The sequence below is a fragment of the Xyrauchen texanus genome, chromosome 35 (genome assembly GCF_025860055.1).
Source record: "Xyrauchen texanus isolate HMW12.3.18 chromosome 35, RBS_HiC_50CHRs, whole genome shotgun sequence".
NCBI lineage: Eukaryota > Metazoa > Chordata > Actinopteri > Cypriniformes > Catostomidae > Xyrauchen > Xyrauchen texanus.
In genome coordinates, this window is record NC_068310.1 from 9,474,064 (window position 1) to 9,618,242 (window position 144,179).

The 144,179-nt window shown below is 40.3% G+C and overlaps 4 protein-coding genes across 5 annotated transcripts; all 4 read left to right on the forward strand.

Moving 5' to 3' along the window:
• The first annotated feature begins 3,703 nt into the window (after nucleotides 1-3,703).
• rbm38 (RNA binding motif protein 38) lies at nucleotides 3,704-25,238 on the forward strand. Its single transcript, XM_052105092.1, has 4 exons — nucleotides 3,704-4,208; nucleotides 7,208-7,331; nucleotides 10,479-10,533; nucleotides 23,385-25,238. Exons 1-4 carry the CDS (start codon nucleotides 3,999-4,001, stop codon nucleotides 23,695-23,697), a joined length of 702 nt encoding a protein of 233 aa, XP_051961052.1. The 5' UTR covers nucleotides 3,704-3,998; the 3' UTR covers nucleotides 23,698-25,238.
• A 2,131-nt stretch (nucleotides 25,239-27,369) lies between these two features.
• Nucleotides 27,370-36,588, forward strand: sac3d1 (SAC3 domain containing 1). The gene is made up of 4 exons (XM_052106034.1): nucleotides 27,370-27,383; nucleotides 31,414-31,786; nucleotides 32,999-33,275; nucleotides 35,304-36,588. Exons 1-4 carry the CDS (start codon nucleotides 27,373-27,375, stop codon nucleotides 35,765-35,767), a joined length of 1,125 nt encoding a protein of 374 aa, XP_051961994.1. The 5' UTR covers nucleotides 27,370-27,372; the 3' UTR covers nucleotides 35,768-36,588.
• A 4,617-nt stretch (nucleotides 36,589-41,205) lies between these two features.
• mrgbp (MRG/MORF4L binding protein) lies at nucleotides 41,206-52,816 on the forward strand. Of its 2 annotated transcripts, none has more exons than XM_052106467.1 (5): nucleotides 41,206-41,351; nucleotides 41,837-41,958; nucleotides 43,500-43,581; nucleotides 43,673-43,747; nucleotides 51,401-52,816. In XM_052106467.1, the coding sequence occupies exons 1-5, from the start codon at nucleotides 41,216-41,218 to the stop codon at nucleotides 51,592-51,594; spliced, it is 609 nt and encodes a 202-aa protein (XP_051962427.1). In that variant the 5' UTR covers nucleotides 41,206-41,215; the 3' UTR covers nucleotides 51,595-52,816. The 2 variants fall into 2 exon arrangements, with proteins under 2 accessions (XP_051962427.1, XP_051962426.1); XM_052106466.1 differs by lacking the exon at nucleotides 51,401-52,816 and adding an exon at nucleotides 43,951-45,433.
• A 795-nt stretch (nucleotides 52,817-53,611) lies between these two features.
• Nucleotides 53,612-82,832, forward strand: LOC127628760 (elongation factor 1-alpha 2-like). Its single transcript, XM_052105621.1, has 8 exons — nucleotides 53,612-53,763; nucleotides 55,281-55,476; nucleotides 58,927-59,106; nucleotides 59,283-59,579; nucleotides 68,178-68,328; nucleotides 69,182-69,438; nucleotides 69,524-69,758; nucleotides 82,170-82,832. Exons 2-8 carry the CDS (start codon nucleotides 55,333-55,335, stop codon nucleotides 82,295-82,297), a joined length of 1,392 nt encoding a protein of 463 aa, XP_051961581.1. The 5' UTR covers nucleotides 53,612-53,763; nucleotides 55,281-55,332; the 3' UTR covers nucleotides 82,298-82,832.
• The last annotated feature ends 61,347 nt before the right edge of the window (nucleotides 82,833-144,179 follow it).

Here is a 144,179-nt window from a genome sequence, read left to right on the forward strand (position 1 = left end):
TATTGATAGGATAGCATCTTGCAGTTGATGGAGATTTGTGGGATGCACATCCAGGGCACGAAGCTCCCGTTCCACCACATCCCAAAGATGCTCTATTGGGTTGAGATCTGGTGACTGTGGGGGCCATTTTAGTACAGTGAACTCATTGTCATGTTCAAGAAACCAATTTGAAATGATTCGAGCTTTGTGACATGGTGCATTATCCTGCTGGAAGTAGCCATCAGAGGATGGGTACATGGTGGCCATAAAGGGATGGACATGGTCAGAAACAATGCTCAGGTAGGCCGTGGCATTTAAACGATGCCCAATTGGCACTAAGGGGCCTAAAGTGTGCCAAGAAAACATCCCCCACACCATTACACCACCACCACCAGCCTGCACAGTGGTAACAAGGCATGATGGATCCATGTTCTCATTCTGTTTACGCCAAATTCTGACTCTACCATCTGAATGTCTCAACAGAAATCAGACTCATCAGACCAGGAAACATTTTTCCAGTCTTCAACTGTCCAATTTTGGTGAGCTCTTGCAAATTGTAGCCTCTTTTTCCTATTTGTAGTGGAGATGAGTGGTACCCGGTGGGGTCTTCTGCTGTTGTAGCCCATCCGCCTCAAGGTTGTGCGTGTTGTGGCTTCACAAATGCTTTGCTGCATACCTCGGTTGTAACGAGTGGTTATTTCAGGCAAAGTTGCTCTTCTATCAGCTTGATTCAGTCGGCCCATTCTCCTCTGACCTCTAGCATCAACAAGGCATTTTCGCCCACAGGACTGCCGCATATTGTATGTTTTTCCCTTTTTACACCATTCTTTGTAAACCCTAGAAATGGTTGTGCGTGAAAATCCCAGTAACTGAGCAGATTGTGAAATATTCAGACGGGCCCGTCTGGCACCAACAACCATGCCACGCTCAAAATTGCTTAAATCACCTTTCTTTCCCATTCTGACGTTCAGTTTGGAGTTCAGGAGATTGTCTTGACCAGGACCACACCCCTAAATGCATTGAAGCAACTGCCATGTGATTGGTTGATTAGATAATTGCATTAATGAGAAATTGAACAGGTGTTCCTAATAATCCTTTAGGTGAGTGTATATATATATACCTCGACCCACAGATGAATGTATGTAAATAAAACATTGCAATTAAAAGCACATATGATGAACAAGGCATTAATTGTGTAAAAACAATAGATCGTAGCCTACTGGACAAAACAAAACATTTAATTATTTAGTTAATTTTTGATTATTTAAGAGAATAAATTTCCCAGCGCTGTAAATTACATGTATTTTTAAAGTTATGCATCAAGCTTTAGTAAAATTACAATGAAGAGAAAGAACATTTGTAACATCGCAAGTAGAGGACGATCTTAAGAGCTTAAATTGATCATTATTGGGAAATGCAGCCCTGGGCCTATTTTAATACAAAATCAAATAGAAGAAAATAAGAAATACAATTTCAAATGTAACATTTTACACCTCAGTTCTCATTAGCGCAATGCAAAAATAGCTGGTCATAATTATATTCTCATAATGGCAAACATGAGCAATATGTTAATATATTTTTTTTAATTGTAAAGTATATACAGTTGACGTCAGAAGTTTACATATAGGTTGAGCTCATTTTTTAACAACGCCACAGATTTCAAATGAGCAAATTCTACTTTGAGCATGACATAAGTAATTTTTCCAACAATTGTTAACAGACACTTTTGGTGTCTGGAAAATTCCATAACATTATGTCAAGCCCATAGGCAATTTGACAATTAGCTTCAGATAGGCTCATTGGAGTCAATTTGAGGTGTAGCTACCTGTGAATGTAATTTAAGGCATACCTTCAAATTCAGTGCATCTTTGCTTGACATCATGGGAAATTCAAAAGAAATCAGCCCAGGACCTCCACAAATCTGGTTCATCCTTGGGAGCAATTTCCAAATGCCTGAAGGGACCACGTTCTTCTGTACAAACAATAGTACGCAAGTATAAACACCATGGGACAATGCAGCCATCATACCGCACAGGAAGGATACACACTCTGTCTCATAGAGATGAATGTAGTTTGGTGTGAAAAGTGCAAATCAATCCCTGAACAACAGCAAGGGACCTTTTGAAGATACTGGAGGAAACAGGTAGACAAGTATCTATATCCACAGTAAAAAAAAAAGTCTTATATCGACATAACCTGAAAGGCTGTTCAGCAAGGGAGAAGCCACTGCTCCAAAACCACCATTTAAAACCTGACTACAGTTGGGAAGTGCACATGGTCTTACTTTTTGGAGAAATGTCCTCTGGTCTGATGAAATGAAATTGTAACTGTTTGGCAAAAATGACCATCGTTATGTTTGGAGGATAAAGGGTGAGGCTTGCAAGCCGAAGAACACCATCCCAACCGTGAAGCATGGGGGTGGCAGCATCATGCTTTGGAAGTGCTTTGCTGCAGTAGGGACTGGTGCACTTCACAAAATAGATGGCATCATGAGGAAGGAAAATTCTGTGGATATTTTAAAGCAACATCTCAAGACATCAGTCAGGAAGTTAAAGCTTGGTCACAAATGGACATTGACCCCAAGCATTTCTCCAGAGTTGTGGCAAAATGGCTTAAGGACAACAAAGTCAAGGCATTGGAGTGGCCATCACAAAGCCCACAAAGAAAACATTTTTTGCTAGCAAGGAGCTTACAAACCTGACTCAGTTACACTTGTTCTGTCTGGAGGAATGGGCCAAACTTCCAGCAACTTATTGTGAGAAGCTTGTGGAAGGCAACCCAAAACATTTCACCCAAGTTAAAAATGTAAAGACAATGCTACAAATACTAACTAAGTTTATGTAAACTTCTGACCCACTGGAAATGTGATGAAAGAAATAATTATTAAAACTATTATTGTGATATTTCACATTCTTAAAATAAAGGTGTGATCCTAACTGACCTAAGACAGGGAATCTTTTCTACGAGTAAATGTAATCGCATGTAAACCTCTGACTTCACCTGTATGTATACACCATAGTAGTAATCCCTACTGCAATTCATTTTTTTCTTCTTTTTTTTTTTTTTATAATAATTGTACAACAGCATCTACTTTCTTTAATACAATAAAAAATGACTGTGCTCATCGACAACAATGGGATTTGTGAAAGTAAAATATCTGGAAATGTTGCTGTAATGAGTATTAGGGATAAAATGTGCTCAAGTGTCCTGAAGATGAAGCCACAAAACAAAAAATTATTATGGTCTCAAATGTAGGATTAATTTTCTACATATTAATTTATATGTATTATAATGGCAAATTATTATTTTCCCTAGATTTTGTTATTTGCCATTTAAAATCACAGTATATCAGTCGATTGCTAATTTAGATAATCTATAAAGCTAGGAAAAAATACATTGCGTTACAGTGGCCAATAGACGGGTAAATCTATGAGTCAAAAGTCAAATCTATTTGTAAAAGTATCTAATGTGCAAAGTTTTAGATTAAAAGTGCAATTTAAATTGCATTATATCCAAGGTAATGCATTTGAATATGTACAGCAGTCTGTCTTCAAAACTACACTGAAAACTCAAAGCCATGATTGAACAGAACAAAGGCAAGTGCAATAAATGTAACCTAAAAGGTGAGCAGGCAGAGGAGGGGTCGATGAACGTCAGTGCTCAGAGATAGGAGGGGTGTAGCTACAGACAGCCCTGTACTAAGCATCGCATTGGATGTCGAGGCAGGAAGGTGCGAGCGCTGGACGAGCGTTGAGCTCCTGTAAATGCGCCGCAGCAGTTGTGAGACCAACAGTCACCTGCCGTCCGTCATGGAGTTGTAGCGAGGTATTTTAAGGCTCATGACGGAGTGGAAAGGGAGCCACAGTTGCTTTTCTAAGCCAAATGAATATTTACCTCTCTGCCTTAGCAAACAATTTTAGAACGTCTTGATAATCGACGTACTTCGCTATTTATGCTTATTTGTATGTATTTATAACTCGCGTGTTTCGTATCTCGATTGCACTGAATTGTACGCCTCGATGCTTTTACATCAGTTCGTGAATGGGACGTTGGAAACGATGTATCCCAGCATTCAGAAAGACACGACTTTCACGAAGATATTCGTCGGCGGTTTGCCGTATCACACCACGGACGCGTCGCTTCGAAAATACTTCGAGACTTTCGGCGACATCGATGAAGCCGTGGTGATAACGGACCGACAGACGGGGAAATCTAGAGGATATGGCTTTGTAAGTACAAAAACTCCGCTCATCCTTGACATAAATATTGAGTTCATAGAAAGCTTTTGAAATGTTGAAAATGCCGTTGGTGCGCGTGCGGTCTCCAGGTGACAATGCCAGCGTCGCGTGCCGTTGGCGCAAGTCTTTTGTTACAGTTCTGAGGAACAAAAGCCAGCAGAGATCTACAATGGAAATCCAGCAACACAATGAACTGTATATATTTAGTGATCTCCGAATTGCCTTTAAGCATATCCTATCCACTAATGATGATCAATGGCTGCAAAGCTTATTATGATGCTTTTTATTAGGCCTGCATGTTTTTCACCTAGTCAGATTTAGTGCTGAAGGATCTTAAATGTAATCCTGAGATATTACGAGCTTTCAGAGGCACAATATGTTCTCACATATTTGCTCCACAAGTGTGTGTGTGATGCAGTCACATGTGGCACCATAAGTGGATTATTTCTAAACATGCATATCATCACCTATCTGCTTAGCCTTTTGGGTGAATTTTGAAAGTATTGCTTCAGATTTCTGTGTAGTGACCTCTTTTTAAAAAACTTTCTGAGCTTTGTCAATGGAAAGCATGGTCCGGTCAAAGGGTTTATCTGTTGGGATATGCAGTAAGGCCAACTGAATATAAAGGGGGCTAGGGAAACAACCTTAATGAGTGGTTAAAATGGCCTTTTATAATACCAAATAATCATTTGTTTCCATTTCTTATGGCAATGAATGATTGCCATATTAATGGTATATGTTATTTGCTAAATAGTAAATTCTTCAAAGTTCACCAAAGAATACCATGGGACTTGTCAAACACACACATATTTATTTTTGATTGCAATTCGGTTATTTTAAATGGTGATTCTTTTTGATCACATTACTGTGATATTATTTACTCTATCACAGCAGAAATACTGCAAAGCAATGTTATTGTTTAATTTAAATCAGCATACTGTTAAGTAAAAACAGTACAACAAATACAACCATAGTGTATGCATACCTTACAGTTTAAGTAATGCATCATTATTTTTTAACATTACGTAATAAGAATGAGATTTGCATTATGGTATTGAGGAAGGGCAATCTGCTTAATTGTTTTGAAAACAATGTCGCAATTCATAAAATAAAGATTAAAAAAATATTCTTAATTTTCTATAAACAAAGATATTTTTTCTTTTGAATTTGGTGTGATATGATAGATGAACACACTTCTAGTGCCTGTGTGTTCATTGGTGCAGAACTATATTGTGGTTTGTCTTCAAAACCAGTTGGAGAGCACAGATAAGACCACACAGTTTCACTTCATGCATTCTTTTTGACTCATCTGACAAGGTGTAAACATGAATTTGAGATAAACAAGATAAAACAAAAATGAGTGAGACAGGGACGTAAATTAAAAGAAACATGATGAGAGCTTGACAAATTTAGGTGTTTTGCCATGAATGATAATCTAATATACTGGCTGATACACTCCCAATGTGGGAGACATTGTGTTAATAGCTGTATTCTGAAAGAAGGGGGTTGCCAGAGGAGTTCCCAGAAGATTACAACTCAACGCTAATTATTTCTCAACACACTTACTTCTGCTTGTCGCCTCATTTACTAGCCTGGTTTTGTGATTTCTGAGAAAATAACATGGTCGCTCGCAGCTGCATGTGTATGTGTGCATGCACTTGTTTTGTTCACACTCGGTCCGAGGCTCTCTCCACACAAGGGCACTCAAGAAAGTAAGCGTATGTGTTTAGAAACCAGATCCCATGAATTCTCTTCCTAACCGCTCTGTTGCTGCTGCTCTGGCTGTATTTCTAGTTCCACAAGCCCTGGGGAACACAGCTGCCACTGGGTCTCCACAGGGTGGGGCGTGTTTGTGTCTGTATTTTTGTGTTTGTTCAGCCATAGCCAGGCAGCAATGAGCAGCTCGCTTTGAGAGCATTTGTCACAGAGACCTAAGCTGTTAAAACAAGTCAGCAGTTTGGTCTGCTCAAACGTTTCTCCAAAAACCCTTTGTACTCTCATATGATTGATGGTACAAACTATTTTACAGCCAAACTTGTGTTGTATTGATGCTATGCTTGTATTTGTAATATGAATCTATAATAACTTGAATGCGTTTAAGCTCAACCTATAAGTAACCTATTATTTTTAATAATAGCATGTCTTTATCAGTTGATTAGATCAAATATATTGCACTCAATAATGGTGCATCATGTCAGATTTGTTTTATTATAAAATCATTGTAAAGAGGTTATTCTAGCTTCTCACAACTTAACGAGTCTTGTGGATAACATAAGTTATCATGCTCTTAACTGGTCTGAATCTATGTAAGATGGTTTATAAACTTAAAAAGAAAAATGCTGTATAAGCTGTTATTTTGCCTGTTGCCAAAAAAAAAAAAAAAGACATTTCAAAATCTGTATGACACTCTAAAGTAAAAGGCTTGTGACTTGCCCATTTCACAATGGAAGCGCCAACATTATTGATGGCAAAATGACATCGGATTTTGCGGGGGCTGTCATTTTAACGTGTTAATTAAATTAACTATATAAAAAATTATGTGTCAATGCTTTACTCATCTGTCAAAATAATCTAAATAATCGGCATGTCATGCAACTAATTATATTAGAAGATTTAATTGATTGACAGCTGTAGTTTTTGCATATGTGGTAACCGCCATTTTTAAAAATCAGGACAAGAATGCAGGCTAGACACAAGTGCCGATAAAGAAAAGATTTCATAGCCACATATGGTGTTGGAACAACATGAGCGTGAGTAAATAATGACAGAATTTATATTTTTGTGTGAACTATCCCTTTAATTTTTTTTAATCCTGTTTTGTTGGAGGATAATCAGAGCCTCGTCTGATTCTGGACTCTGTGTAATGTCTTTTTTTGCTGCTTTCTTGCATTCAGATAAGATTATTTTGGCAACAATGGTTTAAAAGAGAAATGGCCAATTTTACATTCATATTATTGTGTCTGTATTTTCTTTGTCTCTTTTCTCCTCAGGTTACAATGCAAGATAAAAGTGCAGCTGAGAGTGTTTGTAAAGATCCAAACCCTATTATTGATGGACGGAAAGCTAACGTCAACCTGGCATACCTCGGGGCCAAACCACGCAGCCCACTGACAGGTAAACACACCATCAAAGTATGTTCAAACTTAGTTTAGAACCCGTTGTCACCAATTATTCTATTACTTTTAAAGCTGAAGTGTCATTTCTGTGCCTGTCCCAACACAAAATGCAAAATGACTTGTGAAAATGAAAAATGTGCCTGTTTTGAAACTGGTTTCCTGAACACCCCCCATCATCAGTTGGTTGATAAACAGGTAGCCCCACCCCAAACTCACACCATTGGTTGAGCTGATGTTACTATGTCGGGCTGGCCAGGATCCTCAAACACAGTCACATTTACCTTTCCACGAGCTTAATATAGTCATCTCAACGGGAATCCACACAATGGACTTCCGGTGGCAAAGAATTTCCCCTCGCAGAGTTCAACTTTGGTGAACTTTAACAGGCAAATTCACAGCGTTGACCAATAGGAAGTTGCTTGGTTTGGCAGTGACATCAGTGCTTCATACACCGCTGCACTGAATATTCCCAATGGACAAGGATATCGTTTTAGCGGCGAGTTTCTTTTTAACTTTGTTCACAGATTATTAAAGTGCAGCATTAAAAAGATGCTGCTTGGCAATCATGTTTTTGCGGGTTTTACACATGCTCAAAATTCAGGCCACGCCGCCTTTGCCTCTGCAGAATTTCCCTATGCAAAAGTAAAAATCTGTTTTCAATGGAAGTGAGGGGGAGTGTTCAGGAAACCTGTATAAAAACAATATTATTTTTGCAATTACATTTGGTGATACTAATGAATACAAATTCACATTTCAGCTTTGTTTTGAATTATAAAAAGATTGTTTTTTTTTTTCGTGAAGGTGTTTGAAGTTCCTTTGCCCGTCTATGGTCGAGCATTATGTTGGCAACTGTTGCAGCTTTGCTTGTTGACAGTTTAGCAGCAGATGATTCATACTAGCAAAAAAAATTATAACTGTATGGCCTCATCACACATTATATCATAATCATCTTTTGTACTCCCCACAAGAACAGTATACCCACACACTTGTACAAAAAACACTTTCGCACTCCTACAACTCTGGCTAACACAACTCAAACTTATTTTAACGGGTTGTTTGAGTTAAACCTGTCAAGAAATTACCACCATCCTACATTTGCATCTATGCCTGTGCAGAAAGTGATGTTCACTCGTCATGTCTTAGTGGGCATTCTACCTACAACTTTGCATTTTTGTGTGTCCTGTGACTAAAAAAAGGGTATTGTAGAGAACTCACAGCACTTACACCTGTCCTAACACACCATATTCACACAGGAACACAGGATATTTTGGCCTCTGTTCTTGTTCCTGTCCAAGCATGTCTAAATCTGTAGTCCTGTATCAGTCTGTCTCCCCTCTGCTGTTGCAGCCATCATCACATGACTAACTCAGTTCAACTGCTTTCTCAGCCCCTGCAAGATCATAACGTGTAATGGATACTACGTTACTCTTGGAAACATATTGTTTGTGAATAACATTAATTAAATTTTTTTGTAAATGGGGATTCTTCAGTGAGATCACTTGACTTACCTTATTCACAGTAGCTCCATATTTGATTTTTAATGTGAATGAAAGTGAGACTGTAAGGATAAACTTAAGATAAGTAATTAGTCATTTGTAGTGGATTACGTTTTGAGTAACTTAACCAACACTTTTTATTATAAAATTGATTATATAAAGTTAAAAAGTCTAGGCTGGGAGCAAGGCCAAAATAGTGAGATTCATGCAATTGTAACATTTCAGCACTCTTAAGAAATAAAATAATCAAACTGCCAGTCATTTAAAAAACAAAAAAACTATTATCTATCCAATAAAACTTGAACAAGGTGTTTGTTTGTTTTTTGTCTTTGAAATCATTCTATGGCATAAAAATGTCCCCCTAATTGAAGAGTCACCCATACAGAGCGAAAAGAGCTCACTTTTTGAATACAAATAGTCAAAGGCAAGTATTTAGAATGACATATATTGAAGTATGTTCGACTGAAGGTTTCTTCAATGGGTAATGTGTGTGTTTATGCAAATGCTGCAGTTCTGTGGCCGTGTATGTCCGTGTGTGGAATGGGCATCCAGGCAAGAGATGTTTCTCATCAGTGTCCAGACAGACTGTTACACTGGAGAACAGACATGCTGGAGTTCTTCACTTCAGTGTCTGCATGAGAGCACAGAGACAGGAAAAGAGGGGAAAATGGAGAAAGCATAATGGATGAATAGAGATAATGGTTGCCAAATCAAGGCTAAAGGAGTTAGTGTTTGTGAGAGGCACATAATTATAAACGCATGTATGATAATTGTTAAATACAGAGCAAGTAGAGGGTTCATTGAATTAATCATTTGGGTGTACTACTAAAATTCCGTAAGATGTTTGTCTATTTAGACTTAATATGTGTCTGAGATTAAGCATACAGAATGTGTAGCTTATGTGTTATATCAGAACATTTCAGCAGGAAAGTAATGAATCCTTTTCTGTCATTTGTTGCATCATCTCTTTGATATATGAAAAATAAAATGTACAAATATTTTTTTCTAATAGTTTTGAAAATGTTACACTGTCTGGGCATTTTGTATATCCAAAATAATTTCAGCAATTTCCTTAATGTGTTAAAGCAATTATAAATTGCATTTACAGTAATGCTCTTACAATGGAGGTCTATGGGGCAAGGCAAGAGGGCACTGCACATCGATAAATGTAAAAATATCACTGTTTGTATGCGTTAACATGAGGCTAGTGGGATAAAATCTCTTTATAAACATGCCTGTGCAAACATCCAGTATATTCATTATTTCAACTCCTATCATGACCGTGTAAAGTCGGTAAACCCAGGAACTTTCGACGTGACAACTTTCCACAAAGTACTCTTTACATAGAGCAAATTCCACACACCGGAATTGCATTGGTAATTAATAAAAAGTGAATCAACCTTTGAACAGTAGTACCATTGCTAAAATGTCCATTCAGACAACTTTATTTGACAATCTCAAATACAAATATTGTTTGTCCCAATGCCTTCCCCATAGGCTTCCATTTGAAGTGTGTTACTGTAAATACTGTAACTTTTTTTCAAACTGCGTGATGAGACAAAATAATTTTTAGAGGTAATCAACAGCATGCCACAGTTGATAGTTTTTTTTTTTATGGCAATCTCTTATGTTTTATTTATTTGTCACAGGATACTCTAGTGGAGTACAGCAGGTTCACCCAGCTCTGATCCAGAGGCAGTACGGGTAAGCATTTTTTTTTCATTCTGCTAATGTTGGGTTAAGAGGGTGCCGTTTGTGCTTAAATAACATGAAATCCTACAGTGACTCCTTAGAAATAGCTCTGCCAAATTGCAATTTCATTTAGTGAAAAAAACTGTAATTTATGCTTAGCAATCTGGCTTCCTGTGGTGTCTTCAGCTCCTCTCTCTTTAAACCCTCTCTGTGCTTGTTTAACTCAGTCTTATGTCTCAGATTTGAAAGACACAAGCAGTCAGAATAACTTAAAGTAGTGACTTTACTAACTTTACATTTTTAGTAGCGCAACAGTAGTTTGGCTGTATCAAAGTAGTGTAGTTTTTCCAGTAACAAATGGTGTAGCACAACCAAATGCTAAATGCTTTTTATATCAAGTTGCATTGTGTATGCAGCTTGCGCTATGGGAATAATCAAACACACTTTCCAAAATGGTCCCCTCTCTCTCATACACACCGTTTTGGGTTGCCTCTATTGAATCAGTTCATTCAAACAGTATTATCTCTCATGTGCAGTGTTGTGAAGTCTGATTCATTTTAGTGAATCAGTTCATCTAAACAGTACTTTCTCTCATATAGTGTTGTAAAGTCTGATTTAAGGATGAAACGGTTACCGGTTTCACGGTAAACCACGAAAAATTCCCTGATGGTTAGTATTACCTCGTCACATTTAATTATCATCATGATTTGTAAAACTTATGGTAAATGCTGTCCACACACACACCCAGCATGAGTCTGATGCATGTGCGTAGCATGCAACATTGTTATTGTTGTTTTTTTAGCGTGAAAACATGGCGGAAGGCAATGACAGCGCTCGGGAGAATTTCCAACCTTCCAAGAAGACCAAATCAGAAGTGTGGTCATATTTTGGATTTTATAAGAATGTTGAGGGAAAATTAGTAGAAGATGGTAACTTGTCTGCAGAGCTTGCCAGAGGAAAGTCGCTGCGAAACGGGGCAACTAGTCCAATCTGGCGAGTTATCTTCGTGACAACCATCCATCACTTTATAGTGCATGCAAGTAAGTTAACTTTTAGCTCAGTGCACGAGTTGGGGAAAAGTATGAGGAAAAGTAAATGGTCAGACACAATATTTAATTGGGTTGAAATAATTTCTTATCTCACTTGTAAAAAGCACAAGCTTCCGCAAAGAAAGTGCATAGCTTTGAGCCAATTCAAACAAACAAGAAAACAAGACCGTAACAAATATGTGTGGCATTTAAGTGATGTAAATTCATACATAATAACTAATACACAGCTTTTCAAAAAATTATGGGCATATGAAATGGTGATTTGAGATGAATGTTTTCATATTTTACCTGTTCATTATTTTATAATCCATTGCAGTCTACAATAAATCGTCCAATACAAATACTGAAGTCCTCTGATTTAATTTTCAATACAATCGATAACTATAACATTGTGTTTGTATGAAAGGAGAGAGCGTGAAACATGAAAGAAGCAGAGTTTCAGGATTAGCGACCAGAATCAAGAATTTCAGATGTAATAATGTTAGTCACCCAACCAACATATTTTGATAATTTAAAATGTGTAAGTTTATAATAATAATAATGTAACCACACCAATAATAATTATTATACTTAATTTGCTATTCCTTGTTTGCTAATTTTATTTTCAAATATAAAACCTGTTTAAATTATTTCAGTGTGTGTATCAGTACTTTTTGTACATTTTCAGCACATTTTAACAATACCATGATAATACTGATAACCATGATAGTTTTGCTCACAATAATTTTGATATGAAATTTTCATACCGTTACATCTAGTCTGATTCAATCCAATGTATCAGTTAATCTAAACTGTACGTTTCCTCATATATAGCGTTGGAAAGTTTGATTCATTCTAGTGAATCAGTTCATCCAAACTATATTTTTCCTCATAAATGGCATTAGAAAAGTCTGATACATTCTAGTAAATATGTTCATCTAAATGGTAATTTTTTTCATATTTAGCATTGGAAAGTCCAATTCATTCTAGTGAATCTGTTCATCCAAACAGTACTTTCTCTTATATGTAGCTTTGGATAGTTTGATTTCATTCTAGTAAATCTGTTAATCTAAATGGCACTTTTCCTCATATTTAGCGTTGGAAATTCTGATCAATTCTAGTGAATCAGTTTATCCAAATGGTACTTTTTCCTCAGAAATAACATTGGAAAATCTTATTCATTCTAGTGGATCAGTTTATGCTAAACTGTCCTCTCTCATATGTAGCATTGAAAATTCAGACGTTCGGATGGTTAATGTAAATAAACATAAATATAAGGTTATTTTTCTCCCATTAACCAACATCTTATGGAGTTTTGTGTCTTCGGCTTGCTCACTGGGGTTATTAATACGATTATTCTTTAATTACTTATTTTTAAACACAATTCACAATCATATATTATCAAACTACACAATGATGACTCATCGACATTATAGACATTACAGTTTTATCTTCTGTTAATGCCTGATCTTCTGTAAATCTGCTTTGAAACGATGTGTGTTGTGAAAGGTGCTATAAAAATAAAATTGACTCGACTAAACATATTGTAAAAGAAAGCTATTCACAGATTCGAGTCCCTGCACACCATTTTTTTTGTCATATTTATAGGAGAATATTTAATTAAATGCTGCTGTATCACTATGCTTTTGAGTTATGTAAATTTGTGTATTCTAGTTTTTTTGGTTATATTTAGTGTAAGATTGTGTTAAAATTGTATGCAGTAAAAATGCTTGCTGATTTTGTGCCAGAAATATACAGCTCTAATTAAATTATATCATCAGTAGTAATATATATTTAAAGATTTTGCTTCCTTGAGTAACTTCTATGTTGATAGCAACTTTTTGTATAGCTCACTACTTTGAAAAAAGTAACTTAAAGCTACTCATAATTTACAAAATAATTAAGCTTGACACGCTACAGTTTCAAAGTGGCTTCCTTAACACTGCAAGCAGTTAACATCACACCAACTCTTCCTCAGTGCTGTTTGTCATGTTTTTACAGTGCTGGCTTCTTTATCCGCTGTGGTTTATTTTAATCTCTCTGCCCCCTTCCCAAATTCTCTTTCGCTGTCACTCTATCACTGTTTCTGTATTTTTGACTCTCTTCCTCTTATGCATTTCCCTCTCGCTTTCTTTCTGCCAGTGTGTTTTTCTTTTACTTTCTCTACCCTCCCACTCATTCTCTCTTCCCTTTCTTGTTTGACCTGTTTGTCTGTCAGTTAGGTCACCACCTGCCTCAACTCTGCTAACCAACCAGGTGTTATGCAAAACACTGTTTTTCTCAAACCTTGATCTCTCATTTCATCTCCCTCTTTGTCGCTGTCTTTCTCTATACACATCTATCTTGTTCTATATCCCACCCACACACACTCTCACAAACATCAAAGTCAAATTTTTTTATCCTTTATATACAGCATAGACAAAGTTACTCTCAAATCATCATGCTCTATCAGGACTGTAATACATGTTACACTGGACCAATTGGCTGGTTGGTCTTCTTGTCCATACCTGTGGTAGCACATATAAAATTACTATGTCTAAGTATGATTGTTGTGTTTGAACTGGTGTCTTGTACCCATTATGGGTCTAATTTGCATTGTTGGCTAATAGCACTACTGATTAACCTTAAAAGTGAGCTTCCTTTTTGAGACAGCCAAGGCTAGCATTCAATAGATTTTATTTTTTTAAGGTATTAGAGCTGAACTTTAAGCACTTAAGTGTGATGTAAATGCCACATGTAAACATGATGACATACAAACATAAGTCCTAGTGCAATATGTTACCCAAGAATGTCTATGTAAGCATTGGCTCACAGTTAGCATATGATGCTAATGTCGCCCTGTTTACATCTGGTATTAACAAGCATCAGAAATGCGTCTCCTGTGACCACTTGTGATCGGATTTATTACAATTGAAATAACATTGAAGCAGTGTTGGGCATAATGATTACTAAATTATTAGTTACTGTAATCACCTTTTTAATACAAATGGTAGTGTAATGATTTGCATTTTAAATTATTGTAATCGTCTAATCTCAACTCAGTCTAAAATCAGTTCTTGTGTTTGTAGTATGGGATTCCACCAGTAGATGAATTCAAAGTGTTATCAACCACTTTTAATACTAGCCATGATTTGTGTGTCAGTAGTTCAATATTAATAATAAAAATAATATAGACAATTATATTATTATTACATTTATTTTGTATAGTGCCTTTCCAAAGCTTAAGGATTATGTACAGAAATTAAACAAACACTTTTTTTCGGAATTTTACATAACAAAACAATGAACAATGTGAGACTGGCAAGAAGGATGAAAATCAACAGTCCCAAAGGCCGATAGAGAACATATACAACACATCGCGGTCCGGAGCAGCATAGGTGACAATACTGTCACAGAGAAGGGGATGGATTGCATACAACCCATTTACATACCCAAATTCGAATAAATATGATGCCGACGGCACGATAACTGGAGAAGAGCCATCGGATTAAATTGCATTTAACCCAGCCCATTAGCGCTTTGCACATGTGATTTCACCAACCAACTCGCTTAGTGCATGCTTGCGCGAAAATATCAACTTCATGGCCATGCTTTACTGACTTTGCACATACACTACCGGTCAAAAGTTTTGAAACACTTGACTGAAATGTTTCTCATGATCTTAAAAATCTTTTGATCTGAAGGCGTATGCTTAAATGTTTGAAATTAGTTTTGTAGACAAAAATAGAATTGTGCCATCATGTTAGTTTGTTTCATTATAAAATTTAAATTTAATAAAAAAATGTGTTTGTGAAATTGATGACTTGGACCAAATAATAAAGAAAAGAAGCCAATAAGTGCCCAACATAGATGGGAACTCCTTCAATACGGTTTAAAAAGCATCCCAGGGTGATACCTCAAGAAGTTGGTTGAGAAAGTGTCAAGAGTACATTTCTGCAAATTCTAGACAAAGGTTGACAACTTTGAAGATGCTAAAATATAACACAGTTTTGAATCATTTTGGATTTTGTTTAGTCACAACATAATTCCCATAGTTCCATTTGTTACTGCATAGTTTTGATGACTTTACCATTATTCTAAAATTATGAAAAAAATAAAGAATGAATAAGTGTTAAAAAAACATGAGACTGGTAGTGTACATATGACGTATCATGGTGCTGCGCGTAATAAAAATTCTCTAATTATTTTCTTACCCTCAAGCCATCCAGTAAAGTAATCTGATTACAATTTTAGAGATTGTAATTCGATTTCTTTTTGAGTAACTTATTTGATACTGCTTTGAAGTAAAGTTTGTCTTAAGAATCTTAAGAATACTTACTTGGATGTGAGACTGTTCAATTTAAACAAAACATCCATTGTCAGTTTTGTTTTATATAAGATGGATGTTTTGTTATTACTGAACAAACGGTCACACATATCTTTGATGGTGGAAATGGGTTATAGTTTAGAAGCCCATTTGAGGCCACTGATTTTTTTTTTTTGGGTTGGCACTCATGTAGTCTTTTGGCTGGCATTAGAGAGATTTATTTATTTTTTGTCTGGAGACTAGGGTGTTGAGGTTTTTTCTGAGGTAGGAAGTGTTGGCAGGGTGCTAGAGGTGGGGATTAGGAAGATGGAGGGTGCCACTATTAGACCCCCTGTGGTTGGGGGTTGGGTGTTGGCTAGCAGCATTGTAGGAGGTCCAGCAGATTTATTAGGAAGCTGGACTCTGCTGAATTAGCACAATAAGGATCAAACTACTTGAGCATCGGAGATAACGCATACACACACACCTTTTGTCTCTCTTAGATTGTCAGCTTGCCACTTCCTCCTCTCTTCATTTCATTATTGCTCAGATGAGGTTAGGGTTCCTAGTGTTTTACGCTAACTCCCACGAGCCCCAAAAGTGGCCGGTTATGAAATTTTGTGACTGCTGTGCTGACAGACAGATAAATGTCTGCTTTGTCATAGGTTATGCTTTGGTATTATGTACTAGGTTATCCCAATAAAGCAATATTAATTTAATTGAATGCATCAGCCTGGTCGATAAATGGGCTGATATTTGGACATTTTGAGATGGCCTGCTTCATCTGATAATTTTGTCTGCTTGGCCATAGAAATAAAGAGCTATAGAAGGGCAGTTGGCATGAAACAGTGGGGTCTGCTGCAACACCCTGGATCATTTTTCTGATTGGTCAGTTACAAGGGTGCTTGCCTCAGACCAGGTGTGCCCAATATGTCGATTGCGGTCTACCAGTCGATCGCGTCTACCAGTCGATCGCGGTCTACCAGTCGATCGCAAAGGCAATGCTGGTAGATCGTACAAAAATTAAATGTACTTTCGTTAAGTTCGAATAAAAATGAATATAATGTCTTTCCTTTTAGTTTCTGTCTGACTTGCACTTGACAAGTAAATATTGACCAGGCAAGGTTTTGTTTATTCAGTTGCCATGACAGGTTTGCCCGGATTAGGCAAAAGTGTCTGATTCCATTCAGTTTTGCATAATCCGGGCAGTAGTATCGCAATTTCGCGCCCTGTTCTCAGTCCTTGGAAGGCGCGTATGCGCAAACCTAGTTGTCATGGCAACTGAATAAGTAAAACCTCGCCTGGTCAATATTTACTCATCATCAGAATAAGGTAAATGCCCTGGCTATTGTAATCTATTGTGCTGTAGGTGTTTTGGGTTTAGTTTTAAAACTGAATGATATCAACATTGAACATAATTATATAAGTTTTTATTAATTAGAAGATGAATTCCATGTAGGGATACATGTAGTAGTCCCAACAAGCATTATTAAATTAAATAATAACAAGCTTATTTTAAATGAAACTGTGTTTTTTTTTTTAGTTGGTAGATCTTATTGAGTTGGTCATTAAAAAGTAGATCATCACACCTGCCTTAGACATTATTGGTCTGAGAGCATTTTATTTTGTCTTGTTTTATTATATTATTAACTAGTGCTGCACGATTAATCATATCGCAATTGCGATTTCAGCCTATGCGATTATATTAAATAAAAAAATGCATGTGTGGACATGACCGCCCATTCTCTCTGAGAGCTGTTTGCCTATTTTCTACACTGCTAATAAAAAGATGACCAGTCAGTCTCAGTTTAGGGAGTAGCACGTGCGGTCATGTCATGTGAGTTTCCAGTGTGCAATGTGGAAATCGGGATTCCATTTTCCTAAAATCGTGCAGCCCTATTATTAACTATACACTTAATGAAATGTTATTAGTGCACGCTGTTGTCATCCAGATCACTGCTGAAGCGAATGTGAATGAGTCACGTTATACATGTTACCTTAATCTGCGTTGGTAGCGATGGACCAATCATGGTCGTTTATGATTACAGGATAGGGTATTTTATCTAATCATTTTATCAATAGTGATTGCATGTGTATCTTGGGTATCTATCTTTGGATTTAATGGATTTAAACAAACATACTTTTTTTGTGTGTGCACATGTCCCCATTTAAGATAAAAAACATTTTGAAATTTGAAGAAGGCCCAAAAGAGGATTCGGCTTTTCAAGCTGATAAACACCCCATGCCACAGTTGTTAGCCGACCGTATTTGCTGCCTAATGTGCTTGGCCTACTAACCACAATGGCTGTTCACCCTTTTCAAAAATTTACTGACAGCCTTATTCTATTTCAAACATTTGTTTTTTAATTGTGAGGAGAGTTTGGTGTAAAATAAGTGTGTATTTAATTGTCACATTTTTGTGAATGTCTCCATCAAATGTCGCTATCACTAAATTGCATGTTATAGCAACGTTTGTCAAAATGATCGCTTGCCAAATGTTGGCTATAGATGCAGTACACTTGAAACACATCACAGAACAAAGCAATAAGGATCAATCTATCTGAATCATCATGATAAATGGAGTGGTGGATGTTTGAGTCTCCCATATTTAGCCTCTCTTTGATTTGAAATGAAGCGCCCAAAACTGTCATGCGACAAACACTTTATGAATAAAAAGAAAAGACCATTCATCAACATGTGTATGCTGAGGCCAGTAAGCTGACTTTATAACTGCATAATGGACGAGCTACAATCACACTGTACAATCATACTGGGAATATTACCGCTGTCTTTTTTATCAGTCTCCGTTTTGTTAACCAGTCACGTTCATTTGGAGCGTGCCACACACGTGTAGCTGATCAGATTGGGAGCAGCATTAAGACAAGTGCTATTAATTATTTTTCTCTTCCTTATTCAGCCTTTTATGGATTTACAACAGATCTAACTATAGCTTTTGCAATATGTTTAGCAAAATCTTGATTTCTCGATTTAAAAAAAAAATTGAAATGCGAAAACGCAAATTCGAATTAATGGGAAAAATCTGAAACCGCCCAGCCCTACTTCTAAAACATTATATACAGCTCATTTACACTGCCAAATTCTTATGAACGGGCTGTCTTATATTGACGTTACTTGACAAGAATGGAATATAATAGGATGCAGATGGTGCAATAACCAGACAAGAACCTCCAAATTAAATTGAACTTGACCCAGCCCATTAGCACTTTGTTCAAAATGTCAAAACTTCATGGCCATGCCTTCTTGACTTTGCGCACATTACGTTTTGCATAGGGCTTTAAATTAACAGTAGCGCTCTTAAAATAGGGCTCTGGTTCTCAAGCTGCAGGAAATCTGCAGTAAAAAAAAACTTTCCCCACACTTTATGAACAATCTTACCTGTGCACAGATGCTTTTGTCCCGGGCCTGCAGTCCTCCACTGGAGTTTGCCGTTCCATGAATAATGGTGTTTCACTTATGCATTCACTTGTGCTTCAATTATATTTTAATTTCACCATACAAATCCTTTTGTTAAACTTCCTGTCCAGGTTTGATTTATAAGACCCAAATCAACTTCTGACTAAAACAGTGTATTTTTTTTGTCTTCTGTAACCCCATGTTTATATTAAGGATAAATAACCCCAACATGCTTTTTAACTCCCATTATACTGCATATATCATTAAGCATTATCATTAATAGTTGTTGTTGTTATTATGTTTATTAATTCAAATAATTAACCAGTTATCGACCAATTTATTGACCATATTTATTTTTCAGATATGTTTTGGTGAATTGATTAATTCTTGCACTCAAAAGTGTACCTCTTATTTTCTATCATTAAATTTTGTATGTTTATACAAAATGTACACATTACATTTTTTGTTTCATTAAAAAGGAATTGACAAAAATTACGAGATTAATCAAGTTATTTATATACTTTTTATATATGTATATATTTATTATTATTTTTCTCTCTGTTTAATAGTTTTATCAAAGCACATTCAAAATCTACCGTTGGACCCCCCCTGGACCAAAATATGTTTCCCAGTAGAGGTCTGCACAGGCCTTAACCTGAGCCCGACCCGTACCCGAGGCTGTCACCATCATATCTGAGAAGCCTGCACCCGAAATCCCTTACTCTGTAATTTCTTCTCAAAATAATATGACGTATGTAAGTATTGTAGACAACATTTGTAACAGTATAGAAACCGTAAACATACACCGGCAGTAAACATAACATGGCACGGCAGGCCCTCAGCACACCAGAGCAGACGGGAAAAAAAACATTAGCTTACCGTTTATGAAGCTCGGAAATGTTGCTTGGTGCAGAACAATGTGGAATCATGTGTAACCGTAACATGAAGTCCTCTTTGCTGCTTTAACTTCAAAACGTCTATTTTTTTGTTATTTTTTTTACACATGCACTTAAGACAACAATGAAAAAACAAATGAAAAAAACGGTGACAATGTGTCTAATAAAATGCCGGTCCTGTGCGAGACTCTATGCAATGGTCAAGACGTCCATCCAGTGCATGTTCATTAACGGAAACAATTGAAAAACAGCACAGATGAGCAAAACACATTCGGTGTAACAGCCCCTAATGATACGTGTTGACTGGAGCAGAAGAAATATGCTCAAAGCCGCTCACAACTGCAGCTGCCATTTTGGGACATGGTACATACAGCAAGTGAGAATTTATGTTTTTTGTTCAAGAGCAATTACAGTACCTTAAATATGCACGATCACAGTTGGAAAGATGCAGGCTCTGTTCCGAATGCCCATAGTGTATAAACAGTGTTGATTTATTACACTTTTACTTACCTAGCCACAGTATTGCCATAATGAATGCATGCAATCATCATTTGAAGTCTGAATTAAACGTAATCATGAGACTAAAGCACTGAATTCAGGAGAAACTTAAGCAATATTGTCATATGTTGAAGCACTTATGACAGACATCACTGCTTTCAGGTCATAGTAATAGGCTGATAGCTGGCATTTTTTGCTCCTCATCTGAATAAATGTAAGCATTTCTCAACTTTTTGATGCTCTAGGCCAGGGGTGTCAAACTCAGTTCCTGGAGGGCCGAAGCCATCCAGAGTTTAGTTCCAGCCCTGCTCAAATGCCTCCTTGTAATCTTCAAGCACTCCAGAAGACCTTAATTAGCTGCTTCAAGTGTGTTTAATTGGGGTTGGAGCTAAATTTTGCTGGACTGTGGCCCTCCAGGAACCGAGTTTGACACCCCTGCTCTTGGCCATTCTCAACACTTGCTCTGTGCCGCTGTCAATCCCCCTCGTGTGTTTAATGTCCGCTCAGGTCCCCTCACCACCCGCCAGTGTTGTCCATTCACGAGTTGCACCAAACCCCTTTAGAAAACCCTTTGTTATAATTGTAAGGGAAATATAACTAAAGGTTTTCTTCATTTAAGGGGTTTGGTTTTAAATAGTTACTTATCCCAAAAATGTAATTCTGTCATCATTTACTTATGAGGGTGTCATGTTGTTTCAACCAGTATGACTTTCTTTCCTCTCTGAACAGGAGATTCTCCATAAAATGAGATTGAATGGTGACTGAGGCTGTCAGTTCTTAACCTTCTGAGTAAAATCAAGAGAATTTACCATGAAAAAAGTCAGATGGGTTTCTAACAATTTGAGGATGAGTTAATGTTGACAAAGTTCATTGTTGGCTTAACTACCCCTTTAACAGTCAAATTATCCTGATAAATGCTCTCTCTCTCTCACACACACACACACACACACACACACACACAAAGCCATGCACCATAATTCTAATTTACTGCATTCGCTTTGCCCTACTTTGTCTGTCCTCACACCCTTGTCAACTTCTTTATTTTGCCCCATCTCTTTCTCCCTCCCTCCCTCCTTGTCTCACTCAATCCCTCTATTTCCCTATCTGCATTAGGGTTTGCTAGGATGAATAAGGTCAGTAAAGACTGCTGACTCAGTTGATTTGCCTACTCCACAAAGCCACTGTCAATCCCCATAAATCATTCTTCAGCCCAGGACGACAACAAGGGAATGGCAGGGGAATGACAATGCAGCTGCGTATGTGTGTGTGATATTGTATGAAAGGAAGTGTGTTAGGTTTGAGAATGTTCCAGGCTTTGTTTTCAGATATGTTGGGCTTGGTGTTGGTGGTCGCTCTGGGATCCTCTGTGTTTTCTTTGGGCATTAAGAAAAACAGTACTTCATTGCTTTGGTGTATTCGTAGCCTGAGCTGATGTCTCTGTGTTTGTGGGTAGCAGCCTCTGGTCTCTCCCTGCAGTTCTTGTTTTCTGTGATGTTTGGTCATGATATCATCAGGCAGAGATCATAAGAAACATTAATGGTGTGAGTGAGCAGGTCAGTGTGAAACTTGTGACGCTTGGCTCTAGCAACTTGCTTTCGTTCTGACAGCCGAAGCCACATCCCTCTCCCACTGCTAAAGCTACTCTGCGTCTACCGAGGGACCATATGAGTTAGACGAGAGAGGATGGGATTTAGAGTACGGAGATTTTAAGAGGGTTATCTCTGTCTCAAGCCTTGCGAGCCTCCTTTCTTTGTCTGTATTAAGCAGTTTGCCCATTCCGTACGACTGCGGTGTATAGCCTGGGCAAAGCCCTCACTGACATGCACGAGGATTGGATACAGGGCATAGGGATTTTAGGAGGGTTTTTCACCTGCTCAAGCCTTGCGTGCCTCTTTTTTTTTTTTTCATAGATAAAGTGGCTTCACCTAAAAGTAATGGATCTGTGCCCCACAATCTGCGTGCATGATATGATCATGTTCAGCAGAGATGAAAGGGATGCTGGCTGAGCTCTCATTAGTCCCCTTAAGTGAGACGCTTGCTGTTTTAGGGTGGGAAACAGGGCAAAAACTGAGATTGAGTACTTGAGGTTTTCACTTGAGCCCTAAAAACAGCAATCCATTCTCTCATGTGTGACGAGGTTCAAGCTGCAGAAAACCCTGCTGTTTAAAAAAGAAAAAGGCAAAAGGTGTTCACCGTTTCAGTGCGCCTTCAAGCTTCACCTCAGGTTCTGTCCTTTCCAGAGTTGCTTTTTTTTTTTACTTGGCATTCTCCCTATTTAGTGCGAGTTCAGTTCTCTGCTTTTGTCCACGGATTGGCACTCCAGTCACCAAGATATCTGCCCAGGAAATTGTCAGGTCTATGGGTGGCTTGGTGTCAGTGGAATTACACCCCTGTCTAAAATTTCTACAGAGCAGGGTGGATCATGGCCAAAAAAATACATGTTGATACTGTATATCAATGACAAATGTAATAGTATATAAAATATATTTATACTATCAATACAATTTAATAGAGGCAAATAAGTTGTACAAAAATGTACAAATACTTATTTTACACTCTAAATATACAAAAACATATTTGAAAACGGAAAATGTGCACTGTCCATTGACAAGGCTGACATTAGGCAAACCACTGATAATCAGCCAATCAGGTACAGTTATCAGCCGATGCTTGACCGATACATTAGTCTGACTAGTATAAACCATTTAATTAATAGTTAACTCTCTCTCTTTCTCTTTCCAGGCTCAGCCAGCCATATGTTTACCCTCAGGCCTTCGTGCAGCCCAGTCTGGTTCTTCCGGCTCAGGTCACCTCCACCGCAACGATCCCTTACCTTAACTTCAGTTCTGCCTACACCCAGTATGCCTCCTCGGCTTTCGAGCAGTACCCCTATGCCCCCTCATCAGGCTTCCTGAGCTATATGTACCCTCCAGGCACCCCTGGCCCTTCCTCCACCAATTCAACCCCCGTTCCCACCCCCCTCTCAGTCGGTGGTGCTCCCACTGCAACCTTCATCCAACTCCCTCCTCATCAGCTTCACACTGACCGCCTGTAGAACAGGGGCTGAATGAGTATGCTGAAATTGCACTAGAACATCATCATTATGGGACAGGGAATTGTGAGATCATCTGCCTGTGACCGGTGGGCTACAGAGTATACACTGGGGTCTCATTTAAAGGGCTTCAAGTTTTTCTTCTCTTTGTGATCCCTCAATTTAAAGACTTTTTCTCTGACAGGTTACTGTTGTTATTATATATATATATATATATTAATTTTTTTTTTCGGTATTGGTAGAAGATTGTTAAATAACCAATATTAGATGATTGATGAGAGTAAATTGTGAATTGCAAGGATTGTACAGCAGTTGGATCAAGAGAATTATAAAATTTCACAAGGTACAATGATGTGAAATCAACTGCTTCATTCAGTGGCCCCAAAACATATTTAGACTTAAGCAGCACTTAAAAATGTATGTATGTCACTGCAATATACAGGGCTGTTTCTGAGCATATGGGGGCCCTAAGCAAAATCCTACTTGGAGGAACCCACCATCCCCAAACCCACCAACTTCATACATCCACTAAAATCACCTTGACACAAGTTGAATAAAAGTCTTTGTAAAAATGACTCTTGAGTCATTAACTTCTGAGAATATATTTAATGCATTTTTAAGTGTTGCTCATGTGCCCAAATACTTTGTGGGTACACAGTATAGTAGAATGCCAGATTCATTGGATGCATTTTCTTTTGAGTGTGCTGAATGGTGTTATTTCACAAACAAACACTGCAATGTGTACGAGAAAGGCGGCGAGTTTATAAAACTGAAACCTCTGCAGGAATATCTGTTAAGCACAATGTCTTGGAGTCTATTTCCTATTTTTTTTCTTTATAGCTGTTTTTATGAAACCAATATGCTTCCCTCCAGTTGACCAAATTCATGTGAATATTTTAACCAGACCTTTTCCCAATATATTTTCTAGAAATGTAGCATTTCAAGAGGATATGTAATTAAGTGCTTCTCTCTGTGTACTGCCTATATTTCTGTAGTTTCACTGTCCGTAAGATTCCTTGCAATCTTAAGTAGCTGTAGTTCCACATAGATTATAATGATGTTAATCCAGTATCCAGCAATACGCTGATTTGAGTCACCGTAGTATGCTTGTGATTATAAATACGAGGAAATGGACATTTGAAAAATTGAGTATTAATAATTTTCTGATTCATTCTCAGCCTTGATGCTTTTAGATCATGTTTAGGCCTATACTTTATATACTAAAAGGACAAAAGAAAGAGTATTGTGTTGTTTAAATGAAAAATGTCAGTGTAAACTCTGTAGGTGGTTGCTTTGGTATTGCTCCACAAATGACACTACAGGACAAAATGTCAGCAGGAACATACAGGAAGACATGAGTCCGTCTTGATTGAGTTCGGACAGCAACCAAGAGGACATATCAACGGACAATCTGTTTGTTTTGACAAGAAAAGTGTTGTTTTTAATCTGCCCTGAGAACATTTCAATAACTCTGAATATGAAAATATCTTCAATGAAAGCCATAAGACCAGAACATGCATAAGATGTAATAAATACATTTTAAAAACTGAGCGTTATTGATGTGGTTCATTGGATGGTGAAGAGTATGTACTTGAGGGTCAGAAATTAAGGGGTGCTCGAGTTTATTTTGGGGTTGGGACCCACCTAGTTAGCTGTAGCGACAGACTTCATAGATGGAAGGGTTTTTTTTTTTTTTCCACACCTGGACACTTGTATTCTGAAGCAGCTGCGTACTGCCACATCTCCATTGTTAACGTTAAAATGGCTTGCCATAATTCTACTCTATTGAACTCGTCAGTTGAGTTTTTTTTATATTTTCTTGTAACTTGATTTGTGTCTGCAGACAAAATCTTTGAGAAACACAGCACTTAAGATAATAATAACCAACGGCAGTTTAACAAACATTTTTGATGATTGAATGGAAGAGCTGGAGCGATTCCAACAGTTCAGGAATATGTCCATACAATATGCAAATTCGGGTAATTGGGAGTATTACAGAGAGCATACAGAGCTTTATGGATTTTTGTGCATAGGCAAACAATCAGTATGGAAACTATGGAAGGTTTTATGCATGAGGCCTCAGACCTCAATCCAAATGAGCACCTGCAGAAAGAATTTACAAACCGTCCCCATCCAAACAGATGAAACTTACATGCACAGTCTATTGTGAGGTGCGGCCATTGTCTTGTCCACAGTCTGCAAGTTGAAGAAAAAATAAAAAAACAGTAGGCGATAGGCAGATGTTGAACTCATTTACAGTCTGTTTTAGGGAAAAGCCATACATACCAGCAGGTGTGTCATGCACCTTTTTGACTAGGAAAAATACTTTTTAGAAATGTCGTGGTCCACCATGAAACTATAAGATATATAGGTGAAGTGTTACACAAAGGTCTTCTGACAGCACTGTTGCCTGCACAACAGACATCTAAAGCTGTTGTTAATATAATCATATAATTAATTGAGTTATCATTTAATAATTTCTTGAATTAAATGTACATTTCAAACCTTATTATACATCGTCTTAAATTGTGTGGAACCATTCAATCTGAATTCAATTCTATTACTTTGGCAATCACTTCAATTAAAATAAAGACATCAACATATGTAGCCTATATTAATAGTGCTTTATTTAATTCGTAATTTTATCTTTCAGATGGATCAATCTCATTGACTGGTGTTCTGTTATTTGATTGGTCTTTCGTTATTCAACTATTCTACTCAAGTAAATTGTCAAAATTCATAATTTTGCATAGAATATTTAATTTAGTCCCTTGATCTAATGACACCTTTTTCAAAAGATAAAATATTATAAATTATATCAGATGTATTTAATGCAGTTTGTAAAAAATCTGATAACAGCTGGGACAAGTTTACTTTATGATTACCTGTATGATTTTACATTTTGTGCAATTACATGATTTACTATAGTCTACATACTAAACTCATATCTAAATATATTAAAAATGTTCTGTACAAGCGTTGTTTTTAAGGGGGCCTACATGTTTTTATTGGCTATATAAATTGTTTTTGTGTTTTATTGTGGTCTAATTGTTCTTTAAGATGACTGGTGGTTGTAGAGACATGAGCACAGATCTCCACCTACTGTTTACTTGTGTAAAACAACATGTGTGATAAACAAACATGAAAGACGAAACCTGCAATAGATAAATACGCAAATAAATAAATCAGCATATTCATAAAAAAAAGTATATATATATATATATATATATATATATATATATATATATATATATATATATATATATATTTAATGCATATGTTGTTCTGTTATACAATTCTAATTGGTAGAATGTAGAAGAAGGGTTCGTTTATTTATTAATTTTTGTTTTATTTTTTAAATTGTATTATTATAATTATTTTTTTATTATTTTGAATCCAACTCTCTCTCTACCTACTTTGGGACAGAAGTGATTTTGGTGTGTATACCGGAGTTGCTGAACACGCAGCGCCTGTGGAAGCCGGGGTCCTGGCGGATCTGAAGGGGGTCGGGGAGGAGAAGGTAGAGAGGAAAAGCCGTCTCTGATCCATGCAAACAGAAGATGGCGGTAAATACACTTACAAGTTTGCGAACCGCCTTTAATGAGAAGAAGAAGAAACAGACGGCCAATGGGAAATGTCTTCGAGGCAAGTGACGTCATATCAATGACCGGAACTGCCATGAATAGCGCGTGAGTCTTTCAGTTACTTGTTTTTATTTTGATTATTGCGAGATTATTTACCACGTAATTTTTAATCACTTAAGAGTTTAATTGGAAATCACTTTTAATGTTCACAAGATACAGTAAATAAATAATAGTCCTCGTTTTTTACATTATTTGGCTGATATTATGACAGCTAATAGTGCTAAGCTAATCTAAAATCGCTCTTTAATGAAAGGAACTGGCAAAATATCTCTAATAAATCACAAGATGCAACTTAGTGGTCAATTTTAGCAGATGGGGAGTCGCTAAAATGGGCCAGCAAATAAAAAGTATTTTTCATCAAATAATTTTATTGTTTTGCAAATATATATTTTTTATTTTTTCAGAGACCATCAAAACATAATTATTGATCCCTTACATTTAGATGTTCAATAGTTGCTTAAGAATATATAAAGCTTATAAATTTAAATGTGCAGTTAGCATGCCAGGGAACAGCCTCACTGTAAGATGGTTTGCCCTGCCTACCTCAGACCAATGAAATCAGATGAAACATGTCAAGTAAATAGTTTGCCTTGATTTGATATATTGAACTTAAAGAACTATGAAACTCCAGCCTTATCTGGCCCACTTTAGCTGACATCACCCTAATAATAAATAATGCTTTGTTTAAACAATTAAGAGGTAACAGATAATATGATATACCGATCAGCCACAACATAAAAAAACACCTGCCTAATATTGTGCAGGTTCCCCTTGTGCCACCAAAACAGCACCAACCCGCATCTGAAAATAGTATTCTGACATGATATTTGTTAGATAATTTTGTCATCCAATGTATTTAATTTATTTTGTTGATCTGCAATCCCCGTCTCGATACAGCTCAGCTGAGGGAAGAAAGAAATGACACAGAGAACCAATGCTATCAAATCCCTCTTCAACGTTTATTTGTTCAGCATTCTGTTATATGGTCCAGAAAACCACATTCCACTGGACCCTCACCAATGAAATAGTTCTTTACCTTATATGGGGGTGACAGACATGTTTGAGCTACGTGTGAAACGTGAGAGTAGAGAAAAGAAACAGATTCCTAAGAACATCTTTAGAACAGGGAGCAGCTGCAGCTACCCCTACAAAATAAGTTTAAAAGAGGCCTGTATTATTCCACATAGGGTTGTGCCGATGGACGATATCATCGTCCATCGTGATGGCTGACCAACATCACGATGTCGAGCCACCATCGTGATGCCACGCCCCCTTTTGCGAGTCTTGCTAGTGTGACTCACTAATCCTAGTCTCTTCTATAGTTAACCTAAAAACTTTGCAGGGATTGCTCTGTAAATTAAATTGAGAATATAACTAATGCATATATGCTATTTTAAATACTGTAGTATATGCCAGAGACGTGACGTGTTAGTCTGTGAAAATACCGTGTCAGGTAGGCTACACAAATATTGATCTTGACATTGTTAGCTTCTTGTCTTTTTTTTACATGTCTTACACTGTACATTTACATTAATTTTTTTTATGTTGTAGGCTACAAGAAAATAGCCTTTATTAATTAATTATTAGTAGTTGTAGCGTCTCAGAAAATCTTGCTCATTGTCACATAGCTCTTGTATACACTGAAGCGGCAGTTTAAGATAAACTCAGACCAGCGAACGTCAAATAACTTTTGTCTGGTTAATACTTTTTAAAGAAAAATTTCCTTGGCCATAAATCCATAATGTCAAATCAAATGAAAGAAACAAGGTGAATATGAATAACACACATTTATTAAAACATAAGGAACAAGAAAACGGGAACAACACTCAGACCGAAACTCGGCATTAACATTTCACTTATAATTAGCAGCACAATTAACTTCAGCACAGGCTACAAAATAAATTATGTTATTGAAATATTGTAAAGTGGTCATATGAACTACACAAATGAACGTTTAAAAAATTATATGCAACATCGAATAGCTCCGCAACAGATGGAGAAAAATGCGTAAAGAAGTCTACTATCTTTCACCATAGACCATGTTTAAATTTCGATGTTTCTGGCCAGAAATACCAACATATTCACTTTATCTGGTTTTAATAAGCTGCGGATTGGAGTAACTACACTACCGCTGTGCTGAAGACCCGCTCTGATGGAGTACTGGTAGCACATATGCACAGATATTTCCGTGCTAATCTTGCCATGAACGGAAACCTTTTGTCGTTCGTTTTCCACCAAGTCAGCGGTCCTCTTCCCCATCAATGGCCATTTCCTGCAGGTGGTCATTTCTGCCTCGACCTTTTGCTCATCAGTGAGCGTGGCTGTGGCTGCTCTCTTCGCAAGAAGGCTGCCCAAAGACGACTTTTTTTTCTTAGGCGCAATATATTAAAAATCCGGATGAATTCTAATTAGTTGGGCTAGTAAAATAACGAAATTATAGTTTTTCAGTAGAAAAAAAATATCTATGTAAAGAGATATATTAAAATAAAAAGTGCTTAAAAGTGCACAACTCTTCTTAAGTGGAAGAAATATTTTTCCGCCTTACGTGCAACCTATTGGAAAGCGCGGATGAGTCAGTTGGGATAGTAAAATAACGAAATTATAGTTTTTAAGTAGAAAATAGTATTTATGTAAAGAGATATATTAAAATAAAAAGTGCACAACTCTTCTTAAGTGAAAGCTAAAAAAAAAAAATGCTTCACGTGTCGTGCAACCTACTGATAAAGCGCCGACGAATCATTAGTTGGGTTAGTAAAATAAAGAAATTATAATTTTTCATATAATTTTTGAAAATTATATGAAATTATATAACCCCCCGCCCCACCCCACCGACGATATCAACGTCCATCGCGATGTTTTACTGTCAACATCGTCAACTGCCAATTTAGGGGACATCGCCCAACCCTAATTCCACATTACATCACCAGAGAAGTTGTTGAGAAGCATTAATAATTCCACAATATTATTCTCACCACAGTTTTACAGAGCAGTTATCTGAGTTACCGTAGACTTTGTCAGTTCGAACCATTCTGGCCATTCTCTGTTGATCTCTCTCATCAAGAAGGCGTTTCCTTCCACAGAACTGCTGCTCACTGGATGTTTTTTTAGTTTTTGGCACCATTCTGAGTAAACTCTAGAGACTGTTGTGTGTGAAAATCCCAGGAGATCAGCAGTTACAGAAATCCTCAAACCAGCCCATCTGACACCAACAATCATCCATGCGATTATCCAAACAGCCAATCATGTGGCAGCAGTGCAATGCATAAAATCACACAGATATGGGTCAGGAGCTGTAGTTAATGTTCACATCAACTATCAGAATGGGGAAAAAAAAATTGATCTCAGTGATTTGGAGCATGGCGTGATTGTTGGTGCCAGATGGGCTGGTTTGAGTATTTTTGTAACTGCTGATCTCCAGGGATTTTCACACACAACAGTCTCTAGAGTTTACTCAGAATGGTGCCAAAAACTAAAAAACATCCAGTGATCCAGTTCTGGGGACGGAAATGCCTTGTTGATGAGAGAGGTCAACTGAGAATGGCCAGACTGGTTCGAACTGACAAAGACTATGGTAACTCAAATAACCGCTCTGCACAATTGTGTTGAGAAGAATATAATCTCAGAATGCTATTTGGCGCAGGTTTGCGCTGTTTTGGTGGCACAAGGAGGACCTACACAATATTAGGCAGGTGGTTTTAATGTTGTGGTTTATCGTGTGTATACTGTATATAGCAGTACTGTGCAAAAGTCTTAGGCACATTATATTTTTCACAAAAGCTCATGTCTTAAGATGGTTATTTTATATATTTGCCTTTTAGTGTATCTGTAGGAAATATAAATTTTAGATTTCAACATTCCCTATGCAGATATAATTGAATAGAAGAACAATAAGCCCTACAATAAATGATATGGCCCCCACAGAGCATGGATCTCAACATCATTGAATCACTCTGGGATTACATGAAGAGACAAAAGCAATTGTTTGCTTCAGCAACTTCATAACATCCTGACCAAGTGTGTCATAACACGACAAAATACATTTATTTATTTGTTTCCCATCTTTTCTAATGTTTAGGTGGCCTCACTCTAGGAGGGGAAGAGGACACAGGCATAAAGACCAGGGTCGACCGAACAGGGACAGGGCAGCTGAGCAGAAAGCTGAAGACTCAGTGCCCCATGGCATCTGTATGACAATGTGCCCTGCCTACGAGTTACGCCAGCGAGAGGTACAGAATAGACTGCACCGATTTGAGATGGTGGCCGGCACAGAGCGTTATCGCGTACCGTGTGCTGATGTCTCACGTGCTGTCAAAGAATACTCACGGCCTGCTGCAGGAAAAGACTCCACACGATCCAGTGACCTTCGGCCACCATCCGTGCTTTTAAAGACAGTGTGTTATCTAGTCGATGCCGTTGCAGCTTCCTCTATATTTCAGCCATGGACCGAGGTATGGAAATCTGGTCATGCTTCTTACCAAGTCTGAATACATAACTATACATCAGGAAATTTTAGGCTGATGAATCAGTGACTTACCTTAAATTGAACATTAAAACAGATTTGACCCCATTTACAACTGGTGCATGTTATTCCAAATAAAATGTAAAAAATGTTTGTCGTCCTAATCTTTTATCAAAATGAAATCACTTGCTCCACCTCTGAAATGATTTTTCTTTTTGGCTGATATCACAAATCCATTTTGGGTCATTCCACGTCAACTCAACCAGAGGTCTCCAGCTTGAAATTTAGTTTTTGATATTTATTTTTTACTGGTGAATGATAAACCTAAATGATGATGAAAGCCAAAATATGAAATGCTGTGAATCAATTTTGACTGAGTACTCCATTATTTTGTAGAGGGGTCATAATGACAAATTTCACCTTTGATTTTTGGAGCAAAACTAAAGGTTAAAAAAATTATCTTATTTTTACACAGAGATAGGAAGGTATATTACTAAAATCAGTTTCAGCATCACTTGTTGCATTATATGCCAGTAGTGTGAGGGCAAAATTGGAAAAAAGCACTTTTTTGTGTCATTTTTCCAAAGTTGGTGTGTCTGTAACTCCTTTAACAACTTTAGATTCTTATAGATTCTGGTTCAGAACTAACTTTTGGTTTTCCTTAAGATATGGCTCCATCTGTAAATTGTACAATTTTACACATTTTCAATGGTGGATCAAATGTGAATCACATGAATCTTGTCCAATAAAACAATGGTCTGAAGTACAAATAATGTTGAAACTAGAAATGTAGGTAAAAATCTATTAACAAAATAAATAATATTAGCCGTGGAATTTTCTGAAATTTGGTTGATTTGACATGAAATTTCCCTCTTTTCATCCCATCTCCTCCAACCACCTGACTACTTTCTGGTATGCAATACTCACTTTTCATGATCCAATCAATTCCCAATGGTTAAAATCAATTCCCATACTACATTTTTTAATTTTTAATATTGAGTTTCACTCAGAAATACATCATATTAAAGAAGATGTGTAAAAACGAGCATAGTTGCATGTTGAATTTTAGCAAACTTTTGTAATGATAATAAATCCTAGCTCTGCAGCACATCTCAGAACATTGCCTAAACAAGCAACCGTTGAGTTTTAGCCCTTGGAGCAGTGTACAAACCTTTCCTGTTTATGTATTTATGTCCCACAGGTCTACAGCTTTGTGTTTGACCGTCTGCGCAGCGTTCGACAGGACATGATTATCCAGCGTGTGTCTGGGCCGGAATGTATAGCCGTGCTGGAGAAAAGCGTACGTTTCCTCCTCTATGCCTCCTACAGGCTCTGTGGACAGCCACTTCAGCACTACGACCCACGTATCAATGACACTCACCTGCAGGAAAGCTTGAGCTGGCTGCTGGAATGCTACAAAGAGGGAAAGCACCAGCATCAAGAGGAGTTCCAGGCCCTGAATCTGCTCTATAATATGGGTGAGTGGATGCTCAACACACTGTCATAACCATACGTTATTATAGCGACTTTTGGCCTGCACTGCCAAATCGTCCCCCTTGGTCCACATTTTAAATGCCACTCTGGTGCACTGGAATTCTGTAACAGCTGTCAGTGCTGCAGAGTATTTAATTTCAGTTTATTGACCAGTGTTACTAGGGTTGTTAACAGGGCTGAGGACCGCAATTCAAATTTTACACTTAGATATTACCAAAATGTTCATTATATTCACACTTTATAGACATTATTTCAGTTTGGGGGAAAAAGCTATCAGACATTAGTGCTCAACCAGATTTTGAAAGTGACATTTTCCACTAAGTTCACAAGGGCACAATGAATATTTAAATTAGGGCTGTCAATCGATTAAAAATTAAGTTCAGTTAAATTCCATTTAATTAATCGCAATTTTATTGCATGTATCAACATTTTTGCTGAATTTGCCGGAATAAAGATAATTCCATAAAAATAATAAATAAATCTTTTAAAACTAACAATGCACAAATTATTGTATTGTTCTACATATTGAATACGTCAAACATTCACAGTGTTGGTTGGAAAAAGTATGTGAACCCCTAGGCTAATGACTCAACAAAAGCTAATTAGAGTTAGGAGTTGGCAAACCTGGCATCCAGTTAATGAAACGAGATTGGAGATGTGGGTTAGAGTTACTTATAAAAAAGCACTCAAACTAAGAATATGGCTGAGCTGAAGCAGTTCTGTAAGGAAGAATGGTCCAAAATTCCTTCTGAGCATTTTGCAGATATAATCTTCAGCCACCGGAAATGCTTTTTTGAGGTTGTTGCTGCCAAAAGGAGGATCGACCAGTAATTAAATAAAGGATTAACTTTTTCCACAGCACTGTGAGTGTTTAATGGGATGTTTAATAAAGATATGAAAGATTATATTTGTTTGTGTGTTGTTGGCTTAAGCACCATTGTGTTTTTCTATACATGTGACTTTGATGAAGATGAGATCTGCATTAATTTGTCATAAAATGTGAAAAGCAGCTAATTCCAAATGTTTCACATGCTACTTTCTATATATATATATATATATATATATATATATATATTTTTTTATTATTATTTTTTTTATAGCAATAGAGAGGCAGTGTGTGTGGAAACATACGCATGTACGTATGCTTCAGATGGACACTTTTAGCATCCAGCTAGTTTTCAGCACCATGAATGTCGTTTAAAAGACGTCAGAACTATGAAAATCACCTCTCAATGCCCCTGCATTCTGTTGCGCTTTTCCAGCAGTCAACGCACCCTGGTTGTCATTTTGTAGCTGCACTGCTTGTGAGATTTGTTGAGGCATGCTGACTGCCCTCTGCTGACACCGCTTGCAAAAACCCAAAATGACACTAACTTAAAAGCAGTATTGCTTTTCATTTTCGTTTATATAATCGCATGAAATTAACAAATTAAATCGACGAATTAAAATAGGCAGCCCTATTTTAAACCAAACAATACAACTGTTATTTTGATTATTGTAAAGAACGTACCTGGCTGTTAAAAAAAAAGTGCATTCCATTATAAAGTTCTTAATTTTAAAATCAAAAGATTTAGACTAGTTGTTCCCAACCCTGTCCCTGTTTTGCCATTAGCATTTTGCCTTTATAATTTCATAAGTAATTTACCTTCACTCATGCTCTCCCACAGTACAAAAGGAATCATATTTGGGGGTCCTTGGCATCAAAAAGATTGAAAACCCCTGAACTACTGTCTATTACTTGGAGGAAGAATTGTTTATTCCGATTATTGTTGACAATAACATTGGTGCTTTTTTATCAAATTGATGCTGCTGCTGTTTTATAAAAGCAAAAACCCACTGGAGTCAGTGCGTCACAGTGATTTTAAAGGGGCTTTAAACACTGCTTGGTGTTGTGTCTTGGAAGATATTTCGCATGTGGTAAAATCACTGTAATGCACAAACTTTAGTGGCTTATGCTTAGGTGTAACTCTCTACAGTCTAATGTATCAGATTTGTTTTTTTCTTGCTGCTAGGTTCATTTCATGCCACGCAACATGCGCTTGAGCTGCCAGAGCGAATACGTTGCTCTCCAGCTGTTCAGCTGGCTTTGGCAGTGAACAGGGCATATATGGAGCGCAACTCAGTTCGGCTCCTCCGTCTATCTCAGAAACTGGACTTCATGCAGGTCTGTGCCCTTCACAGACACCTACTTACCAGCAGGAGAGACCTGCTCCTGGTCTTCAGCCATGGATACAGCAGCCGAAACTGCCGCTACCCTCTTAAGAGACTGGCACACCTACTTTTTCTTAAAGATACGCTGGCTGCTGAACTTTGCCAGGTGCATGGTGTAAATGTCAGTGGGGAGTGGGTGAACTTCTCTAAGAGCTCTTTCACTGAAGCTCTGTCTGGGGATCCGCAGTGCAGGCATATGCATGAGCCAGTGGATGACGAGCACTGGAACTGTTCTGCTAGCAGTGGCATTTATGATTGTGCCTGAAACCTTCAGTTTTAAAAGGGATTGTTCAGTATAAATACAGTAATTTAAACAGCTTGTGTTCTTTATTTGCAGCATTTGTGTCTTTTCCTGTTATCATGTTGTATTAATTTACTAATGAATATTTCAGAGCCATTTCACAGTTTTGTAGTGGTCAAGAGACTTGTGAAGTTACAATAAATTTTTCATGTATATATCCTTTTTTTTTGTGTATTGCAAAAGGACATTATATCTAATGTCTTAGAACATCATACTGTACATTCATTTGATGTGAACAGTTAATAATGACCCTAGTGTAAGCAAAAGACCACCTAAAACAAAACAATTAACCTATAAAGCGGTGTGAATCATATTTGATACATGGTTTTCTAATGCCTGTACATCGCCAACATCATCAATACTTTGGTGAAAACCCTGTTGTATGCAATGCAATAGATATCTACTGCCTACTGGTGAAAGTTTCTCTGCTCTTCTGGAAGTAATAGACCTTGTAATATAATAATTTAAAAGCCTGCCTTCAGACTGTGATGCACGTGTCTTTTTGTTGTGAAAACGTTGCTGATTTTTATAAAATAAATGTAACTATGATATATTGTTACCAATATTACAAAATGTGTTTTTGCTTAATTGAAGCAACTTACATTAAAATGTATCAAATATGATACAAGGCTTTTGAAGTATCTCTCTCAATTATCATTAAATTACATTCATGCCAACCACAATAAAAAACAAAGAGCTTTGAAAGTGCTGACATATAATTATATCTTATACTGTATATTTAAAGTGTAAACTGATATATATGCAGCCTGCTCTGTCATTAAAAATATCCCATTGTTTTACATTACACTTATTATGATGTCATCTCCATTTTTTTTCCTAATATTGTTTCATATGAGATTTGATGTGCTGAATTGTAATGTTATAAATTTCTATAGATCAAAGCGAGGAAGCTGTCATGGCCAAACTCCCAAACATTTGGTATCTCTGAAAAGCCCAGGGTGACCCAAAGATTTACTACTGTGGCATGTATAAGAGAACTTATAAAATAACTAAATAGAACACTGAAACTTGAATAACAAAAGTCCTATACAGAAAAGAATTGCTTGACAATGACCTTTAAAGCCTGTTATATAAAATAGATATTTTATAAGGTTAAAAAAAGCTCCCATTTAAAAAAATAAAGTATTTTCTTACAATTATTTCTCTCTCTCTCTCTAGCAGTATGATAATATTAATAATGATTAGAGAATGGCCAGACTGATTCGAAATGACAAAGTCTACGGGAACTCAGATAACCCCTCTGTGCAACTGTGGTGAGCAGAATATAATCTCAGAATGTCACGTTGAACCATGAGGCGGATGGGCTACAACAGCAGAAGACCATAATGTTCCTCATAAAGTGCTCGTGAGCGTATAGATATATATATGTATACACACAGGGTTGGGGAGTAACAGAATACATGTAACAGGATTACGTATTTACAATACAAAATATACGTTTTAAATCGTTACAATTTAAATCATTGGTAATTAGAATACAATAAAAATGTATTTTGATAACTGAAGAGATTACTTTGCATTTTATTGTCATTTGTTTAATTTAATATTTAGTTATTTCAGATGAAAACATTTATAAATATAAAAGATGTGATCCAAAGTGCATTTGAACAGCAGTGAAACAATTTCTTATGATGTGTTACATTCATACGAGCAGACGTTTGGAGACAGAAATACGTTTGGAGCAGAAGTAATAGAAATAAATCTTGTGTAAATTGTCAGCTTTATGCTAAGCTAAAATGCTATTTCTAGCCATTTTACATGCACGTTACCAGGCACGATCATATTTTTTATCAAGAAAATGAATGTTGGATCAGAATTTCTTTTTTTCTAGTAAGACCTTTGATATTAGGGCAAAAATCATATAATACTTTTTTGATAATTTTTGTCTAGCCTTGCTAGATAATGCTGAAAATCGCTTTGAACTTTGGTAACGTTTGTACCTGACAAATGAATGATTATAGACTGATGGACCTCTTTAAAATGTGTGTAGCAATGTGCAATCACATATAATTGATAAATATAATCTTTAATTCTATATGATTTATCTCATTCTACTAAGAATGGTAACTATAAGGTTTAACTTGATAAAATACAATGATGTGTAAAACCAATATGATTTTGTAACCAGGGATTTTCATGTTTTGTTACCTATACGTATAACATCCATTAAAAAATGACATGTTTATTATGTAAGCGTTCGCTGGTGTATGAAGAAAAAACTGGTGAAAACTAATATCATGTCTCTTGTACCATTCTGAAGATATAAAAGCTCATGATTAAATATGCACTATTTATGAGTGGGACATTTTTAAGACTCTGAAACAAAGGTCCATAACTCAACTGTATGAAAAGACAGCCCAGTTGACCATGTGACTCTGAAAATTCACTTCTGATTGGAGCAGGACACCTTTGGGGGATGCGGCCAATTTCAGGTCAAATAGTTCCAAACAGGAAGAACACGCTCTCTTCAACTCCTCTTTTCACTCTTCTTCGGCCTGCACGTGCTTTGTCTGGTTGCTTCTCTGACAGCCAGGTCCTCCCATGTGAGTTCCAAGGGAGCTTCACAGCTAAACTAATTCATACAGACAATAAATTCGATCATACAGAAGTTAAAACCTCGACGGAACGAACTTTCGACCAAGAACCAAGCAACACAAAGAACGCAAGGAAACACCACAAAGACAAGCAAGTACATCTCCAATATTGTGTTCAAAGTGCTGGTGTATTCAATAATTTGGGTAATCTGATTGCAAATCGATGTAGATTCAAAAAAGGATAAATGGTTCTTAAGGTATTGTCGAAAGACTCCGTAGAGTTCATTTTCACTGTATTGATCATTTATTTCACATTCTGTCACTACTCACCAACCTGTCTTATGTATATATGTGTTAGATTAGATTTATGTTTAGATTAGTAATAAAGTTTGTCTGTATTCAAAGACGATTTGACTGTGGTATATTTGATAAATAATCTCATCCCTGTTTCTGAAAGATTTGGCTTCAAAGATGTACCTAAATACATGTGATATTTTCAATAAGCTATGAGAATAATATCACTGCAATAAGTGAATTAATCATAATTCACTTATTAAAGCTAATTCCTTACAGTAGAAATTGTGAGCTGATACAACTAGACGTTGTAATACAATTTTAATGGTGGAGAATCTATTAAGATAAATAATCTAGTTATTTGTTATTTATCTAATTTATAATGGTTGTCGAACATGACTATTAATGTTGACTATAGATGTTATACATTTCATTACCTCATAAGAACAGTTTAATTTAGTTCATAGCTCACATATTTCATAAGACCCTAAATTCCCTCCTAAATTTAGCATGCGTGCAAATTACCCATTTTAACTGACCCCGTCCACATCTCTAAATTATATATGTAATACCCTACATATTATGGTGTGAGAATGTGGGCATGTTAACAGATTGAGTCCACATCTCTAAATTATAAATGTAATACACTACATACATACTGTCAAAACCATTATTAATATTGTAAATGAATACTGTTAGAAGTACTGTTTTATATTTTTTTGAAATATTTAAAATTCAGTTTTTATTCATGGTAAAGCTACTTGTTTAACAGTAATTTCTCTAGTCTAGGTTAATTTAAAGCATCCTTGGTGAATACAATGATACTTTTCCTTCAAAAACATACACATGTAAATAAAGAGCACTGTTATGTACAGTTAATATGTTCTGAGGGTGTAATCAACAGTCCACTGCTGTTCACTCTGCTGACACACGATTGTGCAGCAATGCACAGCTCGAACCACATCGTCAAGTTCACCAATGACACGAACGTGGTGGGTCTCATCAGCAAGAACGACAAGTCAGCATACAGAGAGGAGGTGCATCGGCTAATAGACTGGTGTAGAGCCAACAACCTGTCTCTGAATGTCGACAAAACAAAAGAGATGGTTGTTGACTTTAAGAGAGCACAATGTGAACACTCTCCGCTGAACATCGACGGCTCCTCTGTGGAGATCGTCAAGAGCACCAGATTCCTTTGTGTTCACCTGGCAGAGAACCTCACCTGGTCCCTCAACACCAGCTCTATTACCAAGAAAGCCCAGCAGCGTCTCTACTTTCTTCGAAGGCTGAGGAAAGCACATCTCCCACCCCCTATCCTCACTACATTCTATAGAGGGACTATTGAGAGCATCCTGAGCAGCTGCATCACTGCCTGGTTTGGGACTTGCACCGTTTCGGATCGCAAAGCCCTGCAGAGGATAGTGAGGACAGCTGAGAAGATCATCGGGGTCTCTCTTCCCTTCATCAATGACATTTACACAAAAGCTGCATCCGCAAAGCAACCAGCATTGTGGATGACTCCACACACCCCTCACACAAACTCTTCACCCTCCTGCCATCTGGCAAGAGGTACCGAAGCATTCGGGCCCTCACGGCCAGACTGTGTAACAGCTTCTTCCCCAAGCCATCAGACTCCTCAATACTCAGAGACTGGACTACACACACACACACACACACACACACACACACACACACACACACACACACACACACACACACATGTTGTGTTTCCATGTTTTATGGGGACTTTCCATAGACATAATGGTTTTTATACTGTACAAACTTTATATTCTATACCCTAAACCTAACCCTACCCCTAAACCTAACCCTCACAGAAAACTTTCTGCATTTTTACATTTTCAAAAAACATAATTTAGTATGATTTATAAGCTGTTTTCCTCATGGGGACCGACAATATGTCCCCACAAGGTCAAAATTTCGGGTTTTACTATCCTTATGGGGACATTTGGTCCCCACAAAGTGATAAATACACACTCACACACACACACACACACACACACACACCTGTACACCATCCAACTTGTGCACATGTCCTGAGTTGCACTTTAACTGTGTCACTTTACTTGGCTGCTATCTCAATAACTGCTATGTCCATAGAACACTATTTCATAGTATGTTATGTTTACATTTAGCATTTTAGAAAGTGTAATCTTTTTTGCACTATTCATTACAAATGTGTACTGGTTGGCGCTGCACTGTCTCTTACTGTGTCTATTGTCCTGTTCCTTTTAGCAATTTATTGTACTCTCCCGTACTTTTTTGCACACGTTTGCATGTGCACTTTATGTAGAAATATTATGTAGAAATATTATTTAGTTGTGTAGTCTCAAGTGGTTCTGTGTATTTCCTATGTTGTTTTATGTAGCACCATGGTCCTGGAGGAACGGTGTCTCGTTTCACTGTGTACTGTACTAACTGTATATGATTGAAACGACAATAAAAACCACTTGACTTGACCTGTACACTGTAAATATAGATGATGTTATACACTATAGAGCGGCAGGGGGCGCCAGTGAGTCTGTGTGTGTATCACTGAAGAAACATGGGGGAAGCGGAGATTGTGCCATCCGAAGAGAAACAAGCAGAAACGGCCATATGTACCGCCGAAGAATCAATAGTATGGAGTCAAGAAGTAGAAGTGTGTCTTTTTCACGCAATGCTGGGCCACAAACCTGTAGGTAAGACGAAATTGAAGACTTTGATGTAAATAACCCTGATCTCTCAATGTCAGACTGCACATGAAACGCAGCAAACTACACTGTAAACAAGACCATGTGCTCTTCATAAGGGTCCTGCCTTATAATTATGTCTTAAATCGTGACTATATAATTACCATGATTATAATCTATAAATTGAGAATCTGGCATTCATTTATCTTAATGATCTTTAACATTATCGAGTCCAACCGCCATTTGAAGAAGCGCACCTACAGTACCATGGCTTTCTTAAAAAATTGAGAAATTTTGTCAATTGTTCCGTCAAAAAATAGTATTAATGGTTAATTGTTGTTTTGAATTTTGGAGAGAGTTGATCAGTTTGACTTTTGGCACGTAAATATTTGCTAGGCTGCAAACTAGCATGCTAGGCTAGGCTAATTTACAACAACAGCAAATGTTTTTGCCAGTCAAATAGCTGTAAGATAAAGCTTGTGCAATATTTCCAGGAGTGAATCGTCATTTCCACATGATCTGTATTCGTGATAAGTTCAGTCAAAACATCGGCAGGCAAGTGTCATCTAAAGTCATCTGGGATCACCTCAGCACCATGTATGACATGCAAGCGCTGGTAAGACACGAATAAACGGATTTATTTAATTTACCTTCTTACATTTTCCCTCTTTATTTATTATTTCCACTCTATTGCACATATCAGGTTGATTTATTATGCAATTGTTTTGTTTTTTTCCATACAATATACAGAACGTAGCCTCACTATCTATCTATCTGTCTGTCTATCAAATGTTTTTGTTAGTGATGGCGATTAATCAGATGATATCAGGCCATTCTGAGATTTTAGTTTTTTTGTGATTAATAAAATGACCATCAGAGTACACATTTCCTGTTCTCAAATATTCATGATGGAATGTAACAATTTGTGTGTATCATTTGCTATTATTAGATTTTGTAATAATTATGTCCACTCTGCATTGGCTAAATCAGCTGATCATTCATTTTAACTAGGGATGTCCCGATACTGGTATCGAAATAGTGTCTGATACTGCTCTCTTGTCTTTGTACTCAAATTCGTAAAAATGCAGTGATACCAAAAACCTTTACCATCTGTTGTTTATGACGAATTAACGCTATTGTGTAAACATTTAGCACACAAATTAGGATTACATTATGTCCTAATGTGATGAATATATTGAGATAAATGTGTAGTTTGTACATGCTGCATGCTTTAAAGTGAATGCATGAAGCCAGCTGTTCTCACTCTGTTTGTAGTTGATGACAGCGAGCACTTTGTAGCATGAGGCATATACAGACTACATATTTATTTAATTAAATAGCAACTTTTTGCAGTTTAAAAATTACACCCACCCTGCGATCCAAATGGCACAACTCAGCCTCCGAAGGAGAACAATCACGATAACCATGCTGTAAGATTGCTTCATACAGAATTTCCAATACAAATTACTTAAACGTTGAGTTCTGAATTAACTTATTTTTGAGCCCAAAACCTTTCAGCCCTCCAAAGCTCTCACAGTGTATTGTAAAGTTATGAAGATAATAGGGCATAGGGCTGATCTCTTTTGATTGGAAAGCACCCGAAGTCATGTAGCTACCTACTTTTCCGGAGGCGAGAAGTTTCTAAAAACACACAGAAACTCTCTCCAAAATAAATTTTCCATCAAAATAAGAAATGTCACAGAAATACAGTACATCACGAAATTCGCTGTAATACTAATACCAATGAAAATAATAATAGTAAATCAATTGTAACAATCTCACATCTCTGAGGCTCTGTTATGCAGCACTTTATTTGACAAAAATAACTTGTACTGTGAGACTTTGTATAAAAGCACTTCATTTGGTAAAAATAATACAATATGTTGAAAATGAATTGCTTTATTTTCAGTTGATTTAAAGTTTTAATGAATTCATTTATTTAGACATCATTTTGATGATAAAATTTAAATAAACTTAAAAAATGCAATTCAGAAACAACAGGTATCAGCATTGTAGAGAACGGAAAAAAAAAGTATGGTAAGTACTCATTCTCCAAAAAATGGTTTCAGGACATCCCTAATTTTAACCCCACAGAGATAAAGTTTACAGGAGTCAGGAGTTCAAAGCTAATTAAATAATTGCATTTTGTTACTGCAGCATGAATCAGAAATACTCCCCTTTCCAAACTCTGAAAAGAGCTTTGTGCTGCCTGAAGAGATCATACAAGATGTCAAAGAAGGTGAGCTGCTCTTTGCTTCTTTGTTACGTGATTATTACTTGTTCTGTTTGGTTTTACTGATCATTAAATGCTCTTTAATGTCTTTGCACAGGTAAAGTGGGATCTGAGGATGATGTGAAAGAGGAATACAAAGAAGAGAGTGACCCTCCTGCTACCCATGAAGAAGGTTCTCTTCTCCTTCTCTCTTTATTTCTCTCATGTACTCACCCTTATCTTTTTTCCTTTCCCTCTCTTTTTATTTTTCTCTCTCTCTGACATAAGCCGTCTTTTAAAGCTTGCATCACTTTTTTAGTTTTTTTCTGGATCGTTCTTCCGTTAGCGTGAAGCACAGCGTGGCTCACACTGGTCATTTGTGTCTCATTTTTAAAGGTCTGGTTCCCAGTATGGCTGGCCAGGATTTTGCGAGGTATGGACAGAAGAAAACGTTTCACTCTGTTCCAAAACTCCGTACAGACCAGCTCATTACCAGAGGCCTCTTTATACAGCCTTCAGAGACCTCTGACCATGTGCGTCTTTCTTTCCGTCTTTCTTTTGCAATCCTTCCTACACTTTCTCTTTTTTTTTATGTTCAGTGCATGGGTGGGGTGTATCTGAAGCATGGCATGTTAAGGATTTGTCTCGACAGGTTTGTTCAACAACAACAACCTAGCTATTAATTGCTCTTGACATGACAGCTTTGTTAGATTTGAGAAATATTAGTTAACGCGTTATGTGGAAAGACTTAAACTTGGATATTTCAAGTAATGATTGTGTCTGTGACTTTGTTCTCTTGATAGCAGGGATGGGCATTTTGGTCTTGTTGTCTACTCGAGTACTCAGACTAAGTACTAATTGTCTCATCGAGTACTCGAGGGCAATGACATGTACATAACTGTATTTATAATAACATGTCTGACAAACGTCTTTGGCTGCTGCATTACGTCTTGATGTTCCAGTGTATGGTCTATTCATTATTATAGGCTGTTATACTATAATCTGTTACAAAATGTACAAAAGATTGCATAATCAATATATAATGCATCATATTTTGTCATTATGGGCAGATTAACTGCCCAGCACAATGAAAGAATGGGCACAATGTGCGTCTGTCTCTTCTTCCTTGAGGTTACCGTAGTAATCTTAGTAAACACACATCCGTTTTTTTTAGTGACTGTCTGAATAGTCTATTTTCAAATCACGGTTGGCTTAACAGGAGATGCCGTAACATCACGTTTTTAATATGTGTGTTAAGTTGAGGTTCAGTCGGTGCATTCTGTTCCATTTCGCTGAGGTCTGTCTAGCTGTTTGAAACACTCGCTTTCTGTATATGCATTGCTTCAGCGCGTTGAGTCCACTGCCACACGTCTGGTGTGTGTGTGTCTCCCCAAGTGTTCGCTCCTCTGGGGAAAGCTGCGATGCTCCGTGTGGTTGTTGCTGTGATGATTCATTAAGCATTCCATTCAACTCGGAGAGTCGGAATTTCCACCTTTCAACTGGGGAAAGTGCAACGAAATGACACTAAATCAGACTTCAAATTTGTAAATTTGTGCGGAAATCCTCAACTCCTATTTCGTTGAGATGCAGGTGTTATGTCATGCAAACATTTCGGCACCCAGGGCATGGAGGTTTACACTCTGTGTCAAACATTTACTTTTATTAAATAATATCAATTAACTAGTCAAAGTTCTTATGTTAAATGATAATAAAACATGTTTAGCAAACCTTTTGCAGAGACAGGTGTTCAAAACACGGTTAATGACACTTTTGAATATCGTAACATATCGATAGTATTGCTGCGTCGTATAGCAGTTGGGTTGCTATGAGATGTCTCTGAAAATCAATGTACCCCTCAAAACCACAACGTAATCAATCTCAAAATTAAAATATGCTCCTGCTTTAAAACATTTGTGTTTAGTTGTCAGGTAATAGTCACTGAAATTTGAATTGAGTGAAAAGTCACATCATGCATGATCACCATCGATCGCTTTCATGATCGATCATTTCTGCCACGTCCGAGTGCCCATGCCTACTTGATACCATATTATAAACCATTCAAAATACGGAAACTGAAACTAAACAGAAATTTGGTAGTACTTTATTTTACATAAGAAAAAAATATTAGAGGTAAAAAGTTTCTGGAGAAGAAATACGCAACAACCATCTGCGCCCCTGCCCTGTGGACCACCTTGAACTTAGAAGGCTGTAGAGCTACAATGGGTTATCTGTGTGTTGGCATCTTTCATGTGATGAGCCACTTGAGTGGGGCATGTCCGAACAGAGGGGGAAAGCACATCCCTGGGGTGCTGCCCACTTGATGGCCAAACACTCCTCGATTGTGCTGTACTTAGTCTCTCTCATCGAGAGCTTGCAGCTAATGTACAGCAAAGGGCATTCCTCCCCCTCCACCATCTGGGACAGTACCACTCTCAACCCCCTGTTCGATGCATCCATCTGCAAGATAAAAGGGAGAGAGAATTCTCCTTGCATCCTCTGTGACTTGTGATGGTGAGCGGTGGTCTCTGCAAGCGACTGGCGTGACTCGATCAGTGACTTTTATGTTCACCTCCGGTCTGAGCTCCTCCATCTCCAGAACCACCTTTGCCAATGTCAAGGGGACCACCTCTCTCCATGGTTTTAAGTGGTAAATCTGATGTTCTCCTGCTCTACCCGTTCGTTTAACCTAAATTTCCCCAACTCGCCGTGTGACCTCAAAGGGCCGTTGCCACTTGGCAAGTAATTTAGAGCTCAATGTGGGGAGTAATGCAAGGACTTTATCTCCCGGTGCTAATTCACGTTGCTGAGTACACCTATTATACAGCCGGATCTGACATTCTTGAGCCTGGAGCAAATTCTCCTGTGTTAATTGCCCCAATGTGTGGAGTTTTGCTCTCAGGTCATGAACATATTGAATTTTGTGTTTGCTGTTTGAAGGTCCCTCCTCCCAATTTTCCCATAGGACGTCGAGCACGCCGCACGGTTGAACATACCATCATTTGAATGGGGAAAACCCTGTGGAGGATTGCAGGACCTCTCGTACTGCAAATAATAGGGGATCGAACCACTTGTCCCAGTTTCGAGCGTCTATGTGCACGAACTTATGAATCATATTCTTTAGTGTCTGATTAAATCATTTGACCAAGCTGTCTGTTTGGGGGTTATAAAAGCTCCAAAAAGGTCAGAATCGATTTAGTCCCCAATAATTCGGACAGTTTGCATAGTGTATGTGACATAAATGTGATCAGTGAGGATTTGTTTCAGAATCCCCACTCAGGAGATAATTCTGAAGAGCTTCTTCGCAACACTACATGCTGAGATGTTGCGCAGAGGCACTGCTTCCGGATATTATGTTGCATAGTCCACCAAAACCAACACAAAGTAATGCCCTCGTGTCGTCCGCTCTAATGATCCGACGAGATCCATGCTAATTTGTTTGAAGAGGACCTCGATCAAGGAAAGGGGGTGCAATGGCACTCTTGGGGTGGCCAGTGGATTCACCAGCTGACATTCTCGGCATGCCGTACACCATTTGCGAACATCCCCTTGAATGCCCGGCCAATAGAAATGGGCCATTAGACGGTACAGTGTTTATCCTGCCCTAAGTGGCCCGCCATCAGATTATAATGAGCCATCTGGAATGACATTTCCCTATGGCTCTTTGGTACTAACAATTGGGTTGTATTTTCCTTGGTCAGAGCTTCGTGTCACTTGATACAATTAGTCATTGCGAGTGCAATATCTGGCTGGAGATGTTGACCATCAATCACTTTCACTTGATCAAAGGCGTGCCTAAGGGTCTCATCTCGAATCTGCTCCGTAGGGAAATCCCCTGCAGGGAATACTCTAAGGTAAAGGGAAGCCGGCACTTCCCTCTCCCTTACGTCCCCCTGACATGGAGCTGATGTAGATGACCCCGGCTCCTCCTCCCCAGCCTGTGCATCGCAAACCACTCACCGAACCTCTTACAGGACCCATCCACGCAGATTTCCCTCAATAAAGCAGTAAATGCCAGCCAATTTGTACCAAGATTAGTGGATGGGTAAAATGGAGAATAACTGCAGCCTCTAAACTATGCTTTTGTCCCCGAAATTGAATGATGACCGTCACTATTGGGTAATTGTGAATATCCCTATGCACACACCTTTCACATGCCAGCTTGAATTCAAAGTCTCGGATTGAATCAAGCTGTGGTGATTATAAACGGAATCCACAAAGGGATAAGAATCCCTTTATTAGGGATGCGCTGGATTGGTATCGGCTCCAATACTGAAGCTTTTAGATGGATCGGGTATCGGTCCAACGAGCCCGATCCAAATCTGATACTGTTTTTTTAGTCATGTTCGTTACTGTCCAGATCAAAAAATTACATAAAAGAACCATAAAAACACAATTAAAATTGTTCATATGACTCGTGCATTTTATTTAAATCCACTTGAAGACGTGCAATAGCTCTGTGAATCACAAAAGGATGTGTTTAATAAGTAAATGTATAAAATGCATGCATTTTTGAATAGCAGTGCTCTGCTTACACACACTAATGGCTAATATTAGCCATCACGCAGTGTGCAACATTTGAACACTACTCAATATTCACTTATAATATGCATTTAGAATGGCACTGAAGGTGCATTTTACCAGAATTTGAATAAGCAAATTATACTACTGTGAACTTGCCTACAAACAGACACACTTACAGGACTTTCTGGAGATTTCAGAATTTAAACGTTAAAGATGCACAATTGAGATGTATTACTTTTATAATATATTATTATTATCATTATTTGTTTACAAATTATAATAATTCGGGCTGTCGTTAATGCGTTAATTCAGTGCGATTTAATTTGACAAAAAATAACGCGTTCAAAAAATGTACGCAATTAATCGCACCATAATAAGGAAGATTCCTGAGAAATGCACGCTTGTAATACCACCTGTTTACTCCAGAGGGCAGTAAGTGAAATTTCAGCTGTATGAGCAACGCACAGTTTATACAGTGAAGAAAACAACCCACAACACAGACATGCGTTACAGTCTTGTGTTCAAAACACTTGAAGGAGCACAAATGCGAACTATGGGATCTCAAGGTGTGTTTAAAGATTGAGTATTAAACTATATTTAACTTGAAACAGTGAACTAAACATTTTATGTTTATGACGCAACACACCCGAGATGTCTGATGTAGGTGTAAATTGACGGGCTCTTAAACAAGCCCTCATAATAAATCTCCAACTGATTGACAAATTCACTTGTGAAATGGATTGCTGTGAACTGTATGACAATGATTGACTTATGATCAATAATATGGTAGTAAACAATACATTGTATTCTAAAGCCGCTTATTATATTGTAAGAATTTAATAATTCTTAAAACTTAAAGGGACAGTTCACCCAAAAATGAAAATTCTCTTATCATTTACTCACCCTTCATGCCATCTCAGATGTGTATGACTTTCTTTCAAATGCTGGTACATTTTGTTATGTTAACTTTATATTCTGCTTGACAGCCTCACTTTATTTAGTTGACCAGCTATTGGAAAGCTTGCTTCTAAAACAACCAGGCCAATTTAACTGTTATACTTAATTAAAATCACCATGCAACAACTGCTTTATGCAGCACTATGAGCCAGTAGCTAACAGCTAGTGGTCGTGTTATTGTTTATGGTCAGTAATGTTTGTGTCTAGTTTAAGATGATGTCACGGCAGTTGAGGTGGCGCAACTATGACGAGTCGAGTCAAACCGAAACGTGCAGTGGAAAAGTGCCATAAGATACACTGCTCAAAAACATTAAGGGAACACATAATCATTACAGTATAACACAATGTCAATTAAACTTCAGGGATATCAATCTGTCCAGTTAGGAAGCCTAAGCAATTGTGAATCAATGTCACCTCTTTTGGTGCAATAGAATGTGACAACAGGTGCACTGGAGAGGCAAAAGCAAGACAACTCCCCAAAAGGGAATGGTTTTGCTGGTGGTGGTCAGACAATTGCTCTCTTCTTATTCTTCCTGACTGATTCATCTCTAGTTTTGCATTTTGCTAGTGTCCTTGTCACTATTGGTAGCATTAGGTGGTACCTGCAGCCCATTCAGGTTGCACAGGTTGTCCAGCTCCTCCAGGATGGCACATCCATATGTGCCATCGCAGAAGTTTTGCTGTGTCTCCCAGTACAGTCTCAAGAGCATGGAGGAGATACCAAGAGATGGGCCATTACATGAGGAGAGCTGGATAGATCCATAGAAGGGCATCAACCCAGCAGCAGGACCGGTATCTGCTCCTTTGTGTGAGGAGGAGCACTGCCAGAGCCCTACAAAATGACCTCCAGTGGGCTACTGGTGTGCACTTATCTGACCAAACTGTCAGAAACCGACTACATGTCCTCTAATGGGACCTATGCTCACAGCCCAGCACCATGCAGCTCGATTGGCATTCTCCAGAGAACACAAGAATTGGCAGGTCCGCTATTGGCACGCCGTTCTCTTCACAGATGAGAGCAGGTTCACACTGAGCACATGTGACAAACGTGAAGGAGTCTGTAGACGCCATGATGAATGTTATGCTGCCTGCAACATCATCAGGCATGACCGGTTTGGCAGTGGGTCAGTGATGGTCTAGGGAGGCATATCCTGAAGAGTCACACAGACCTCCACATGCTAGCCAATGGTACCCAGACTGCTGTTAGGTACTGGGATGAAATCCTCAGACCCATCTTCAGACCTTATGCTGGTGCAGTGGGCCCTGGGCTGCTATTGGTGCAGGACAATATCCGGCCTCATGTGGCTAGAGTGTGTAGGCAGTTCCTGGATAACGGAAGGCATTGATGCCATTGACCATCCGACACCGCCAAGTAGAGCCTCAAACTGTACAGGAGCTCACTGATGCCCTGATCCAGGTCTGGGAGGCGATCCCCCAGGACACCATCTGCCGTCTCATCAGGAGCATGCCCAGACGTTGTCTTGAGTGCATACAGGCATGTGGGAGCCATACACACTACTGAGTCATATTATGAGTTGCCTTGATGAAAATAACGCAAGTTGGAACAGCCTGTGATTTCAATTGTTTACAATTATTGTTTGGTTTCCATTGATCGTTGTTGCATCATTTTGTTCTCAACAAATTGCACAATGTACAGTAGAGATTTTGATATTCAATATATTTTGTTCATTGAGATCCGATGTGTGATTTTAAGTGTTCCCTTAATTTTTTGGAGCAGTGTAATTCTTAAAGATTTCTTAAAACTTAAAGGAGTCCTTTGACAATAGCATCCTAATTAAATCTGCTTTGTCAATTTTGAATTGCAATTCCACGTCTTGTATTTCAGGTATTGAATTGTAATTGAATTGCCTTAATTCTGAATGGAGCACAAATCTGATTCACGGCTTGTGTGAAATCAGTTATGAAATAACCTTGAAGGGAATCATTAGGTGATATAGTGATCAAGGATTTGTCAAAAGTGCCTTATCTTGTGAGAAATCAGTACATTTTGGAGCAGTGAGTTTTCATGAGGTATAACTGAAGTGTTTGGGTTTCAAAAAACATCTACTGATTCTCTTGTATCCCTAAGTACACAAATGGTGCTGTCATTTTGAAACTCCTGTAAAGTCAGTCTGTAAAACATGTCCTTTCAATGAGCAATTGTTATTGTAAGGAAATATGATGATTTTGTTTGGTGGAATATCTCTCTCTCAAAAAAAATAAGATAAACTGCAAATATCATAGGTTGCAGTTATGTCATGATGGAAATACATTTGCTAATTTCTTCATTAATGATATGTAACTGTTCTGTTATTTGTGTTCCCTTATCCCACCCTTCTTTTTCGTTTCCTCCCTCTCCCTTCGTCAGGCAGCAATTCCTCCGTGAAGAGCTGCGGGCGTGAGAAAGAGAGAGAGCGGACAGAGAGGGGGGGCTCAGGTGAGACTGGCACTGGGTCCAAAGAAGCAGCCGGGGAAAAGAGGAAGAGGAACCGAGCTGTGGAGAAGGTGATGAACTCCAGCAATCCCTCCAGCCCTGGAGGAGCCAAGCGCCGCAGGACATAGACGCAGCTTGCAGCAGGAAGTCTTGGGCCATCAGACATTTGCAAGGACTGACTGATCAAAAGTGTTGAGAGAGGTTTAGCTAATATTGGTCATTGTAGCGCAAATGTAAAAATGTTAGTGACATGGTGTGCAAAGAATATCTGATGTTCAGGTGTGTTTTCTTCAGTCCGGGGATTCACTGTGAGGCGTTCTTCTGCTTTAAGCATTCAGAGCTGTTCCCAGATAGAGACGGCAGAAATTTAGAGAAAGGAAAGCCTTTGGTGTTCATGTAGGATAAGACTAGACTGATGGGTAAAATGAATAAGCTTTCCTCAGCTGAGTTTGGCAGCAGAGCAAGCTGTGGTATTTCTTGTATTTTTTATTTTATTTTTTATTTTAAGTGGTAGCTTCATTTTATTGTTGTCATAGAGCCAACGTTCTCGGGATGGACCAGAGAATTAACTAGTGTTTATTTGTAACTTACACTGCAAAGATGAGCTAGTCTTGTGTTATTAACTGTTTGAAACCAGACAGTCATTGATCAAACGCTTACAAAATAGTGATTGATATTTGCCCTGTTTATGAGTTATTGGTTGTGTGAAATATTTGACCAAATGTGTGTTAAACACATCTGGTGGATTTCCCTAATTAAAAACAGTTCTGAAGATCACTTTTGCTGTGTTTCATCTAAATTTCCAGTCTAAAAATTTTAAAAAATGTGATTTACAGCCTGGTGACACAGAAGAAACATTTGAAAGTGGTCATATGAGGTCATAGGAAAACCAATTGCTCTTCGAAAGTCTTAAAAAAAGAAAAACATTTGGTGCTTCACTTGTCCTCTCTTTGCATATACTATCTAGAACTAAGTCACTAACCTGATGTAATTGCTAAACTTCTTAAAAAGAACTATGCCTTGATCCTGCCATAGAATAAAAAAAGAAATACAAAATGGCAATCCTGACTTTATTTCTTGCAATTGTGTCATATAAACTTGCAATTGCAAGAACTAAAGTTGTGACATTCCATCTTGCAATTGTGAGTGTGAAATTACGAGATATAAACTCTCAATTGTGAGATTCATGAGCGCTGCCAACCGAACACTACTTGCTTTATATCAATAATCACCTGTTACTGGTTTCTTTCACTTGCGGCATAAATTAATAATGGCTGACTGTGAATTTATACTATGACATTGGTAACTGTTTTTGTGTGTCACCTCAACATAAACAAGAATATTACCGAATGCCCCTTTAAAAATAAAGATTTTTTTTATTATTATTATTATTGTTTCTTTGCTGCATTATAGGTTCAGTTGAGCTCATACAAAGAAACACTTTTCAAAATATTGGGTTCTCAAATTGGATGCATTTTTGGATATTTAAAACAAATGTAGTCCCTGATGCTACAACATATCTTCACAAGATGAAAGTTCAGTGGCTTTTAATGCGTTTAATGTATATAAATGTTAAAACTAATTCTGACGATCCAGAGAGAACTTTTGTTTGTACAGTAGTTTGTTGCATAGCTGACATTTTACATCCATAGAATATTATGGAATACTGATTATTTGATCATTTTGTCCCATGAAAAAACCCTTACTAAAATTTGAATGGGAACAAAATATGAATGGGCAAAATGTCATTTTTTGACATGAAGTTTCTTGTAAAATGTGCAGTTTTAAAAAGGAAAATCATCTGAAACCGATCAGGCCCATTTTAAGGCCTGTAAATAAAAATATTTTCTAATTGCATCCAAATGTATCAAATCATATTCGTTTAAATTGTTTAATTGAAGAATAATAACTTATAATTAAAGTAAAAGTAATAGTTAACGATAATAAAACATTATGTATTTGTAATGAAGCGTCACATTTCAAACCCTGGAAGACACAAGCACGTGGATGTTTTCAGTAAAACCATCTTATTTCAAACAACCAATCAGGTTTTTATGCATGGAACGAAGAACCAAGATATCTTGCTGAGTCACTGCACACTGCTCTATTCATCCACGTCAATCCTTCTTCTCCCCTACTCTTCCTCTCATATCATATCCGCTCTTTTGTTGCTGTCTCACTGCAGTCCTGCACCACCAGCCTGCCCCCACTTTGAGTGCCGCATTGCTGTCTCAAAGTAGGGTGAATTCATTACGCACACAGTTATTGCAGGAGCACAGAGTGCCTGTCAACTGCAGGTAAGAAGACACAAACATCCTACTTAATTATAGACTTTAACCATACTCATAATTATTGGCATCGTTCAAGAAGGCATATGTTTATTGTTTAGACTGCTGGGCTTTACTGTCAACATGCAATTATTGAAAATGTAATGTACCATATTATCTATAGTTTGTCAAAAGCTATTAATTACAATAAATAGGTGGCATGACTGAATTACAAATGATAAGAGATACCCTTAATTACTTGTACAGTAATTTTAGCTTGTTTTACAGTATATCTAAACTTTATAAATATTAAAATAAAAAAAGATATGGTACATGCACAAATACACTGCTGAGTATTTTTTTTTTTTTTTTTTTTGTCTAGTTTTCCAGTAAAAATATCTGCTCATTCTTTTAACAAGATACATTTACATGAGAAGGATAATGACATTTCATAATTTGTCTTAGTTCCAGAGAAATAACAAATTTAGAGCATTTTATGCTTAAAACAAGAAGCATAAACTATTTGCCATTAGAGTAAGAAAAACAAGTTTGTTTCATACCCCACTGGCAATACTGTATGTCATATTTTAAGCATAAACCCCACTAACTTTTGTTAGGTTATTCTGAAAAAAATAATATAATATGTAATGTCATTTTTTTTCTTGTTTAAAAGGATGTTTATGTATTTTACATTTTTATCAGAAAATATGAAGAAAAAAATTATAGTGGTTTGTGCTTAAAAACTAGAAAACTATTTGCCAATGGGGTATAGAAAATACACTAACTGAGCACTTTATTAGCAACACCTGTTCCCATTCTAATTAATGTGATTATCTAATCAACCAATCATGTGGCAGCAAGGTAATGCAGAACATCATGTAGATACGGGTCAGCAGCTTCAGATAATGTTCACATCAACCAACAGAATGGGGAACATTTTGAGCTCAGTAATTTCGACCGTGGCATGATTGTTGGTGCCAACAACAATCATGCCAATGTTTGAGTATTTCTATAACTGCTGATCTCCTGGGATTTTCACACACAACAGTCTCTAGAGTTGTTAAAACAAAAAACATCTAGTGACTGGCTGTTCTCTGTACAGAAACACCTTACTGATGAGAGAGGTCAACGGAGAATGGACAGACTGTTTTGAGCTGTCAGAAAGGCTCAAAAGTTCAGAGACTCAGATAACCCGTCTATTATTGTAGTAAGCGGAAATAGCATCTTATAAGGTCACTTCAAACCTTGAAGAGGATGCAATGGCATACTTTATTAGTACCATAATGTTCCTAATAATGTGCTCAGTGAACATATAAACTTCATAAAAAATATATTCTCTAAAATGAGTCTTATGCAATGTTTTTTAAGTAAATGTGTCATGTCTTGCTGATGATGTTTCAAGAGATCACATGGCTAAAGTTATGTGTTATCTTGTGTTTACTGTTATAAAGAAAAGCTTGTCCTGCTATCTACAATTTACTTGATATGTCAGTCAAACATTACAGTAAATGGCTTTGTTCCACATAATAATACTGTACTTGATCTAGAGCACAAGGAAACTCCAGGCATTGCCATTCTCTCTTCCTGCCCTGTGTGATCATGGGGAAAGAGAAGATCCACATCAACATCGTGGTCATCGGCCATGTTGATTCTGGGAAGTCCACCACCACTGGCCATCTCATTTATAAGTGTGGAGGAATTGACAAAAGAACCATTGAGAAATTTGAAAAAGAAGCTGCTGAGGTAAGTGGAGTGGATTTGACTTCAGACCTGTTTTTGCTTCTTCTTTTCTTTTTTATTTTGAGAGGGTAGGAGTTAAATTTTGTCTTGCATTTTGAGTGTATGATTACTTTATGTTTGGTGATAGAACATTAACTTTTTTACTCTCAAATTTGAGAGTAGAGTTACACCACCTCATTGGAATAGCCAACTCAATTATGCATTGTGGGTGTGTTAGTCTGTCCTGAATAATAGGTAACTCAAGTCTACTTAAAGTGCAGAGTAATTATCTCAGAGTTTGTCCATGCATCACTCTGTGCCTTTCTTTCTTTATGGTTTTGCATTGGTGAGCAGAGAGAGAATTGCTTTGTAGTTATATTTAGATATTTTCTTTTTGGAAGGCGCCATTACAGATTGAAAGAAAATAAAATAGATTTCTGGAGCAAACAGCCATTAGTCTGGCCCAGCACTTCTGGCTCCCTTGACATTCACTAGACTGAGAATAAGTAGACCTGAGTAAAAGGCCACAATCCCAATGGGTTTGACTGACACCTCTCTATGCGGTAGTAGTGAGTGAATTGTTCCTCATGCAACAAAATGCTGGGAACAGTACATTGTGTGTGCATGAAGTAGACTGTTGAATCCATGTTAATTGGCTGCTTTATTCAATTTACTGAGCATCATCAGTTTCAGGAGGAGTGACATTAAAAAAAAATTTCACCTACTATCCATTATGTCAGAACCACTATGTCAGAACTGGGTAGCATTTGGTTGCGGCCATCTTGGATTGTTAAAATTGCCTATTGATTGAAGAAGCCCTGTTTTGTTCATTCTCTTCTCATCTGCCGCCATCTCTGCTTTGCTCGGATGACATATTTTAACAGTACTGCAAATCTGAATCTTCTTACCAATAATATGCTTAATGATGGGATGGTAATACAGTGATATTCATTTTTTTTTTCTTCATTCCAACATTGCTTTAATGTTTACTACAAAAACTTCTTTGTAAATTTTAAACAATGACATTGGTTATGCATTTGGTTTTTGTGAAAATGAATTTACATCCCGATGTGGTAGCATAGTGATGCAGCCTTTACACCTTAGGATATTAATAAATTTGAAGGGCCTGTGATTTCTGCAAGGCACTTACAATGGAAGTGAATGTGGCCAGTTTTTAGAGGAAATGTAATGCACACACAGAAATGTCTAATTTTATAAAAACACTAACATTAATTCTTCTGTTAAAACTTGCACATTATTTGAGCGGTTAAGTCGTTTAAGTGAGCGATTTTTGTGGGATTACAGGGTTTATGTGTTAGGTCATCATGGCAACCAAGTTGTATTATTGGATATAAAAAAAAAAAAAAAAAAAACATGTTAATCATGTTAAAATGCTGTGGGAGGGCGGGGCCAGGCCGTGATCCCGCACACCCGGCTCCGCCCTGCCACACATGCTTATTGTTTACGTCTTGTGGCTATACTCTTAAAGCAGCAAGTATTCTAACATTTACAGATTGTCTCCATTTACTTCCATCATAAGTAGCCTCACTTTAACCCAGAGTTTAACTTTTTTTAACAAAGAGAAGGGACAAGTCAAAATGTATTTTTGTGGTAATCCATATTATGCCACAAATGCTGTCAAATTAGCATATCTTGCATTGAATCCGGAATATTCCTTTAAACTCCTGGTATTCTTGTGTGGCGAGCGGAGGAGGGTGTGAATTTGTAAAAGAATGATTACCTTAAAATCAAATAGATGTAGCCAACTACACCACCTTGGGACTTCCACCCAAGGTGTTCAAATCTTAATTTAAGATGGAAACTATTTAAAGGTGCTATATGTAAGATTGACAACAAACGTTGTGTACTGCAGTCCAAATTCAAAATATTGAAGAGTTGTCTGCCCCACCCCAAACTCAAAGCTCGTGCGGGTTGCCAGTACAAGGACATGCAGCAGGAATGAGCGAAACTGAAAATGTCAAGCGACGAGCTTTACACTGTAAGATGATCAGTTTTTAGACAGATGACAATGCAGATGACTTTTTAGGTCAGGTATAATCTGTTATCTCTGATCCAGTTCATGTGCTGGCTTCCATGAATGCAGCACGCAGTGTTGTTTGCTTGCAAACTTGTTCACATCTGGCAACCCGACAGTGCCGAAATACTATTGGTGAGTGGGCGGGATCACACAGGCCAAAACATAAACAGAAATTCCACCCGGAATGCAAACTTCAAATTAGAATATACTGGCTGTACCATTGTTATCGGAGAAGCCAGTATTTCAACTTAGCATGTTTTTTCTAATTCTCTAATTACATATTATGGTCATTTTATGATTTAGTACAGTGAAAATATTACATATAGCACCTTTATGTCATAAGGACTCAGGTTCTTCATACCCATTTACTGTCTTCCACAGTAAAATGCATTTTCTTCAAGGCCACTATTACAGTTAAAACAGGAGTAACATCAATGGGTAATTACTGTAAAATTCTAACAAATTACATACCATCTTCATTCAGACAATTTACACCTTTATGCAACAAAATATTTCTGAAACTCTGAATGTTACTCTCTCTCTCTCTCTCTCTCTCTCTCTCTCTCTCTCTCTCTCTGTGAGCGTTTGTGTGTATGAGAGAGTAAGACAGTGTTCTCAGCCGAGTGACTGAGAAAAGAGTACTTTTTGGTGCAAAAACATTGCAAAAGTTTTATTATCTTTGGATATCAGTCACACAATAACAACAAAATTCTCTTTCTGTTTCACCAGGTAGCACACTAGTCAGTCGTCCATGTTTTGAGTTTGAAATGTTTTTAATAAAGTGGAGGCAGAAATTTGTAATTGGTCCACTATGGATAATTAGTGCCACCACTGTTTTAAAGCATTTAAGTAGGCTTTTGTTTAAATTCAAAAGGCCAACACAGAGTACTTGACACTATATGATCACATCAAAGTACTGGTCGCAATGAATGTTCAAGAAATTCTCCCTTGCAGTTTTGGGGAGTAACAGAATACATGTAACAGGATTACGTATTTACAATACAAAATTTAAGTAACTGTATTCCATTACAGTTACAATTTAAATAATTGGTCATTAGATTACAGTTACATTCAAAAAGTATTGTGGTTACTGAAGAGATTACTTTGCATTTTATTGTCATTTGTTTCATTTAATATTTAGTCCTTTCAGATGGAAAACATTTATACATATAAATGATGCGATCCAAAGTGCATTTGAACAGCGATGAAACACTTTCTTTTGATGTGTTTTTATAGTCAAAACAAGTGAAAAAATCCAGTGCTGAAGAAGTAATCCAAAGTATTTAGAATACATTACTGACCTTGAATAATCTAAATGGAATACATTACAAATAACATTTTACAGCATGTATTCTGTAATCTGTTGTGGAATACATTTCAAAAGTAACCCTCCCAACCCTGCTCCCTTGTACCCTCACCTCACTCTGTTTTGGCAGATGGGAAAGGGTTCCTTCAAGTATGCCTGGGTGCTGGATAAGCTGAAGGCAGAGAGGGAGAGAGGAATCACCATTGACATTTCACTCTGGAAATTTGAGACCACCAAATACTACATAACTATTATCGATGCTCCAGGACACAGAGACTTCATAAAGAACATGATCACTGGGACGTCCCAGGTAAAAATGTGCTGAAGTTATCTATAAAAATGAAATTGTGGAAGAATTGGTGGCCTTGCATTGCTCAGGTCATCCCCATCCATGCCTCACCTAGTTATGTTAAATCGAGATTTGCCCCTGCCAAACTTTACCATCTGTATTTTTTAACAATATTGCTCCTGTTTTTTCTTTCCCAGGCGGATTGTGCCGTTCTTATTGTGGCAGCTGGGGTGGGTGAGTTTGAGGCGGGCATCTCCAAAAATGGGCAAACGAGGGAACATGCCCTGCTGGCCTACACACTGGGCGTCAAGCAGCTGATTGTAGCTGTCAACAAAATGGACTCCACAGAGCCACCCTACAGTGACAAACGCTATGATGAGATTGTTAAAGAAGTGAGCGCCTATATCAAGAAGATTGGCTATAGCCCCGCCTCTGTTCCTTTCGTCCCTATTTCAGGTTGGCATGGTGACAACATGCTGGAACCATCCTCTAATGTGAGTCCCATTTGCATGTTGGTGTGTGGTTTGTTGTGTTCGTGATATAACTATGCCAATATACCTTACCAACTGTTCTGTATGGGTTGCACCTGATCATGTAAATAAAGATTATAGCACTATATTCATTGTTTTGATATAATTGCGGTAAGTACTTGCGCTGAATATGTTAGATTAATAGGATCATTTAATTGTAGGGAATGCATGATGGAATGTTTGGCATTGCAGCCTTTACAAATAAATTTAGAGTTCTGGCAATCTTGCTGCAAATTCGCCACTCATTATTTTCACATGCAAATGAGCTTGCTATTAGTCACAAATATTTTCAACAAGTTTGCTGCTCTTCACCAGTAGTGGTGAACCTGCACCAAACCTTTGGCAACAGTGAAGAGTTTGCCGCAAAGCTCATTCCCATGTGAAAATAATGAGTGGTGAATATGCTACAAGTTTGGGACAATTCTATATTATTTTGTAAGGGATGCTAATCAATTAGCATGCTAACTATAATAATTTTTTTGATCACAGGGTTGTTCGAGGGTCAGTTATAACACACACACACGATTGTTGAAGTGAATTATAATTAAAAACAGAGAAAAGTCTTGCACAAATAACAGCATACATCCAGATAAGATCAAGTCAAAGCCTGTTACAGGCTACGCGAAGCACAGCGGATATCACGGATAAAGAAATGGAGTGTTTATATAATTAGTCTGTGTGTGTGTGTGTGTGTGTGTGTGTGTGTGTGTGTGTGTGTGTGTGTGTGTGTGTGTGTGTGTGTACTTTGGGAAGACTGTGGCTGCGCGAGGGCTAGTCTGACACATTTCTTCCTCACAAATAGATATCAGAGAATCAATTTTTTTTTTTAAATGACTCAAAAATTAAAAATAATATAATGATGAATGTAATGATGAATCTATAGCTGTTGCTTTAAAGTTTCAGGGGTGTTAAGCGTCTAGTAGTTTGCCTCATTTGACAATGCAACCAATAAGTTATAAAGTAGTTACATATGCCTGAAGCAGCCGCATCTTTCTGTTGAAGTGGCTAAGGCGTCTTCTTTTTTTTAAATATAAATATTTTATTAAGTCTCCTCACCATGACAAGTGCACCTATAGTCTGTCTAAAGCAATAGAGGTAATTACATACAAAACTTTCAATCTCATTGGCTGGATCATATGTAACTTATTATGGACAATTGGCCTGTTTACATGTCGGTCAGTTCTTCAAGTCAAGTGGTTTTTATTGTTGTTTCAACCATATACAGCGAAACGAGACAACGTTCCTTCAGGACCATGGTGCTACATAAAAACAACATAGGACAAACACAGGACAACATGAGACTACACAACTAAATAAAATACCTATATAAAATACCTATATATACACCTATATACCTATATAAAGTGCACGTGCAAACATGCACACAAAAGTATGGGACAGTACTGTACTGACAATGAGAACAGGACAATAGGCACAGTGAGAGACAGTGCAGCACCGACCAGTACACAGTAGTGCAAAAAGATGACAGTTTCTAAAAACGTAAACATAACATACTATGAGATAGTGTTCTATGCACATAACAGTTATTGAGGTAGCAGACAGTGCAACTCAGACACGTGTGTGTGTGTGTGTGTGTGTGTGTGTGTGTGTGTGTGAGTGTGCGTGTTTTTGTGATTTACGAGGACAATTTTGTAAGTTACAAATTAGTAATTACAAGGCTATTATGCTATAAATGTGATTTATGAGGACATTTGTAGTGTCCCCATAATTCAAATCGCTTAAAAATCATACTAAACAATGTTTTATTGAAAATGTAAAAATGCAGAAGGTTTTCTGTGAGGGTTAGGTTTAGGGGTTGTGTTAGGTTTAGAGGATAGAATCTATAGATTATACAGTATAAAAGTCATTATGTCTATGGAAAGTCCTCATAATGAGAGGTAGACCAACATGTGTGTGTGTGTGTGTGTGTGTGTGTGTGTGTGTGTGTGTGTGTGTGTGTGTGTGTCAAACCAGTCTCTGAGTATTGAGGAGTCTGATGGCTTGGGGGAAGAAGCTGTTACACAGTCTGGCCGTGAGGGCCCGAATGCTTCGGTACCTCTTGCCAGACGGCAGTAGGATAAAGAGTTTGTGTGAGGGGTGTGTGGGGTCGTCCACAATTCTGGTTGCTTTGCGGATACAGTGTTTTTTGTAAATGTCTTTGATGGAGGAAAGAGAGACCCCGATGATCTTCTCATCTGTCCTCACTATCCTCTGCAGGGCTTTGTGGTCTGAAACGGTGCAAGTCCCAAACCAGGCAGTGATGCAGCTGCTCAGGATGCTCTCAATAGTCCCTCTATAGAATGTAGTGAGGATGGGGGGTGGGAGATGTGCTTTCCTCAGCCTTCGAAGAAAGTAGAGATGCTGCTGGGCTTTCTTGGTAATAGAGCTGGTTTTGAGGGACCAGGTGAGGTTCTCCGCCAGGTGAACACAAAGGAATCTGGTGCTCTTGACGATCTCCACAGAGGAGCCGTCGATGTTCAGCGGAGAGTGTTCACCTTGTGCTCTCTTAAAGTCAACAACCATCTCTTTTGTTTTGTCGACATTCAGAGACAGGTTGTTGGCTCTACACCAGTCCGTTAGCCGCTGCACCTCCTCTCTGTATGCTGACTCGTCATTCTTGCTGATGAGACCCACCACGGTCATGTCATCGGCGAACTTGACGATGTGGTTCGAGCTGTGCATTGCTGCACAGTTGTGAGTCAGCAGAGTGAACAGCTGTGGACTGAGCACACAGCCCTGGGGGGCCCCAGTGCTCATGTGTGGTAGTGGTGGAGATGCTGTTCCCGATCCGGACTGACTGAGGTCTCCCAGACAGGAAGTCCAGGGTCCAGTTGCAGAGGGAGGTGTCCAGGCCCAGCAGGTTCATCTTTCCAATCAGGTGCTGAGGAATTATCGTGTTGAATGCTGAGCTGAAATCTATGAACAGCATTCGAACATATGAGACCTTTTTGTCTAGGTGGGTGAGGGCCAGATGGAGGGTTGTGGCAATGGCGTCGTCTGTTGAACGGTTTGGACGATACGCAAACTGCAGTGGGTCTAGTGAGGTGTTTGAGTGGGTGGTTCTTGTCAGGAGTGAATTTGTAAAAGGAGACTCTGTTTGATGCACATTGAGCAGAATTGCAGTTTTTCTTATTTTATTGAGCACATGAAAACTCAGTGATTAGTACAAGGTTTTAAAAACATTCAGGGCTTTTCCTTAAACATCCGGGGCTTTAACCTGGCCAGGGTTTGGAAGTAACAGAATACATTTAACTGGATTATGTATTTAAAATACAAAATATAAGTAACTGTATTCCACTGTAGTTACAATATAAATAATTGGTAACTAGAAAACAGTTACATTCAAAAAGTGTTTTGATTACTGAAGAGATTACTTTGCATTTTATTGTAATTTGTTTTATTTAATATTTAGTTCTTTCAGATGGAAAACACATATACATATAAATGATGCGATCCAAAGTGCATTTGAATAGCGGTGAAACACTTTCTTATGATGTGTTACATTCATACGAGCAGACAGAGAATTAAGTTTGGAGCAGAAGTAATAGAAATAAATCTTGTGTAAATTGTCAGCTTTACGCTAAGCTAAATTGCTATTTATAGCCATTTTACATGCACATGTTACCAGGCACAGTCATATTTTTTAAGATTCACATTGGATCATAATTTCTTTTTTTATAGTAAGACCTTTGATATTAGGGCAAAATATTTAATGAAGATGGATAAAACCAGAAGCTCAATTAGATTCCTGATTTGGAATGTGAAAGGACTGAAATTTGACACATTTAAAACTACAAAAACCGGACTTTGTATTCCTCCAGGAAACTCATCTGCGCCTCAAGGATCAATTCAGACTCCAAGCTCACTGGACATCACGTTGGTTTCATTCCAACTTTGATTCCAGAGGAGTTGCCATTTTGATTAATAAGACTGTGCCTTCCTCTATTGACAATGTTATTTCAGATGTGATTGGTAGATATGTAATTGTGAAAGGGGACATTTCACAAACACCAATAGTTTTGGCAAATGTATATGTCCCAAATTTTGATAATACCCTTTTTGTTGTCAAAGATCCAAGCTTTAAACACACATCTTTTGATTTTTGGAGGATATTTAAAAGTTCCCTCTGCCATGTCAAAGATATTTTCTGAGTTTATGGTTCAGAATGATTACATTGACCCATGGAGACACTTTAATCTCACAGCAAGAAAATTTTTATTCTATTCGTATGTCCATCAATCTTTCTCTCATATAGATTTTTTATCAATAGTTCTCTAATTCCTCAGGTTGCAAACTCTGAATATCTGCCCATTGTTATTTCAGACCATGTCCCTCTAAGTTTTGACATTCTTTTATTTTCAAATCGCACTTCTCGACCGCTCTGGAGGTTCAATTCCTTGCTTCTATCTGATTCAGTATTTTGTGAACATATTTCTAATTCAATAGATGGTTTTCTCTTTACTAATCAGACCAATTCAATCTCTTATTCCTTACTTTGGGAAACTTTGAAGGCTTTTTTAAAAGGACAGATAATATCTTACTCTGCTTATGTTAATGAAGAACGAAGGAATAGGATTAAAAATGTATCTGATAATATTTAAGCTCTAGACGTCCAATATGCTCATAGCCCGTCTCCTGAGCTACATAAACAAAGACTTAATTTGTAGGCAGAATTCAATCTGTTATCCAGAGATGAGGCAGAGAGACTTTTGTTACACATGCTTGCCAATTATTATGAATATGGGGATAAGGTCGGTCGACTCCTGGCCCACCAGCTGCGCAGCCGAGCGGCTTCGCATCTTATTACTCAAATTGCGCAACCCAGTGGTGCACTAACCTCAGATCCTGTAGATATTAATCCGACTCTTAAAAACTTTTACTCCTCTGAGTAAAACTGAGGCTTCTGACCATTCAGAGGAAATTAACCATTTTCTTGGGTGTATTAACTTCCCTAAGGTTGATTCTCTTTTAGTGTCTGAACTTGATAGATCCATTACCTTAGAGGAGATTATTAAGTCAATTAATTTGTTGCAATCTAAGAAATCCCCTGGCCCAGATGGGCTGCCTTCTGAATTTTATAAAAAATGTCATGCTAAATTGGCCCCACTTCTTTTGTCTGTATTTGAGGAATCTTTAGAGCTAGGTATGATGCCCCCAACATTGAGACAAGCATCTATAACTCTATTGCTTAAAGATGGGAAGGACCCAACATTATGTAACTCATACAGACCTATTAGCCTCCTCAATGTTGATGTTAAGATTTTAGCCAAACATTTGGACACTCGTTTAGAGGCAATACTTCCTAGTATTATCTCAGAGGAACAAACCAGATTTATAAAAGGAAGGTATTCATTTTCTAATATCCGTACACTTTTAAATATTTTATACTCAAGACAAAACAGTAGCTCCTCTGAGGTTATCATTTCGCTGGATGCTGAAAAGGCATTTGATAGGATAGAATGGGTTTATATTTTTAGGGTACTGGAGGAGTTTGGTTTTGGGGAGGGATTGAATTCATGGGTACGTTTATTATATGCTGTCCCTCAAGCTTCAGTTTATACTAACAATGTTAAATCTGAATATTTTACTTTATCACAGGGTATATACCAGGGTTGCCCCCTATCCCAATTACTTTTTGCCAGAGCTATTGAGCCCCTTTCAATAATGCTTAGAACACTTCCTGTATTTCAGGTATAATCTGTAAGGGAATTGAACATAAATTAGCCATATACGCTGATGAATTATTACTCTACAATCCAATTGCATCTATTCTTGAAATAATACGTCTATTAGATGATTTTGGGAAATTTTCCGGGTATAAACTGAACTTACAGAAGAGTGAATGTTTAGCCATAAATCAAGCTGGCCAAAAACTAAAACAGAATGACATACCTTTCCACTTGGAAAGTTCTAAATTCAAGTATCTTGGTGTTAATGTTACCATTTCTTATTCTGGCTTAAAGGCAGCAAATTTGACACCTTTAGTTTCATACATGAAGTCAGCTTTTTAAGATGGACAGCTCTTCCATTATCTCCATTAGGTAGGATAAACACTGTAAAAATGAACATTCTCCCAAAATGTCTTTACCTCTTTCAAGCTATTCGTCTGTTTCTAACCAAATCTTTCTTCAAGAACATAGACCAATTAAGCTCCTCTTTTATATGGTCAGGAAAACCTCCTAGAGTTTCCAAAATTTTGCTCCAAAAAAGTCGACTAAGTGGAGGGCTTTCCTTGCCCAACTTTATGTATTATCATTGGGCGGCAAATATTCAGAAATTGGTGTTCTAGTACAGGCCTCCTCTTTGCCATGGTGCCACTTCGAAGCTAAGGGTTGCATTTCAACATCTCTCCCAGCTATGGTGTTCTTTTCTCTCACCTTGTCCCTATCACATTACATGGATAACCCAATAGTACGCTCTTCTCTCAAAATATTCTTCCAATTTCTGCGTCATTTTAAATTTACCTCGGCATCAACCATGGCTCCTATACATAATAATCATCTTTTTCCTACTCCCTTTTCAGATTCTGTATTCTCTTTCTGGGAAAAGAAAGGTCAGAAATGCTTTGAAGATCTTTTCATTAATAATGTGTTTGCAAGTTTTTCTGAATTATCCTCATCATTTAATCTGCTTCCCTCTCACCTATTTCGCTATTTTAAAATTAGGCACTGTGCCTCCTCTCTATTCGCCGGGTTTCCCTCTCTGCCTACAAAGTCTACATGGGAAGAGGCATTTAAACTGAATCCTCATATGGGTGGGATTATCTCAAAAATATATGCAGTTATTTTGTCAAAGGATAATTCTCACTGTATTAAAACTATCAGGGCTTGGGAAGAGGAACTTGAACTTGAGTTTGAGGATGACTACTGGAGTAGAGTATTAGACAATGTACATACCACCACTTTTTGTGCTAGACTTAGCTTTATACAATTTAAAACGATTTACATAGCTCATCTCTAGAAGACAAAACTTTCTAAAATATATCCCAATGTTTCAGATTTGTGTGATAAATGTAAACTTTCACCATGTAACCTTAGCCATATGTTTGTACTTTGTCCCAAATTGCAAAACTTTTGGAATTCGTTTCTGATGTTCTAGGGGTCAAGTTAGTTGTTAGCCCTTTGATTGCAGTCTTTGATGTTTCATCTCGGTCTCAGCCTTTATGCCATAGACAGGCTGACGTCGTGGCTTTTGCATCTCTTCTCACTAGGCGCAGAATACTGTTATCTTGGACTTCCCCACAACCCCCTTCGGTTTCAGTTTGGCTCAAAGATTTTGCCTTTTTTTTTTTAAACTTTAAGTACAAAATTAGAGGTAGGGGCGAATCTTTCTTTGAAAAATGGCAACAATTTATAAATTTTTTTAATGATTTACCAACCTTAGACGTGGACTGAATGGAGGTGTATATATACATTTATTATCATTTCATTTATGTATGTATGTTTGCTTGTATGTGTATACTGTATATGTACATATATATATGTATGTATACATGTATGCAAGTCCTGTTGTTCTGATTGGGGATTTTTCTGTTGGGGTTGGGTATTCAGCCACAACATTAAAACCACCTGCCTAATATTGTGTAGGTCCCCCTCGTGCTGCCAAAACAGCATTTTGTTCTGTTCTTCTCACCACAATTGTACAGAGCAGTTATCTTGTTACCATATAATTTTTCAGTCCGAACCAGTCTAGCTATTCACTGTTGACCTCTCTCATCAACATTGCATTTCCTTTCACAGAACTGCCGCTCACTGGATGTTTTTTTTTTTGTTTTTGGCACCATTCTGAGTAAATTCTAGAGACTGTTTTGCATGAAAATCCCAGAAGATCAGCAGTTACAGAAATACTCAAACCAGCCCAACTTGCACCAGCAATCATGCCAAGGTCCAAATCGTTGAGATGATAGTTTTTCCCCATTCTGATGGTTGATGTGAACATTAGAAGCACCTGACCAGTATCTGCATGATTTTATGCACTGCACTGCTGCCACACGATTGGCTGATTAGATAATTGCATGGATGATTGTTTGTGCCAGACGGGCTGGCATGAGTAGTTCTGTAACTGCTGACACTCAACAGTCTCTATAATTTACTCTGAATGGTGCCAAAAACAAAAAAAAAAAACATCCAGTGAGCAGCAGTTCTGCAGATGGAAATGCCTGGTTGATGGCCAGACTGGTTCGAACTGACAAAGTCTATGGTAACTCAGATAACCACTCTGTACAATTGTGGTGAGAATAATATAATCTCAGAATACTATTCTGAGATGCGGGTTGGTGCTGATTTGGCAGCACGAGAGGGACCTACACAATATTAGGCAGGTTGTTTTAATGTTGTGGCTGATTGGTGTGTTGCTTACCTAACATTAATTCAAGTGATATTGTAGGATTTTTATCAGGTAGTGAATAGAATATTCAAAACAACTTCTTTTGTCCAATGAAGTCAGTTCAGGGTCCTGGATTTCATGGGGGGATGAATACTTCATGAGACATGTCAAAATACAGGCAATTTGTATTTGAAGTAAAAACCAGATTAATAAAATTATCCTATTTGTGTTTTATAGATGCCATGGTTCAAATGCTGGAAGCTGGACAGGAAGGAACAGCATGCCAGTGGTGTGACTCTTCTGGAAGCTCTGGATACTATAATGCCTCCATCACGTCCCACTGAAAAACCCTTACGGCTGCCACTACAAGACGTCTACAAGATTGGAGGTTGGACTAACAAGGACCGTAACTACATAGATATTACCACAATAGTTTGATTATTGGTAGACAAATATGGGCCTTTCAGTTGATTGTTAAATGATCACATTTGCCCCCTTCCCCCCAACCAACAAACCCTGAATATGTGGTTAAATCCCTTGGATTAACCAAGTCAAATCACACAATACTGAACTTTATGGAGTGATGTAACCTGTAGTAGAGTCCAGAAACCAGTTCAAGGCAAGTCAGTTCACTCTGCAGCCATCTTGGGAATGCATACAGGCAGCTATTAAGCATACAAGTACTGCTCCTATCTACTTGAATGCGAAAAGACTGAAATCTCCAAAATGGTTTGTCAAGAATACGATCAAATAACATTTTGAATCAGCTGTAAAATATTACTACAATGGGATCATAAATTGTGCTTCATTAGCTCAGATCATGCTACAAAACTCTATTTTTCAGGCTGGTCCAGCTAATGTGCAATTTGCTCATTTATTCTGATAATCATCATAATTAATAAATGTAGCTATTTATTGAACACTAGCCTTGATAAGATTAATGTAATGAATGGCCTCTTGTGGTTAATTGGTTTATTAGTTTAGGCATCATGTGTATAATGACATTATATATAGCAAAATAGGTTAAATACTTCAATAGCCTTTGAGTCAAATTATTTGTTAAATCACAATACTTTATTATTTAATATATTGTGGATTTGCTTTAAATTACATCCGTAGGTCTTAATCTCATTTTATTCCCAAGCAACCTTCATAAAGTGAAAGTTCAACCAAAACTGAAAATGTTCTCATCATTTTCTCACACAAATGTTTATTGGATAATGTCACATCTTTGTCTTCAGGTATAGGCACAGTACCTGTGGGCAGGGTGGAGACTGGCATCCTGCGGCCCAGCATGGTAGTGACCTTTGCCCCAGTCAATATCACTACAGAGGTGAAGACTGTGGAGATGCACCATGAGTCTCTGAGCGAAGCACTGCCAGGAGACAATGTGGGCTTTAACGTAAAGAATGTGTCAGTAAAGGACATACGAAGAGGTAACGTGTGCGGGGACAGCAAGTCAGACCCGCCCCAGGAAGCATCAGGGTTTACAGCACAGGTGGATTAATACTCTTTATTAGCTTGTTTATTATCATGTTTCTTTGGTTCTTTTAATTTCTATTCTTTCCCTATTTTTTCATCAGGTGATCATTTTGAATCACCCTGGACAAATCTGCGCAGGTTACTCTCCTGTCATAGACTGTCATACAGCTCACATTGCCTGCAAGTTTGCTGAGCTAAAGGAGAAGATTGACCGTCGCTCAGGCAAGAAGCTGGAGGACAACCCCAAAAGCCTGAAGTCTGGAGATGCCGCTATTGTGGACATGATCCCAGGGAAACCAATGTGTGTAGAGAGCTTCTCTCAGTATCCACCACTGGGTAAGTGTCCTGTTCAAAACATGAATTACAATATGTAAACAAAATCAGAGTCTTGCTTGTTGGTCATTGTGATTTATTTTATTTGTTTATTATATTATGTATTTATATATATATATATATATATATATATATATATATATATATATATATATATATATATATATATATATATATATATTATATTTATATTTTTATATTATATTGTTTTGGTCACATTGCACTTAAGAGTGACCTAACAGAGGCAGCTAATAAAGTAAAATAAAAGACCTAATGTTTGATGCCCTAATTACAATTGCATCATTCACAAAAACTATTTACAGTGTTATAGTAAAGCAATGTGTAATCTGAGTCTACACATAATCAAGATGAGATAAAAGAAACATTTTGTTAGAGGTTTCTCTGTTGTCAAGTCCAGTAAAACACTGAGAATAACAGAGACTGGAGACCTGCTGATTCATGTTTGTCCTTATTAATTCACAAGAGTCATGCGAGCCAGAATTTTGCTTGGCTCCTTGCAATCAATCTCAGGTTATAGGGCTGAGTCAAATCTTGAAGATGAGTTCATTCTATAATCATCAGGAGAAACCTCTATGTGGGAGTCATGTGGTGCTATGCGAGGTTTGGTCACTTAAAGGCGAGCTTTGCGTAAATTTTGGTACAATTATCCAAGTATCAAGATGACAGAGGTACAGTCAATAGTGACAGCAGCAAGCTTCGTGACGTAGGTAAGGATATCTCAAACATTGAACATGGAGGGCCTCCTGGAAATACGTCGAGCAATCACATCTATGGAGGCGAAACATTTCCACCCTGATCACAAGAATGGGAGATGTTGAAAACAGGTAGAGTTTCTGGAGTCGGTCAAAGTGAGCTACAGACTAACCTGCCTGCTTCCAAGGCTGATGTGGATAGTGTGTGGTGCGTAGTGGCCTAAAGCACATAACTGTTAATCAGAAGGTCACTGGTTTGATCACAACAGCCACCACCATTGTGTCCTTGAACAAGGCACTTAACTCCAGGTTGCTCTGGGGGGATTGTCCCTGTAATAAATGCACTGTAAGTCGCTTTGGATAAAAGCATCTGCCATATGCATAAATGTAAATGCAAATGTAAAAACTTGAGGATATGGAATATCGGAGCAGGCATAATAATGTTCATTTCCTTGGAATCCCTGAGGGAAAGAAAGGTCAGGATATGGTGAAGTTTTTGGATGGGCTTATTCCGAATTTGATCAACACAGCGGGCCGCCGGCTCGAGATAGAGCACGCTCACAGAGTTTACGGTCAGCTTCCTGCGGCGGAAGACATAACCCAATATATCCTGCCGAAATTATTGCGGTCGGCTGACAGAGACTTTGTTCTATGAGTGCGAGGAATAAAGACAAGATGTGCTGGGAGGACCACAACATCATGGTTTTCCAGACTTTGCTAGATCGACTCAAGCAAAGTGGGATGGATTCAAAGAGTGTAAAAAATTGCTGCACCAATAGAAGGTAAGCTTCGCACTGCTCTATCCAGCAAAGCTGAGAACTGACGCAAGGATGGGCGTAAAACATTAACATGCCCACAACAAGCTATGGCCTTCATTAAATCAATGGAATGAGTGGGTAACATTGCCTGCACTCGATCAACAATACAGACTACACACCGTGCATTTTACTGATGCACCCTGAGAGGGTTTGTTGTTCTGTTGTTTAACCACTGGCTCCTGCCTGACTCTTTTTATTCATTTATTTTTTTGTCTTTATTTTTTTTTTCTCCCTTTGTTAACTTGCTGTAGAGTTAATTTGTTCACGTTGTGGATTCGATGTTATTGTTTATTTTTTTTTATTTTTTTTTTTATATATATGAACATATTTATGTACAATGTAATGGGTTTATGTTAAGAAAACTAACAACAAAACAAACAAACAAACAAAAAACTAATATATATATACAGTACAAATATATGTAATAATCACCAGATTTGAGCAATCTGGTAGCAATAGTGTTGTGAAAAATGTGTTGTCAGTGTGCATGGACCGTCAAACTTTCGAGTGATGGACACCAATTGGTAATGTTATGCAGGCATTTATTTCTGTTCTGTGGGTTATTAAGAATGTTATGGTTACATCAATATTGGATAGCGGTCTTTATCATTTTGCCTTGGGTACACAATTTATAATTTAATGTCAATATGTCACATTTAAGCATAGGTAAAATGTTTCTCTCCACGTGGAATGATAATGGGCTGGGGGCACCCTATAAAAAGTAGGAAGGTTGTATCTTTTCTTAAGCGTAACATTTTTTTATATAATGTTCCTTCAAGAAATGCACCTTTCTTTACAGATAGCTGAAAAACTTGGCAGGGTATGGGGTGGGCATGTGCTTTGTAGTGCCGGTTTGGGTAAGAGCAGGGGAGTCAGAGCATTGATATGTATGCATTTACAACTTAAATGTCTCAAACAGATTAAAGATAATTTAGGAATAATCCATTGTGGATGAAATACAGGGGCAAGATCTATTTTTGGCCAATATTTTTGCACCCAACACTGTGTTACAATATGCCACATTGATTAAAATGATCAAAGCACAGGAATTCATGTAATTGGAATAGAGTTTTAAAAGTGCTGAAACAGAGCTAAAGCACCAAATGTCATCTAATGGTCTTAGAGAGTTGACTCAGCTAAAATATAGGTATAATACTATTTTGTCACAGAAGGTACAGTTTTGGTTATTAGAGGCAAGACTGACATATTTTGAGTCGGGGGACAAGGCAGAGAGACTTCTTGCCAGATACATAAAATATAAAACAGACCACCATTGCTTGAGTGAAGTTTTCTGGAGGCAATATATTTACTTCTCACACAGATATTAATAAAGCTTTTAAAGAATAATATTTCAATCTTTATAGTTCTATCAGGAAGACTCACAGACTTGAGTGAAATTTAAGATGACATTTATTTGACGAATATAAAACAGAAATGTAATGTCTATCTTTGGCGTAAGCCACGTCTGGCGCTCCGAAGAAGTTGAACAGCTGCTAGTCTTCCTGCTAGAACTGCGCTTTGCTTACATTTCCACATCCACGTCTTCCGATAAGGATATTAGCAACTTTGTAGAGCCATTAGAACTTCCTAAATTGACGAATGATAAAAAAAACTTTCTTGACTCGGATATTACTTTGGAGGAACTTGTTAAGATAATTTAAATCTACTTAACAGGTAAGGCCAGATGGTTTCACCGCAGAAGTTTTAGATCTTATGTCACACAACTTGAGCCACGCTTGTGTAAGAAGTTTACACAGAGTCATTAAAGAAAGTTTAATGAATTACCACCAACCATGATGCAAGCCCTGTCTTATTCTTAAAAATTTAAATACCCAGATGAATGTAAAAGTTATCGTCCAATTTTCCTGATCTAGTTAATGTCAAATATATTGTCTAAAATTCTGGACTGGATTAATTTCAGATTATTTTTGTCTTGGTAGGGGAACCCGGCAAGGCTGTCCTCTCTCCCCTATATTATTTTGTCTTGCCTTGGAACCATTAGCTGCCACAGAGTTCATTTTGACCCATTAATGAAAAGGTTCTCCTGTGATGTGAATAAGTGAGTGTGGAGGTGAGGGCATGGTCGAGCATTTGTCTGGAAAGAGAGTAAGCAGTAAGGGTTCTCACCTGAGATGAATTGCTGGTAATTGCTTGTTGCTGTGTTTGCAGTGAGAGACAGGGGAAACAAAAAGGGCCAGTCCTCAGAGTGTGAGATGAGAGAGAGTGAGACAGACACCTGATGCTGTGTGTGTGTTGATCACCCGGCCCTCAAAGATAGATTGAAGCTTCTCTGTTACTCCTTATGCAAATGTGTTTTATAGTTGTTTGCATTAAGAAAAATAGACTGTGAAGCGGACCAAAGAAGGGACGGAAACAGACGTCAGCTTAAGGGGTAAGCTTTATTTTTACACTTAATTTTCCTTTTGTCACACACAGCTATTCTCTGCCTTGTGTCAGGTTCTCCCCCCATGCTCTGTGGCTGCCGGCTTTTTATCCGCTCTCCTCACGCTACTGCAATTAGAGACAGGTGTTAGACATAATTTAGCTCAGGTGTGAGCGCCCTTACCGCTTTTCTCTCCCGGACGGGCGCTTGACCACGCCCCCGCTGCCACATACCCCCACCGCCCGACTCAGGCCGGGGCATCATCCGGCCTGCCTACCACTCCCCCCCATTCCTGGAGAGGAAGTCAGCGGCAGCCATCTGCACCCCCGGTCTGTGGACCACCTTGAACTTAAAAGGCCGGAGGGCCAGATACCAACGGGTGATCCGGGCGTTAGTATCTTTCATGTGGTGGAGCCACTGCAGTGGGGCATGATCCGAGCAGAGGGTGAAGGCCCGCTCCAGCAGGTAGTATCGGAGGGTGAGGACCACTTGATGGCCAGACACTCCTTCTCTACGGTGCTGTACTTAGTCTCCCTCAAGGAGAGCTTCCAGCTAATGTACAGCACCGGGCGCTCCTCTCCCTCCACCACCTGCGAGAGTACGGCCCCCAGCCCTCTGTCTGAAGCGTCTGTCTGTAAAACAAAAGGGAGAGAGAAGTCAGGTGTATGCAAAAGCGGCCCCCCACAAAGTGCAGCTTTAATCTGTGTAAACGCCTGTTGGCACTGCTCTGACCATTGGACCGGATCTGGAGCCCCCTTTTTAGTGAGGTCAGTCAGCGGGCTGGTGACATCCGAATAATTAGGCACAAATCTTCTGTAATAGCCAGCCAGCCCCAGGAACTGCCTCACCCCCTTTTTGGTCTTGGGTCTAGGGCAAGTCGCAATCGCCGCGGTCTTGTCAATTTGGGGACGCACCTGGCCATGACCCAAGTGGAACCCCAGATACCGTACCTCCACACGCCCAACCGTGCACTTTTTCGGGTTGGCCGTGAGCCCCGCCCGCCGCAGCGATCTCAGGACGGCCCTCAGATGTTGCATGTGCCGCTGCCAATCATTGCTATAAATGATGATATCGTCTAGATAGGCAGCGGCGTACGCAGTATGCGGTCTGAGGATCCTATCCATGAGACGCTGAAACGTGGCCGGTGCCCCGAACAAACCGAAAGGAAGCGTCACGAATTGGTGTAATCCGAACGGCGTGGTGAAGGCCATTTTTTCACAGGATATTGGTGTCAAGGGGATCTGCCAGTAACCCTTCGTTAGATCCAAGGTCGAATAAAATCGAGCCGTACCTAACCGATCGAGCAGTTCATCAACGCGGGGCATTGGGTACGCGTCAAATTTAGACACCGCGTTGACTTTCCTATAATCCACACAGAATCGTACAGACCCATCGCTCTTGGGAACAAGGACGACTGGGCTGGACCAATCGCTGTGGGACTCTTCTATTACTCCCATCTCAAGCATCGCGTCCAATTCTTCTCGAACTACTTTCTTTTTATGTTCGGGCAAGCAATAGGGGCGGCAACGTACCACCACGCCCGGCTCGGTCTCGATATGGTGATGTATGATGTCTGTGCGGCCCGGTAGCAGAGAAAACACGTCTGCAAACTCCTTTTGTAATTCGGAAACCTCTGCGAGTTGGCGTGGTGAGAGGTGGTCTCCACAAGGAACCGGGGTGTTGAGATTGCGGGCTTTGTTTACCTCCGGTCCGAGCTCCGCCCTCTCCGGAACTACCGTTGCCAACGTCACAGAGGCCGCCTCTTCTCTCCACAATTTCAGGAGGTTGAGGTGATATATTTGACGCGCGCCCCCTCTATCGGTACGTTTAACCTCATAATCAAGATCCCCTACTCGTCGTGTGACCTCAAAGGGTCCTTGCCACTTGGCGAGTAATTTAGAGCTCGATGTTGGGAGTAATACAAGCACTTTATCTCCGGTCGCGAATTCCGTAGCTGAGCACCCCTGTCATACAGCCGGCGTTGGCGTTCTTGAGCCTGGAGCAAATTCTCCTGTGTTAATTTCCCCAGTGTGTGGAGTTTTGCTCTAAGATCAAGAACGTATTGAATTTCGTTTTACTATTAGAAGGTCCCTCCTCCCAAGCTTCGCGGATGACGTCGAGGACCCGCGTGGGCGTCGCCCGTACAGCAGCTCAAATGGGGAGAACCCGTGGAGGCTTGCGGGACCTCTCGTACTGTGAATAACAGCGGGTCCAGCCACTTATCCCAATTTCTAAGCGTCTTAGGTAATGCAATTTACTGAATCATATTTTTGAGCGTCTTATTAAATCGTTCCACCAGTCCATCTGTCTGAGGATGTAGACGCTAGTGCGAATCGACTTAATGCCCAAGAGTTCGTAAAGTTTGCGAAGTGTTCGTGACATAAAAGTAGTGCCTTGGTCGGTGAGGATTTCTTTCGGAATAATCAAAATAATATCCCAGGAGATTATTTTGAAGAGTGCCCCTGCAACACTACGTGCTGAGATGTTGCTCAAAGGCACTGCTTCCGGATATCGCGTTGCGTAATCCATCAGGACTAACACAAAGCGATGTCCGCGTGCTGTCCGTTCTAATGGCCCGACGAGCTCCATTCCAATTCTTTCGAAGGGAACCTCGATCAATGGAAGGGGCGCAAAGGCGCTTTTGGGGTGGCCGGTGGGTTTACGTGCTGACATTCGCGGCACGCCGCACACCACCTGCGGACGTCGCCGCCAATGCCCGGCCAATAGAAATGGGCTATTAGACGGAGAAGTGTCTTTCTTTCCCCTAGGTGACCGGCCATCGGATTAGGGTTAGGGAAAATGGAAAACCATTTCCCGGCGGCTTCGTGGAATCAATAATTGTGTCACTTCCTCCTTTGTTTGAGCGTCCTGCATCACTCTATACAACCGATCTTTGATAAGCGAAAAATATGGGTATGCAATGGCGATGCCCGGCCGGAGCTGTTGACCATCAATTACTCTCACTTGGTCAAGACCATGCTTAAGGGTTTCGTCCCGTGACTGCTCTAGAGGGAAGTCCCCCTCAGGGAATTCCCTGAGAGGAGGGGCGGCCACCTCGCCCCTTCCCTCGTCATTCCGAGCAGCCGAGGACGGCCCCGGCTCCGCCTCCCCTGCCAAAGCATCGCACACCGCACACCTCTTTATGCAGGACCCATCCGCACAAATACCCTCTAAAATATCTTTGAAATTCGGCCAATCAGTACCCAAGATTAGCGGATGGGTGAGGCGGAACTAACCGCTGCCTCCACACTATGATTTTTTCCCCTGAATTTAATCGCCAAAGTCACCATGGGATACTTGTGAACATCCCCATGCACACACCTCACCCTCACCAGTTTAGCTAAACCCAAAGCCCCGGGTTGAACCAAGCGTTGGTGGATGGTGGTCTGGTTACAGCCGGTATCCAACAATGCTTGGTATGTACCCCCCTGGATTCTTACCAGAATACGGTACGCTCCAGCCCGATCGGGGCCGCCTGCGGGAAGTCGGAGACCCGCACCACCGTCCCTATTTCCATCAGCGGACACTGATCCCGGAAGTGGTCCGGGTCTCCGCACCTCCAGCAGACCGGCCCAGGCGTCACGGCCGCACCCGTGCTGGCAGGCACCCCCACCTGAGGAGGAGAGCGGCTGAAGGACGGGGAAGGGGTAGGCGGGTTCTCCCAAGGCCGGGAAGTTGGTCTCATGAAACCGCCGCGCCTGCAGTGGGGGGCAGGAACGGACCCTGGGGAGAGAGCAGAGCGAGAGGGAAGAGGGGAGGGGAGAAAAACAGGGGAAGACACAGGGGAAGGGGGAAGAGAGAGAGAGGGCTCATCCGCCCTTGGAATCGCCGCCATGTGGTCCTCCGCGAGTCATACGGCTTCCTCCAGCGACGCCGGGCGGTGGCACTGGACCCACTCCGCCGTTCTCCGGGGCAAGCGCTGGACAAACTGCTCCAGTACCACCTGATCGACGAGCTCCTCGACGCCGCGGTCCCCCGCAAGCAGCCACCTCCGACAGGCATCACGGAGCCGCTGGGCGAACGCAAACGGGTGGTCGGACTTATCCAGTTTCAGGGCCCGGAAGAGCTGGCGACTTTCTTCCGGTCTCCGACCAACCCGTTGCAGGATGGCTCTCCTCAAGTCGGTATAAGCCAGGAGGCTTGTTGCCGGAAGTTGTTGTGCCGCGAGCTGTGCTTCCCCGGACAAGAGAGGGACGAGGCGGGCTGCCCACTGGTCGCGCCGCCAACCCCAAATTTCCGGCGTGCGCTCAAAGAGGTCCAGGAACGCCTCCGGATCATCTGCCGGCCCCATCTTCTGTAGCGCGGGTGGGAGCAGTGTGGCTCTGATGGAGAGTAGTGAGGGACTGGAGGACTTCCGCCAGCTGGGAGGACTCTATGGGGCGACTCTGTTCCATAACTTGGAACAAAAAAAATGTTCCTTCTATTCCCGGGTTTTGGCACCAGTGTGAAGCGGACCAAGGAAGGGACGGAAACAGACGTCAGCTTAAGGGGTAAGCTTTATTTTTACACTTAATTTTCCTTTTGTCACACACAACTATTCTCTGCCTTGTGTCAGGTTCTCCCCCCATGCTCTGTGGCTGCCGGATTTTTATCTGCTCTCCTCACGCTACTGCAATTAGAGACAGGTGTTAGACATAATTTAGCTCAGGTGTGAGGGCCTTACCGCTTTTCTCTCCCGGACGGGCGCTTGACCACGCCCCCGCTGCCACATAGACATTTGTGAGTTGGAATCGCCATCTCTTGCTTCCACATTCCATTGAACTGTTACAGTGGGCTTCACTACACCTGTCTATAGCAGGGAACATCAATGTTATAAAAATGAATCGTATCCCCAAATTCAATGTCACTCCCTCTAGAAGTTCCTCTTGCTTATTTTAAACAATTTGATAGAAAATATATCTTTAAAATAAGTATTTTATTTGGAATGGTAAATTACCTTGTTGCATTTCAGTAAGTTACAATAACCAATTGACAAAGGAGGCTGAGGTCTCCCCAAAATATTGTTTTATTACTATGCTTTTAATCACAGACACCTTGCCCATTGGACTCTTCCACCTGAGAGAGCCCCTCCCTGGTACAACATTGAACAAGCAGTCCTTGCCCTAATCTCACCATTGCAAAGTCTTTCTATTAAAGTGCCTACAGAGGCAAAAATGCATCCTAACATTCAGTATTGACAAAGGTGTCTCGCAGCTTTGAGATCATTTGAAAATATAACACAGCAATTTGGGATTTCTTGATCTAAATTTTTCAGGTATTTAAGGTTGCGCCATCTACTTTGTACTAATTTTGTTGGCAGTACACAGCTCCTTAAAGCTGCAGACATCCATTGTTTGGTGCACACAGCCTTTGGAAAGGGTCATTAAGCATCAGAGTCTTGGTAATGGGGCCTTAACTGCTCTTAAGAGGTTATGGGAAAGAGATTTGAACTTGCTATTGGAGGATGGGAAGTAGGAAAGGATTTTAAAAAGTATTAAATCTATGTCTTGGAATGCAAGGGTACGCCTTGTTCCGTACCCTTGCATTCCACATTCCCAGTGGGTCAGAAGTTTCCATACACTTTGTTAGTATTTCATTGCCTTTAAATTGTTTAACTTTGGTCAAATGTTTTGGATAGGCTTCTACAAGCTTCTCTCAATAAGTTGCTGGAATTTTGTCTCATTCTTGCAGACAGAACTGGTGTAACTGAGTCAGGATTGTAGGCCTCCTTGGACACACTTTTTCAGTTCTGACCACAAATTTTGTATCAGATTGAGGTCAGGGCTTTGTGATGGCCACTCCAATACCTTGACTTTGCTGTCCTTAAGCCAATTTGCCACAACTTTGGAGGTAAGCTTGAGTCATTGTCCCATTTGGAAGACCCCTTTGCGACTGAGCTTTAACTTCCTGGCTGATGTCTTGAGATGTTGCTTCAATATATCCACATCATTTTCCTTCCTCATGATGCCATCTATTTTGTGAAGTGCACCAGTCCCTCCTGCAACAAAGCAACCATACATCATGATGCTGCCACCCCATGCTTCATGGTTGGGATGGTATTCTTCAGCTTCCTTTTCCTCCAAACATAATGATGGTCATTATCGCCAAACAGTTACATTTTTGTTTCATCAGACCAGAGGACATTTCTCCAAAAAGATCTTTGTCCCCATGTGCACTTGCAAACTGTAGTCTGGCTTTTTTATGGTGGTTTTGGAGCAGTGGCCTCTTCCTTGCTGAGCAGCCTTTCAGGTTATGTCGATATAGGACTCTTTTTACTGTGGATATAGATACTTGTCTACCTGTTTCCTCTAGCATCTTCACAAGGTCCTTTGCTGTTGTTCTGGGATTGATTTGCTCTTTTCGCACCAAACTACGTTCATATCTAGGAGACCGAATGCATCTTCTTCCTGAGCATTATGATGGCTGTGTGGTCCCATGGTGTTTATAGTTGCATACTATTGATTGTAAAGATTAACACGATACCATCAGGCATTTGGAAATTGCTCCCAAGAATGAACCAGACTTGTAGAGGTCCAAAAACAATTTCTGAGGTCTTGGCTGATTTATTTTGATTTTCCCATGATGTCAAGCAAAGAGTCACTGAGTTTGAAGGTAGGCCTTAACATATATCCACAGGTACACCTCCCATTGACTCCAATTATATTGTCATAATTTTCTGGAATTTGTCAAGCTGCTTAAAGGCACAGTTAACTTAGTGCATGTAAACTTATGACCCACTGGAATTGTGATATAGTTAATTAAAAGTGAAACAATCTGTCTGTAAACAGATGTTGTAAAAATTACTCAATCTCATAATTAAATAAATTATATTCTCCAAAACATGTTTGCCACAATTATTGACAACCCTAGAAATTCTTGTGAGTAAAATTGATCTGACTTATATTCCCATTCATATTTAAAATTTTGAGTACATCTGGGTGACTTGAAACATGAAATTGCTTTGCCATGACTTCCTTTTTACAAGTGTATAAATATGAGGTAACACACAGGCCAAATTCCCTTTAGTCATCCATCACAATGGGAAAGACTGAAGAATATATTTATTTTGTGCTGCAAAATGTTATTGAGCTTCACAAAATGGGAAGTGGCTATAAAAACATAGCTAAAGCATTGAAAATGTGAATTTCCACCATCAGGGCAATAATAAAAAGTTGCAGTCAACTGGAGATGTTACCAATTGGCCTGGAAGAGGACGGGTGTCTATATTGTCTCCACACAAGGTAAGGAGGATGGTTTGAGTCACCAAAAATTCTCCAAGGATCACAGCTGGAGAATTACAGAAATTATTTGGGTCTTGGATCAGAAAGTCTCCAAAACTACAATCAGAAGTCACCTACATCACCACAAGTTGTTTAGGAGGGTTTCAAGTAAAATGCCTCTGCTCTCATCCAAGTAAAATGCCTCTGCTCTCATCCAAGTAAAAAGCCGCTGCTCTCATCCAACAAAAAATGCAAGTTTCTTCACATGTGACTGGTTTCTATGGTCAGATAAAACAAAAATAAAGCTTTTTGGCAGCAAACACCACAAATGGGTTTGGTGCACACAGAAACGTAGCCATATGGAAAAGTACCCAATACCCACAGTTAAATGTGTTGGTAAATTTTTTATTTTTTTTATGCCAGAGGTCCTAGACATCTTGTTCAGATACATGGTATCATTGACTCTATCAAATACCAACAGATTAAAAAAAATCTAAACCTGACTGCCTCTGTCAGAAAGATTAAAATGGGCTGTGGTTGGATATTCCAGCATAACAATGATCCAAAACAAACATCAAAATCAACACAAAAAAATGGTTCAATGACCACAAAATCAATGTTCTGCCATGGTCATCCCAGTCCCCTGACCTGAACCTCATAGAAAACCTGTCGGGTGAACTGAAGAGGAGAGTCCACCAACCTGGTCCTCAGAATTTGAAGGATCTGGAGAGATTTTGTATAGAGGAATGGTCTCAGATACCTTGCCATGTGTTCTCCAACCTCATTATAGGAGAAGACTCAGAGCTGTTATCTTGGCAAATGGAGATTGCACAAAATATTGAATAAAAGGGTGCCAATAATTGTGCCACACATTATGTGTTTGCAATTGTTTGATATCCATTAGAGGATAGATTTTTGTGAATATTTTGAATGAAAGCTCAAAAGGATAAACAATAAAGACTTTTCACAGCCTTCTTTGCTCATATTTACCAAGGGTGCCTGTATTATATATACATATACAGTATAAATATATATATATATTTAAATATACAGTATAAATATAAATATATTTATTTCTGAAACATGAACTAAATAAAAATTTGTTTCTAAAATAAAAAAAGAATCATATTTTTGTTTGTGTACTGGGGCCACTGAAAATATTGGCAGGGCAAGTAAAAATCTTAGCAACCAGAACAAGTCCAACCAGGCTAGTGGCAAAACAAAGTCACTCAGAAATTATTTTATTCTGCTCACATTTTGGAGAAAACACTTTTAATTTGTGTGTGTTTTTGTTTTCTCAGGACGTTTTGCTGTCAGAGATATGAGACAGACTGTTGCAGTTGGTGTCATAAAAAATGTGGACAAGAAGATCGGTGGCAGTGGGAAAGTTACCAAATCGGCCCAGAAAGCTCAAAAAGTTGGCAAATGAAGTTACTTTTTCAACTTAGATCCCACCTAGTTCACTCAGCCAATTAAATGCCCCCCTCTTTCATCTGAGCATGCTCAGTCTGCTCCCCTGTGTGCTTGAAATCTATTACTCACTGGATGCAAATAATGAAGGACTGGCATTAATTATCATATTTTGATTGGTCACTCTGTATGACAGGAGACTGATACACATGTTATGCATGGATGTCTGTCTTGATTTATGAATGGCATCTATCAATGAATGTAACTGTTATTGCTAAAGAGAGAGAGAGAGAGAGAGAGAGAGAGAGAGTGTGTGTGTATTTGAAAGTGAAAGAAATTAAAGTGTTTGTGTGAATAAATGCTACAATTTGACCATGATAATAATTGAGATATCCAAAGTAAATGAACTGCTGCTAGAAGTTTTGTATAGTTTATAAATGAGCTTTGATTAGGGGCTAATTAATCCAAAGTACCATTTGTTTCCTTTGCCTGTCAGGTCTTAATCATGAGGCCTGAATTCTGACCCTAATATCTGAAACAACTGATGAATAAATAATATATCACTGAAGCTCTTGAGTTTATAAATTAAATATGCTCTTATTGTGCATTATTGTATCTGTGAGAGAAGAGAAAACATTTCTCAAATCCTCTGCAACTGAAATTGCTGATTGTTTCTTTTGTAGGGTACATACTATGCTCTCAAACTAGATTTGTATTTTTTCTGAATGGTATTAGGCACTAGATCAAGGCCATGATTATGTGGTCTTGAGAGGTCTCAAGGCCAAGGCCACAACACTGAATATGTATACTTTCCTACTAAACTATATGCAAAAAGTAGTATGTGACATGAGTAGGGTGTCTGAATCCTCAGTATTTCAACACACAGGAAGCCGCATCTAGTTTCTGAGAGTTCTGGTACCCTAGGATTGGCCGCATTATGCCAATTTACTTTTAAGTGGCATCTCCCATCAGACATTTTTGCATCAGCTCCGGAGTGTTTACCATCCCTAGTTGTGCAACCAGTAGTTTCTCTTCTGTTGTTGTAACAGGTCCGTCCAAAGTGGCATCTGATGATCCAACCCCATTTCCAGCAGTCATCGCCAAATCAGTCACTTCCGCAGTGGCTGTCATCAACTCAGTCCCATCCACAACAGCAGTCAGTCCTTTACCAAGTAGTTGCCCTTGTGCAAGCCCAGCTAGGTTACAGTTTCCGGTCCATCCCAAATTTAGCTGTGGAGTCACCAGACCCTTCGTTCACTCTGAAGTCCCCTGCTTTCCCTGTTCTTGCTAAAGAGGCCTTATTAGTTCTCTCTCCCTCGACCATCGATTAGACCTTGGACCCTGTAGTCGCCTCTGTCTCTACTGCCCTGGTCAGCCCCAAAACACTGTAAATTCTGCTTGGTCCTGTCTCCCAGTGAGACTCTGGTTACCTTTCCAGGATTCCGGTGTCCGTTCGCACTCCTATTTTCTCAGACACAAAACCGAAATCCCAAACAGCTCCAGCACACAGAGCTCCAAATCTGGAGGCTGTAGAAGTGGAACGCCATTGTCCTCATTGATCCCTTGTAATATTTGGAAATTAACATATTGAAATTGCTCTAAAGATTACCGTGTCAATGACGTCCTTACGTGTTTGCCACTCAAAAGGGAGAAAATAATTCTAGCTTCGAAGTGAGTCGCTAGAAACAAACACAGGCTCCCAGTCTCACTTTTGTGCTCCCACGTGAACATTGAACCCATAAAAATAGAGCTCACACACTTACAGCTTTGGCCACTGAGGGCAGTGTTTCGAATTTTGGTAAGCACAGACCATTATCACCTAAAGATAAGTCAACCTATAGTTTCCGATTTCACTGTGAGACCAGTATAACTGATAACAAGATAACAAAGGCAATGAAACAAGAACCAATGAAAAGACAGAGATAATAAACATGGTGAAACACGAGGTTTCAACCAGGAAATCACATTACATAAAACAGGAACAGGAAGCAATGAACTAAACTTCAAAATAAAAGACATGAAAACAAAACATGAACAAAGACAGACATGACACTAAGTATTCATTCTACAAATTAAGAAGTGTGCATTCAATGGACATTTTACTATCCCATGTTGCCTCATGGGCCGAGGAGACGTTACATCCACAACACTGAATTACCACCTAAATATTATGGTGGAAAACCGCGAGTCAGATGTCTCCTCTCAGTAGTAAGTGCAATATACACTCACCTAAAGGATTATTAGGAACACCATACTAATACTGTGTTTGACCCCATTTTGCCTTCAGAACTGCCTTAATTCTACGTGGCATTGATTCAACAAGGTGCTGAAAGCATTCTTTAGAAATGTTGGCCCATATTGATAGGATAGCATCTTGCAGTTGATGGAGATTTGTGGGATGCACATCCAGGGCACGAAGCTCCCGTTCCACCACATCCCAAAGATGCTCTATTGGGTTGAGATCTGGTGACTGTGGGGGCCATTTTAGTACAGTGAACTCATTGTCATGTTCAAGAAACCAATTTGAAATGATTCGAGCTTTGTGACATGGTGCATTATCCTGCTGGAAGTAGCCATCAGAGGATGGGTACATGGTGGCCATAAAGGGATGGACATGGTCAGAAACAATGCTCAGGTAGGCCGTGGCATTTAAACGATGCCCAATTGGCACTAAGGGGCCTAAAGTGTGCCAAGAAAACATCCCCCACACCATTACACCACCACCACCAGCCTGCACAGTGGTAACAAGGCATGATGGATCCATGTTCTCATTCTGTTTATGCCAAATTCTGACTCTACCATCTGAATGTCTCAACAGAAATCGAGACTCATCAGACCAGGCAACATTTTTCCAGTCTTCAACTGTCCAATTTTGGTGAGCTCTTGCAAATTGTAGCTTCTTTTTCCTATTTGTAGTGGAGATGAGTGGTACCCGGTGGGGTCTTCTGCTGTTGTAGCCCATCCGCCTCAAGATTGTGCGTGTTGTGGCTTCACAAATGCTTTGCTGCATACCTCGGTTGTAACGAGTGGTTATTTCAGGCAAAATTGCTCTTCTATCAGCTTGAATCAGTCGGCCCATTCTCCTCTGACCTCTAGCATTAACAAGGCATTTTCAGCCCACAGGACTGCCGCGATACTATATGTTTTTCCTTTTCACACCATTCTTTGTAAACCCTAGAAATGGTTGTGCGTGAAAAACCCAGTAACTGAGCAGATTGTGAAATACTCAGACCGGCCCGTCTGGCACCAACAACCATGCCACGCTCAAAATTGCTTAAATCACCTTTCTTTCCCATTCTGACATTCAGTTTGGAGTTCAGGAGATTGTCTTGACCAGGACCACACCCCTAAATGCATTGAAGCAACTGCCATGTGATTGTTTGATTAGATAATTGCATTAATGAGAAATTGAACAGGTGTTCCTAATAATCCTTTAGGTGAGTGTATATGAAGAAAGTTGTTCCTTGTGATTAAATTATAATTCTTGGTCACAGGACAATGCCGACATTCCCGGATGAAGCATGTCAGGGAATGTATTCATACCACTCACCTGCATATGTAAAGAATATATTTTATTAAGGGCTGAGAAGTACATTTTCCATCACATTCAGTACATGCTCTGACATCAGACGAATTCAGAGGCATCTAATTTCTCCAACTGATGTCAGGTGTAAAATGCTTCTTGGTCAGGGCTGGGTTAACCATATGGGCCATTGGGCACATTTCCAGGGGCACCACATCCATGGGGGCACGACGTGACATTTTAGGTCCGTTTTTATTTAAGTTTTTCAGTACCACTAAAAAAATCAGTTATAAATTATTGTCCAAAGGTCTGTTACACTATCGAAACAGTGTGTAGATGGTGCTGTACCATGGTACTGTAACTGTTACTTTTGTCAGCGCTGGCTTGGATTGGCCAATCGATGACATTTTTTGGGGTGATCTTTTTGGGTGATTTTAGGTGATTTAAAAAATTGTTGGATTCTTGGAGTGGATTTCCATTCACAGGTATAAATCCTTGCAATGATCGGTTTTTACAAAAAAAATCACTATCCAGTTTTAAAATGCCTCCAATAAGAAATAAAATTGAGATTTCGATGATTGGAGGATTCGGTTTTCTGAGCTGTCGAGTCCCCCCTGCAGGAAGAAAAGAGCTACTAACTGTGTCTCGTAGGATACAGTTAGTAGCTGACAACATTTGCAGTTTTGGTCTGTTCCTCACACAAAACTGTCATATAATTTTAAAAACATGAATTATATCATGAGTCATATGAAGTTTGGAAAGAAGGGGAATAAATGATGACAGAATTTTTGATGAGCAATCCCTGTTCATAATTTATTGTGTACTTTGTTTACATCTCAACATGGAAAAGATGGTTATGCTGTTATATTATATTATTTGTAACTATTAATATTTTATTAGTAACTACTATAGCGTTTATAGCTGCACACTAGCAGTGTGTTGTCACTATACACTCACCTACCACTTTATTTGGTGCACCTTTACACCAACATATTCATGTGATTATCTAATCAGCCAATTAAGTGGCAACAGTGTAATATATAAAATAAAGTAGACACTAGTGAAAAATGTGATCTCATTGATTTTGACTGTGCCATGAATTTAGGATTCAGATTGTCTGGTTTGAGTATTTCTGTAACTGCTGATCTTTGGGGATTTTCATGCACAACAGTCTCTAGAGAGTATAGAGAATGCAGAGAAAAACAAAAAACATGAGCGGCAGCTATGTGGGCAAAAATGGCTCGTTAATGACAGAGGTCAAAGGAGAATGGCCAGACTGGTCCAAGCTGACAGGAAGGTGGCAGTGACTCAAAAAACCACACGTTACAACAGTGATATGCAGAGAAACATTTCTGAACACACAACTTGTGAACATTGAGGCAGATAGGCTACAGGTACAACTTCTGTCAGCTAAGAACAGGAAACTGAGGCTGCAGCGGGCACAGGCTCACCAAAACTGGACTATAGACGATTTGAAAAGCATCGCCTGGTCGGACTAATCTAATTTTCTGCTGCGACATGCAGATGGTAGGCCCACTGCAGCCTCAGCTTTTTGTTCTTGGCTGACAGAAGTGGAATACGACATGATCTGCTGTTGTAGACCATCCGCCTCAAGGTTCGACATGTTGTGAATTCTGAGACGCTTTTCTGCTCACTGCAATTGTACACAGGGGTTATCTTAGTTACCGTAGCCTTTCTGCCAACTCGAACCAGTCATGGCAATCTCCATTGACCTCTCTCATCAACAAGGCATTTCCGTCCACAGAACTACCACTCGCTGGATGTTTTTTGTTTTTGGCACCATTCTGAGTAAACATTATAGACTGTTATCTGTGAAAATCCCAGGGGTTCAGCAGTTACAGAAATACTCAAACCAGCCTGTCTGGCACCAACAATCATGCCACAGACTAAATCACTGAAATATTAATTATTTCCCCATTCTGATGGTTGATGTGAACATTAACTGTAGCTCCTGACCCGTATCTGCATGATTTTATACATTATACTGCTGCCACGTGATTGCCTGATTAAATAAATGCATATATAAGTAGGTGTACTGGTGTACCTAATAAAGTGCTTGGTGAGTGCATGTGTTCAGGCCAAGGGACACTATGGAGTCTTAATCCGGCCCTATTCTTTTTCAATTCAAATGACCATTCACAAAAAGAACTTAAGCAAACGTAAACAGAATATATCCATCCTGTTACATCCTATCTAGTTAAAACAAATATTTTCTTTCTGAATTGTCCCTGCAAAGAGCAAGCAAATATATAGTAATTCTGAAATTTTAAAAGCATTCACAAAAATATACATTTATTTCAGTGCCCCAGACAAGATTTATTGCAGGGGTCCCCAAACTACGGCCCGCGGGCCGAATACGGCCCGCCCCCACATTTGGACCGGCCCTCTGAACAATGCCATGCAGAGAAATATTTTTACAATTTAATTTTAAATATGTTTTAATCATATCATATTTGTATTTGATAATACATAGGCCTATTGGCTTTCAAAATAAAATTTCCCTTAGTTATAATTATTAAAGTAGCCAAATTATTTGTTAGATTCACCCGGATTAACATTCCATCGTGATCGAGCGGGTGCACGCGATCCAGCAAGAAAATTTAAAGTGACAACAAAATGGCCAAACGGTTGGGAAAGACAAAAGTTGATTCAGAATGCAGGGTATTTACCCAAAAGTGGACAAGTGATTATTTTTTTGTTCAATGCAAAGAAATGGCTGTTTGCCTCATTTGTCAAAAAACAGTCTCCGTGTTCAAAGAATACAATCTGCGCCGACACTATGAAACCCGCCACAGAGACAAGTATGCGAGTTTACAAGGCCAAATGAGAGCAGACAAAGTGTCGAAGCTAAAAATTGGACTATCTGCTCAGCAAAATACGTTTGTACGGCAAACCCAGTTGAACCAGTCATCCATTCGAGCTAGCTTTCAGGTAGCTAAACTGATTGCAACCTGCGGTAGGCCATTCATTGATGGTGAGTTCGTAAAGAAATGTATGAATGCTGTTGCGGAGGAGGTGTGCCCCGATAAGAAAGACGTCTTAAATGCGGTGAGTCTGTCCGCAAGTACAATCACCAGACGAATTGAAGAAATAGGGTATAATGTATATGCCCAGCTGAAGGAAAAAGTGAAAGAATTAGATTTTTTTGCATTAGCGCTGGATGAAAGTAATGACGTGCAGGACACGGCACAGCTGCTCATTTTTCTTCGCGGAGTTAGCTCAAACTTTGAAGTGTCCGAGGAGCTGGCAGCCCTAAAATGTCTCAAAGGTACTACGACAGGGGAGGATATTTTTGGTAAAGTGTGCCAAACGATAGAAGAGTTGGATCTAGACTGGTCTAAGCTGGCCAGCATCACGACTGACGGAGCTCCTAGTATGGTTGGCGTCAAGGGGACTGATAGGACGCATGAACAGAGAAATGGAGGAAAGAGGTCTCATGCCCCTTTACAAGTACACTGCCTAATTCACCAGCAAGCACTGTGCTGCAAAGTTCTGAAGTGGGAATCGATTATGAAAGTGGTGGTGTCATGTATAAACTTCATCAGAGCAAACAGACTTAAACACAGGCAGTTCCAAGTCTTTCTGTCTGAGCTAGAGTCTTCTCACGGAGATGTGCTTTACCACACAGAAGTCCGATGGTTAAGCCGGGGCAGAGTTTTGAGGCGTTTTTACGAGCTGCTACCCGAAATCAATGTTTTTCTTCTGACAAAGGGCAAAACTGTCCCAGAACTGATCGACACAAAAAGGAAATGGGACCTCGCCTTTTTAACAGATGTGACAGAAATGTTGAATGGCCTCAACGTGCAGCTCCAAGGCAAGGGGAAACTAATATGTGACATGTATTCCCACATAAAAGCATTTGAGGTGAAACTAGCACTGCTTGTGGGACAAGTGCAAAAGCAAGACTTCACCCATCTCCCTGTTACCCAAAGCCTCTCAGCTGAGAAACCAGTGGTCCCATTCCCAGCTGAAAAGTCAGTGGAAGCGCTGGAAATGCTGAAGGCGGAGTTTGATGTGCGATTCCGTGAGCTACATGTCCACGCTAAAGAAATCAGCCTTTTTCAGATCCCTTTTGCTGCTGACATTGACGAAGCCCTGCCTTCTTATCAGTTTGAGTTGGCTGAGTTACAGAACTGTGATGTTCTGAAAGACACGTTTAAGCCTAACAGTCTCACTGAATTCTATACTGCCCTCCCTAACGAGACCTACCCAAACATCAGAAGGAATGCAATGAAGATGTCCACACTTTTTGGCACATATATCTGTGAGCAAACCTTTTCACGCATGAAACTGATGAAAAATCAGATGAGATCAAGACTCACTGATGAACATTTGCATCAGTCTTTGAGTCTTTGAGACTGGCTGTGACAGGAATGGAACCTGACATTGGACTTCTCACCAGCCAGAAACAAGCCCATAGTTCACACTGATTAGCCTAATACGCATGAGTAAGTAAATAGTTTGATTTCAATAGCAATGAATATGAAAAAATGTCATTACGATAGTAATAATGCTCTTTTAATAGGCTATATATCACTTGATATGTATGGTGCATAAATAATAAATTAATCTAGCATTAGGAGGCATAATACTGTAAATCCATTTAAAATCATAATAAAATCTCCACAATAAATCACTCCGGCCCTCCATTATAGAAAGGAAAAATGATGTGGCCCTCATAGAAAATAGTTTGGGGACCCCTGATTTATTGTATTAAAGCTGAAAGACATGAAAGCACAAAGCTTAAATGAATAGGCCGATTAAACCGTTTTTATGACACAGGAAACAGTATATACAAGATATATTTAACTGAGATTTCAAGAGAAATGCCTGTGATTTAAATGTATGAGATATAATAACAATCAGATAAACCTGTTTGTTAACTCCAAGCCATGGCAGACCTGTATAACTTCCATATCTCTTGAATGCATTATATACTAATGTGAAAACCAATTTTCTGTGCTTTCTGAGGCATCACTATTACTATTTTAACAACAAAATAGTAAAATAGTAATATGGGGTGGGCTCATTAGACTTGGGTCAGTGTACAGAGGCAACATCTTTGTGGCTAATATATATATATATATATATATATATATATATATATATATATATATATATATATATATATATATTTGAATAATGTGTAATTTCTCTCTATTTTGATTGAAAACACTATGAAAATTTTCCAACACTGAGTGTTGGAAATGAATAAGTTTGCTACTTCAGTTCAATACAGTGTTTATAAATCAACAGGTCTTGGTCTAGGTTTGTGAGTATTAGGTTTAGCTATTGGTCTGAGTCGAAAGGGGTCTTTGTCTTGGAGAACTTGTGGTGGAGACACAGTACAGCCACAAGAGGTCACTAATGTATTAACTTGAATGTGATTTGCGAGCCATAGGTCTGGTCTCTCTTGGTTCTTGATACTTCAGTAGTTGAACATCAGCTTGAATTGAATGCACTACACTCCACAAAAAAAGTTGTTTGCAATGTTATTCCTTTGTGAAGAATTTCTTTTATAAATTCAAGATTGACTTCAAGCAAAGTTCACAAGCCATGGAAACCACATGCTATTTTTCTTCAGTTTCGTAACCCAAAGCACTTAATAGATGCCAAGGTAGTTGGAGAAATGCATTGTGGATAAGGTCTCTATACAGCTCTGTGTAACTGTTTTGGTGACAGTGTTTTGTGCATTGAAATTATTTCTCCCCTTTTTCTTGTCACTTTCCATTCTTTAGAAAAAACAGTGTTTTTAATGGGAGTTTTAAATGAATCTGAGGCTGAAGCACAGCAGTTAAAGGCAGTTGGTTCATTTCCTGTTGTGGTATGAACGACACTGGAGGCCAGCAGCAGTCTTTTGAAATGATCAGTGAGACAATTAGCGAGTAGAAATGACTGCAGTTGACCATGGTTGGGGTGTAGTTTTTCGGAATGGTATACTAACGTGCTGCGTACTGCATACTACATTGTATTTGGGACATTAATAGGAAATTGTGACATTTGTGTGCCATGTGTGGTATTGCATTTAAAACATTATTTGTAATCTATGTGGATTTTTTTTTTTTTTTTTTTTCCTGATTGTTTTTTCTTTTTTGCAGAATTTGACCCTAACTTCCTGTTCAACCCTGTAATGCTGTGACCAAGTAGAAATATGCCCTATGTTGCATAAGAGGCAATTGTTCCTTTACTTTTGTCAATTTAGTTTCACCAAACTTATAAATTACTCACTTATTACATTGTATTTTCATGTACTGAAAATAACATTTCATGAAATAAAATGCATGAAACATATAAATAATGCATTAAATAAAAACAATCAAGTCCAAAAGCTAAAGTACACAAACTATGAGTTATAAGAGATAGCCGGCGATATATGTGTGTGTTGACCCATTTGCATTGAGGGAGTTTAATAACAGGGACATGCAACCTTATCAGTATTCAGTGGACTTCTACTTTGCACTGACATTTACAGGAAGTAATTGGCTGCAGAGAGCACTGAGACCTTGTTGACCTGAAGAATCTTTTGCATTTGTAGATACAATCAGTCCTCAGGGAGGTCAGGAGGAAACAGAAGTCTGGAACAAAGGATTAGTGCTCTGTAAATATGTGACAATACCAGAGGAACCCTGTGGCTACAGAGATGAAGCAATAAAGTACTTATCAATCACCAGAGTTCTGTAATTGGTAATGATTCATAATTTATTTCCATTAATTTCATCAACGCACATTTTCCCATAAACCAGATTTCTTTCTCAGGCTTATTTATGAGGACTACTTCTAGATTCATCACACATGGACAGTTGCATTGAAGAGGTGATAAACTCGCATTATTGCGTACAGATATGTACTGTCATAGATCTAACTGACTTCCTGCCAAACGCTACAGTATTCCACACTATTAGCTTGTGTTATAAAGGATGCATGTTTATAAGGCTCAGACAGAATCTGTTTTTTGAGGGGAAATCTGTGGAACGGATTAAAACTTGATAAAATGTGTTGAACTGAGTTGAGTGTAATAAACTCTTATTGGTAGCTAAATAAAAATAATTAAAGTAGCCTAAATATTTAGGTAAAGGATGGGCTGGAGGAAAAATGGAAAAACACACAGGACCAACTGGAACAAGACCAACAAACAAGATGAACTGGCACTGGACAGCACGCACAAGGAGACTAAAATCGGGTGAGAAATCAAACAGGTTAACAAGCAGGGCAGCTGTGACTAATGAACTAATCCTAAGCAAACAAGGAGGTGGGGTATGATGCAAGACAGAGACAAAACAAAAACACAGACACTCCAAGACAATATGCGCTCATGCCAAACGACAGATAAGACGAGAGAATGCCATGCATTCTCAAACTAGACAAAGTCTGAGCATACATCCCGAAGCAAACACCACGCGATGCATGGAACAGGTGACAAAACACACACAAACCTGACACCTCAGACCGAAATGACCAAACCTCAGCACAACGTGAAGACAGCTCGCATCACGGACACACAGCTCAACACAAAGCACGTCTGTGGTCACTAGAGACAGACATAAACGATTGACATAAGTGCAATGCACCCACAAAAATAAGAGACAGAACATGGCGCATGCGTGTCCGGATCCCAAAACCAACTGAAGTTTGAAAGGGAAGTCAGGATCCAGACACCATTCTCCAAACAAGAAACATGGCAAAAGATCCTGCACAGTGCAAACTGTCTCCAGGAATTTATTTTTCCTTGAAATCACTTGCCATGGGAGGAAGTCATGTATAACTTTGTGTTTGCATATTTTAAGTAAAAGTACATTTAATATCAGTTTACAGATGAAATTACAACATAGTAAAATACATTTTACATGAATTGATTGAATGAATTAATAGCATATTCATATATAGACAATACTATTACAATCACAAGGCTCCAGGTCAGAGAGTGAGCAAAAGTGTTCTGAGCATCAGGAGCCAAGTATACTGGTGAGAGGATTTTAGTGACTTACTATAAAGGGACATGTTACACACACCTGGCTCTTAGCAGGCAACAAAGTACAAAAAAGAAGAGGCAATACTCAAATTGGCATAAAGAAATACATTTATTTCATTCATTTATAAAAGTAAAAAAATAAGGTTTTCAAAGCATCCAAATAAGTCAATCGAGGCCCCAAAAAGTATAGGGTATAGAGACCTAGCACAGAAATAAACAGAACTTTTATCCTCGAGCCCATCAGCAGAGCAATCAGGAAAGCACCCACACCTGCTGCCACTCTGAGGAGAAATGGAACAAAAAGAAAACACCAGACAGGGCTGTCACACATCCTCTGTTAAGACAGGCTTGTTTTAAAAGGACTCTATAAACAGGTTTTCCGCTCAAAAAAAAAATGTATACAACATTTTCAAAAACAATTTTTTTTACATTCCCCAAGGCCATTCATACAGCCACTCCCTAATGAAAGTCATATATATATATATATATATATATATATATATATATATATATATATATATATATATATATATATATATATATACACACGTTTAAGTTAATGTATCCAGCGCTGCCTCATCCGTCCAGCTCCAAATCATAAGTTCCAGCAATTCCTGGCACCTGAAAAAGCAATATTTAAAGGAATATAGGGACATGGAGAATGGAGAAGAGGAGAGCAATCATAGACAGATTACTGCAATTAAATTGGAGATCGTGACAAGTGTCCGCCAACACATTATCCACACCCCGAATATGGTGAATCTGTAAGTTGTATGGCTACAAATATAAAGCCCAGCGCACAAGACATTGATTAGGGTTCTGTAACAAATTCAAAAAGGTGAAGGGGGTTGTGATCTGAATAGACCACCACTGGAAAAAACCCTCCACCCACATACACTTTAAAATTCTGCAATACCCAGATAAGAGCTAATGCCTCCTTTTCAATAATTCAACTGATGTTTGTTAAACTTTTTTTTAAATGTAACATATTGGCCTCTCCACACCATTCTCATCTGTCTGCAAAAGTACAGCCCCAGCTCCATCATGACTTGAACTTGAAAAGGCTTGTCCAGAGACTAGGCATGGCCAAAACCAGTGCAGTACTAAGCAGCATTTTAACATTCTCAAAAGCCTGCTGTCAAAGCATAGACCGGTCTATCTTCATGCCCTTCACAACAGATGAAAACCTAAAAAAAAAAAAAAAGTTCCTATAATATCAGACCATACCCAAAAATGCACGAGTTCGTTCTTATTCATCAGAGGCAAAAAATAATCAATGGCCAGCACTTTAGCTGGCACAGGTCAAACTTGTCCCTGTCCCACTATTTCATCCAAATAAACAAGCATTGTTTGGGCAAATTCATATTTGGCCAAATTAATCATAAGCCTGGCTTCCACGACACAGTTAAAAAGTTCTTGAATCCATTGAAGATGTTGTTACCATATGTCGCTGTATATGACAAGGTCATCTACCTAACCCTGAGATGACGTGATTCATTTAACACTGAAAATAAGGGGTGTTGCGTGAGCAAAACTCATAATCCGATACGAATACAGCCCAGATGGAGTGATTCTCGAGCCCGAGGGGTCAACAGGTCTTGATAATACCCTTTAAGAAAACTAATTGATTTATAAATTGAGCCGAACCCACACTGTTAATGCAATCATCCATTCTGGGCAGCGGGAAAGAATCTGGCTCTGTACAGATTATCGTAAAGTAAAACCTGTGAAAGAGACTAAAAGTATTATCCGGTTTACTCACAAGGAGACACGGCAATGCCCTGCTAGAATAAGATGGTTATGCCAACAGGTATTTTACTTCAGCTTGTAAATTATTTAGTTTTTCAGGAGAAGCTTTTATGAAAGTATTTAATAAAATAAACAAATGACAGATAAACGGGGTAAACACAAGAACAAAGGACACATCCACGATGAGAAAAACACTGGAACAGAGAAAACCTAAATGATGGGAACTGGATACAGAGAAAACCTAAATGATGGGAACTGGATACAGAGAAAACCTAAATGATGGGAACTGGATACACAGAAGGTCAGAACACATAACAACTGACTAGGAGGGAGCAAACAATAGGACTTTAAATACACAAAGACTAATAAGGTGAATGAGACACAGGTGAGAAACAATCAAGGGCAGCTGGCAGTGATGAGGGTAGGGAATTATTGGAAATGTAGTCCAGGAGAAATAGATGACAGAGGCAAAACACAGGGCAGACAACAGTGAATCGTGACGTATGCAGAGCGTTTGTGGTCCGGTGTAGAGATCTAATAATTTTGTTCAGAAATGAGCACCTCAGAATAAGGACCAGAATATTTAGCTGGAAACGGGGACCCCGGAATGAGCAACAATGTCAAAACCAGCCCCCTCATAATAATACCATATCTTCATTTTAGCTTGAGATTTGCTTGGATTTTTACCAGCAAATGTGCAAGCCAAAAGAAGCCTATGGCAAAAACAATATGCGTGCAGTACATTTTTTTACATTTGATGGAAACGCTCTAGAGATCCTTGTCTGTTGAAAATTTTGGTGAACCATCAAATCCTGCCAGGAAGATGGCAGGGGCAAGGAGCCTACCCCATGTCAGACGAAGACTTGCTGGTGGTGGTGGGAGGAGATGGTTGCCATATTGGCACCTGAATGCAGCAGAATGCTGCCAGATCTTTAAAGCGAGAGGTGAACAGTGATTGGTTAAAGGTAATTATTAATGAAACGATGGCATGTAACGCATGAGTCTCATTTGTGCAATACCCTTTAAAAGGAACACCAAATCTTATGACACATAAAGGGAAGGGGGGCATTGGTTGTGCAATACCCTTGAAAAGGATAACCAAAGCTTCTGACACATGAACGGAAGGGGGCATTGGTTGTCCAATTTCCTTAAAAAGGATAACCAAAGCTTGCAATACTTTTGAGACCTGAATTGGGCGAACATTTTGGTTGTGCAATACCCTTGAAATGAGTAACCAATGCTTGCAATGCTTTTGAGACACATGAGTCCTGAATGGCAAGCATTTGGTTGTACAATATTCTTGAAAAGAATAACCAAAGCTTATAACATATTTAGGGGAAAGGGAGCATCGTTGTGTAATACCCTTGAAAAGGATAACGATGCTTGGGGAAGTATGAGGGAGGGGAGCATTGTTTGTGCAGTACCCCTGAAAAGGATAACAATGCTTGGGGAGAATGAGGGAGGGAAGCATTGTTTGTGCAATACACTTGAAAAGGATAACAATGTTTGGAGGAGTATGAGGAAGGGAGTGCATAGTGTTTTTTTATTCTGCCACCACCAGAAGTGAAAGAAAATGTTACCTTTGATGCGTTGCTTAATATGAGCTGAGCTTGGTTGAATGAATGCAGGTGTATGGTATGTACAGTACTGTGCAAAAGTTTTAGGCACTTGTGAAAAATTTTGACTAGTGAGGATTTAAAAAAAATAATGACATGAATAGTTTTCATTTATAAATTAACGTCATATGAAGACCAGTAAACAAAAAAAAGCTAAATCAATATTTCGTGTGACCACTTTTGCCTTCAAAACTGCACCATTTTTCCTAGGTACACATGGACACAGTTTTTCTTGGTTGTTGACAGATAGGATATTCCAAGCTTCTTGGAGAATTCGCTGCAGTTCATCTATCTATATAGGATGTCTCATTTGCTTCTGTCTCGATGTTCAGTGGGGGGCTCTGTGGGGGTCATGCAATCTGTTGCAGGGGTCCCTGTTCTTCTATTCTATTCTGTTTGCAAAAGGAATGTTTGGGAGTCTAAAATGTACATTTCATTTTGACTCAATAAAGCTGAAGATATAAATAACCATTTTAAGACAAATGTTTTTTGTGAAATATCTTTTGCACAGTACTTTATGTCTGGTAAAATGAAACAGACTATCGTCCCAGCATCTTATTGGCCGGAATACGCTAGAAGGGAGAGACCGCAACATATAAGCATGTAGGAAAGATGAGATGCAAACCGGTGGTGAGTCATGGGGTCACCCAAAGAATTAATAAATAAGGGGGAGGCAGCTGAAGCGTGAGGCTGTGACTTAAGATAATTTATCATCGAGGTGAGATAGGAGCTACCAAGAAAACAAGCATCATTTTAACTGAATGGTGTAATAAGACCCCATACTATATGTACTTGTGTATCACGACATTCATGAATAATAGATCTTGATTCCCCGATAGTGGTACACTCAGGAATGCAACACGGTGACTCAATCATGCATTGTGAACAATAACTGAGTTACCCGCCGTGACATGGTCATCACGCTGTGAAACACGTGATCTCCGACCATGAAATATGAGAGCCAAATGCTATAAAGAAATTACATATTTCCGCTTGAATGTGATATTGATGCAGATTAAGGTTGTGATGGACAGACAACTTTGGCAGCAGAAAACCTAACCCTTAATGCAAATTGATGAATATGATAGAGTCCTTACTGATGGAGATTAGCTGCTGCCTTGATGCAATACTTTTGATGGCCTTCCAGCACCAGGTCGTGCATTCCGGTTGCAGTAGATGTGGTGGCTAGACTGAAGGAAGTTTGCTACATGACTGAGATCTGGATGAAGATACAGATTTGCTGATCGTTTATGTTATTGTATGTTTGATGAAAGTTGAGATGGAGTGGTGACATTGTCAGGGAGGGAAGGCGGCTTCTCAATATGTTTTGTGAGCTGGTTCACCTGTGGTCTGGAGAGATGGGTTTGACGGAGATGCCTCGTTAACATATCTATTATTATTCCAAGAAGTTGCCGGATCCCACTGAGACTCCAGAATTGCAGACCTGCTCTGCGACAAGGAGCTGCTGATCCTGGATATAAGGAAAGCAGCAGTGATTAAATCCATATTAGCTTATCAGGGAGTGAAAATGACTCAACGTCGGTCATATTAAGTTGTAGAAATAATTGCCAGATTGGCACCTGAAGGCAGCAGAGTGGTTGGCTGCTGGCAGACCTTTAAAACGAGAGGTGAACAGTGATTGGTTAAAGGAAATTATTAATAAAATTATTAAGTGTACTGCGCAAGTCTCCTTGACAGAACTACCACTTATGCTTCCATTTCACAAAATCAAATGTATGTCTTCTATGAGCAACAAATGACGCACAGCAATTGTAACCTCTCCCTGCACAAGTTCCGACTTCAATAAAATTTTATGCAGCAGAGCATAAAATGGACTCCATAATGAACAACTCCAATGCTCCAGTGTCACTGAGTATTTTCAAAGATACCAGCTGAGATTTACCACCCAAAGTCACAAACTGATCTGTAATGAATGGGGCATAATTTGTTCCAAGATCTGACTGATCAAATAAAAAGCTACACTGCTCCTCAGCAGACACCTCAGGCCCCTCAAAACCAGATATGTAAATGTTTAATGACATGGCATCAGCCGAGGAAAGAGCCGTATCCAACTGACTTTGCTGAAGCTTTGAAATTACTCCTCATACTTTTAGCATGCAGAGCAGGACTTACATTTTTCCAGTGTCCTTTCTCAAGACAATAATTACAAGTGGACTTAACATCAGTTTTATGTACATTCTGATCAGATTTGGAAGAAGAGGCAAACTCTCCACAAAAGCGACCAGGGCGGTGCTCCCTTTGTCCGAAATCACAGCGTGAATGGTACTTCGTAGGGCTTTTTTGGGTAGGTACGAACTTGTCAGCTAAAACAGCAGCTTCAGTGGCTGTCTTAACTTTAAGTTAATTTATATATGTAGCAATATGATCTGGAACTATGTATTTAAATTGTTCCAATACAGTTAAATCGCACATATCCTCAAATGTTTTCACGTCAACAGCAATACAACAGCAGATAAAAAAAATACAGCTACCTGGCCACATCTACATGCTTTTGTTTGTATCCCTTCTTCCAACTCCTGAACCGCTGTCTATAAGCTTCAGGGACTAATTTGTACACTTTTAAAACAGCTTCTATTACCTCATTGTAATTTTTCCTATCAGTCACGAATAACGAAATAAACGCTTTCTGGGCTTTCCCAGTAAACACTCTCTATAGTAACAAAGTGTGCTTAGAGTCACCCCAGTGCCCACCCCAAGCATTATCTGCAATGCTTTCAAATAATGAAAAAAGCATCTGGATCCCTTTCATAGAATTTCGGCAAATTTTTTGTCATGACAGCTTGGTCAGGCACTGGTCTTGTACCCATATCAACCAGCTCTAACTCTGAACTCTACCTTCAAACAGCAGTTTTAAATGCTCTTTTTCTTGGGCAAGTGTTTTTGCCTCCAATTCGTTCTCTCATTCATGTTGTTTTAATTTTTCAAACTCCAATTGTCATTCATTCTCTCACTCTTTAACCTCCAAACGCTGTTGCTGCTTTTGCATTTCAAGCAGTTCTTTTTATCGTTCAAAAGTTAAGACAACATAAGTTGTTGGAGACATAACAGCATGTCCACAAGGCATAGATGAAGCTAAAGGTTTTAAAGAAATCACTTCCAATTCAGCAAGGTGCTCTTTAACCCTTTGCCTAAGCTGCATCTTCAAACCTTTTGGGATCTCAATTGTAAAGTTTAGTGTTCAACAACTTTACGTAATTGGACTTTCATTAAGCCATCTATTCTTCCAATGGAGCTGAACAAAATTCAAGAGTCAATTTTGAGAAAACAAAAGCCAGAATTATACTTCTCAGTTACAAACGAATACAATTTTCCAGAACTTACCAAACAACGGCAACGCAAGCCAAAACAAACAAAACGAATGGCCTTAGTAACTACTTTCAACGGCACATGTCCAGCAATCAATCAATCGTGGTGCAGCTATTTGTGTTGCATTGTGCAATGGGAGAAAGATCTTATCAAAGGAGCTTCCCCACATCTAACTAATTAAATACAAATATACACATCTTTACCCTATTCTTCAGTGTGCCCACATTACTGCTTGACTGCGAACAGTTGCCCCATGTCCGACACACCAAAAGCAACAAACTAAAATAAAAAATGCAAAAAAAAAATAACAAAAGCGTTAAACGCTCTTCACCTGCAGCAGGGTGTCACTCCAATAATTCATATTTCTCACCCACTCGCACTCAGCACAACCCGCACATACCACTGGATGTCCATGTTAATTTGGTTTCAAGAATCCAAAAAAACGCAGAAACGATTAATGCTTCCACTCACTCCCAGTTCTTAAAACTCAAAATCCTGGATGAGCCCCAATATGTTACACATGCTCTTGGCGGGGAACATGAAGAAGAGGCAATACTTAAAATACCATAAAGAAATACATTTATTTAAAGGAAAAAATAAGGTTTTCAAAGCATCCAAATTCTCATTACTTACAAAGCAGTTCATAACATGGCTGCTCTATATATCTCAGATCTTCTCCATTTAAACATCCCTACTCGTTCACTCCGGTCATCTCACACCTGCCATCTTTCTGTTCCCCCTGCTCGTCTTGTCACAATGGGGAACAGGGCGTTTAGTCGCTCTGCTCCCCATCTTTGGAATTCCCTCCCTCCAGATCTTCGTATCATCAACTCATTTAATCTTTTCAAATCCAAACTCAAAACTCACTTGTTTAGACAATCATATTCCGCTTGACCCATATCACCCCAATGTTGTTTTGCCAATTTTATTGTTTACTGTTTTAATGGTTTTTATCTGTTTTGTACAGTGTCCTTGGGTGTCCTGATAAGGCGCTTTAAATAAAATGTATTATTATTATTATTATTATCCAAATAATAGTCAAACAAGCCCCCAAAAAGTATTGGAAGCAAGGGGAGAGTCCTAGCACTGGAAGGAACAGATATTTTATCTTCTTACCCATTAGCAGAACAATCAGGAAAGCACCCACTCCTGCTGCCACTCTGCAGAGGAGAAATGGAACACAGAGAAAACACCAGACAGGGCCGTTACAAACATAATGTTAAGAGTTTGATAAGGAGCAAGATAGACATGGGAGTCTTAGAATGAAACACGAGTTTTAACAACAACAACAACGGTAGAAGATATATATATATATATATATATATATATATATATATATATATATATTACAAATATACACTGTATAATACATTATAACTTCTGCAGATAAAATTGGATGTTGCTGGTTACATAATGCATTATACTCTAATGTATAACTCTCAATAGGTAAGTATTATAATGTATTATAAATGTAGTTACAATTATTTATGAGAAGTTATATCATATTATAAGGTGTATTATGAGACATTACTAATGCATTATAATGACTTTACAATGCATTATAAATATGGGCTTCTAGAAAGTATTACCGAACATTTTGTTAAAAGAACAGAAATGAGTGTATTTGGATTTATATTTAATTATATAAGTGTATTAATTTAGTCAAATTTTGTGCTTCTCCATTAAGGACAAGTACATTTTTTTTTTTTTTATATTTTATTTATAGTTTTAACATTTTACAAAACACAAAATAAAAAATATAAAGAAAAAATAAAATAAAAATAAATAAACACACAGCTCTCTCTCCACAAGGCAAGATATTATATAATCATGAAAATAGAAATAAACAGTAATAAGCATAGGAATACGTCTAGTCTGTGGCCATGTCAAGTTGGGTCAGGGTGTTCAAAAAGGAGTCCAAATCAGTTCAAAGACATCTAGTTTTCCTCGAATAGAATGTAGAATTTTTTCTGGGGTGCAGTACGACAGGAGCTCATTAGCCCAGTGTTTTTGGCTGGGGGGGGTGGCACTCTTCCAATCCTTCAGGATACACATCTTGGCAGCCGTTGCTGCTAGTAGCACAAAATGTTTCATGTTAGAGTTCATCTTCAATAAGGTTACATCCCCCAACAACCAGATCCTAGGGTCGGAATCCAGAGCCTGTCCACAAACCCGAGAGGTTACTGTGATGATGTGAGACCAGTATGGCTTCAAACGGGTACAACTCCATAGCATGTGGGCAAGAGTTCCGACAGAGATGGTGCATCTTTGACATTGATCAGAGATGTCATTTCCTAATTTACTTAACCTGTATGGCGTAATATATGTTCTATGGTAAATATTGAATTGAATTTGTCTGTGTTTAGAAGACACCAATTTTGTTTGTGCCAATTCCAATAATCTGTTCCAATTCTCCTCTGTGTAAGTACATCCAAGATCTGATTCCCACCTTGTTTTGTTTGTATATCTGGCATAAGCCGGTAAGTTTTCAATAGTGGTTTTATACACCGTAGATATTAAACCTTTAATTCTATTGCGTTTGGAGTTAAAAATGCATTTTTCAAGCAAAGATTCCTCAGGTCTGTGTGGGAAACTCTCTTTAGTTTGACTCTTGATCCAGCTTCTAATTTGTAAATATTTGAAAAAGTTACGTTTATCTATATCATAAGTTTCTGACATTTGACTGAAACTTAAAAAGACATTATTAGTATAAAGGTCACTAACTAATTTTACTCCTTTTCTCGTCCAGTTTTGTAAAATTCCATCCGATAAGGCTGCTGGGATGTTGGGATTGTTCGTGAGAGGTGAATTTACCAATAATTTTATATTTTGTCCGACTGATATATGTAATTGCTGCCAGGCGTTAAATGTAGCAGAGATTATTGGGTTTTGAGTGATTATTTTTAGTTTCTTTTTAGATTCCAAAAATGGTACGATTGTTAATGGAATATCCTGTAATTCATATTGTTCGATTGACATCCATTTTACTTCATCTGCTCTGCAGTGAAACCACATCCACAGAGCACGAAGTTGTGCAGCCATATAATACAATTTAAAATTTGGAAGATTCAAGCCCCTTTGGAATAAGGTGCCTGTAATGTAAGGAGTTTGACTCTCGGAGTTTTGTTGTGCCACAGGAAGGAAGTAAGTGATTTATCTAATTCCTTGAAAAAAGACATAGGAACCTTCAGAGGTATACACTGGAATAAATAAATAAATTTGGGTAATAGATTCATTTTTATTGTATTAATCCTGCCAATCAGTGATAGGGGGAGGTCCATCCATCTCAGTAACTCTTTTTTAGATTTAGAAAGCAATGAGGTGTAGTTTTCTTCATATATTTTGTCACAAGTGCTACAGATAGTGATTCCCAAGTATTTGAAGACCTCTGTACACCATTTAAATCGAACTGGAAGCAGACTTATGTGATGATTTGTCATGTTGATTGGGAAAGCTTCACTTTTAGAGTAATTAATTTTGTATCCCGATACAGCACTATATTTTTTGAGATTAGTCAATAACGAGGGAAATGATGTGATAGGTTGAGATATAAATACTAATAAGTCGTCTGCATAGAGTGCGAGTTTATGCTCTTCCGTTCCAATTTTTATGCCGGTGATGGATATATCTGATCGCAGGGCAATAGCCAGTGGTTCTATTGCAATTGAGAAGAGCGCGGGAGAGGAAGGGCAACCCTGACGACAGCCACGCGATAAGGAGAAGGCGTCCGACAGAACCCCATTTGTTAGGATTTGCGATCTGGGGGCGACGAATAGGGTCCTGATAAAACCCAGAAAATTTTCACCAAAATTCATGGCCCTCATGGTCTCAAGGAGGAAGCTTGGTTCTATCCTGTCGAACGCCTTCTCGGCGTCCATAGAGACGATCACGGCAGGGTAGTCCTGTTTTTTTGTGTGTTCTATAATATGAAATAGCCGCCTAACATTGTCTGCACCTTGTCTGTTCTTGATAAAACCCGTTTGGTCTGTATTAATAATTTTTGGAACCACTATCTCTAAGCGTCGTGCGATGATTTTCGATAAAATTTTATAGTCAGAGTTAAGGAGGCTGAGGGGTCTATAATTACTGCACTTTTGTGGATCCTTTCCAGGTTTTGGGAGTAGCGTTATGGTTGCCAACTCCAATGTTTTTGGGAGTGTTTTTTTTGGAATGCTTCTCTAATCATGTTTGTTAGCGGTGTTAATATTTTTTCTGAAAAAGTTTTGAAGTATTCAATTGGATACCCATCAGGTCCTGGGGCTCTATTGTTTTGTAAGGACTTGATCGTTCGGTGAACCTCTTCTTCTAATATCGCTTCATCTAATAGATTCCTGTCTGTAACTGTAAGTTTAGGCATTGCTAATTTATTAAGGAAGTCTTTAATATCAATTTCCGTTGACTGCTCTGTTTTATATAACGTTTCATAATATTTTTTGAATTCCAAGTTTATGTCCTTAGAGCCTTCTAAGTACCGGTCATCATCAGTTTTGATGCATTGTATGTATTTTTCTGTATCTTCTTGCTTTAGCTGCCATGCAAGCAACTTGCTAGTTTTGTTACCATACTCATAGTAATGATATTTAGTCCTCGCCATGGCTGCTTCAACTTTACTGGTGCAAAGATTGTCATACAAAGTCCGTTTTTGTTTTAATGCACTAAGGGTTTCAGATTGTTTGGTTTGGGCATGTTGGATTTCAAGTATTTTTATTTCATTCTCTAGTTGCGATAGTTGGTCTCTCTTTTGTTTATTTTTATGGGATACATATGAAATAATATGACCTCTCATATATGCCTTAAGTGTTTCCCAAACAGCTGAGTGAGACGCAGTATTTAAGTTAGTCTCCAAATATATATCTAATTTGTCGTTCATGTATTTTACAAAATCGGAATCTTTAAGTAGGAATGTTTTAAATCTCCATCTATGGGAGGCAGGGCCTTCCTGTGGCATAGACACTTCCATCCTTAAAGCATTGTGGTCTGATAAGGTTGCAGCCAAATAAAGACATGTTTTAATGTGGGGCAGTAGTGTTTGTGAGGTCAAAAACAGATCAATTCTAGAGTATGTATTGTGAACATTAGAGTAGAAAGAGAACTCCTTTTTACCCGGATTTAGTAGTCTCCACACATCTTTTAACCCAAGTTCATTCATGCCTTGATACAGTGCTGTTGCGGATTTTGACAAAGTAGTGTTCTTGGGGGCTGAACGATCTAATGAAGGGTTCAGCACAAGATTAAAATCTCCTCCCAGGATACAATGACCCTCTGCAGGTGCCAGTTTCATGGTTAATTTATTAAAGAAAGTTGGATCATCTATATTAGGACCGTATATAGATGCCAGTGTCAACCTGTTCCTGTTAATTATACAGTCAACTAATATAAATCTACCTGAGGTATCCTTTTGTACTGTATTTAATTGAAATCTAAGGTTTTTGTTTATGAGCAACGCTACACCTCTAGCACTTGAAGAAAACGAGGAGTAATAAACTTTACCAATCCAGTCACGTTTCAATTTTGTATGCTCAATGTCAGTAAGATGTGTTTCTTGGATGAATGCAATGTCTGTCTTTTGCTTTTTTAAATAGGTTATTATTTTTTCCTTTTAGTAGGATTATTAATTCCTTTCACATTTAGTGATATGCAATTTATATATCCTGTTTTGGCCATCATTCATTTAAAACAATTAAGAAAAAATAAAATAAACAAGATTAAATTAGACTGAGTAAGTAATATCTTTGTCGACATTGGGCTAACATTTATATGGAGAGAGAGGGGAGCTGAGCTACAAACAGCTCGAACACAAACGAAACACAATGAAGAGAGAACTAATTCAAAACAACCATAAAAAAGAAAAAAAGCAAAGCACTGCACGAAAAAGAACTGGCAGTGCCAAAGCAGAGCTGTGTTCAAAGTAGGCAGAGTCCCGTAGATGACTGCTTCCACTATCTCTGGCCTATAATAGAGCAGCTCTGTCGTATATTTCATATATTTCATGTGGTCTGAAAACATATTCTTCCTTCTAAAAGAGCCCTGAACTTATGAGATAACAACCTCTTGCAAACACGTATTATAGAGGTTCAACCTTTCATCCAGTAGCTGTTCATCAAACGTTTTGTGGCGAAGGTAGGGCACACGCCATCTCCAAAGAGCGAACATATACCCCAGCCTCATGATCCTGCCGTCTACGGTGTCCAGATGAAGGTGCTCGGGGATCCACCTCTCAAGGTATTTCACCGCGTTTGTCCCTTCTTCGCGCTCTGTTATTCCCAGTATTCTGACGTTACATCTCCGGGAGTGATTCTCCAGCTGATCAGTGCGTTCTTTTAGTTGTTTGATTTGTTTTTCCAAAGTTAAGATTTTGGCTTTGGATGCAGCTGCAGTTTGGTCTATGGCTTCCATTTGCATGTCTGCGGTATCCATTCTCGCAGTCAGGGCCTGTATCTCAGTACCACGGTTGGCAACGGCTTCCAGCACAGAGGCCAGCCTCGTTTCAATCATTTGCGTTACGTCAGCTATTTTTTTATCCATCGTCTGTGTCACGGACGCCTCCAATTTCTCAATTTGTTCCGTGACTCCGGATAATTTACTGTCTATGACCGCTGTGAGAGCGTGTATGATGTTGTTAGCATCAGATGTCACTGCCTTGGGGCAAGAACTAATATTAGCATCATCGCCGCTAATTTCTTGATTGGTGTGGATTTCACCGCCTCCATCGGTCTTCTTTCCCCTCGGTTTTGGCATGTTGTCAGTACTTTTCTTGAAATAATCATCGATGTTCATATCAGGAACTCTATAGTCTTTTGAGACCACACGAAAGTCTAAATTAGCTGAAAAAGATTCAGAGCTCTAGACCGTGTTGCCTAATCGGTCGCCATCTTTTCAGGACAAGTACATTTTAAGCAAATCAGGATTGATTGCTAAACAAAGCCATGCTCTTTTGAATTAGCTGGTCGTATAAAGAGAAAAAAGTTCTATTTTCATTAAAATAGTGTAAAAGATTTTATTTTGTATGATTATCAGCATATTGGTTTTACAATGAATTCGGACGTGGAGGCCTTGGCTGGGCTTCCCCCCTCAGGTATGGTCGCCCAGTCACAGGCTGACGTGGAAATGACGGACATACTTTCCCGGGCAGCTGCAAATGTCAGGATAGAGTGGAAATCTGCAGGAGCAGGAACTGCGCTCGGCGACCGACCTCGCCCTTCCGGGCGACGAAGGTCACGACGCGGTCTCTCGGTCCACCTTTGGCTCAACCTCATACCGTGAAAATCTCATACCGTTGCAACCCTACACCCAACACCTTTGCGAGGTTCTACAATCTCCGTATTGAGCCGGATTCGTCCCGTGTCTTGGCAGGTACGAATAGGTAAGTCCGGGACAGCTGGCCGGGTGTATCGCTTGCGCATAGCACCTTTCACCTCCCTGATCTTAAGTCATGCACTGTTGACTCCCAGAAGTGTTCACAAAATGTGTTCGGATGACTTCCTGCTCGCCCTGTGGCAGACGAGTTTGTGGAGAAACCAGCTGCCGGCTCAGTACATGTGCTAACTAAGCCCTGTACTGGGGTATGTGCTCCGCATGTGTTGGTCCCCACAGGTGACCCCATGCAATGTATATCTTCTGCTAAATCGTTTCCCTGTTGGTAAACTGCGTCTTCCTTGGGCAAAGGCCCCCTGTGGTCTCCACGGTGTCTTCCCCTTGGGAGTGACCCACCCCCGATGTAGACAATGGCCCCAGTCGGTTAACAAATTTCACTCTTTTCTGGGGAGAGAAAAATGAGGAAAAGAGGCCATGACTGGGCTAGTCTGTCCCTATTTTTTGGGTAGTCGACTTGTCACCGAAGGGTCGTTTGACACTCATAACAGCTTTTGGGGAGTTTACATGTCTGCCTGGTGCATTGGCTACGAGGCACACAGTAGTCTGGCCGTCTCGCACTGCCAGTTGACATAATACAGTTCAGCTAGTTGTGGCATTTTGTGTAGGGACCCCTAGTGTCACTACATCGACACAACATAGAGTGAGTGAGAGATAGGGAACGTCCTGGTTACTTTCATAACCTCCTTTCCCTGATGGAGGGAACGAGACGTTGTGTCCCTCCTGCCACAATGCTGGACTACCCGCTGAAATGGCCTGGACATTATCTCGGCTCCTCAGCACAAAGCCTGAATGAGCACGCATGCATGCAAGAGGGCCACAATTTGTCCGTTTGAAGAGCTATAGACTTGTATCATATACAGTGTGTGAAAGGATGCCCACAATTTCATCCAGCAGACTTTTAACAAACGATCCAAATATACCAGAGACTGATGAATAATTGAGTGTGAGTTTTGAATAATTCAGCGGACATGTTAAATTCTGGTCACTGGGAAGGTTTTGGTGAATGATTGTAAGGGAGACAAATATTCAGTTAGAGAAATAGGGGGCCCCAGTTTGTTCACACATCAGCACAGAGATTTGGTACAACACCTTATGGCCTTCGACTCAGCAATGGATTCCATTTGCATAAGATAACATTTGATAGTGAAAGTAAAACACTTTAAAAGCAGTGAGAACCGCTTTGCATGTTTACCCCGGGCATAATGGGAACTAAAATACAGCGTGCATCCATCCAAACAACTTGTACTAAATTTTGCTGGCATTACGCTCTTTTTTCAGCCTTTGTATGGGATTGACTTACTGGAGCTCACTGCGATGAGGTCAGAAAGGACCTTGTCAAGAGCCTTTAGGGGAGGAAGTCGTCTTGGACTTAGCCTAGTTTTCAACTGAATTAAAATAGCAAATTGGTCATCACTCAGTCTGCAAAGAATAGCGGCGGATTACAGGGCTCAAATGATTTGGAATTACAGGTCAGTGCTGAGCTTTGAGAAGCATACAAATGAGTTTCAGCAATTTTCAAAAGAGACCTGGACTAACCTTGATATTGTCAAATGGTTGTCGTTTCTAATTCAGAGCTTTTGTTTAAATTCACTGAGCAAAAGTGTAATGTTTTTTGTTATGTTTCCATATGTTTTTGATTATATTTTATACAGACTGGTTCTCACAGGAAAGTCGGCAACAGGAGGTTGATTATTTTGTCTGCTAAAATTGTTCTGTGCTCTCCGAATTTCCAAACTAGAACTTAAGTTGTACAAATGCACCACAGTACTGAGACCAAAACTATGTCCTTTCACTAACTTCTTTGAATGGCTGTGACATAAAAGGTACAGTATGTCCAATTTTCTGAAACATTTTAGTAATTACATTAATTTACCCATAAACCTAACCAAAGTACTGGGACCAAAACAGTATTATTTCATTCACTTCTTTAGCACTGTGGTAGAACTTTATTTTACAGTATGTGTACTTACCAGGTGCATGTGTAGTAGTTACAAATGAATAGGGCGTAATAACAGGTACTTTAAATAGTGGAAGTGTACGTACACTGTAACTATTACAAAATATTATAGTAATTTCCTGGTATATAAATGGCACTTATGTACTAGTTACAAATACATATTGTGTACCTACAAATAATTACGCTACATAATGGAAGCATACATACACCATAACTATTATGAAACATCATAGAACTTATCTGGTACATAAATGGAACATATGTAGAACTTAAAAATAAATATTATGTAACAAAAGGTACTATTTCTACATACTGAACATCACAATAACTAGAGAATAGGTAATTCCTATGAAATACTGTGTAAAATAGTGTGCTTTAATTTACAGTCCAATTTCCACAGTGTTACCAAGGATGAACTAGTATATGTACTTAGTAATATTTATTACAAAAGTTGTACTTGCACTTTCCTAGAAAAGGTACCAAAGAGTGGAGATACTCATTGAGTACTTGCTGCTAGGTACTTTTACCACTCATCGTGCACAACAGTCTTAAACTAAGCAATTACATAAATATTTCGTATATGGTCTGATATTACCATCCTTACCCATGTAATTGCTGACAATTTACAAATATCATCTGATAACACACCAACTAATTATGTGTATTTAGTATTTGAACATGACCTTATCAGCTGTCTGGAAAACAAACACACATGAATGTACTTAATTTTGCATTTACTGCATCTACGAGGTACTGTATAGGTACTAATTAATTGTTTATTAGGATCTATGTAGGATCACATCCTACTTGCAATTATATACTGGGAATAACCTACGACTACTTAGCATATGTCTATTTTTAAGTATTTTGTAATAAAAAGAAATAGAGTAAGTTAAAAGTAGCAAAGTAGTAGAAATTGTACCTGTTGTCACACAATATTTATTTGTAAGTACTACATATGTTCTGTTTATGTACCAGATAAGTACTATAATGTTTTATAATAGTTACTGTGTATGTACACTTTTCACAACCTATTTATTTGTAACTTCTACATATATATCTGGTAAGTACACATACTGTAAAATAAAGTGCTACCGGCACTTATCTTGAATTTGACATTTTTATAGTTCATGTCCTTTTGTTTTTGCTGTGTCTTATTTTTAAGTTGTCGTCTTTTCTTGTCTGCTCTCATATTTTCTCATCCCTTTGAATTCTGCCCTGCATCACATTCCAGACCCTATCTGCCCAAAACAGCATCTAAGATTAGAATTAGGGTGCCCCAAATCATAGTATGGGGAAATGAGAGTCCCAAAGTTGCCCGGATGGTCTACTATTTCCAGTAGATTTTAAAAGTGTGGATCAATGAACACTTTTTGGCTAATATTGCCCACAATCCCATGCTCGACAGAAGAGGAGGTTGACCGTCGTCTTCAGAACTACAATTATCATACGTGAAAAATTACAAACATGGTGGTGAGACTGATGGCGCATCTTCACTTCATCATGTTTTTTACAATACAAAACAACATTAAACATTATGGCAGTTTGGTTGAACGCTGTGAAACTACTTTATTCTCGCTGTTGGATGAAGACCCTGATTGGCTCATTAAATTGCAATCATACAAGCGGCTCACTGATTTTTGATATCTTGGACAAAACTTGTTTTGAAAGGAAAGGAAAGTTTTTATTTTTTAATACTAAATTAATCTGAAATTTATATATTTGTAGATAAAGGTCTCAGCAACAAATGTTTTTATTTTTTTATATTTTACAAAAAACGCTTTTTTCTGAAAATTGATATTTATTCACTTCATAACTTACATCTTACTGTAATTAGTGTCAACTCCGTCAGACACACTAAAAAGCATGCTATTTCAATTTGATTAATCCAACAAGAGTGTAAAGTCTTTATCTAATAATGGTGTTAAGTGCTAAAAAACATTGTATGCATTTTTCTTTCTTCTGTTTTCATATTATTCTGAAAATTCTGACAAGGTGCCAGAGTTGATAAAACTCTGGCACCTTGTGCCTCTCAGGAACCTGATGATCAAGTCCTGCTTCCCTGAATACTTACCGTCTACTGCATCGTGATGTGCCGATATAATGGCAACATACACTTTCAAGGTGGAGGGGGACAGTAGAGGCTGTAAAACCCCTTCTTCATCTCGGCTGGAGGAACAGGCAGCGGCATTCTCGCCTCTCAACGTAGTGAAGCGTATGCCGTTGAACCTGGGCGGGCGCCTGGTGAACTGAATCGCATAGCCGAGTCAGACAGTCCTGATTAGCCACAAGCTCCGCGTGAGGGGGACCAAGGGAACAATCGTGTCGGACGTACCGGCGGGTGGGGCCTCATGATGAGGCGGAGCCTGTGGTGCCACTTGTGGCAGTGCTGAGTCAAGGGACTTGACCAGGTTGAGCCAAAGGTGGAGCTCCTGGACCACCAGAGTGGACATCGCCTGCCCGAGAGACCATCCAGTGACCTTCGTTGCCCAGAGGGCGAGATCGGTTGCCGAGCGCAGCTCCTGCAACTATCTCAGGTCAGAACTTTCATTGCAGTTCTTTGAGCACCTCAGCTTGGTGCACCTGCAGGAGACCTGTAGTGTGCAGGGTGGAGGCAACCTGTCCAGCGGCACTGCCGGCCCTAGTCGTCAGTGATGACATAAACCTAAAGGCCCTGGATGGTAGTCTCGGGCACAGGTGCACCGCAATCATGCTAACCACCTGGGGAGTCACCGAGCCCCCCCGGCAGCCCCACCGTCGAGGGTAGTGAGAGTGGATGAGCCCGCATACCGGGTCACATGATCACGTGAGCTCATCATGCACTTCCGGGAAGAAAGGGCGTGGCCGCAGTACCAAACATCAAGCCGCGAGGGTTCGGGGGGAGCAGAGCATTCCACTCCAGCCAGATGCTCGCAGGTGCCCAGGCAAGTACGGCTGTCAGCTGCAGATGGTGTCAGACTGAACCAGCCCACTCCGCAATGCTATAATCGAAAGCTCATCCGCTTCACTAACCGCAAACGAGATCACTGACTCGCCATGTGACGAGCTGACAGCCCGCAGAACTTGCTTGGGCAAACAAGCGTGCTGGGAAATGGGAGGTCCGCGGGGGGTTTTTCTCCCATTGAAATCCCCAAATCCCTCCCAGTGCTAACCGACGTGGCCTCGAACTCGTAGGTAGAAGGAATGTGGCGGGGAGCCGCTGGGCTGCAACGTTGCCATAATCATGTTCTCGCAGTGAGAACATGACCCGTCCACAAACGCTGTCCCTGCGTGGGCAGCGCCCAACATGTGAGGCATCGATAGTGGCCATGGGAAGCGGAGAGGTTACGATCGCAACCAGGAAATATACACAAATGGAAAAGGCATCTTTAAAAAGATGCTCTCCGTGAGGGCCACTCTTTTAGAAGGGAAATATACTCTTTTAGAGGAAGAATATACTCTTTTAGGCTGCTGAAGCGACCAGGGGTGTTCTCTGCACTCAACCGGTGCAAGAGGGGGAGAAGCCGCTGTAATGCGCCGTAAATCCAACAGCTTCACTGGACTCAGAGATGAATGGATCAGCAGAGTAATTCAGATAAGTGAATACAACCGCTCGGCTCCAAAGAATAAGTCTGAATGAGTGGTTGCATTCTAACTCTTATATACCTGTATATATACATGCAAATTCCACTCGACAATTTTCATTGGCCTTTTTTCAAAGATCAGAGATGTCTGGGGCTCCCAGGAACAACCCCTAGTGTCAATACATCGACACAACATCAAGTGAGTGACAGAAGGGGAACTTGTTTTATTTCCAAGCAGCCAACGTCATAGTTTACCCAAAATCCACAAAAATCACTGTGCCATGCTACTTTGCACTAAACTAATGAAGACATAACTGCCTTACCGTTATCGTTTGCCAGTCTTTCTACCTTCTGACCGTTTTTTGCTTCTTCAGCAGTAAAGTTCCTGGATCTCTCATTGTCTCCACTGCTACAGCACAATAAATAAGTATGTTCCATTTTTTGTGTCACCATGACAAATTACTTGTGTGTGTAAGCATATTTGGCAATAAAGCTCATTCTGATTCTTTTGCATCACAAAACAACAATATTCTAAGCATAACCAAGCATACCTAGCTACATAGGCAGTAGCCAGTTAGTGCAAGGATTCTCTTCTTCTACATTTAGTGAAACACGTGATTTCAGTCGTGATTTCAACATGGCAAAAACAATTGAAGGTTTGACCCATACCCCAAGTATAATAAAAACACTTCTTATAGACAATTATTATGAGTACAGTCTTCATCTCAAGTGAGTGTACACCATTCAGATCAAACTTGACAAAAACAAAATGTATTTGTTAATGTGTAAAACTTTTTAAATTGGCTCCAAACTACTGAACTACTATGCCTACATTTAAAGGCATAGTATAAGTATGCTAATAGGGATGCAGCTCTGGTGTTGTCTTGATAAGTATTGTCTTGTGATTGGTTCATGTTGATTAGACTTATCCTGTTTTCCCCAGTGTTTTTAACTTTGACTGGTTTTTATTAAATTCATACTTTTAATTTAATATGACTAATTTTACCTAACAAAAGTAATTATTATGGCTTAGATCAATTAGATCATTGATGCAACAGTTACAGGTAACCAGTATTTTCAGTGTATGCATTTTTTACTATGTACCACATAGTGTCTTATCTGCGATAAGTGTTTTGTTCCATGTTTTTTGTCAAGGAAATCCTTGTCAAATGTTATATTTGGTAGACATTTCGTTAAGTTTCATTTCCTGTGCTGTAATCATGGCAGTACCCCACAGCCTCAATTAGTTAAATGGACAATTTAGAAAAATTAACCCAGTATGACTTTTCTCTCTTAATCACTGGATTATGCATTGTGAGCCATGTAAATGTATCTGATGGAAATGTAATATTAGACTGTACCATAATTATTTTCATCAGTGATAATTCATAAAATGAAATGTAACTTTAAGGTCCTTGCAAGAGTTTTCTTCTTTGCCATACCTGAAATACATTAAACAAAGACATTTTATATATACAATTGGCACCCGCACAAATACATTTGGAATGGTGACATTTGTGCAATCAGTTTTCTATCACTCATTTGCACGTCACGGCAATGATATCATGTCCCCGTGTGGGACTGTGGGTCAAATAACCTTGTCGGAGTGGGCGCCCTGATTCTAGTTTTTTTTTTTGTGAGCTAGGCAGGCTACTACCTGGAAGTTCTCTCACTCAGAAGTAAAAGATGGGGAGGGGGGTGGGGGTAGTTTGACCTCAGATCTAACCACTGTAAGCCCAAGGTAGGGGGAGCGAGGGAATCTATCAAATAGCGCACCCCTAACTTTGTACAGTACTAATGCAAATCAGTCACACTACAAAACGTTACAAAATAAAACACAATTCATTCATAATACTGTGAATATATAGTTTCACAGACATATTGTTGCATTTTTTTATGGTTTGTGTGAAATCGTTAAGAATAATATAAAACCAGCTTTAGTCTTGATTAGTTGACAGGGGTTAGTTATTATTGATGCTCCGGAGCCAAATCAACACTAATGGATAAGAAAAGGTCTAAGCCATCAGGTGCCCAGTTTAGGAAAAAGAGGAAAGAAGAAGAGGAGAAACGCACAAAAGATAAAGGTATGTCATCTCTTTATGAGTATAATATTAATTTATGCATGTAATGAAATAGGTTAGTATAAAACTTTTAAGCACTGTAAGTCGCTTTGGATAAAAGCGTTTGTTAAATGCATAAATTTAAATGTAAATGTAAATTTAGCAAACTCAGGACTGACAGACTGGAAACATGCAAGTTCTTTGCTTACTTCACATGACAGCAGTCCAGAACACCAAAACTGCATGAAAACATGGAAAGAACTGGCAACGAGGATAAAAAAAAAGGGGAAACAATTAATAAGCATGAGATGGCACTTATGGAGACTGAGAGGATAAGATGGAGAGAGGTGTTGACACATCTGACTGCTATTGTGCAGTCTCTGGCAATTAGAAATCTGGCACTAAGGGGACACACAGAAACACTGTACTCTCCATCAAATGGAAATTTCCTCAAAGAGGTTGAACTGATGGCCAAATTTGAGCCAGTCATGAAAGAGCACCTTAACCGTGTCCAAAAAGGGACCTTGAGTCACACCACCAGCTACCTTGGCCACCAAATACAGAATTAACTCACTGATTTGATGAGCAGCAAGGTCATTTCAATAATGGTGAGTGACATCAAACTGACAAATTTCTTCTCTATCATTCTAGATTGCACCTCAGATGTCAGCCACACTGAGCAGTTGTCAGTTGTGATTAGAATTTTGTGACTGAAGTAGGAGCCCCACATAAAGGAACATTTTATGGGGTTTTTGAAGGCAGAGGAGTCCACGGGCCAACATGTGGCATTGCTGAATCTCAAAAGATTAGAGGAGCTAAAAATTCCTTTTGACGACTGCAGAGGACAATCTTATGATAATGGGGCCAACGTGAGAGGCAAAAACAAAGGTGTCCAAGCCAGACTCCTGGAAATTAATCCAAGAGCTCTATTTGTGCCATGTGGGCTCACCCATTGAACCTTGTGGCTGATGCTGCTAAAAGTTTTGTCGATTCAACAAGTTACTTTGGCATCTTAAACAAACTGTACACCTTGATCTCAGCCTCCACACAGCGATAGGCCATCCTGAAAAATCATGTGGACATCACTTTGTAGATGTGGACTGTGACAAGGTGGGAGAGTGAAGTTAAGAGTGTCGAGCCACTGAGGTATCAGGCAGCAGCAGGGAGAGAGGCACTGATTGAGGTGAGGGATCAAACCAAAGACCCTGTGATAAAGATTGAGGTCCAGTCCTTGTCAGATGAGGTGGGATCTCTCCGCTTCAGAATCTGCACAGTGGTGTGGTATGACATCTTGAGCCAGATTCAACATGTGAGCAAGCTGATGCAGTCTCCCAATATGATGTGGATGTTGCAGTCAGCCTTCTCAGAAAGACAGAGAGAGATCTTGGCAACTACAGGGCAACAGGCTTTATGACTGCACAAACATCAGCCAAGGATATTTGAGAGGGTATGAATATAGAGGCTGTTCTACAACAAAAAAGGCTGATGTCCATAAAGCTGCACTTTTCATATGAATCATTAGATGAGCCTTTGAGTGATGCCCTGAAGAAACTGGAGGTGACATTTTTCAATGTTGTTGTTGATGCCGCAACCTCAGCCCTTCAGGAAAGATTTTCCACATTGGAAAATGTGGGAGAGAAGTTTGCAGTGCTGTCAATCTTCCAAAGTCTCTCAAATGAGGAGCTGACAGAACAATGTGAGGCCCTTAGTATGGGGGGGTTTGCCCAGGGCGCCATACAATCTAGAACCGCCACTGACGTCCACCATTGTGCCTGTACCAAAGCAATCCAAAATCACTTGCTTAAATGACTAGTGTCCTGTTGCTCTGACCCCATCATCAGCAAATGTGAGGCTAATCAGAGATTAAATCTGCTCTGTGCTGCCTGCCTCACTGGACCCATTGCAGTTTGCTTACCGCAACAACCACTCCACTGATGATGCCATTGCATCTACACTACACACTGCTCTCTCCCACCTGGAAAAAAGGAACACTTATGTGAGAAAGCTGTTTGTAGACTACAGCTCAGCATTCAACACCATAGTTCCCTTCCAAGCTTTATGTGAAACTCCAGGCTCTGGGCTTAAACAGCTCGCTGTGCAGCTGGATCCTGGACTTCCTGTCAAGAATATTCCAAGTGGTTAGAATGGGCAGCAACATCTCATCATCACCGACCCTCAACACTGGAGCCACACAGGGCTGTGTTCTCAGCCCACTCCTGTATTCCTTGTAAACACATGTTTGTGTGGCAACACACAGCTCCAATGCCATCATTAAGTTTGCTGATGATAGGTCAGTAGGTCAGATCACTCAGTAGGTTAGCTCACTGACAATGATGAAACAGCCTACAGAGAAGAGGTGCATACTCTAACATGCTGGTGTCAGGAGCACAACCTCTCCCTCATTGTCAACAAAACCAAGGAGCTTGTGGTGGACTTCAGGAGAAAAGACAGAGAACACAGCCCCATCACCACCATGGAGTACTGGTGGAGAGAGCCAGCAGCTTCAAGTTCCTCAGTGTCCACATCACAGAGGAACTCACATGGTCTATCCACACTGAGGCCATTGTGAAGAAGGCTCATTCTTCCTGAGACGGCTGAGGAAGTTTGGAATGAATCACCACATCCTCACATGATTCTACACCAGCACTGTAGAGAGCATCCTGACTGGCTGCAGCACCACCTACAACCGCAAAGCCCTGCAAATGGTGGTACGAACCACCAAACACATCATAGGAGGTGAGCTTCCCTCCCTCTAGGACATATATATACCAGGCGGTGTGTGAAAAAAGCTCAGAGGATCATCAGAGACTACAGCCACCCGAGCCATGGGCTGCTGTCACTGCTACCATCTGGCAGGTGGTATCACAGAACCCGCCCCAGCCGACTCCATGACAGCTTCTTCCCCCAAGCAATCAGACTTTTGAACTCTTGATGTCTCACGATCAATATACATCAGCACTACACTTTATTAATTTTATCTCACACTGGACTGTCATAAATTATATTCTCTCTTAACAACACAACCGACAGCCTGAATGTCAATATAATACAATACAACCTAAGGTATATTTTATATACACTTTATTTACAATTTTTATTGTATGTGCATTCAATATAATGTGTATGTGTATTCTATATTGTGCGTATTGTTTACTGTACATTGTATATTACTATTGTGGTGTGAAATTATTTGTATATTATATATGTAAATTTTGTTGTGTAAATCTGATGTTTAATGTAAATTGGAATATGTCTCATCACTGTCACTGTCACTGTGCTATGTTGCTTGGAACTGCACCCAAAACTTTCACCCACTGTTGTACTTGTGCATATGGTTGTGTAAACCATATGAGGTCTGGGCGCGGTGCCAGAGGGTGCCCCGACCCTGAGAAAGGAGGTACATCCTCAGGGGAATTTGCCAGGGAGGTGCTGTCGTGAGGCGCGTGAGATCCGAGAACCAGGTCCAAGTGTGCCAGTAAGGAGCCACTATGGTGACCTGTTCCTCGTCCTCTCTGACCTTGCACAGCACCAGTGCAAGAAGGCTCACTGGGGGAAATGCGTACTTGCACAGCCCCCGGGGCCAGCTGTATGCCAGCGCGTCTGTAATAATGCATCGGGATGCAGAGGTGCTTCCTGAGGCTTGAGTGCTGAGAAATTCTCAAAGCATTTATGGGGGCTGGACAGTCGTGAGATGACTGCGTCCAGGGAGCCGGGACAGTAAGACTTTGGTGCCGGGGTGCCGTGAGAACGGCACACACCGGCTAGTTGACCCAGGAATTGAGGAAATCGCACTTTTATAAAAAAATTTGGTACCGCAGCCCATAGGGGGTGCGGCAACAAAGAATAAGGAAAACAAGGGTTTTCCTCTCAGCCCTCCACCAGGGGACAGAGTGGTCTTGGTACCCTCCTAGCGAACATCTGACTGCCCGGGTCTTCTGACTCAGGGGTGCTTAGGAGCTTCACGGGTCCTAGAGGGGGTCCTGGAGACGGAGGGCATACATCGCCTGCGGGGCACTCGATGGCGGGGCTGAGAGCTGGGCCCGTTTGAAGCAGAACTGCCTGGTTTAGTTGCAGGGGGACACCCTCAGCAGGTAGATGGGCCGTGGGCTGCGTTGAGGCAGCGGCGCGGCATAATGTGAGACACAGCTTCCGTCTGCCTCTTCACCGCCGAAAACTGCTAGGTAAAGTCTTCGACGGTGTCGCCGAATAGGCCGAACTGGGAGACGGGGGCATTGAGAAAGCATGTCTTGTCAATGTTGCGCATCTCAACCAAATTCAGCCACAAATGCCATTCCTGGACCACGAGGGTGGCCATCGCCTGCCCGAGTGCTTGCGCTGTGACCTTCGTAGCTATGAGTGCAAGGTTGGAGGCAGGGCGCATTTCCTGCAGCACAGAGGAGCTCCTGTCCTGAGAGGAGCTCCTGTCAGGGAGTACCAGAGCAGTGGGAGTTGTCTTGGGAGGCAAAATTATCTATCTGTGGGGGTGGAGACTCCACTTTCCGCTGGGTGAAACCTGCTGCGACAGCGCGTCCGCTGTCGTGTTGTGGTTGCCAGGGATGTAAGTGGCATGCAGCGACCTGTGTCGCGGCTGACTCTAAAGGAGGAGATGGCGGGCGAGTTGTGACATATGACGAGAGCGCACGCCGCCGTGGCGTTTTATGTACGCTACCACCGCGGTGCTGTCTGAATGGATCAAGACGTGCTTGCCCCGGATTAGTGGGAGAAACCTCCGTAGGGCAAGAGATACAGCCAACAACTCTAGGCAGTTGATGTGCCAATGCTGCCGGGGTCCTTTCCAGGGGCCAGCGGCAGCGTGCCCGTTGCTCACGGGCCCCAACCCTGTCAAGAGGCGTCTGTGGTTACCACGACACATCTGGACACCTGCTGCAAGGGGACTCCTGTCTGCAGAAAGCAGAGGTCTGTCCAAGGGTTGAAAGTCTGACGGCAAGAAGGGTTGATTGTCACACGGTATGTGCCGCAGTGCCATGATCATCTCGGGACTCGAGTCTGTAGCCAGTGCTGAAGCGGTCTCGTATGCATCAACCCGAGTGGCGCGGCCGCGGCTGAGGATGCCATATGCCCCAGGAGCCTCTGGAATTGTTTTAGAGGAACGCTGTGCCGGGCTCGAAGAGAGCAAGGCACCTAAGCACTGACTGAGCTCATTGAAACGCCTGGCCGTCGAAGGACAACCATAAGAAGGGTTGGTGTCAAGGCAGAATGGAGATGTGGAAGTACGCATTCTTCAGGTCTACCGCCGTGAACCAATCTAGCTTTCGTATGTAGGTGAAAATCTGTTTTTGCATGAGCATTTTGAATGGGAATCTGTGTAAGGCCCGGTTGAGAACTCGCAGGTCCAAGATTGGTCGCAACCCGCTGCTATTTTTTTGGGTACGATGAAGTAAGGGCTGTAGAAACCCTTCTCCATCTCAGCTGGAGGGACGGGCTCTATCGCATCCTTGAGGAGCAGGGTCGTAATCTCTGCTCGTAAGGCGTTGGCGTTTGTCACCACGCACGGAAGTGGCGCGAACACCGCTGAAACGAGGCAGGATCCGGGCGAACTGAATCGTGTAGCCGAGTCGGATGGTCCTGGCCAGCCAGCGTGACGAATTGGGAAGTGAAAGCCACGCATCCAAGCTCCGTGCGAGGGGCACTAACAGGATGATAACTTTTGACATACTGGGCGGGGCTTCGTGGCGGGGGGAGTAGGTAATAGCGCGTCAGGAGGCAGAAGAGCGTCCTGAGGCTTGGGTGCTGAGAAAAGACTCAAAGCACTTACCTTGCTCCGCGCACCCGGCAGGGGGCGGGTTATAGACTGAGGAAGAGGTCCTAGAGAGGCATCTTCGGAACTCGTCAGCGCTGGCCTGCTGGGGCTGAGCAGTCACGGAGCCGGAGGCGAGGGAACTGCGTCCGGGGAGCCGGGACTGTAGAGTTTTGGGGCCGAGGTGCCCTGAGAATGGCGCGCACCGGCAGGATAACCCAGGGAGTGAGGAAATCGCTCTTTTATTGAGAATGTGTGTACTGCAGCCCGAAGGCGGTGCGGCAAATTAAAGTAATGAAAACAAGGATTCTCCTCCTGGCCCTCCACCTGGGGACGGAGTGGTCTTGGTACCAGCTCCGGAGCGAATATCTGACTGCCTGGGTCACCCGTCTCAGGAGAGTTTCGGAGCTTTCCTGGTCATGGAAGTGGTCCTGGAGGCGGGGGGCGTATGCCACCTGCGATGTGCTCAACGCTGGGGCTGAGAGCTGGGCCCAGGTTGAGGTGGAGCTGCCTGTTGTTTGGTTGCAGGGGGATGCCCTCAGCAAGCAGGCGGGGTGCTGGGTGCGTTGGTTGGGTGGTGCTGTGGCATGATGTGAGAAATCGCCTCCGTCTGCTGCTTCACTGCCGAGAACTGCTGGGCAAAGTCATCGACGGTGTCGCCAAAGAGGCAGAGCTGGGAGACGGTGGCGTTGAGAAATCGTGACTTGTCAACGTCTCGCATCTTGACCATGTTCAGCCAGAGGTGGCGCTCCTGGACCACGAGGGTGGCCATCACCCACCCGAGTGCCTGCGCTGTGACCTTCGTGGCTCTGAGAGCGAGGTCAGTGGCAGAGCGCAGTTCCTGCAGCACGTCAGGGTCAAGATTACCCAGGTGCAGATCTTTAAGTGCCTTGGGTTGATGGACCTGCAGGAGAGTCATGGCATTCGGGACAGAGGTGGTGTCATCAATGTTGTCATCTCATAGGCTCTGGAGGGGAGTACCGGGCGGTCCCGTCAGGTGGCGGCGTTCTCGGGACAGAGGTGGATCGCAACCGCCTTATCCACCTGGGGGACTTCCGTGTACCTGTGGACCGCCCCGCCATCGAGGGTAGTGAGAGCGGACGAGCTTGAGGGGTCAGTTATGGGCAGTAAAAGGTGTCCTCCACGACCATGTCAGCTCATCATGCACTTCCAGGAAGAATGGGGGGCAGGGGTGCGTGGCTGTGAGTGGCGCCCGGAGCCGAAGAACCAGTCATCAAGCCGCGAAGGCTGTGGGGAGGACGGAGGGTTCCAGTCCAAGCCCACGCTCACGGTAGCCCGTGCAAGCATGTCAGTTGAGTCTTCCACGTCAGACGCCTGGATGCTCTCCGATGCAGCGGCGATATCATCATCCAAGTCCAGGGGCTCAAGGGACAAGGGACACAGCCGGCTGGCTGTGAGGCGAGCCGCACTCATCCCGAGCTCGGACGGAATCGAGCTAGCGTGTCGGGAGGTGGGTGGTTCGTGGGGATTTACCCGGCGAAACCGAGCCCGTCGTTATCCCCATATCACCTTTATTGCCAGCCGGGTCATCCTCAATCCCATGGGAAGAAGGAGCGATGCGGAGGCCGGCTGAAGTGGCATTCACCTTGAGGAAGGAGAGCCACAACCACAACACTGCCACGGTCATGTTCTCGAAATGAGTACATGAGCCATCCACAAACGCCGCCTTAGTGTACAACTTTTACAGTTGTAATAAAAATGTAATCTAATAGATTCATTCTAATAGATTCAATATGAATCTATACAAGTTACCAGTTAGAGCAGGAAAAAAAACGATTTTAGTAAAACATTACCAAATACCAAAGCATTTTAGTAAGGATGATCATGTGTATTTTAAAAATGTATCATGTGTATTATTTTTTTCCTCTTTTCCTCATCTTTGCTGTTTATAATGAAGGGGATGAAACTGTTTTCAATTAATTCCGAGAATCCACATTGTCAGCTCCCATCAGAACGAATTTAAAACGTTAGTTGACACCTAGCATAATGTGCGCTACAGCGGTAAGTGCGAAAGCACGCTTCATTTGCCACTCACAGATACACCTGTTAGAGGCATGAATGCCATACAATTGGCTTTGCCAGCTGCTCCGAGTCACCTGACATTCATTGAATTTCCAATGCAGGAAAAACTATGAAAAGGTCACCCGCCAAATTGACTGATAAGAGTGACGAGAGTTTGTTAAATGAAGATCGTGATGCATCAGAAAATCTATTTACCCATGAATCTATATTTTTTCCCAGCCCCAGTTACAAAGTAAATGACCCAAAGTATGGCTGTTGTGGCTTTTTAAGTAGTAACACATCTTGTTTGTAAATGATCTGACAGTATTATCGTCATCAGAAAACAATTCAGTCAATTTTGTGCTCATGACTCCCCATTTTCTGGTACTTTTGCTAGTGTAACAAAGTTCTTTCCCTCCAAACGGTTAATTCTAAAAAAGTTTGTTTTTATGTTCTCCAGACAACATTCTATTGATCCTTTTTCTATTTTTCTCACTATCGATTACCAGTCCAAATAAATGCCTCTGTGGCTGCACGATCAGCGTAAAGACCAGAGATAATACATTTCACCACAACAAATTTGCTGGCGGGCTCATGAACATGCTTAGTCCTGACAGCTTAGCTGGGCCTGGCACAACTGGTTTTCTTACGAAGCTAATGTTTATTAGGTTGGAGACTCCCCACAGGCTGAAAGATAAAGAGGGGGGCCACTGCGGGGGGGATCTGGGGACTGTCTTGGATATTACCTCACCTAATGTAATTTCACAATGTTCTGATAACCATCTATTATATCTATCTATCTATCTATCTATCTATCTATCTATCTATCTATCTATCTATCTATCTATCTATCTATCTGTCTGTCTGTCTGTCTGTCTGTCTGTCTGTCATTATGAAATATTTTTGAAATATCATCTTGCATTTTTTTGGCATCTTGCAAATTAGATGGCCATTAGATTAATAACTTTTCCTCTCATGTACATTAGCCAGGCTGGTCTACTGATTTAGTTCAGGGCATTGAATGGCATTCTCTCCAAATGAGAAATAGTGGGACTATCAGTCCACGCAAACTGAAGCTTTTCCTATTTTGAATTACTTTTTCATGCAACTGCTTTCAACCCGGTCTATTTAGCTCAGATTAAATGTTCCTTGCTTTCATTAAATTCTTTTCAGGACCTGCTGAGCAACATAATAAAGTTAATTTAAAGGCAATTACCCAGTCCTTTATAATACACACTACAATATTTTCCTTTATTGATATTTTGTTTAGCAATTCATTTTCAATAGCCTCTATTCTCTCAAGCACTTTTGGCATGGACCAACCAAGTGTATTTTAAGAGTTGGCAAGAAAATTCTGCCACAGATGTCCTTATAAAAATGTTTCAAAACAAGACAACAAATATTAATCTCAAAGGCAATTGAGTTGTTCATTCACTTCTTTCAAGTCTTCTTCACTTGACAAAGAACGACCTCCTCACACTGATCTCATTGTGAATTCAACAACAGTAGGTCAAAAATTCTTCAGCTAAACTCTTTGTTTACCGAAATTCGAAGCACTGGCCCCCAGTGGCCGAAGCAGGAAGTTTTGTTGATTGTCTGGTCACAGATGAGCTTCCACAAGTTACACCAAAAGCTTGAGTTGAAGGTGAGTTGTTTATAGTTGTAAATTATGTAATACAGTAAAGAGGAATGCATATTTTATTTGGAGTAAAAATAAAAAAGATGAAAAACATAACCTCCAAATTGCACAAGACATCGATTATGCAAATGTGATTACTTCCTGGTTTCAAAGCTGGACAACAAACCGTGTCTCTGAGGCGATCAAACTATCAGTCACTCCAAAGAAGTTGAACACACTTAAACTGATGCAACACATTGAATTCCGTCATGTTGGAAATAAACTTGTTCAGTCATCAGACAAATTTTGTCCCTAGTGTAAATAGATCTATAAGCATGCTTTGTTTTGATTCAAAGTCCTGTTGCAAATATCTGAAGTAAATATTCACTGCTGATGTGAATAGACCTTGAAGCTTTGGGGCCATCTATTTGATAGTCTATACTCCTAAAAGTTGAAAATTATCGTTAGCACATACAGCATATGCATTTCAAATGTACAGTCTTTCTCTTCTGACATCTTGCACTGACTAGCGTATCAAAATTGTTATATAATACTGCCTTATACCAACTTCTGTGCAAGAAGCATATCATAGTACATGGATGTGATGTAATTAAAGACTATATACTTTTATCAGTGTGGATGGCATATTGCATTTTTTGTGAATAAAAAACAAGGCTATGAGAGATAGACGTCCAGTCTGTTTAATTAATTATACATTTTAATACCTTGGTGTTGATCATTCAGCTGACGATATATTCAAAAATATGTCATGCCAAAAAATTCCAGAGAACAAAAGACAAAATTGTGAAAAATTAAATATGCCCTCTACCCTGAGTAATGGTTTTTTCAAGTCTTGTCAGAATTACCAAAACAATACGTTTCCAACCTTTAAAATACTTTCTTATCTTTGTAGAACTCATAATTACAAGTTGCACCTAAGAATTTTATGAAAGATCAGATTTTACCATTGTGACAATTTACCCAAATGGCAGCAGCTTCAGCAGTTAAAGGTAGTTTACACATATTACTGTTTGATATGTAAGGTATAATGTACAGTCAGCCAGTTATCACAAAATAAACCTTGACAGAATGATCAGGACCCTGACACGAAGCGGAGGCTGACTAGACATTATCCCGCTTTTTACATGTCTACTACTCAAATAAATAAATACATGGACATTCAATATTGATTTCATTTAAATTATGTAATTATGTAAGAAGAAATAAATCACTGAACAGCTGAATTCCTCCTCTGGTTTGTGTCAGAGATCTGTTGATGCTTATTTTGTAATTAATGAACATCTGACTGCTCATTATGCATTTTATTACAAGGCTAATTGCCAAATAAATAAATCAATAAATGGACATGAAATATTGATTTTTTTTTTTTAGGTCACTTGTATCACACAGTTATACGAGAAGCAGGAAAGATGATTCTTAATTGCAGCCTGATACGTGAATGTGTGGTTGTTCCTCAAAGATATCAGTCCACTAGATGGTGCCATTGACTAATCAAAATTGAGTATTCCAGAGAGCCATGTACTAAACAGTTTTATTCAAGTGAAACCTGGTGCACTTTATAAGACATACAGTATAGAGCTGAATAAAGTAATCAGTGTAGTGATTAAAATTCGTCAACAAAACCACATGGATCAATTTTGGCTTTATGAGAGGTGCCATAGAAACAAATAATCTATTAATTAAAATATGTATTTGAACAGCTCTGACATCATGGAAATGCATCATTAGGTCTATTGGCATTAAAAGCAAAATATGGCTTTTAAAAAACAAAAATAAAAAACAGGATGTGAGCCAAGTTCCTATAACCATAGAAAAAAATGTCAAACTGCGCTCATGAAGCTATTTCATCGGGTTCAGCTGCATTAACCATTTTGCAATAATAATCACTGAGTGTGATGCCACAATGGAATATCCTGGGTTTTCTAAATGTTATTATCATTAACATTCACTTTGTGTGTGTGTATAGTTCTCTATTAAATTAGTGGTGGTCATTGAGTTCAAGCTTATTACAGGTCATCAAATCAAAAAGTAAAATATAAGAGATGGTTCTAGTGTCTTGATTTTAGTAATTTGCCTCTATTGAGAGCCTAATACTCAAAACATCTGCTGTTATTTTGGGATGTGCAGAAGAACAGAAAATGACACAATAATAAAATTCATATATTCAAAGAATGGAAAGGCAATATGTCAGCTCTCATATAACTCTTCCCAAGTGTCACATGGAAATTGTGCTGTAAAAGGTCAGGCGTTGGTTGGACCTTTGTGATCTAATTCCCTGACATTAATCAGGACATTGCATGCCAGAGAAATTACTGCATTTGATGGATGGAAATGATCCTGCATTTGTACAATGGCACGATCAAAATATTTCCTATAAAATACCTCTGTGTCATGTTTATTCTGTTGGTTAATATTTTCGTGTATTTTATTTTGAAAATTGAGTTCCTGTTTTATGTCATGTATTCCCTAGTCATGTGATTCCTGTTTCCCTCGTGTGAACTTGTCATGCGTTTCCCCCTGCACATGTGTCTTGTTTTCATTGGTTCATTGGTTGATTACTTTGTTATTAGTCTTGTCTTTTCATTGGCTTAAGTTCATATGGTTTTGTTATCTTGAATATAGTTTAGTCTTGTGATTGGTTGTCTTGTTTACTTGTTAACCATGTCCTTTTATTTAAGCCCTCATGTTTGCCATTGTCTTTTGTCAGGTATTTTGTTAATGTAACTTTGTTGTTTTATTGATGTCATGTCAAAGTTAAGTCTAGTTTTTGTCTAGTCTTTTTAATGTTAATGTTTTTATTTAGTGTTTTTGGATTACACGTTTGAAAAATAAACTGCGCTTGGGTTCATCTTCATGCCATTGTCTCTTCGTCTGCCTGTTGCCAGCAATGTTACAGAATTCCTGACCGCCCATAATGAACCCAGCGGTTCGGCTCCTGCACTTACGTCAGGGGAATCAATCCCTTGAAGAATATCTGGGGGACATCTACTCTCTGGCCAGTGCGGTTGGCTTTAATGAGGTCGCCCTCAAAGACTGCTTTCATTTGGATTGATTGAGCCAATCTCATCTTTGATGCCCGGTGGTCTCAGTCCCTTCAATTTGGCTCAATATTTCGACCTCGCCCTTCAGATCATTGCAGCGTTGCCAGCCTCGTCTGTCCCAGAGCCTGCGCTGCAAACATCGGCCTCGAGGAGGAGGAGGAGAAAAACAGAGTCTCTGCCCATGTACACGACCACGCAGGTCGTTTCCAAGTCTCTGCCCATGTACACGACCACGCAGGTCGTTTCCAAGTCTCTGCCCATGTACACGACCACGCAGGTCGTTTCCAAGTCTCTGCCCATGTACACGACCACGCAGGTCGTTTCCAAGTCTCTGCCCATGTACACGACCACGCAGGTCGTTTCCAAGTCTCTGCCCATGTACACGACCACGCAGGTCGTTTCCAAGTCTCTGCCCATGTACACGACCACGCAGGTCGTTTCCAAGTCTCTGCCCATGTACACGACCACGGAGGTTGTTTCCAAGTCTCAGTCTATGCCCTCAACCACAGAGGTCATTCCCGAGTCTCTGCCTATGCCCACGACCCCAGATGTCATTCCCGAGTCTCAGTCCATGCCCACGACCACAGAGGTTGCTCCCAAGTCTCTGTTCATGTTCACAACCACTAAGGTCTTTTCCCAGTCATCCAGGGCTCTTAGTTTTGAGCCTCCCATGGCTCCGCCTTCCACGACTTTTCCCCGAGTCATGTCACAGCCACGCCAGAGTCAGCTCCATGCCTTGTCACAAGCAAGCCTCTGCTCCGCGGTCCAGGCCGTATTGAAGCCCTCATGTTTGCCATTGTCTCTTGTCAGGTATTGTGTTAATGTAACTTTTTTTGTTTTATTGAAGTCTATAGTCAAGTCTAGTTTTTGTTCACGTTTGTAGTTAAGGTTTTTGGATTGCAGAAGAGGCTCTTCAGTGCCACCTAGAACATGGGCATGTTCGGGGGCTATCTAGCACATCACTTTTGAGGTACAGTCACCAAACTTTGTACACATAGATCTAATCAAACCGGACAACTTTCACAGTCATATAGGCTCTGCCCAAAAGGAAGTTGGCCATTTTGGATTGTTTGAAAAAGGCATGTTGAGGAATTTGAAATACTCCTCCCAGGGTTTTAATGGTACAGGCGCAAAATGTGGGTATCATCACATGGCGAAGCGACAAAACATCAAAAAAACGGAAATATTTCTTTTTGTGCATATTCACGTTTTGTGGTATTTGGCATAATTTAAATTTAAAGTTTAACGTTAATAAACATATTTATTACAAATATATATTAGTACAAATAGCAACTAAAATGTAAAAATACGAGAAAACCCATGTTTAATCTATATGGGGAGGCTGCAGACCTGGAGCCGGCAGTTTTACGCCCCTGGCAGTTTTACACCCCTGTTCCGGATGCGTCCAGTAGGGGGAGAAGGATATACGGCGAAATAACATAATTAAATCGACGCTGGAAACTAACACATTAATAACCGTCCAGTCTATAGACTTTTACTAATTTTTAGGTATTTGTTTATTTCAATAAACGTTATAGACAGTGGAATTATCTGCACTATGGATTAAAACATCCAGATGTTCAGTTAGGCTTCTCTTTTCACTCAGCACAGAAAACTATTTGTTTAAATTTAAAAAATATTAATACACATAGTTGGATCAGATGGACAAAGTAATGATATATATGACCTACTGTAGAATTAATTGTTTTTAAACTGTTTTTATATACAGGAGACTGACTGATATATGCTGTTGTGAATTTATATAAAGTTACATTTAGGTATTAACCATATAGCCCATTAGACATACAGTACCATGTAATCATATGGATCCTCAATTAAATATCTGCTGTACTATTCACAATTGGTCATCATACAGCTACAGAACAGTGTCCTACATAGCATTTAATGAAGACAAACACAATTTAACCCTTTTCTAAAATTCCAAGGGCCATTTAAAAGAGAGACAATATTGTTGTTCACAAAAAAGGTTATTTATTTACACCATGTATAGGATGACTCCTGAAGTTGACTCCTATGTCTTGCCACTCTTCTTAAGTTGTTTTTTTATCCTCATGTCAAAGTGCTCCCGCTCACTGATTAAAAATAAACTCTGTGTTGAGGCACTGACTGGACTTGCGTGTATTTTTTCCAATCCATGGTGCCCAAAGGTGGTAATTGGGGTGGACAGTGAAGGGATTGTCACTCTGTTCTTAAATAACAACAGAAAAAGCAAAATGTTCAAAAAAAGATTGTAAATAGCACACCAAATATTAAGAAGAGGCACATAAAAGCAAGATAATTACTTTTTACAAAGCCACGACCAATCATTTGCAGGGCCAGTTTATCCCAAAAGTCGTCCATATACATGTGTCCATTGAAATCCTTTGTTGGTGGTTTGATGTCACTCACTAACAACATACAGAAAGCAAACATTAATAAGACGACCTGTCTAATGGAAAACATTAGGTATATTGGCTAAATATGCACAAGCAGGGTCAATTCACCCAGAATGTATTATTTGCTCAAAGCACAGAATATCAATATGGTCTATGCCAACACACTTACATGACATGTTGAATGCTCCTTTTCTGTGGAGATCCATGATTACAATGGGTGGATGATCCCCACATGTCACACACAAGTATTTGTACTCGTGACTTGTGAGTGCCTCAAAATGAAGATAAGCATGGAGCACTGTTTTGGCTGGAGGAAACTGTTCCCCTATGGTGACCTCCAGACAATGAACAACTCTCCCGACAGCGGTGTGGGCCTATAATTTAAGATGACACAAACAATAATTTCTATCCACTTCTTGAAAAACCATGCAAAGCATTACTTTTACTAGAGGTAATGGTAAATGATTTAAGATAACCTAACCTGTAGCATGTTTCGAAGATGTAGGCATAAAGGGAGGTCAAGAATGACACTGTCATTAAAATTGTGCAGGCCATCTTTCCACTCTTGATACCTGTAGTGGATTCCACATTGGTGGCAACATTTTGAGTAGGTGGCAACGTCTGAAAAATACCATGTTCGAAAATTAAGCCATACTACAATACCATTTAGGACACATTCAGAACTGATGTCAGTATGTATTTTATAGATCCTTATTGGCACCAAAATTACTTACCATGGATAATTCTTGTATTTGTAAGAATTTTGGCCTTTGATGTGATGAGCAGAGGGTCTGATAAAGGTACATTTTCCAGCACATCTATGGCAGAACATCTCATCAGGAATGAGGCTGGTTGGGTATGTGCTTGAAAAATGAAGGCAGACGCAGGTTCTCGGGAAGAGCTGCAGGGATGGTCTTGTTGTTCATGACATACTGAATCATAGATTCCAGCTCTTTTGTGGAGGGGTACAGTAGGCCTGCATCATCTATACTTTCATGAACTGGACTGGTCTGATCTGTGCTTTGGACGGTCCTGAAAAGCTGATGCTCAGTCTGGAACAGGTGCCATTTTGCAATGTATTTATGAAGACAGGATCTTCTTGACCTGGCACAAGGACAATGCCAGGAGTTCTGCTTTACATCATATGTGACCATTATTCTTCCAAGTTGGGCATAATATGATGCATGTGGCTCATATACTGAAATGCACCTCTTTAAAGAGGGCATTGTCAGCCTTTGTTGCCACAGACAAGGGTTTGTTGTCTTGGGTGGCCAAGCTTTGTCTTTCTAGGCAATCTCTCTTTCTTTCACTGCCAAACCATTTTAGCTTGACCATTTCTGACAGGGTACTTTCTGAAAGAGAAGGACCATCAGCAAAGGACCCACAATAGTCCAGTGACCTGAGGTGATGGCATTTGTAGTGGCTTAGTCCACTCCTCCTGGCTAAGTCCATGTCCACTTGACAGGATGGCAACTCACATTTGACATTGTGCTCTGCTCCCCAGATTTTATACACAACATGGACCGGAACACTCGAAGAAAGAAAATGTTTCTGGACTGCATAGACACCGTTAGCTCAGTCTATGCAGTCAGAATACAGGTGATGACTTGATGTAATGTCGTCCCTAGATTTTGTGTGTTTCCTCTCTAGATGTTTTCTTAAATTTTTTTTTTGAATAGTAATGTGACAAAGAGGGCATTTTGTTTTAATAACTACGCTGTTTCGTAGTTGTGGTTTTATGAAGGACCTACTTGCAGTCAGGGGAGCCACATCAGGAATGGTGTTTGATGCACTGGCAGTCAGGGGAGGCACATCAGGAATGGCGTTTGATGTACTGGCAGTCAGGGGAGGCACATCAGGAATGGTGTTTGATGTACTGGCAGTTAAGGGAGGCACATCAAGAATGGTGTTTGATGTACTGGCAGTCAGGGGAGCCACATCAGGAATGGTGGTTGATGTACTGGCAGTCAGGGGAGGCACATCAGGAATGGCGTTTGATGTACTGGCAGTCAGGGGAGGCAGATCAGGAATGGTGTTTGATGTACTGGCAGTCAGGGGAGGCACATCAGGAATGGTGTTTGATGTACTGGCAGTTAAGGGAGGCACATCAAGAATGGTGTTTGATGTACTGGCAGTCAGGGGAGCCACATCAGGAATGGTGGTTGATGTACTGGCAGTCAGGGGAGCCACATCAGGAATGGTGGTTGTTGTACTGGTAGTCAGGGGAGGCACATCAAGAATGGTGGTTGATGTACTGGCATTCTTACAGCCTTTCAGGTGGGCCACAAAGTGGTCACGTCAGATTTTTATTGAGGAACAATATACACAATGGTAGAGTAATTGTGACACACAACCTAGACCACACCAGTGGATTATATAATCTGAAAGAAAAAAGAAAGAAAAAGAAAACAAAAATCACTCCCTTTCTTGCATTCCTACTTCATGTGATTAGCTTAATGTTTCAGAGAAAGACAATAATACACAGCACAACTTATTTGTTAAACTTATATGCAACGTGGCCTTACAATGTTGACAGCTTTATTTGAGTAATACTAAAACATCAATCATGCATATATTTAACATCAACATTCATTACATTTTTAGAAAAAAATATAAATCACAAATGATGCTACATTCATGGACGACTGCCCTCGAAAAGTGAAGCTGAAGATGCATTTGTACTTTTCTTTGAGGGCTTAAAAAAAGCAGAAGTACAGAATGGACAGTGATATAGGGAACAGCAAGAGGTGCATCTGTTAAGCGCAGGTAAGCTGCAACCTCTCTGTATAGTTATTTCTTCACCTGAAGAGAGAATACAATTTTCATTTGGAGAGAGAAAAAAAGAGATGGGTGTTTATAGTTTATACAAGTTTAGAGAGAGAGAGAGATTTTAATTTTCTTAAGTAGCTAAAGCAAACACACACACCTTTATGAGATACAAGTTAAAAAGAACTACAGACAGAGTATGATAAAACACACATTAAGTGCACATAAATTTTAGTCCAGATCAGTAAGCTATTTTAAGAAAACTGTATATTATGATATATATTAGATAATCTCATTTATAAGAAACAACTCAAACCAAAATCTACATTTAAACCATATGGGACCAAAGTTTTTAATGTGGGTTTTATCATGCATGACGTATGTATGTATTATATGACAAAATATTTGAGTGAGTGTGCAGTTCAACTCTTTACTTAGAGAGATTTGCATACATACAAATACATACATACATGCCTATTATAAATGTGTTTGTGTACACATCATAAACTGTAATTAACACATTTCCAATATCCACTCTAATGTTGCTCCAGAAACCATGTGGAGTAGGCTATGTTTAAATGCAAGGAGTAAACAGGGTCTTACCAGAAGATGCCATGTCACGCAAGCTAACGACAGACAACAAGATAAAAATAAAAATTAAATGAATTTTAAAAGTGAGTGAGAGCGGGTAAAGAGAAGACTGGGTCAGCTTTTAAACTTATATGTGGTTAGCCAAGTTTGAGCCAGACAGAACAACATAAGCCTGACCGTCAAGTAGCCTACTTTTATTGTCTCTCGAAATACATTATAGACCCATCTTTTGAATTGATATCGAATCTTAGCTAATCGTTTATAAATATTGCATCATTACAATACAATCAACAACAATAAATTTAGCAGATTATTTAAAATACCTCAATTCGTGTCGCTTCTAAAAGGTCTGGTGCTATATAAGGTCTGTTATGATATCGGACTAGGCTCATAGACTAATGTAGTCTCCCCCTACTGGACACATCAGGAACAATAGGGGCGTAAAACTGCCGGCTCCAGGTCTGCAGCCTCCCCCTACTCTGTTTAATCCACTGTCTATTAATTCTCTGAGTGGCAATTACAATAAATGTCCAATAGAGGACACCCAAGCTCCATAATGGAGTTTAGAATGGGCGGGGACTGAGTTCATGAGACGGTTGAGGTCTTTTGCAGTCGAAATCCCATAAAAAAATGCAAACAATGTGTCCCCACTCAATACATACATCAACTGAGGTGCGGATGCAATCTGTTAAGAACCTTTAACCCTTTCCAGCCGGAGCGTTCAACTTTGGGAACAATTATTCCCATGGTTCCAGTCTCAGTGTCTTCGCCGCCCAATCACCGATTTTATTTCTGAAATCTGCCCAGATAATCATGACAATATAAGCTAAAGGCACATATGATTGGTTAAGGGGTTACTGGGCAAGAATAATAAATGTATCGTCATCACCGTCATCCTTCATTTGAATGGGAAGAGACAGAGGGGATATCACGGAACGGGAGGTTTCCTCCAGTCAGGGGCGTTGCTAGGATCTTGATACATTGGGGATAACATTAACTAGCTATCTGACTAACGTTACAAAAGGGAGCTTGTTGTCACAAACTTTCAGTGGTTTAAATGCCAGAGAATGCATATAATTACATCCAGTAATTTATCTGATAATGTATCCTGAATTTTACTTGTAACATTGGATAATGGGAAAAGGTAGAGGTGACTTGTTGAGTCAGTGACATGAATCTAATTATCTATTCATTTAACCAAATTAACCTCAAAAACATGAAGTTTAGTACTGTTTTCCGAGCTCACTCACTTTGGGATTGTAGCCGAGGCCGTTTGCTGGCCTCAGGAGGTGGAGGACTGCCGTCTTGACGGCGCTTAAAAAAATTGCCGGATATCCATTTTTACTTTAGACGTTTGGGCTAGTGAGTGACGGATGAATCTTGATGCAGTCTGCTGCTTCCTGCTGATTGGTCAACAAGACAGCACGCTGTATATAGCTGGTAGTAGTCAATATCGATGCACGCGCATGGAGCGCATTATGAAAGACTTCGTCTTAGGTTTAACAACCTATGAAACTATTAATGAACAATATGAAACTAAAACGACATAAGCTTAATTTAAAATGGCTTAGGAACTATCTATTTAGAGGTGGATAAACGCAATTTAGAGGTGGATAAACCCACTTTGGAGGTGGGTAAACGCTATTTCCGAATTTTGGGAGGTGCGTAAGCGGCGTTTATGTGCGTTTAGCCTCCACTACATCCCTGAATAACGTTAATTTACACATCGTGTTTCAATCGCCAAATCAGATGTATAGGCTACTTCATCTACATTCCTCACGAGAAACGGATTATGGCTCACAAAATGGATTAGCTATAGGCGAAATAGTAAGGTCCCACGTACTTTATATATACAGTCCATGTTCTGCATTAATACCACAGTGAGTAACTTACAGGGCTAGTAAGTTAGACCAGGGTTTGCTTAAGAGCCTTCACCGACCTGAGCTTAATGATGAGGAACGGCGCCAGTAGATAACTCTTCTTGCCTCCCTCGTATCGTTCATGACTCCTTATTTTACTTTTTAAAAGTGTCTAATGTCCATAATAGCTACCACCAGAAGCCACAAACAACAATGACAGTCAAGCCCTAAAGCTGTAAGTTAACCGATGACTCTTTCAGGCTCTCTCCTCTGGTGCGCACTCTAAATACAAGCATTCTGTAACCATAGTAACTTTGATCCGCTTGAACACATTTTAATCGTCTTTAATACATGATTCCGAAGGACAGATTAAAAGACCCGGTACATTTTTTTAAATAAATACAAAACTATTAAAAAATAATAATAATTATCAATAAATTACATTTTTTGAGATCCGGGGCTATAAAAAAAGCCCATGTCTAACGACGCGCCTGCCTGTAACATTGTAAATTCAGTAAAATGCGCTTCCCTGCACGCGCTCACACTAAACTCAACCGTCAGCTGCTGTGAGAGAGAGAGAGAGAGAGAGAGAGAGAGAGAGAGAGAGAGAGAGAGAGAGAGAGAGAGAGAGAGAGAGAGAGAGAGAGAGAGAGAGAGAGAGAGAGAGAGAGAAAATACCCAGACAACAAATTAGGTCTTGCCGACGTTGGGGCGCGTGTGCCTGCCCGACATAAAGTGCCTCGGTGAGATGTCTTATGGAGATCGGTAGCTAATCGGGAAGATGGTGGCATTAGAATGATCGCCGAGCCAACGTAAACCCGACATGATCGCCGACCGTGAGCCAACGTAAACCCGAAATAATTATTATGACCTATGCGGCGCGATCCTAATAGAGCGAGGAAAGCATTCGGTCGCCTGCTATCCCATTGACAACACTGGAACAGCTGATTTTCGGCTGCATCGCTGGAAACGCCACAGCATGCTTGAAAATCAGCTGTTCCAGTGTTAAGTCAAAGGGAGCGAGGCGTCTGAATGCTTTTCGCCGCTCTAGTAGGATCTCACCGTTATGTCTTATTGATTTGTTTAGGCTTGCTGCTGTCAGATTGTGTTCCAAGGACACAAGTTTCCTATTGTGTATCAACAACAGTCAATAACATTTCTTCCCTAACAATTTAACAAGAGTTGAGAAGTAGGCAACTAGCCCACTTGCATGCGAGACTCCGTGGCTGCGCAGTCTGCAGCCACTTCATTATTTTTGAGTTGGCAGGTTTTATAATAAAAAAAGTTTAAATTGAAAGTAAGTGATTGTTTTTATGTGTAGGGTGTATTTCATACACAATCTGACAACCTGGAAAATGTCAGTCTAACAGAAAAAAAAAAATGGATCAGTGATTTTAAAATTAAGTTTGATGGTCATGCAAATTAGGCTACAGGAGGAAATACAGGTTTTCCGGGAGAAATAACAAAATAGGACACCAGGAGATGAACTTGAGAATTCTTTTTTTACTTTGTTTTTGCAAAAGCAGCATCATTTATTTTAACACTCAACAAATCAAACATAGAAAACTACAACAAAAATAAGAAATTCCCTCCAAAATAGTTAATCAAGAAAAATCAGTCCAATCAATTATTTCACTTTAAGATGCTTGCTCGCCCCACCTTTGCCGCCCCCCATTCCTGTCCCTGCTCAGCCGCAGCCAGTTTCTCACAGTCATCTCTACATCTGCCTCAGTGGAATTTTGTTGGGCAGGATTTCTTAACACAGCACCTAAACAAAACAAAAAAAAATAGAGCAACAGGGGGAAAAAATAAGACAGTAGCACAAAATCTATATCTTTGTTTGATTGTTTCTATAAAGACAAGTCAGAAAAGATACCTGTGCATCCAGCAGGAGCTGATCTGGCAGATCTATGACCTGTGGAAAACAGAAAAATATTTGTTAACAAAAATACAAAGTATGAGTGTGTCTTGTTCTCTTACGAGAGGTTCACTCATATTGCGTAAGCTAGCTTACGCTACGGGAAAGATTCATCTTTTCTGAGATATTGAAGCCAAAAAATTATCCTTAATTTTGTATCCATTGTCAACGCAGTGCGGCAGCTGCAGACCTTGAGCGGGCTAGCTAGCGAGCTCATAGGTTGCTCTGCGGCAACTGCTGCAGCCTATAGACGAGCTTGGGCGAACTCGCATCCAATGAGAGGCGTCCGCGCGCTCACTGCATCAAAGCCCGCCAAAATGGGCGTGACTAGAGTGCATATAAGCGTAGTTCGTAGGCTGGAACCCTGATTTTCATCTCTTCAGCGAAGCTCTTCGCATCTCTGAACCAGAAGCCGCGTCACCGTTCGAGGGGCATCAAGCAAGCATGGACAGCGCACGAAGAAGCCGGCCGTCTTCGCCACCTTCAGCCGTCCTGCGAGCTACGCCATCCGGCGACGTATCCTTTTTTATAGCAAGCTAGTTCTTAAGAATTTCACAAAAGAGTACGAGCGTCTTTTTAAAGATGCCTGGCTCCACTTGCGCCTCATGCCGCGCCCCTCTCAGCACCGGAGACCGCCACATCATCTGCGCTCTCTGCCTAGGACTGGGGCATGCAGAGCTCGCCCTCGCTGAAGGCGGATGCGATCTCTGCGAGGAGCTGCCGATGTCGACCCTGCGGGCTCGACTCGAGCGCTCAGGACCGAAGCCGCCAGCCGCCTTCTATTCAGCCGCGCAGAAAAAGCGCCGCTCTCAAAGGCTGCCAGAACCAGTGGTAGAAGCGATTGCCTCGCCGGAGCCCATCCCTCGAGCATCGCCTTCACCCTCCCGCCCACCCAGGATCGCGCAGTTGCCGCAGAGCGGCTGCTCTGCTGCCATCTCGGACGAAGAAGCGTGTTCCATCATGGCTTCGGACAACGAGGAGTGGTCAGGCTCACACGCCTCCTCCTCGGCCCAGGAATCCAGCAGGACCAGCGCCGGAGTCGAAGGGGAACTAACACGCCTCCTCACACAGGCCGCCTCGGGCTCGAGTGGTCACCACCCCCTGAGCAGACACCCAACAGACTCGACGGCTGCTTTCTTCAGAGCCGCCGCCGCGCAGCACCCGCTACCCGGGCCGCTCCTTCCTGCCGGAACTCCACGCCGAGCTTTCCAAATCTTGGAACGCGCCTTTCTCGGCCAGGGTCCTATCCCACGTCTCCACCTCTCTTGCTTCGGTGGACGGCGCCACCGAGAAGGGCTACGCTTCCATCCCTCCGGTCGAGGATGTGGTAGCAGCACACCTTTCCCCGCTCTCCGCGAGATGGCGGTCTAAACCAGTGCTCCCATCTAAGGCCTGCAGAACAACTTCCGCCTGTGTTGGCCGCGCCTATTCCGCCGCCGGCCAAGCTGCATCTGCTCTGCACTCTATGGCCGTTTTACAGATCCTCCAAGCGGACCTTCTACGGGAGTGGGATGAGGAAAGCAGGCATCCAGAGGCGGTTGCAGACATAAGAAGTGCGACGGACCTCGCCCTCCGCGCTACCAAAGCTGCAGCCCAAGCTATAGGGAAGTGCATGGCCGCGCTGACTGTGACCGAGAGACATCTGTGGCTAACGCTAGCCGACATGGGAGAAGCAGAGCGCTCGACGTTCCACAACGCACCGCTCTCTCCATCCGGTCTCTTCGGCTCCGCGGTGAGTGGTATCATTGACCGGTTTTCAGAGGTCCAAAAAACCACACAATCCATGAATCTCTTTCTGCCTCGTCGCACTAACTCCTCTGCAGGCCGCCCACGTGAGCCTCCTGCACGAGCCTCTTCACAGCGCCCAGCTCAGCAAAGCCAGACTTCTCAGCGTCGACAGGGCGGCCGCCCTCGATCAGCTTCAGACAGCCGCCGCGAGACCGCCGCCCCACGGGCCTCGGCCTAGAATCGCGCTGAAACCTGAACAACCGAAGTCCTCCTAGCTTTGTTGACAAAGCGACGGATCAGTCCGCCGCGGCGGACCACCGTCAAAGCTTAGCCCCTGTCAGTCCCCTTCTCACAGGCTACTACAGTGGTAGATTCAGCAGCCAACAAGCCGGTGTTAACACCCGCTTGCCTGCGCTCAAACGCCATTTTCACGGTGACCCATAGAAATCTTGTAAAGAGCAAACATGCCCTATGTGTAGAAAATGTGCCCACAACCCAGTGTTCACCCCTACACACAAGCATTACACATCCCGTGTCCCTATCAGAGCACACTCACATAAAGCGGTTACTGAACCGCTCGAGTGTTAGAGATAATAAGCGCCCACGAGCCCGTCGCTGCGCCCTCCCTCTGCCCGCTCTGTCACACGGCCAGCAAACACCTCTCCACATGTAAGTCCCGTGCCTGTGACTATGCTCGCACATCACTTATCAGATGTGACTCTTTGCCCATTTACCCCAATCGGAAGTCACTCACAGAACAGCCTGTCTCTGCTGTCTGCAAGCAGTCATGCATAAACACACTAAGCGCTCACACATTCTGTTCAGCGGCTGTGTCGCGCAATCAGGGCGATTTGGCCATTCACCCTCTAACATTACGCTTCAAAGCGTGGGAAGATATTCCAGGGATATCCGAATGGGTGTTAAGCACAATAAAACAGGGCTATTTGCTACAGTTCGATCGCCGTCCTCCTCGCTTCAGAGCTGGCTCGAAACTACTGTGAACACGGAAGCAGCATGCATGCTTCGTTCAGAAATAGCAAACCTTCTGTGCAAAAGGGCCATAGAGAGAGTGCCGCCGCCTCTGAGCGAGTCGGGGTTTTACAGCCGTTATTTTCTTGTCCCCAAGAAAGACGGCGGCCTCAGACCAATATTAGATCTCAGGGTTTTGAACAAAGCGCTTGCAAAAAGAAGCGTTTTCAAAATGCTTACAACCAGCAAACTCCTTGTGCATGTGCACCAGGGGGACTGGTTTATTTCTCTCGATCTGAAAGATGCATATTTTCAGATTCAGATAAATCCCCGTCACAGGCCATTCTTGAGATTAGCCTCGGCGGCCAGGTTTATCAATACACCGTCCTTCCGTTCGGCCTGTCCTTAGCACCCGTACTTTCACGAAGTGCATGGACGCTGGCGCTCGCACCCCTGCGGAGTCAGGGTTTGCGAATTCTGAACTATTTGGACGATTGGCTGATTTTGGCACAATCACATACGGAGCTCCTGTCTCACAGGACAGTTCTCCTCAGTCATCTGAACAGTTTGGGCCTTGCAGTCAATTGGACCAAGAGATCACTACAGCCCAGTCAGGCAATTTCCTTCCTTGGAATAGAACTAGACTCAGTGGCAATGACGGCTCGCTTATCTACACTGCGCGCGCGCCATGTTCAGCGACTAGCCACGTCCTTTCAGATGAACCGCCTCACGCCTCTGAAAAAATTTCAGAGAGTGCTAGGTTACGTGGCCTCAGCCGCAGCAGTACTTCAGCTGGGTTTACTGCGCATGCGCCCGCTTCAGCATTGGCTAAACACCCGCGCATCTCGCCGGGCTTGGGCCACAGGCCGCCAGCCAATCAGAGAGACTCAGACCTGTATCTCAGCTCTGCAGCCCTGGACAGTGGCCGAATGGTACCAGCGGGTAGTGACGATGGGAGCTGTATCTCGCCGAAAAGGTCAGTTCAGGAAAAGCTCCTTCACATAAATTGTCTGGAAATGATAGCGGTCGAGTACGCGCTCGTGCGCTTCCTCCCGGTCATTCAGGGTCACCACGTCCTGGTCCGTTCGGACAACAGATCTGTGGTATCCTATCTAAACCGTCAGGGCGGTGTCAGATCCAGGAACCTCTTCCATCTGACGAAACGCCTACTGAGTTGGTCCCAGTGCCACCTGCGCTCACTGAGGGCGACGCACGTGCCAGGCCACCTGAACGACGGCCCAGACAGACTGTCCAGAGACAATATTCCCCCAGGGGAATGGTCCCTGCACGCTCAAACAGTCCAGACGTTATGGCGCATATTCGGCAGAGCAGAGATAGACCTCTTTGCGTCAGAAGAGAACTCTCACTGCCCAATATTTTTCTCGAAAAGCGAGGACGCACTGGCCCAGGACTGGCCCAACTGCCCGCTTTACGCCTTCTCTCCCGTCTCGCTATTGCCACAGGTAATGCAGAGGATCAGGGAAACACGCCACTCAGTGCTCCTCATAGCCCCGTGCTGGGAGAATCAAACATGGTTCCCGGAGCTTACGCAGCTGTCACTGACAGCCCCGTGGCCCATCCCAGTGAGAGCAGATCTCCTCTCGCAAGCTCGCGGCACGATCTGGCATCCCCACCCAGAGCTGGGCGCTACAGCGTGGGTGATCAGCGACTACCCGTCGCTTTGCCAGAAGGAGTAATAAACACCATCATACACGCTAGAGCCCCCTCCACGAGAAGACTCTATGCGTCAAAAAGGTCTGTGTTTTCAAAATGGTGCACCGACAGAGACCTGGACTCACGGACATGTGGGGTATTGCCGCTGCTCGTGTTTTTACAAGAGCTGCTGGATAAGGGCAGATCCCCATCCACGCTCAAAGTGTACGTGGCGGCCGTCGCGGCGTTCGCTGAACCCCTGCACGGCCAGTCACAGGGTAAAAACGAGCTGGTCATCCGCTTCCTCAGGGGAGCTAGAAGGATGAACCCTCCGCGCCCCCCATCGGTTCCTAGCTGGGTGTTTCAATCCGTGGATGTGAAACACCTCTCACTTAAAACCGTTTTTCTAACTGCCCTATCATCAGTTAAACGGGTGGGAGATCTTCACGCGCTGTCTGTTAGCGCTGCGTGTCTTGAGTTTGGACCAAGTGACTCCAAGGTCATTTTAAAGCCTAGACACGGCTATGTCCCCAAGGTGATCGGTACTCCTTTCAGAGCACAGATCATTTCCTTGTCGGCTACCAGCATCTGGTAGCGAATGCAATGCCAATCTCCTTTGCCCAGTCAGAGCACTGAGATTGTATACTGCACGCTCCGCATCTTTCAGACGCTCTGAGCAGCTTTTCGTTTCGTTTGGAGGGCGCACCAAAGGTCTCGCCGCCTCGAAACAGACACTGTCCAGATGGATAGTAGACGCTATTGCTGCCGCGTACGCGTCAAAAGACCTACCATGCCCGCTAGGCATTAGGGCTCACTCCACTAGAGGCATGGCATCCTCGTGGGCATGGTCCAGCGGGATTTCCATTCACGACATATGTGTGGCAGCGGGCTGGGCTTCCCCCTCCACCTTTGTCAGATTTTACAATCTGGAAGTACCCGCTCTGCAGGCTAAACTGCTAGCGGTTTAATCACGCTACAGCTCCCTGGTGAGCTGCATTAATGGGACACATTCCACACAGACCGGCACCGCCGCTCTGTCTATGTGCTTATGTACTACACACACACTGGCCCGCACTCTTGCCGGCCAAATATTAATTCCCCACTCACAAGGGCTCCCCGGGTCCCCTTAATTCCCTGGGGCTCATGCAGTGGATGCTTGGTGCACACGGCGTTGACAAAGGGTTCCCGTAGCCTAAGCTAGCTTACATATACTGAGAGAACCTCTCGTGAAGAGAACGAATCGGTTACTAACGTAACCTCGGTTCTCTCTAGATGAGGGAACGAGTATTGCGTAACCGGCCGTGCTCGCACCACGAGCAATTTTTCGCTTCATTCAATGAAAACCAGGGTTCCAGCCTACGAACTATGCTTATATGCACTCTAGTCACGCCCATTTTAGTCACGCCTCTCATTGGATGCGAGTTCGCCCAAGCTCGTCTATAGGCTGCAGCAGTTGCCGCAGAGCAACCTATGAGCTCGCTAGCTAGCCCGCTCAAGGTCTGCAGCTGCCGCACTGCGTTGACAATGGATACAAAATTAAGGATAATTTTTTGGCTTCAATATCTCAGAAAAGATGAATCTTTCCCATAGCGTAAGCTAGCTTACGCAATACTCGTTCCCTCATCTAGAGAGAACCGAGGTTACGTTAGTAACCGATTCGTTTTTTTTTTAATAAAACTGAGAGAGAGAGAGAGACAGAGAAAAAGAAACAGAGACTTCCTACCCAAATTAAAACCGAAACAGGCAGCCAGCTACTGTAGTGACTACTCTGTCTCAGCCTCTAGCCTACCATAACACAGAGTAAGAAGTACAGACACATAAAACACATCATACACTAAAATATGTCTTACTTTGAGGGGTCCTGTGTGGAAGGCCTAGACGGGATAGAGGGGTTTCACGACACTGCGGCATGTTGGTGTTCACAGACACTTGAAACACAAAGCTTAAAAAGGTTAAAACAAAGATTAATGATTCTTTCAGGTAATCAGTGTCAGATCATATCGGATTCAGTCAGAATGACCGTTCGAATGAGGGCAGCCTTTTTTGCATTCTGCACAGCCTAGCCTACACAGAGAGACTTTTCTTCCTACCCTTAAAACCGAAACAGGCAGCCAGCTACTCTAGTGACTACGTGTTCGTGACTCACGTAATATGCAATTACGCTCAAAAGGTCATGCTTGACGTCGGCGGAAGTACCGAGTCAGTGTTTACAAATGTGAGGAAGGAGGACCATATACACATATTCAAATGTCTTTGTGTCAGTTTATCGTTTAAAATGCCCATTTCGTGTGCGTATCCTGGGTGTTTTAATATTAAAAAGGCTAAAAGAACATTTTCGTCAGGACAGAAGCGTGACCTTTTCAACGTAATTGCGTATTACGTGATGCCACGAACGCGCATCA

Coding starts and splice junctions, on each gene's coding strand:
- rbm38 (XM_052105092.1), top strand. CDS start 3,999: ATGCTTTTACATCAGTTCGTGAATGGGACGTTGGAAACGATGTATCCC. Junction 7,332..10,478: donor ACCACGCAGCCCACTGACAG/GTAAACACACCA, acceptor TATTTGTCACAG/GATACTCTAGTGGAGTACAG. Junction 10,534..23,384: donor CTGATCCAGAGGCAGTACGG/GTAAGCATTTTT, acceptor TTCTCTTTCCAG/GCTCAGCCAGCCATATGTTT.
- sac3d1 (XM_052106034.1), top strand. Junction 31,787..32,998: donor TATTTCAGCCATGGACCGAG/GTATGGAAATCT, acceptor TATGTCCCACAG/GTCTACAGCTTTGTGTTTGA. Junction 33,276..35,303: donor GAATCTGCTCTATAATATGG/GTGAGTGGATGC, acceptor TCTTGCTGCTAG/GTTCATTTCATGCCACGCAA.
- mrgbp (XM_052106466.1), top strand. CDS start 41,216: ATGGGGGAAGCGGAGATTGTGCCATCCGAAGAGAAACAAGCAGAAACG. Junction 41,352..41,836: donor GCTGGGCCACAAACCTGTAG/GTAAGACGAAAT, acceptor CAATATTTCCAG/GAGTGAATCGTCATTTCCAC. Junction 41,959..43,499: donor TGTATGACATGCAAGCGCTG/GTAAGACACGAA, acceptor TTGTTACTGCAG/CATGAATCAGAAATACTCCC.
- LOC127628760 (XM_052105621.1), top strand. CDS start 55,333: ATGGGGAAAGAGAAGATCCACATCAACATCGTGGTCATCGGCCATGTT. Junction 55,477..58,926: donor TTGAAAAAGAAGCTGCTGAG/GTAAGTGGAGTG, acceptor CTGTTTTGGCAG/ATGGGAAAGGGTTCCTTCAA. Junction 59,580..68,177: donor TGCTGGAACCATCCTCTAAT/GTGAGTCCCATT, acceptor TGTGTTTTATAG/ATGCCATGGTTCAAATGCTG.